Here is a 144,179-nt window from a genome sequence, read left to right on the forward strand (position 1 = left end):
CTATTGACGCTACATATAGACAGAAATGGCTACGCTGCCATCTCCAGGCCACAGTAGGACACAGTACTTCGGCAAAAGTTATAAAATGGGCAAAAGTTTAGAAATATCAGTGTAAATGTTCCAAGAATTATACCCTAAATTAGTATTGTTTAGAAGCAATTCAATAGTTTAACATGGCTCCTTTAAATGATTTATTTTCCTACTTACTTTGTCTAACTAATTGTTTTTCTCATGGCCAGGCATTTTGGGTAATGAGGCCCAGGGTATGTTGGGATACTGTGCTTAAAATGCTATTTGGGAACATGGAGTCAAAACCAAGAAGGCCAAGGGTCAAAAATAATTTTAAACCTTGTACAATATGTACATAAGATTATTTCACTTTAGTTATTCATACTTTTTTAAAATCCAATGTTTTTTCATTTATTTTAAGAAAATTGTAAGGGTTAATAATGCAATCACAGAAGTTCGGGCTTGGGATCGGTGTTCTTTAGATTGTATTATTTTCCCTTACATGGTTATAAGGGAAAGTAATAGCATTCTTAATACAGAATGCTTAGTACAATAGCGCTGAAGGGGTAAAAAAAAAAAATTCATTTTTTTTAACTCACCTTAATCCACTTGATTGCGCAGCCCGGCTTCTCTGTCTTCATCTTTGAGGAATAGGACCTTTGATGACGTCACTGCGCTCATCACATGGTCCATCACATGATCCATCACCCTGGTGATGGATCATGTGACGGACCATGTGATGAGCGCAGAGACGTCATCACAGGTCCTATTCCTGTGCACAGCAAAGATGAAGACAGAAGAGAAGCCGGGCTGCGCGAGCAAGTGGATTAAGGTGAGTTAAATATATTATTATTTCTTTTTAACCCCTCCAGCCCTATTGTACTATGCATTCTGTATTAAGAATGCTATTATTTTCCCTTATAACCATGTTATAAGGGAAAATAATAAAGATCGGGTCTCCATCCCGATCGTCTCCTAGCAACCGTGCGTGAAAATCGCACCGCATCTGCACTTGCTTGCGATTTTCACGCAGCCCCATTCACTTCTATGGGGCCTGCGTTGCTTGATAAACGCACAAAATAGAGCATGCTGCTATTTTCACGCAATGCACAAGTGATGCGTGAAAATCACCGCTCATGTGAACAGCCCCATAGAAATGAATGGGTCCGGATTCAGTGCGGGTGCAATGCGTGAGTTGAACGGAACACTCGGCTGTGTGAAAGGGGCCTAAGGGCCTGTTCAAACCGTGGCATTTTGGCGCGGACACCATGCCAAAATTCCACCTGAGGCCGTGTGGTGTCTGTCTCCCATTGTTTTCAATGAGAGGCAGCACTGCAGTTCACGAGCTGGCAGTTTAAAGCCACGACCATGTCAAGGAGGGACGGTGTGTGGACGGCTGCCGCTGGAAGTCGCAGGGACTGTCCACTTGCGGCTTAGCTCCATTCAAAGGTGCAAGTGGGTCAGTGGCATTCACAGTAAACTACTGCTGCAGAAACTCTGCTGATTTCTGCTACGGAGCACATGGCGGATTTTGACAGTTTCAAAATCCATCGTGTCACCGGGCCCTAATAATTAAAATTTAAAGAAGAAAATTAAAGTTAAATTTCTACATTGTGTTCTACAAAATGAAAATTGGTTTTAGTACACCCTCACTTGACTGGCATCCCACATTCAAAATATCCACAAATTACTCAGAATTAGGGCTCATGCACACCGTTGCCAAAGCTGTTCCGTGCATTGAGGACCGCAATTTGCCTCGGCCTTGGCACCATCCGCGCAGCTGCTGCAACGGAGCCAGACCCATCCAACTTGAATGGATCAGTGATCCACCCGCACCGCAAAAAAACTGAAAATGTTCTATTTTTTTTCTCTACGGAGGCACGGAGAGAAACCTATGCGGAAGCGCTCCGTAACGCTTCCGTGCCTCTGTACCGCACCTTCCAGATTATGGACCTATTCAAGTGAATGGGTCCACATCCATTATGCGGTGAGCACACGGCCAGTGCTCGCATATTGCAGACCCACTGTTTGGGTGCTGCAATATGGGCACGGCGGGCCTTGAAGTCAGCCACAAAGAGAAGAGATGCTCTTGGCTCTGGAGGACCCAGCGTATCCATGTGTTATATGGACAGCCCATTCTTTTAAATGAAATCTGTGTAATTCATCATTTCTCCTGAGGTGGCGCTGCATTCTTGTATCCCCATAAATTACAGCTGAGTGATGGGGGTCCCAGCATCAGGGGAACTTCTGATGAGCGTAGTGTCAGCTAATCTGTCTAACACAAAGGGATTGCCACAATAACAGCAAGAACAGTACCTTACAGTATGCCTGTGCCGATTAAAAGCTGCAACAATTTACTGCGCAGCGCCTCATCAGGAGCTGGGTGTGCACCATCCCTCGCACTTTCAGGATATCTGCCTTTAAAATAACATTGGCTTCATTGTCTTGTTTTACAGATCAGCTACAGAGAGAAGTATAAAAAATTAAAAGGCAAGAATGAGTTTGTTCCTGATACGGCGAAACTGAAGGCTGTCACAGATTCCATATCAGAGGTAAGCATCCTTTGGCAACCCTCTGTGCTGCTGTGAAGCTCTGTGTATATGCCATGTGTGTAGACCTTTGGGTGTGGTCCACCTCGGCAAACATTTTTTCTTACTTCAATGGATCTAAAATTAAAGAAATAAACAACTCTTAATGTAGTCCTGATGTTTACAGCTCCTAGGCAGATATTTATGTCTCCATGGTTACAGACTACAAACAAACCTTGTGTAGTCGGATCCAGAATTCATACTCCCATCTATCCTAATACTTGCCAAGTTACCAAATGCATCTTAGTACATAGAAGGGAACAAGGAGGGTGACTGTAGGATCTGACCACACCGAGCTAGTTTGTAGCCTGCAACCATGAAAGTCTAAAGATCGGCCTAGTGGCTGTGGATGCAAAACAATAGAGGAATTTTAATTAGGTACAAGTTTTCCCCTATCACAGGGAATAACTATCAGATTGGTGGGGGTGCTGCCACAGGCACCCCCACCGATCACAAGAATGGGGGCCTCGTACCACCAGCAGTCCCCTTGCTGCTCCGCTAAAATGACCGGTGCGGCTGGTTGCACATGGACGCGGTCCTCCATTAATTTCTAGAGTACCGGAGATAGCCAAGTAGAGCGTAGATAGCCGTTCTCATGATCCATGGGGTCCCTGTGGTAGTATCCCTTGTGGTAGGACCCCCACTAATAGTGAAGTCATCCCTATCCTGTGAATAGGGGATAACTTACACCTACTGGAATACCCCTTTAATTATGTAGAGGCATGGAGCTGAAAAAATGTTTAAAACATCTATCTAGTATCGATAGAGCGCCGAGCGAGCGAGCGATAGCTAGCGCTATCGAGCGAGCGAGCGAGCGAGCGCAGAAGCGAGCGGGCGAGCGCGAGAGCTAGCGAGCGCAGAGAGCGAGCGAGCGCGAGCGAGCAGCTAGCGATCGAGCGATCGATTCTCTTAGTTATCTATCGATCAGATCTATCTATCATATCTCATCATCAATCTATCCCTATGCTCTATCTATCATTTTACTCTCATCTATCTATCTATCCTATCTCAGATTATCTATCTATCTATGCTCATATCGCTATCTATCTATCTAGTCTCATATCTATCTATCTATTATCTATCTCATATCTATCTATCTATCTATCTATCAAATCAATCAAATCAGCTTTATTGGCAGGACTAAATACATTTTAGCATTGCCAAAGCAAGTGGGAAATAATTGGGTAGGGTTGGGGGTGGGGACACGTCCAGGGTGGGGGTATAGGAGTCCATTGTATATCGGGCTCCTCTCAGTCTATGGCAGGCAGTAATATATTGTGCTGCTATGGCCGCTTGTGTTCTCCTCTTCCCCCAGCAGTATGGAGAGTCTCTCTTCCTCCTCCATGGAGGTGAAGTCTGGGCAGAGATCAGACAGTCTCCTGAAGTGAGTCTCCCTCACGGCTGAGTATTTGGGGCACCGCAGCAGGAAATGAGCCTCATCCTCCACGGTCTCCTGGTCGCACTGTTGGCACAGTCTGCTCTCCCTGGGCATGTACCGCTGTCGATAACGCCCGGATTCAATCTATCTATCTATCTATCTATCTATCTATCTATCTATTACTATTATCTATCTATCTATCTATCTCATATCTATCTATCTATCTATCTACTATCTCTATCATCTATATCTATCTATATCTATCTATCTCATATCTATCTATCTATCTATATCTATCTATCTATCTATCTATCTCATATCAAATCAAATCAAATCAAATCAGCTTTATTGGCAGGACTAAATACATTTTAGCATTGCCAAAGCAAGTGGTAAATAATTGGGTAGGGTTGGGGGTGGGGACAGGTCCAGGGTGGGGGTATAGGAGTCCATAGTATATCAGGCTCCTCTCAGTCCATGGCAGGCAGTAATATATTGTGCTGCTATGGCCGCTGTGTTCTCCTCTTCCCCCAGCAGTATGGAGAGTCTCTCTTCCTCCTCCATGGAGGTGAAGTCTGGGCAGAGATCAGACAGTCTCCTGAAGTGAGTCTCTCTCACTGCTGAGTATTTGGGGCACCGCAGCAGGAAATGAGCCTCATCCTCCACGGTCCTCCTGGTCGCACTGCTGGCACAGTCTGCTCTCCCTGGGCATGTACCTCTGTCGATGACGCCCGGATTCAATGAGCAGGCTGTGGGCGCTCAGTCTGTACCGGCTCAGGATCTGTCTGTCTTTTGGATTGGGGAGTTTCTCCAGATATGGGGCCAGTTTGTACTCCCTCTGCAGGCTCTGGTATACTGTCAGCTTCTGGGATGTTCTTATGTCGTTCCTCCAGACGCTAATATACTCCTCTTTGTACTTGTGTATCGTCCTCTGGATTCCGCCCTTTGTCAGGCTATATTGGTTGGTGGCTTGGGCAGGCTGGGTTTGGGTGACTTGTTGCAGGGTGCTTTGTTTTTCTGGGGCTTCTTGGTGTAGCAAGGCTTTGTGATGGTAGGAGCTGGGACTGCTGCTATGTAGATGGGCTCTGAATGATAGCGCCCTCTTCTGTACAGCAAAGTAGAGTGGGAATCTGCCCAGTTCTGCTCGACAGGCGCTGTTTGAGGTGCCCCTGTGGACCTGGAGAAAGTGTTTGCAGAGTTCTAGGTGGAATAGTTCTGTTGGCCCAGAGTCCCACTTTGCCCGGTCTGGGTATGTGTCTGGGCCCCAGACTTCGCTGCCATACAGGAGGATTGGGGCGATGATGGTGTCAAGGATTTTAAGCCAGACGGTCACTGGTGCTTTAAGGTGATACAGACGCCTTCTGATGGCATAGAAGGTTTTGCTCGCCTTGTCTTTCAGTGTTTCCATGGCTTTCTTAAAATTCCCTGATTGGCTGATTTCTAGGCCCAGGTAGGTGTAGCTGTCTGTTTCTGAAATTGGACAGTTGTTTAGCAGGAAGAGAGGACGCCCGGCTGCTTTTCGATTTCTTTTCTGGAACACCATGATGTTGGTTTTCTTTGGATTGATGGGCAGTGCCCATGTGTTACTGAACTTCTCCAGGATTTTCAGGTTATCTTGGAGACCTTTCTCAGTTGGCGATAGTAGCAGAAGATCATCTGCATAAAGGAGAAATTTCACCTCAGTGTCATGGAGGGTGAGACCAGGTGCTGAGGAGGACTCCAGAGCCGCCGCCAGCTCATTGATGTAGATGTTAAACAGGGTTGGACTGAGGCTGCAGCCCTGTCTGACTCCTCGGCTCTGCTGGAAATAAGCCGTTCTCCTCCCATTTACCTTCACGCTGCATCTGTTCTCAGTGTAGGAGCTTCTGATGACATCATATGTTTTTCCTCCTATTCCGCTTTCAAGAAGTTTCAGGAATAGGCCCGGATGCCACACTGAGTCAAAGGCCTTCTTAAAGTCCACAAAGCAGGCATAGATCTTTCCCTGCTTTGTATTGTGGACATGGCTCTTGATGAGGCTCTGCAGGGTGTAGATGTGGTCCGTGGTGCGGTGGTTTGGTATGAAGCCTGCTTGGCTTCTGCTGAGGATGTTGTGCTGGGTGAGGAAGCTGAGGATCCTCTTATTCAGGATACTGCTGAGGAGTTTTCCCAGGTTGCTGCTGACACATATCCCTCTATAGTTGGCTGGGTCATACTTGTCTCCGCCCTTGTGTATGAGGGTGATGATGCCCTGGTTCCAGCTCTGGGGGAAGTAGCCGGCACTCAGCACAACATTGTAGAGTTTTACTAATGCGACCTGGATTCCTGGCGGGCTGTATTTGATCATTTCTGGAAGAATCCCATCTGGGCCGCTGGCTTTTTTACTCTTTATCATTGAGATCCTCTCTGTTATCTCCTGCAGCGTGATCGGTGTGTCTAGAGGGTTTTGGAAATCTTTGATTTTTTCCTCCATATCCTTCAGCTTTTTCGTGATTTCTTTTTGTTCTGGGCTTTGATCCTCCCTCGAAATGGCTTTGTACAGGTCCTTGAAGTACTGGAGCCAAATGTTGCCGTTTTGGATGTGGAGGTTGGTGTTCTTGCTGGTTTTGTCCATCTGCTTCCATAGTTCCCAGAAGCAGTTGTCCTGGAGAGCGTCTTGGAGTTGGAGGAGCTTGGTTGAGATGTTGCCTTGCTTTTTCTTTCTGAGGGTATTTTTGTATTGCCTTTGTATGTTGTTGTAGGCTTCCCTCAGACTGGGGTTGTTCGGATCTTGGTGTTTCCTATTTGAGGCCATTCTTAGCGCCTTCCTTATATCTTTACACTCCCGGTCAAACCAGCTGTTGGGTTGTTGCTTTTTTGGCCTTCTGTTGCATCTTTTGAGGTCAGACATTTCCGCCATGGTGCAAAGTATATTATTAAAGTCCCTTACCGCGAGATTTACTCCTTCTGGATTCAGCTCATACACTTTCCTATGGAAGTTATGGAGCATCTCCTGGATCTCTGTGCTGTTTATGGTCTCCATATACTTTGGGGCTGACATCTTGGACCATTTAAAGATGGGAGTAGGTAGGCTTAAGAGGCCAAGGTCTGCTGAGATGTTTGTGCTTGGTAGTTTACTTGTGGCTTTTATGTATAGGAGCAGTTGGTTTGTGGTCTGACAGGTTGTGTCTGTGGGGTGACTATGAAGATACTAGACATTTTTGGGGTCCATATCTGTGATGGCATTAGTCTTACTACACATGTTGCCTCCATAGGAGTTGACGGGTCTATCTACACAAGAGCGTCTCCTTGGTGCGGCCATTGAGAATATGAAGTCCCAGGCTTCGTGGACATAAGGAATGCAATGTTCTTGAACCTTTTGTTACTGTGCGTCATAGCTGTTATCTATCTATCTATCATCTATTACTATTCATATCTATTATCTATCTATCATATATCTCATATCCTATCTATCTATCTATCTATTTATCTATCTATCTCATATCTATATCTATTATCGATCGATCTTCTATCTCATATTATTATCTATCTATCTAATCTATCTATCTATCTCATATCTATCTATCTATCTATCTATCTCATATCTAACTATCTCATATCTATCTATCTACAGTATCTATCTATCTATCTATTTTACATATAATCAATCATATTATCTCTTAAAAAGAATTGCCTTATCCCCAGTAAATACTAGGACTCCGCTGACATACGTCTGTGGTCTGCTGCTCGGCACCCCAGCGCGGGGCATATACGAGCCCACACACAGCACTACGTGGCACACGTGACCACCGCAGTCCAGTCTTCTGATTTATGTGTAACATCTGCAGATCTCTCCAGCGATCATCATCTCTCTGTTCGGAGATTTTATAGTGTCTCGCACAGTAATTGATTTCCAGGCTTGATCACTATGGACAGGGGTCATTTTATTACTGTCCCCAAGAAAAACCCTGCTCCATGATGGTGACACACGGACTGCTGTATGTGAGCACGATTCACAGCGACGGCAGAAATTGGAAGCTTTCATCTGTTTTGATGTTGTCGCCTGCTTTCATGTGGATTTTTCTTACTGTTGTATATTCTGAGAATTGAGCAATATATGTTAGGGACATGACCGCATTTTCGGTCAGCGTCCGATCAGCTTTTTTAGAGGCTCACACTCGGACCCATTAATTTCTATGGAGCAGCAATCTGTGTCCGTTTGTCTGCATGTCTGTTCCGCAAAAAAAATAGAACATGTCCTATTCTTGTCCATTTGCAGGACAAGGACAGACAATGGATCCACAAAAATAAAACGGATGCAACACGGATGTCATCAGTTTTTTTTTGTGCGGATCTGTGTTTTGAGGACCGCACTGTGTTTTGTGCATGAGCCCTTATAAGAATAGCCGAGTAAGGCCCCTTTCACACGGGCGAGTATTCCGCGCTGATGCGATGCGTGAGTTGAACGCATTGCACCCGCACTGAATCCCGACCCATTCACTTCTATGGGGCTGTGCACATGAGCGGTGATTTTCATGCATCACTTGTGCGTTGCGTGAAAATCGCAGCATGCTCCTCTTTGTGCGTTTTTCACGTAACGCAGGCCCAATAGAAATGAATGGGGTTGCGTGAAAATCACAAGCAACCGCAAGCAAGTGCGGATGCGGTGCGATTTTCACGCATGGTTGCTAGGAGACAATCGGGATGGAGACCCGATCATTATTATTTTCCCTTATAACATGGTTATAAGGGAAAATAATAGCATTCTGAATACAGAATGCATAGTAAAATAGCGCTGGAGGGGTTAAAAATAAAATAAAAATTTAACTCACCTTAATCCACTTGATCGCGCAGCCCGTCATCTCTTCTGTCTTCTTTCTTTGCTGTGTGCAGGAAAAGGACCTGTTGTGACGTCACTCAGGTCATCACATGGTCCATCACATGATCTTTTACCATGGTGACGGACCATGTGATGACCAGAGTGAGGTCACCACAGGTCCTTTTCCTGCACACAGCAAAGAAAGAAGACCGAAAAGATGCCGGCTGCGCGATCAAGTGGATTAAGGCGAGTTAAATTTTTAATTTTATTTTTTAACCCCTCCAGCGCTATTTTACTTTGCATTCTGTATTCAGAATGCTATTATTTTCCCTTTATAACCATGTTATAAGGGAAAATAATACAATCTACCCAGCACCTAACCCAAACCCGAACTTCTGTGAAGAAGGTCGGGTTTGGGTACCAAACTTGCCGATTTTTCACACGCGAGTGCAAAACGCATTACAATGTTTTGCACTCGCGTGGAAAAATCGCGCATGTTCCCGCAACGCACCCGCACCTTTTCCCGCAATGCCCTGTGTGAAAGAGGCCTCAGTGTGCATGCTGGGAGTTGTAGTTTCACAGCACCTGGAGTGCAAAAGGTTGCCGATCCCTGGTATAATGAAAAGAACAATCACTGATGGAAATCACTGATCAAACACTGACCAAACACTGACTGTGTGAAAGCAGCCTGACCTCACTAACAAAAACTCATGTTTCTTTATGTTCTAGACAAAGTACAAGGAAGCCGGCAGGAAGGAGTTATCCCACTCCCTGTACCAGATGATGCCAGCAACATTAGACACAGCATTTGCAAAACAAGTCACGGAGCTTCAGAGTGAGGTACTGTCAAAAAAGTATTTTCTTCCCCAAATTAACCCAAAAATATATCAATTATATTAAAATATCAATTATCAAACATGATAAATAAATAATGTTTGATTAAGATCATTTTAACTGTTACCTAACCATTTAGCACGTCCTGGTAACTCTTGGCCAGCAGGTCGGTGGCAGTGTAGTCCCTGGCAGACACATTGCAATCTTCGTCAGTGTTGCAATGCTTCCCTTCAGGAACAGAAGGACCTTTGTTACAGAGGACGGCTGACTACATGTTGTGCCAGGTTTCTACGGCAACAGCCAAAAACCAGGCTTTACACTGTTTATAAATATTGTCCTTATGTCATCAGATACGGCTCCGGTCTGACCAGTCACCGAAACGATGCTTCTCTTGTGATACATTTTATACTGTTTAGTTAAAACAGTAAAGAAAATAGAAAAAACAAACAAAAAACCTAATTTATAGACTTGCAAAAAAATTGTATTTAAAGGGGTTTTCTATTTGAACAATTCCTACCTATGTAAAAGGTCCCCCCGTCAAGCTCACTTGTAATCACTCCTGGTTGGCACTACTTTGTCACTGATTAAGGGCCCATGCCCACTAACGTGTGGCAGTGGTGCCCGTATTGCAGACCGCAAACAGCGGGTCCGCTAAATATAGGGCACCGGCCGTGTGCAGGCCATACTGTGGATGACTTGAATGGGTCCGCGATCCGCCAGATACGGAGCTTATGCCCACAGAAACACTAAGAAGCGCTTCCGTGGGATTTTGGTCCCTGCCTCCACGTTGCAAAAAATATATATAAAAAAATAGAACATGATCAATTTTTTTTGCGGTGCTAACCATATCTTTCGGATTGCGGACGCATTTTAAGTCAATGGGTCCGCATCCGCAAACGGTGCCCGTGCATTGCGGACCACTATTTGCAGTCCGCAGCATGGGGCACACGCTTTATGATGAATAAAGGGGTTTTCTGAGAGTACAATATTGATGACCTATTCTCAGGATAGGTCATCAATATCAGATCGGTGGGGGTCTGACTCACGACACCCCCGCTGATCAGCTATTTGAAGAGGTTGTGGTGCTCCGTTGAGCGCCGCAACCTCATCGTAGGACAGTGACGTCACGTTCATCGGCTAGGTGATTTGAATTTTAATTTTTTTAAAAACTTTTTTTTAAGTCACGGTGTAGCAAGCAGCAATCATTAGATTGCCATTTGTATTCTGTAATGGTATTTTATCCATTACAGAATACAGCATCCAGTATATTCCAATGCCGTTCTGCCACCTGCAGGCCTGCATTGGAATATACCAGTGAACCTCAAGCACCGCCTTCCCGTTCTCAGCCAGGAGCGGCTGCTACCAGAGCAGAAGCGGGCGGCTCCCGCATTATCACCGCTCAGATGCTGTGGTCACATTTGATGGTATCTCAGACTAAAAGGTCCACAATCGGCGTTATCGCCGATCGCAGATGTTAGCCCTGGGTATCTGCAGTGTGAAACAGCAGGCTTCCAGTGGCTACGGCATTCGCTTCACTCTGGATCAGGCTCCATCTTTAAAGACCCGACATCTGCGGTATATTAACGGTGGATGTTGGGAAAGGGTTAAAAAGGGAAGTGACATGTCCATACTTGACACGGATTCGGAAGGATGAAAAACCACCTCAAAATAGCATCAAAAACCACGTTGGAATAAAAACTACATCCTAGAAAACCATGAGGAATCCTGAATCATATTCCAAAACTGTGACCATACCCTCGCGATAATGAGCTTAGAGAGCGGTTATTTTAGCGTCTTTTAGCCTGGTTGCTCTGTGTATGTGAATGTAGTGAACTTTTACTACGGCGGTCCCTCTTAGCCCATCGCCCAGTCATGCCTGGAATTGAAGCCTTAATGCCGGGTTGATACTTATCCTGCTCTTCATCCAAGACACTTTTGTAAATGACTCATTTTGAAGGTGCTGGGTGTTCACGGTATTTTATAGAAATCATCACAACCAGGACAAGTCACCGCAGTCTCCCACGTCGCTATGTGGGTCGTCTACCCAGAACCTGAATTGGCCTCTAACCTGCAGGAATATAATAGGTAAAGTGGGTCCTTGTGATGTATGACGGCAGGTGCGTCCTCCTCGGCCGTCCGCAATCTGACACTGTGCGCCTTCTCCACTAAATGCTGCATCAATTTACTGGGTCGGAGGAAAATGTAGCAGTCGCATTTCATGGGAATAGACATCTGCTGGAAAAAGAAACTAACCACAGACAACTACGTGGATAAAAGAAACGCTTTTTATTGTCATCGTAAAAATGAAATATATTTTGGCAACGTTCATGTTTTCTCTGCCATAAATAAAAGCCTGTTTTTTTGTTCTGCTCTGACATTCAATTACTCAAATATTGGTTACAGTATTTCTCATTTCACACCCAAATGACATCATTGAAATACATTTAAAGGACGTGTGTAAAGTGATGGCTCGGTGGGTAAATGCATTTTCCCACAGTCTAATATATTGTTTATTAAACTCTTGATGGATGCTAGTGTTACCTTTTTACTCTCTTTCTAATAGAATAGTAAGGTTAGCAAGGGGTGCATTACACTGTGGGGTACAGTAAATTAACATAGGGGTGCATTACACTGTGGGGTACAGTAAATTAACACAGGGGTGCATTACGATATGTGAAAGCACAGTGGCCTACCGTCAATGGAGGCAGACCGCACAACTGCTACAGGGCGCTGAGCTTTCCTCTTCCTGACATGAAAGCACTGCATTTTCATGCACCTGCCACTAGGGGGAGCGCAATGCAATGGGATTATTACAGTAACTCCCCCTAGTGGTGGCTGGTGGCATCCAGTTTACTAATGTATTAAGTCAAGCATGTCAAACTCAAAGGCTAACATGGGCCAAAAAAACAAAATGTAAGTTTATGTGGGCCGCATCAAAAAAATAAATATTTTTTTTTACAATATAATGCAGACGGATCCGTTCTGAACGGATCCACCGTCTGCATTATATGAGCGGATCCGTCTCAGACGGATCCGCTCTGAACGCAAGTGTGAAAGTAGCCTTAGGGGCGAGAACCTGGGATCTTTCATCCCTTGTCCTATTCAGCTCTATCATGGTGAATAGGACTTCACACTGTCCCTGCTGCTCTGTGCCTTGTGCACACAGCATCAGGGATGTTACCATGGCAACCAGGGCTTCTGTAGCGTCCTGGCTGCCATGGTAACTGATCGGAGCCCCAGGCTTACACAGCTGGGGCTCCGATCAGAAGCTGCCACTGCACCACCAATGAGGGGGAGGGGAGAGGTCCCTGTGGCCACTGCCACTAATGATTTTAATACTGGGGGGGTTGAGAGGGGCTGGCGCACTGTGCCACCAATGATTTTAATGGGATGGGGGGTTGAGGGGGGGGCACTCTGCACCACCAATGATAAATTACCCCTTTATACAGGAGGCTGGTACTGGCAGATCAGCAGTTAACCCCTTAGGTGCCGCACCTGAGGGGTTAACTGCCTCTGATCGCAGCTCCCTGTCAGCGGCAGGGTGCCGGCAATGCGATTCTGCTGCCGGCACCCGCCTCCTGTATTGTGTTAAAGACTGACTTTCACTATCAGGCCACACAGAGCGGCGCCCAGCGATGTCTCAGCACTCACCATTAGTCCTGGGCGCCGCTCCGTTCGCCTGCAGTGCTCCATTACTGTCTCCTCTCCTGCTCCACATGCTGCTGATTACTATCGGAGCGATGGGAGGAGACATCAGCTTCACTAGTGGGCGTTCCTTCTTCCTGGCTGTAGCGCTGTCCAATCGCAGCGCAGGGAGAAGGAACGCCCACTAGTAAAGCTGATGTCTCCTCCCATCACTCCGATAGTAATCAGCAGCATGTGGAGCAGGAGAGGAGACAGTAATGGGGCACTGCAGGCGAACGGAGCGGCACCCAGGACTAATGGTGAGTGCTGGGACATCGCTGGGCGCCGCTCTGTGTGGGAAATGGGAATAGTCCTATCATTGGTGGCTCAGTGCGCCCGCCCCTCCTCCGCCCCTCTCTCCTCATTGGTGGCGCAGTGCGCCCGCCCCTCCCCCCTCCCTCTCTTCTCATTGGTGGCAGCGGCAGCAGCACAGGGGGAGGGAGGAGGAGGACAGCTTCCTTCTCCCTGTGCTGCTGAGAGAACATGAGCGCGCCGATAGCAGCGCGCTCATGTTCAGAGATACTAGACTGCCGGGCCGCAAAGATATTCATTGCGGGCCGCATGTTTGACACCCATGTATTAAGTGAATTGGAGCAGTGATTTAGAGCTGTATGAGGGAGATTTAAAGAGTTATGAGAAAAGTTGCACCAAAATTATTATTTGTGGGGAAAGCTATTATTTAGGCCGAATGCACACGGCCGTGTTCCACATTGGGTGATATGACGTTGTGTGCTTCATGCCGCCGCTGCACTACAGTAATACACTGGTATGATCTATACTGTAGTGCAGCGGCAGCATGAAGCGCACGGTGTCAGAGCAACCAATGACGCCGTGCACTCCCCTCCTGTCAGCAGGAATCCAGGCCGGGATACCACAGACCGCTCACGGCCGTGTACATTCGCCTTACTAAAAGGCACGTCAGGAGAGGCTGCAGGTCCTCATTAAAGAGGAAACTATCACCTCTACTGATATGTCTGTTTTGGTTCTGCAGCATCTATTCTTATGACTCTATGTTGTGTCATTCCTCTATTATTCCTACTGGAAGCTTATAAATACTGTGCCAGCAGATTGACATAAGTGTACTGCTCATGGTGACATTTCATATAATATATTTCAACGGTGTCACAAAGAAAAATCCGACTTGGACGGACTTTTTCTGGCCGTTGCATCGCAGTCGCAGCATGTCGCATTGTGACACCATTGAAATACTTTACATGAAATGTCGCACGAGACATGTCGCCATGTTGCCATACTCTAAGGCCCCTTGCAGACAAGCGTTCCTCACGCAGCGAGTCCGCAACGCAGCTCCCGGCCTGACCTCCCAGCGCTGCCGGGGGTCACATAGCATTATATTGCTTTATAATGCTATGTAACCCTTACAGTTCTGGAATGTATTGGATAACACTGGCAGCATTATGTCAGTGTTATCTATAACATTCCAGAACTCTTAGGCCTCTTTCACACGGGCGAGATTTCCACGCGGGTGTGATACGTGAGGTGAACGCATTGCACCAGCACTGAATCCGGACCCATTCATTTCTATAGGGCTGTGCACATGAGCGGTGATTTTCACGCATCACTTGTGCGTTGCGTGAAAATCGCAGCATGCTCTATTTTGTTTGTTTTTTAACGCAACGCAGGCCCCATTGAAGTGAATGGGGCTGCGTGAAAATCGCAAGCAAGTGCGGATGCTGTGTGATTTTCACGCACGGTTGCTAGGTGACGATCGGGATGGAGACCCGATCTTTATTATTTTCCCTTATAACATGGTAATAAGGGAAAATAATAGCATTCCTAATACAGAATGCATAGTACAATAGGGCTGGAGGGGTTAATAAAAAAATAATTTAACTCGCCTTAATCCACCTGTTCGCGCAGCCGGCATCTCTTCTTTCTTCTTCTTTGAGGAAAAGGACCTGTGATGACGTCACCGCACTCATCACATGGTCCGCCACATGATCCATCACCATGGTGATGGATCATGTGATGGACCATGTGATTAGCGCAGTGATGTCATCAAAGTGGATTAAGGTGAGTTAAATATTTTTTTATTTATTTTTTAACCCCTCCAGCCCTATTGTACTATGCATTCTGTAGTCAGAATGCTATTATTTTCCCTTATAACCATGTTATAAGGGGAAATAGTACAATCTACACTACAACTAACCCAAACCTGAACTTCTGTGAAGAAGTTCGGGTCTGGGTACCACATTCAGTTTTGTATCACTCGGGTGCAAAACACATTGCACCCGTGCGATAAAAACGGAACAACAGAACGCAATCGCAGTCAAAACTTACTGAAATTGCGTACCTACTTGCGCGGGTTTGCCGCAATGCACCCGGGACGCATCCTGAGCCAAAACATGACACCCGTGTGAAAGAGACCTAAGGGTTACATAGCATCATAAATCAATATAATGCTATGGGACCCCCGGCGGCGCTGGGAGGTCAGGCCGGGAGCTGCGTTGCGGACTCGCTGCGTGAGGAACGCTCGTCTGCAAGGGGCCTAAAGCCTCTTTCACACGAGCGTGACGGATTAGGTCCAGATGCGTTCAGTGAAACTTGTACCATTTTGCAAGCAAGTTCAATCAGTTTTGTCTGCGATTGCGTTCATTTGTTCAGTTTTTTCTGCGCGGGTGCAATGCGTTTTGATGCGTTTTTCACGCGCGTGATAAAAAACTGAAGGCTTACAAACAACATCTCTTAGCACCCATTAGTGAAAAACACATCGCATCCGCACTTGCTTGCGGATACAATGCGTTTTTCACTGAAGCCCCATTCACTTCTATGGGGCCAGGGCTGCGTGAAAAACGTAGAATATAGAACATGCTGCGATTCTCACGCAACGCAGAACTGATGCGTGGAAAAAAAACGCTCATGTACACAGACCCATTGAAATGAATGGGTCAGGATTTAGTGCGGGTGCTATGCATTCACGTCACGCATTGCAACCGCGCGGAAAACTCGCTCGTGTGAAAGAGACCTAAAGGTCCAGGTGGCTATTATCAGTCTAACACTGGCAGGACTTTGCAGGGACACAGCCCTAACTGTTGACACCCATCTGGACCTTCAATGCAAACTGCTGGCAATTCAACTTCTAGCAGGAATAATAGAGGAATGGCACAACATAGACTCCTAAGAATAGATGTTCCAGAATTATCACAAGAAGGATGCAAGCGGTTACTTAAACAGACATGTCAGGAGAGGGGGCAGCCTGGTCCACTTTAACATTTTTGGGCAAGTGTTAGATTAAAGCATTGCCTTGGTTTTGCCATTACTATACGGAGAGCTGAGTTGTTGTATAACGCGGATATTTCTTGCAGGTTCTTTACAAGCAAAAACACGATGCAGATAAGGGAAAATCTACTTACGCTCAAATGCTAGAGCCCCCAGACATCAAGCACGCGATGGAAGTCAACAGACACCAGAGCAATGTGAGTAAATGTACAGCTTTCTAGTCTGGGGTTTTCCCATTGATTAGATATGTCTGTCTGGTGGGGGCTAACGTGTGGGACCCCCACCTACACTGTCTTCAGAGACCATGCTGTGTGTGATCTAGTCCTATGGAACAGTGCCGTGCATGATTGGTCCATCACTCTGGGGATCGGTGGGAGCGATGGTCAGACCTCCACCAATCAGTAATTAATGGTCTATCTAAAATATATATATGTAGCCAATAATAAAGGGACTGTCCATGATTAGAAAAACACAGCAGCTGTTTTGTTCCAGTAACAGCGCCACACCAGTCCGGGGTTGTTGCCGGTAATGCAGCCTAGCTCCATTGAAACAAACAGGACTGGGCTGCAATACCAGAAATCACCTGTGGACGCGGGTGGCGCTGTTGTTAGGAGAAAGCAGTTGTGTTTTTCTAATCCTGTCCAAGCCTGGTAAAATGTTTAATCAAGCCAGCGCTGTTTTAATGGAAATGATATATTCACCATAAGATGTACATACAATCTAGAGATTTCCTCTTGTAACTTAATTAAACCACAGAAGTGAATGAATTTACATATTAGCGAGGGAAGACGGAGACAAGTTCGGCGACTAATCAAGCGTAGTCTGTATATTAATGAGGTGAAAGATTAGCAAAAAAACCCGGAATGACTTAATCAGCCGAACATGCAGTAACTGACGGCGAATGATCATTTTCAATTTTTTTACATATAAAATCAGTGTCTGTCCCGATTATACAGAGCGGAGAGCCGCAGCATATATGTTACAGAGCGCTGAAGCGGAATGATGACGCTTATACAATAGCTGCCAGCATTAGTCACATATATACAAGTACGAGTCCTATAACTGGAGATATCCGAGATACAGTGGCAGCAAACTTTAACTTGACTTTTTCAAGGACTTTTGTTTGGTTAAAGTGACCCTCCGGTTCAAGGAATAAAAAAAATCACTAAGGTTTTTCTTAGGCTGTGAGGTAACAGGTGCCTGCGCTATGTAATAATAGTGTGCGTTATCCCTGTACTGTTTGTATAATTCCTGTGCTGCAACTGTGTAGATTGTGACATCTGCCTATTGCTGCCTATATTATGCCCGTACTATGACATCACTGTGTTTATTATCCCCGTACTGTGACATCATTGTTTATTATTGCTGTACTGTGACATCACTGTGTTTATTATTGCTGTACTGTGACATCACTGTGTATATTATCCCCGTACTGTGACATCACTGCCTATATAATCTCTGTACTGTGACATCACTGTGTTTATTTTCCCTGTACTAAGACTTACTGTTTTATTATATCTGTACTGTGACATCAGTGTTTATTATCCTTGAACTTTGACATTACGATGTCACTGTATTGTAACATCACTGCCTATATCATCCCTGTACTGTGACATCACTGTGTTTATTATCCCCGTACTGTGACATCACTGCCTATATCATTCCTGTACTGTGACATCACTGCCTATATCATCCCTGTACTGTGACATCACTGCCTATATCATCCCTTTACTGTGACATCACTGTATGCATTATCCCACTATTGAGACATAAGACTAAACATTGTTCCTTTTCTGCCACATCAGTCTGTGTATTATCACTGTAGTATGAGATCACTGTGTACATTATTTCCATATTATGACATTACTGTGACATCACATTCTGCATTATTCCTGCAGTCTGCAAACTCCTTGATACCCTTGAGTTGGGTTCATCTTGCACACTGTCATCCTAGTTGCCAACTGTCATGAATTTGCCGGGTTTATCCCAAATTTTCAGGAACTTAAGTTTGTCCCAGTTAGAAAATGGGTGCGGTTTATATAGACAATTCGGGAGTCCCAATTTTACCAACACAAAAGTTGGTAACCAGGTGTGTCCTAGTCTTTTTTCATGCCAAGGATTCACTTTTTGCTCGCCTGACCCTCTATAACAGGGATGGCCAACCTGAGGCTCTCCAGCTGTTTCAAAACTACAACTCCCAGCATACCCATACTGCCTACAGCGAACAGCTTTCATCAGGGTATGATGGGAGTTGTACAGCTGGAGAGCCGCAGGTTAGCCATCCCTGATCTATAATCGCTGAGCTCTCGTGATCCTACCTGGTCCCATCACTCTGGTTCCTCATGGCTCTTCTGTCCGGTAGCTTAGTTGGGTGGCAAAGGCCAGATCTCTCTTCTGTTGGGTTGCGTCACCAACATTTGCTGAAACACATCTCTACTCAGTCACAGGTATCAAAGCTCTGAATGAGATGCTAAAGAAGCACCTATGCTTGTGATGCATGGGGTTCCACATATCTTCATGATGTATACAGGGGTAACTTGGAGTTCCTGGGCCCCAATGCGAAATCTATGTCATTTATAGTACTGGCCTACTCGTAAGGGTGAGAGAGACCTTTTGGGTCCTCCATGCTTCAGGGCCTGTGTTGGTCTCATTGTACAGTACAGGTCTTGCTCTACTTACATGTGAATCCGTTTTAGCAGGGGATTCATTATAGGATTCCGCGCATCCGCTGACGTGAAGAGGTGTTAGCGCTGATCAGCATAAACTGAATGGAATGCATTACGCTATTTTTACTGCTATTTCTCTCCGTCTGGCAGAAAGAGAAAATTACCTCTGTCTATGATATTTATACTTCTAATTAGAGGTTAAAACAAGGTGAGATGTACAGAGCAAACGAGAGAGCGGTTAATGAAGGAACTAGAATTAAAAGCTATTTTAGGACAGGGGCTTATTTGGCGACTGGAGGAATTTTTTCACCTTATCTTTCCATCCACACAGTCATACTGGGGCTTGTTTTTTATCCAGGTTGAGTTTCAATGGTATTGATTAAGTTTCTTTGGAGGGAGAATGGAAAAAACCTGCAATTCCCATTTTTACAGTTTAAATGTTGGACTATTCTCTGGGCAACATAAATAATAATATTTGCTTTTTTGTTTACTACTGGAATATCCAGTTCAGTTCTGGGTACCAGTCCAGAGAAAGGATGCTCTGGAGCAGCAGAGAGTACAAAGGAGAGTGACTAAACTAATAAGGGGCATGGAGGGTCTTAGTTATGAAGAAAGATTATGTCACTAGCTTACCTGCCCGGGCTCCAGTAATGCCCTTTTGTGTTGCAGCGTGGCCATGTGAGACACTATGCCGGGTCGCGCCCCCTGTGACGCACTGTCTAAGCCACGTCCCCATTTGGTTCTGATCCAGGGGCTCGGCGCTCTATTTAAATCCCCTGCTGGCAATGCAACCTTTCCAGTTATAGGTTTTACTACCTTGCTGTGCCCCCGGTACCATTCTGTGTGTATTGACTTGCTATTTGTTTTGACCTCAGCTTGCCTCTTGACCACTCTGTCTTGTGATTTGGTACTGTGACTCCCGCCTGGTTCTGACTTTGGCTTGGCTTTTCTGACTACCCTCTGTCTTCTGAATTGGTACTGTATTGTCCGACCGGTTCCGACCCATTCCCGTGCGACAGCGTGTTTGTGTTTTGTCGCCTGTGTGTGTGTTTGTGTTTGTCTTATAACTATAGAAAGTCAAATGGCAGCGCTCACCTGAGTATCGTATCAGAGGCACGGATGTGGCCAGGACAAAGTCAATATAAACTGTGTAAAAAGTGGAAGGCTCCAGCATCTGATAAAACAATATCCTTTTTTCGATGCGGAAAAATCTATACAAAACAAGACAGATGCAAAATTGCAGCATTTCAGATCTCAAGTTAACAATCCTTAGTCATGGTATGAGTAAGGATCATTAACTTGAGATCCGAAACGCGGCGATTTTGCATCTGTCTTGTTTTGTATGGATTTTACCGCATCGAATAAAGGATATTATTTTATCAGAAGCTGGACCCTTCCACTTTTTACACGTGTGTTTGTCTTGCACTTAGCAGAACAGGGAACGTCAACCAGTTGCGGACTTGCCACTTAGGGCTTGCACTGCAAATAGGCAGAGTAAGCAGATTGGGTTCTAGTCAGGGCTCACTGTCTGTGTGTTTTCTGCCTACTGAGCTGACAGATTAAAATAATTTAAATGTATTAAGTCTTGAGAAGAGGAGACACTATACAAATTTATAAATGGGCTGTACAAAAAATATGGCGAAAAGATGTTTAATGTAAAATCCCCTCAAAAAACAAGGGCGAACTGCCTCCGTCTGGAGAAGAAAAAGTTCAGTCTCCCGAGGCGTCAAGGCTATTTTTACTGTAAGAACTGTAAATCTGTGGAATAGTCACATCCGGAGGTGGTCACAACAGGAACAGTGGACTGTTTTAAAAAGAGCTTAGATGAATTCTAAAAAGTAAAAGACATTAATGCTTATAAAAATGTTTAGAAATCTTGGTCTAACTCCCCATTTTCTAAAATTCGCATCCCCTCCTATCCCTTGGTTGAACTTGATGGACTTGAGTCTTTTTTCAACCATATTAACTATGTAACTTTTGCACAATAGCACATTTATTTAAAACAGATACAAAAAGACATAATAATTATACTTTTTTTTTTAGCAATGTTCCAAATGTTAGTGTGGCGGGATGTACTGTAATAATAAATCTATTGGGGGTCACTTACTAACACTAAATTGGTGTAAAAAAAGTCCCCTTTTTGTGGCACTACATTTTTATGCCATCCTCATCAGTGATGGCCAGTTCAAAGTGTTCACCAGCGAACACATGCGGGCTACCATCTTGATTCACAAGTCCGGCGATGCACAGGTAAGCCCTTTCCTGTGCCTGTGCCGGGAGCCGGTCTGAAATCACATGCGGTCACCGGGAGCAGGCAGTTCCGAGAACAGACGCCGGGGGCCTTCATTGGGCTCTTCTCGGAACTGCCTGCTCCCGGTGACCGCATTTGATTTCAGACCGGCTCTCGGCACAGGCACAGGTAAGGACTTACCTGTGCATCGCCGGACTTGTGAGTTAAGATGGCAGCTCACATGTTTTCGCTGGCGAACACTGCGAACTGGCCATCACTGATCCTCATCACTGAGGAGTATTAGGGGCCAAATTCACTAGCATTTATACATGGAAACAGGCGTAAATAATGTCAGAAATCTATTCCAGTCAGGGATTGGAGTATATTTCACCCCAGGCGCATGGAGGATGCCCCTAATTTTTTGGGATGCCTGTGCCTCTTCATTAATTAGGCCAATCCTCCAGCAGCGCAGGATCAATCAAGTGCTGGCATAGAACACTTTGATAAATGACCCCCATTCTATTTCCTTACTTTCAAAGAGTAACAAGATAAGACGAGAACATAAACATTACATAAAACAAATTCCTATACTTTACCAATCCTTAAAGGCTATGTACACCTTTGGGGGCAATCTTTTATTATTGCATTGCACTCATTTTGAGCTGAAATCCTTTTTTTTATTGGTCTTTATTACAAATATTAAACCCTTTTCTCTGTACAGAGCTGAGATGCTCTAATAGAGCATGTGGTTTAGGGTACTTTCACACTAGCGGCACAGACCTCTGGCAGGCTGTTTCGGTAGGTGAACAGCCTGTCGGATCCGTTCTGCCGCTAGTGAACGCGTGCCCCCGGACTGCCGGAGCAGACTGATTGACTATAATGGGGGCAGGGGCGGAGTTCCGGCTGCAGCACGGTAGCGCATGCAGAGAGGCCGCCAAAATAAAAGTTACTACATGTAGTCCGGGGGCACGCGTTCACTAGCAGCAGGACGGATTCGACAGGCTGTTCATCCGCCGGAGGTCCCTGCCGGAGGTCCCTGCCGTTGAATGTGTGAATCTAGCCTCAAATTAGTAATTTAGAGATAAGGGTTATTAGAGCACAAAGTGAAAGTAAAAAGTACGATTCACGCAGCTAGACAAACAGTTAACCCTTTGTGACAGAATGGTTCAATATTTTTTATAAATTGAAACCAATAGAAAAAATTATTTTTATTCCAAAATGAGTAAAATGCAATCATAAAAAATTAATTGCCTCCAAAGGTGTCCATGACCTTTAAAAATATCTAGCTGGCCTACTACTTTCTCTCATATTTTGAGCTGTGATCAATAAAAGGGCTAAGGAATTTTGGATGGAGCTGTAGATATAGAGTTAAAGGTATCAAAATACTGGAATTTAGCATTTTGGCAGAAAAATCTTTTAAAGGGGTTTTAGCATAACAACAACTTATGTGTCTGATCGGCGGGGGTCGGACTGCTGGGGCCCTACTGCTTCATTTAACTCTATTGGGCTGCGGGTGATAGCTGAGCACTTCCAGCAGTTCCATAGAGCTGAATGGACCGGTGGACATGCAGGCATGTGCGCCACTCCATTCAAATAGGCGAACAAGTTGCCCCATTCTCGTGACTGTCGGGACCCCAGTGGTTGGAGCCCCACTGATCAGACACTTATCTTCTATCCTAGGATAGGGGATAAGTTGTTATAATACGAAAACCCCCAAAGGAAAACCGATAGCGTGGGAGGATTTGCTCGTCTTTAAATATCTGCTGATTATGAGGAAATGTGTCATCAGAAAAGTAGCTGTTTAAAATATATAATATAATAATATAATAAATGTTATGTTAAGCATATTTTTAAGATTTTTTTATTTATTTTTTAACTTTCCATGCCACTATATATTAAAAACACTCTGATCCCCATCCAGTATAATAATAGGCTTACGATGACCGCTAGCACCTATATATAGATAGCACACGATCCGCCATTGACAGCGGGTGATAGTCACAGCTCACCTCCTCCCCCTCCCTGCACAGTGACTTCTGCACATGTCACAGAGCATGCCCACAAAGATGTATGAGTCCCCTCCGGATTATATATTCCTGTGGTCCATGTGGCCACTATAGGGGACATTCACATGGCAGTTTATGCTGCTGGAATTTTGGTGCAGACTTCATGCCAAAATTCCTGCCGTAGCCACATGCATAAAGGGACACGTTCCTTCTTTGCATGGTGTCCGAATAGACAGTGCTGGAAGCCACAGTGGGTGTTTGCTCGCGGTTTAGCTCCATTCAATGGAGCTAAGCCGCGAGCAGATCTGTGGCAATCAAAATGAACAACAGCATCAAAATCCGGCATGTGGACGTACCCATAAAGTAAATCTCTGTGTGGTGTAGCTGCACAGACAAGATGGATTCCCACGAAAGCAGGTACAGAAAATAGAATACAAAATACAATAAAAATATGATAAAAACAGCTTAGAAAAAAGGAATATGTATCAATATCTGGTTGTAATTAGTAAAAAAAAATGGATATTGCTGATTCCTTTTAATCAAAACTTAAGAATTTCCAGTAAGTTAGAGAAATAAATAAAAAAAATTTGTGTAAGAGCCTGGCCTGATGTTTTTTTGTTTCTTGCAGGTAAGTTATAAGAAGAAAAATGCACAGGAGATCCACAAATACACTGAAGTGATGAACAGACCAGACATACGGAAGGCTACAGAGATCTCCAAGATCATAAGCAATGTAATCTATCTATCTATCTATTTATATCATATCTATCTATTATCTATCTATCCCTTATCTATCTATCTATCTATCTATCTATCTCATATCTATCTATCTATCTCTCTATCTACTATCTATCTATCTATCTATCTATCTATCTATCTATCTATCTATCTCATATCTATCTCATATCTATCTCCTATCTATCTATCTATCTATCTATCTATCTATCTATCTACTTTAGGGATTGGAGTAGTTTTGTTCACATCTGTATTGACTTTTCCATTATTCTGTTCAGTCAGAGAAATGGAAAAATCTAAAAATTCACTTTGTTTAAATGGGTGATTTTGAGCATCAGTTATGCAGTTGGTGTCCGCTCCTTTAGGTTTCTGCAATTTTTTGCATAGGAAAAAGTCTTCTCTGAGGACTTTTTGTTCTGCCAAAAATAACGGGTACCTGACAGAATAAGGGCTCATGCACACGACCGTTGTTGTTTTGCGTTTTTTTTTTCTTCTCTGATTTAAATCTTCTGTTCCGTTATTGCACAAAACATATCCGTATGGTTTCCGTATTTGATCCATTTTTTGCAAATTGTATATGGAAACAGTGACTTATTAATCACCAAACACCTGAGCAATATGGGCTGGACATAGCATTTCTACAGTATGGATCCGCAAAATACGGATGTGTTCCGTGTGCGTTCCGTATTTTCTGCGGACCCATTGACTTGAATGGAGCCTCGGACCGTGATTTGTGGATAATAATAGTACATGCACTACTTTTTGGAGGAACGGAAAAACGGAATGCACACAGAGTACCTTCCATTGCTTTTGTGGACCTATTGAAGTGAATGGTTCCACATACTGTCCGCAAAAAGAACGGAAGCAGAAAGAAATACATTCGTGTGCATGAGCCCTAAAGCTTTCATTTTTTTTTTACATTATAGTCATATGTTATGGATGACGGATAGAAACAGAAGGTGTTCCTTTTCTATCCATCGTTGAATCTGCTTAATGCATTGCTTTTATAGCTTTCTTTGCTCTTTTTATTTTTCTGTTCCTCTAATGCAGATGTGAACAAGCCCCTTGCAGGATTCCCTTAAGGCAGGCATGTCCAAACTGCGGCCCTCCAGCTGTTGCAAAACTACAACTCCCAGCATGCTCTAATAGCTGTAAGCTATCCAGGCATGCTGGGAGTTGTAGTTTTGGAACAGCTGGAGGGCCGCAGTTTGGACATGCCTGCCTTAGGGCTCATGCACACGAACATAATATTTTTTCCCTCATCCGCATTTTGTGTGGGTTGGATGTGGACCCATTCACTTCAGTGGGGCCAAAAAAAGTTGCGGACAGCACACTGTGGGCTGTCCACCTCCGTATGTCCGTTCCGTTTTACGGACGAGGATAGGGTTGTTCTGTAGAGGCCAGGACTTTCCGTTCCACAAAATGCGGATCTGCAGTTTGCAGACCGCTAAACAGACTATGGTTGTGTGCATGAGCCCTTAGAGGGAGAGGGAATCGCTGTTTATGATTTGAAATTTGACTGGATTTATGGTTGATACAATTGTATCACAAGAGGCTTGTTGCCCAGCAACAATAATGTGTAACAATTGACAGTGCTGGCTAATAATACAACATATGTTCAGATATTAATAATGGTCATATGAGATTGGCAAATCATTTCAATCTTCATCTATCTTCATTTTTCTGATACAGAGCTAAAAATTTCCTACTTCCCTTCACATAGCCAAATAGTTACCGTGAAGGGGTTATTTTTTTTTATTCCCAGGGAAGTAGACAGACTTATAAAAGAAATGATAACGTTTAGCATCTGATGAAGGTCCCTCCATTTTTGTAGTCTTTATTTTGTAATTCTGTCTGCTCTGCTGAGATTTTTTAAAATTCAAAGACAAGCCCTTTAAATGAAAAAAAAAAAAAAAAAAAAAAAAAGCCTGCTCATCATATTTTGGGGGTTGTCTCATGAGGGTAATCCCTTTTTAAAATGAAGGCTGCTGTAACCCTTGCCAGTCAACTGTTATCCCTGGGGGAGCTGTGACCAGACACACAGTTGCCCCTATGGCACTACATGCCAGGCATTTTAAAGAATGACCGTTCTGGGAACCCTCTTTATGATGTCCATGGGCTGTAATAGGACATTTAATGAGGAGTTGTCATGGTCAGACAGGCCTTATTATAACGTCATTCAGCATGAAAAACGGACTTTCTGTTACAATAATTCTCCTGCCGTGAGATATTATCTTTACTTCATTATAATGGTGCCCCCTGGTGTTTATATCTGTATGGTCATGTGCAAATCCACCTACTTAGGTGGTTGCACATGCTCAGTTCAATCCTTCCAGTTATTGTTAGAATCTGTGACAGCTGCAGCAGAAAGGACATGAAACCTGAGCTGTTATATGGAGAGAGCTGCATGATAAAGGACATGCCCCTTGAGCTGTGATAGAAAGGACACACCCCCTTAGAAAGGACATGTCTACTGAGCTGCTGCAGAAAAGGCACACCCCAGAGACAGGACACGCCCCCTGAGCTGTCAGCTTGAAATAAATGTAGCAGTTAGCAATTAGAGCAATACATGGGGAGATCTCTGGTTTCATGTGAGGTAAAGGGCTGGTTCTAGTTTTGTTAGGAAAGATTGTCATTTACTATATGATTTTTTTTTATTTTTTTTATTTTTTATTAATGAGAGCTATATAAGTCTGTTGTAAGCTCTCTACTAGCGGAAGCTGTAGGCAGCAAGAATATTATCACGTATCTCGAGTAGTAACATTGTGGGAGTTGGAGCTCTGTAGGCAAGTCTGGTATACATTCGTAGATGAAATGTTTTTGTGCCCCTTTTCTGACATATTTTCTGAAACATTTGGGGTCATTTATTTAGATTTTTTTTTTAAACGCTGGTCTTAATTCCCCTCTGCTAGGGCTTAATGCTCCCCGGATGGACCCCAACAGCCTTAAATCTACCCCAGCTCTCTTTCCATCGTAGATTTAGATAATTTTCTATGCAAAAAACTTACATAGAAAATGCTAAATGAGACCGGTCTGCCTCTTCCCCGCCCGCCCCATGTCTTTTTTTTTTTTTTTTTCTTTTAGAACTGGCGTACATGGTGTGGAAGGGGAAGAAGTCGCAGATTTTTCAGCAAATCACCTTTGCGATAAAATGTGCACCAAATATACACCAAAGCGTGGCGTCACTTTGGTCATAAATGACCCCCATTGTGTCTTTACATCTGTAGGACACCTTTATTAACCATGTGCACTATGAAATTAGAGCCATTTGCAAATTACAACTTTTTGAAAATGTCACAAAATTTTTAGGCAGTATCGCTCCAGTGGGTGGTTGGTGTAAGAATGGACATAGTTAAAGATTTAAAACATAATGCGACATATGTCACAAAAAACTGCCCCCCTGTCAAAGCTGACATCAAAAATACCAGACATGAAAAATTCATCCCTTTGTCTTTGCTACCAGTTTTTAGAAATTGTTCGAGCCACGTTGGCCCACACTTACTACCGTGAATGCACCTAGAAATTGTCGTAAATTGTTGAAAAGGGGTGTGGTCTAAGATGCAACATTTTGGGTCAAAATTCTACACAGCGTTTGTGATAAGTTACCCCATAAGTTTACTGTGTCTTCAAAATTAGTAAATCTGACCCATTGTCTATGAAAATTTGGACAAATGGTGCTCAGTTGTTGGTTCTAAGTGAATCTTTACGAGAAGAAATTAGAACATGTTTTCTGTCGCTTATAAAACTGTATGTCCGGTATAGTGTTGGTTTCCTTCTGAAGATTTGCTACAACCTATTGAAATGCTCCACATCTGTCCCGTATTTGATATAGGTGGATTATAAAAAAGCCAAAGGTGACCTGAGTAAAGAATCCATGGTCTTGGGAAGACCAGATTTCGAACATGCAAAAGAAATGTCAAAGATCACCAGTCAGGTAAATCCTCCACATTATGTAACTAGGTCGTGGGGTTCAGAGTTGCAAATAGTTTATTAAAAAGTTGGTGGCAGGTCAGCAGGTTGGCCGCCTTAAGGCTCTGTCCACATGTCTGCTTTCTGTTGCTTTTTGATGGCAAGACTAGCGTAGGCTGCTGACCGGATGGTGATCTTATGGATCCTATTAGGTCAATGAGATCCATCTGGATTTGTTAGAATTTCCATAGAGGTAGATTGTAAGGCTACTTTCACACTTGCGGCAGAGTGATCCGGCAAGCAGTTCCGTCGCCGGAACTGCCTGCTGGATCCGGCAATCTGCATGCAAACGGACAGCATTTGTGGAGGGATCTGGATGCAGATCCGTCTCACAAATGTATTGCAAGAACGGATCCATTTCTATATTTTTTCACATTTTTACTGGTCTGCAGAATTCTGGTATTTTTAATGCCAAATCCGGCACTAATACATTTCAATGTAAATTAATGGTGGATCCAGCATTCCGGCAACTGATCCAGAATTTTGGACGGAGATAAAACCGCAGCACGCTGCGTTATTATCTCCGTCCTGAAAAGGCAAAAAGACTGAGCTGAAGACATCCTGATGCATCCTGAATGGATTGCTCTCCATTCAGAATGCATTAGGATAAAATGGATCAGTTCTTTTCTGGTATTGAGCCCCTAGGACGGAACTCGGCGCCAGAAGAGAAAAACGCTAGTGTGAAAGTACCTTAAACATAATGCCATTTAAAGGGGTATTCCCATCTCAGACAATGACCATTGTCTGATAGGTGCAGATTCCACCGCTGGGACCCGCACCTACAACGAGAACGAAGCGGGAAGCGCTGTGGCTGGAGGACCCCAGATTTTCCGGGGTCCGTCCACCACCAAGTGCTACTCCCATAGAAGTGAATGGGAGCGCACTGCGCATGTGCAGCCCATGATCCAATTCATTTCTATGGGGCAATATTTTCGTCAGCCCCATAGAAATGAATGGAGGGCTGCTGCGCATGCGCAGTGCACCCTCCGTTTATTTCCCCGCTCTGTTCTCGTTGTAGGTGCAGGTCCCAGCGGTGGGACCCGCACCTATCAGACAATGGGGGCATATCCTAGCGATATGCCCCCATTGTCTGAGATGGGAAAACCCCTGGGGTAAGGTCATTTACAGAATCCACACAAATGTTTTTCTTTCAGGTGAAATACAAGGAACATTTCAAGGAAATGAAGGGTAAGAACCATTGCTACAACCCCCTGGACAGCGCTGTCTTCAGGAGTGCCCAAGCTGCAACAGACTTGGCGAGTGATGTACGTATGCTGATTTATGTATAATATATATGTATGCAGGTGGTATATGTATGTATTTTTTTTAGATGAGTGAATCGAAGTTGATGAAGTGGAATTTGATCTGAATTTCAGGAAAAATTTGATTCGCACCAAATCCGAATTTCCTCACGCTTCATGGTAACGAATCAATTTTTTTTCATAAAATGGCTGCTGCACATGTAAGGACATGGAGCAAAGAACTCTGGGAACGAGGGATCACCCATAATGCCATGCATGCAGCCAATCAGCAGCCAGCCAGCCCTGTGATGTCACAGCCCTATAAATAGCCTCAGCCATCTTGGATTCAGCCATCTTCCAGTGTACTTAGTGCAGGGAGAGACGTCAGCAGGCACTAGGGACAGTGGTAGAATTTTTTTTTAAACTTTTATTTTGCTGTATGTATAGAAGTTCAGGGAAAGGAAAGGGAGGAATCATTTCACAGTATTGAAGCAGAACAGGGTTCAGTAGGGGAGTTTACAGCCTGGGTTATAGGAACAATCCTATTACACCTTGCTGCACTGACTGGGGATCCAAATTGCCATTATACAGCTCTGTAATTCCAGCAAACCGTTCTTGTTATTGGGGTGCAAGTGCTGTTTGATACAGCCATTAACAGTGTTTATTACAAGAGAATATTTATATGTCTTATTTGTCCTTGTGCGGTGCAGTTATTTGTTTTGAAGCATTTTTAAAGCATTGGGCCACTCTGTGGTCTCCTCATGCTGCTTCCACCTCACCACTATGTCATAGGGCCACTCTGTGGACTTCTCATGCTGTTCCCACCCTCCCCACTTCATGACTGGGCCACTATTTTGCCTTTCGGCCTGGCTGACATCATCATTTATTTGACCCTTATTCTGATATGTCAGAAGGAAGGAAAAATGAGACGCACAACGGATCCTGTCTATGTCACAGCTGTGAGGCCTGCATGACATGGTCCCTATTTTGCATCAGAATTGGCTTATGATTTGGTAGCCAAAAGCAGGAGTGGGTACAAAACACAGAAGACATGCAAATATTCTATTCATGTGTCATCTCTGTTTTGGATCCACTCCTGTTTTTTTGGCTTTAGCAATACTGATGGATTGCTGACCAAATGCTGACTGAGTGAAGGCGGATGCTCCACAGACAGAATCCGTTTTTTGGGGGTTATTGTCCTGACGGATCAGAGGAACGGCAAAATAATCAGTGACGTCAACACAAACTTACTGCTGACACCCTCTCCACTCTGTCGGGGGGCTCTACTTGTATATGCGTTTAATAGAACAGGTTCTGTAGACATCTATGTGGAATCGGCTGACGACGGTGTAAAAGGAGTGCGCTCTTTCATGCTATAGTAGGATGTTGGGCCTCTGCACGGTTCCTTATACCTGGAGCTTACATCGATCTGTAAGGCTGAGTTCACACTTGTTATTTGGTCAGTTTTGGCCCCGTGACCATCCAAAGGAGTGAAGTGTGCAATGATTCTAAGAGTGACTCCTGTCATCTGCATGTCATACTGACTCACATTATTATTTCACTACCACAGCAGACTCCCTATGTGTGTAACTGCAAGGCACAGTGTTCTACACCATTATACAGGCTCTCTGCAGCCAGGAAATAGCTGTTTTTAACGCAATTTGTCACAAATAAATTCGGATCAAACCAAATTTTTTCGGAAAATTCAGCAAACCGGACGAATTGAATTTTTTAAAAATTCGCTCATCTCTAGTATTTATGTATGTGTTGTATGTATGTATTATATGTATGCATGTATGTATTTCTGTATGATATATATAAAATGGGGATTCGCTCTGGTAGACAGAGTATGCGGACGCAGTACAGAGGCAAATTACCAGTTCTTAAATCAAACGTCTGTGTTTATTCACATATAAGACAAAAACAAAACGTCACTTTGCAGTCTTGGTGTTAGTTCACACACAATGGAAAGTCCACATAGCAAAAATCACTTTGTTGGCAGTTCTACCTCCAGCAGTCCATAGCAGGCTTTTAGGGGGCCTGCTTCCCCTACACACGGGTCTCAGCCCTCCAGCACGGCACAAGCCTCAGATCCCAGCACAGAGACCTTGCTGCTCAGCCCAGCTGCCTCTTTTAAGGACAGCCAGGTGCTGCCAAAACCCGGACTGGCAATTAAAATCCAGTCCGGTATTTGACCCCTCCTGGCTGCAAATAAGCTCAGCAGCACACGCTGGGAGGAAAATACCTGTTTTCCCAAACCATACCCCTCACTGTGTCACTATATTTATATGTACACAGTGGATATAAAAAGTCTACACACCCCTGTTAAAATGTCAGGTTTCTGTGATGTAAAAAAATGAGACAAAGATAAATCATTTCAGAACTTTTTCTACCTTTTAATGTCACCTATAAACTGTATAATTCAATTGAAAAACAAACGGAAATCTTTTAGGTGGAGGGAAGAAAACAAAAAAAACAAAAAAATTATGTGGTTGCATAGAGCCAGAAGCAATGCAGTGTATGGAGCTGGCGGCAGACAGCTCTATACATGGTGTAGTGGCCGTGTCGGTGTACTGCAGCTCAGCTACTATGCATGTGAATGGGAGCTGAGTTTCAGTATGCTGAAAACTACAGAGTGTATGGAGCCTTCAAATTCAGCTCCGTTAGTTTCTAATGCTGTGGACTCTTGAAACAGCTGATTGGTGGGGGGACCATGGAATAGAGTCAATATCAGTAATCATAGGTCGTAGAACCTTGTCAGACGCTCTAAGATAAATATCTCCTCCTCACACAACCACGTTGAAATCCCCGGCAAGCAGTGGTGGTGTCTGAGGACAAGGTAGTAGTAGAGAGGTGAAGATATCACTATTCTCTCCATTTGGGCCGTATATATTATATAAAACTGACATGTCTTGCCAGAGTGCCCACCAGAGCGTGCAGACCTTCCCCTTGGTATCTTCTGTGTGGGCTTTCAAGTTGTATTCTAAGTGGTTAGAATGTTTGGTCTGCACCAGTGATGGCCAGTTCGCAGTGTTCGCCAACGAACACATGCGAGCTGCCATCTTAACTCACAAGTCCGGCGATGCACAGGTAAGTCCTTACTTGTGCCTGTGCCGGGAGCCGGTCTGAAACACATGCAGTCACCGGGAGCAGGCAGTTCTGAGAACAGCCGCCGGGGGCCTTCATCGGGCTGTTCTCGGAACTGCCTGCTCCCGGTGACCGCATTTGTTTCAGACCGGCTCCCGGCACAGGGTAAGGACTTACCTGTGCATCACCGGACTTGTACTGCGAACTGGCCATCACTGGTCTGTACCCGATCAACATTTTTTGAGGATTGTATGCGGACCCATTCATTTCAATGCGACCGCAAAAGATGCGGACAGCACACTGTCCTTTCTGTGGCCAGGCCAAAAAGATATAACATGCCCTATTCTTGTACGTTTTGCGGAGAAGTACAGTAGAGGACTTTTCTATTGAAGTGTAAAAGAAGATAGGAGCATGCACATGGCTGGCATCTGTGTTTTTCGGATCCGCAGATTGTGAACCGAAAAATGGATACAGTCGTGTGAGTGTGCCCTAAATGGAATCAGAACCCCAGCCTTCCTGTTAGCAGCAGCAGAGCCTATCACCTCTCACACCCAAAAGGTTCTCATCCTGTGGAAATCGGTGCTCTCAAGATAGATCTCCTGTAGAATAGCTACGTCTGTTGGCAATGGCGGAGTACTAGGGCTCCTTTCTGGGGAGAGAGCGTACTTTCATGATAAGAGGGTTGTTGGCAGGGTGGGCTGTTGCTGGGTATGGAGCGGGCAGAGATTAGGTAAATTCAGGTGTGGGCGACTGGTGGGAAACCAGGTGTCAGAAGGTGGTTTGTTGATCCATAAAAAAGAGTGGAAGGCAACACAAAAAATAGGGAATAAGAACATCGTCGAGATAGCATCCATTTGTCAGCAGCATCGCTGTGAGGTTCAGCACTTTTACGGGACTTTACTTTTATCTGACATGTGGAGCTACGTCCCAGTGCCATCTACATATCGAAACACTATAAGAAGCTGAATACAGTTATTGCGAAGATAGCAAATATTTTCTCCACTATGTCACCTAGAACTAAGGCAAAGGAAGATGGAGAAAGAGAATAAAGAAGGAAGGGTAGCCAGTTACTCATGTCATTCCAGTTAGATCAAGTTCTCTAAGTAGTAAAGACCTGCTATTGTCCGGTGATTTGTAGAAAGGCAATGCCCGATGTAGGCTCAGTTATTTCTGATGGTGTTTCCCTGGAGACTTGGTTGGCCTTTGGTCTTTCAGGGCCTGTCCCCCAGTAGATCTCGTCGTCTGGGAGTCAAGGCTTTGCGTGGAGTTCTGCTGGTCCACGCCAGGGTCATGTGGCAGTTGAAAATCAGCGATGGCTGCTTCAGCCGATAGGGTAGGTAACCTGGAGGGTCGTTGGGTATTGCCGCTAGGTAGTAATACCATCACTGCTACCTAGGTGGTTCTGTGCACACATGACTAAAGACTTTTTTCTGCGTTTTGTGAGTTTCGCCAAATAATCGGTAAATACAAGAGCCTTGGAATCGTTCAAAGTTACTGGTGTATGTTTTCTCTTGTACACACGTGAAGTGGCTTCCTTGTCAAGTCAAGGTACTTGGCTATAACCTTTCTTGGCTGCATAGACTTGATACCAGTTAGAGATCTCCTGGAGCTTCTTTGGTCTGGCCCAGTGCAGTGTGCATACCCGACAGGGGGCCTTAAGGCCCAAAGCCTGCTTTAGGTCCACATAGCATAACTTGTGTAGGGCTGCAAGTCCGGCACCCCAACAAGACGTAGATTACTACAAAATGACCGATTCTTCAGGTTGTCAATCTTTTCTGCCACGTGGGATTGCGAATGAAGTGTGAGTGTGCCCCTGCCAAGTCATCTTCTGTGGCAGCTAAATGTTGCTTGGCTTCCCGACAGTAGTAGCGTGGACAGTTAACTCATTTTGCAGAGTTTGCAAGTTTGTGGAATGATGGTGGTCAGGGTGGACTAGATGTTGGGGGTAATTCTCTTGGCTACCCAGATGGCCAGCTTTTTGTAGTCAATCCACAGGTGTTGCATGCTTGATTTGTTATCTCCCTTGTCGTTAGAGTGAAGGGACAGCGATGCTTGTTCCTCCCTGTTTAGAGAAGGGCACCAAGGCACCATCTTGTCCTGTCGCGTGGTATGGGATATAGCTGGGAAAAGTAGCCTGAGAGTCCTCCTCTGAAGAAGTGTGATCATTCGCAACACTGAAGTCAGTGTCTCCACAAAGAGAGAAAGAGTGTTGCGTAGCTGTGGGAAAAGTTTAGTAAGATGCAGAGCATAGCGCAGGAGAAGCTCCTATCTCCCAGTGTCTACATGGCAGTGCCAAAATTGGAAGTCCCCCTAGTGATCTCTGTAAGCTGCCAGAATCGTATGATATATAGAAATATGACTAAGCAGGGGATTTGTAGTTCTGTGCCAGAGAAAAAAGTATTGCCTAATGCAGTAAGAACAAGACATTAAAGGGCTTATCCAACAGTTTAAAACTGATTCGTCCTCAGCATCTGATTGGTGAAGGTCCGACACTCAGGACCCCCATAGATCAGCTGTTTGAGAAGGCTCTAGTACTCATGTAAACGCAGAGGCCTTCTCGCTGCTTACTCTAGGCCAGTGACGTCAAGACCATCATCACGTGGCCCAGAAACAGCTCACCTGAATGGAGCTGAGGTGCTTCTAGACCACATGACCGATGGTTGTGACGTAAGCAGTGAGATGGCTGCGGCACCTATAGGAGCACCATGGCCTTCTCAAACAGCTGATCGACAGGGGTCAAACCCTCACCGATCAGATGCTGATGACCTATCCAGAGGATAGGCCATCAGTTTCAAAGAGTCAGATAGCCTATTTGAGTGCAGATGCAGGACAAGAACACGAGCAGTGTCAGCTGCACCTCTAAATAGGACCTCACAGACCAAATCCTGCACCGTCTCAATTAAATGTAAGTGACCCATTTCGAGGGTCCATTTGCGGCACTGAAGTGCACTCTCTGTAGCCTGCAAGGACAATGTCCTGTACTGTATCCAGTGCACTTTATAGTTTCCTACAAGACTGATGACTCATTTTCCATCTAGCACAAAGTGCATCTGTACTAATACGTACCTGTCCTCATGCAAACTTCTTCCTACATAATGGTAACAAATAAACCCAATCATTGCTCTTGAGATCTTGTTCTTTTTTTTATTCTATTTAGTTTATTGGAAAACTGCGGCGCCCCATAAAGAAGTCATTAAAACTCAGGCCCCAGCTACACAATCATATTATAAGTGCATGGAGAATCCATCAGAATACACATACGTTAATTACCACCGCACAGCGTGCAGCATCGGGCCTGCGGTTTCCATGACTCAGTAGACACTATTGTACTTACAGTTTGACAGGGTTTATCATTGTTTTTAATTTTTTGCGGGCAAAAACGATATTCATCATTGAAAGGAGAAACTCAATGCCTAAAAATTAGGCGTAGGCATGGTTACATTAATTTATAATATCTATTCATCTCTCAGACATTATACACTCTGGGGCACTAGTTGATGCTTTTAATGGACTTATTATTACCACTGCATGCATTTTATATCTCATGTCTCTTGATGGCTGTTGCCTCTATGTCGCGTCCCAGGTATAGGAAATGCCGAGTGGTGTAGTGTGGCCTAAATGTCTCTTTGTGTCACGTTGCTCCCACCTGGATACCACTGGACCCCAGGCTTTGGCTCCTCAGCAATAAATAGGGGGAATAATTGAGGGATTTGAAGAACTAACTTGAGTCCAGACCTTGAGATGAAGTTCAGTGGCAGCTTTACTTTGAATAAACGTTTCTCCATACAGTTTCAGGCTTTGTCTTGGTTTAGCATTAAACTGGCAGGCAAACTCAACTCTGCTGTATCTTTCTCTCGCTCTGCTGTACTGACAGGCTGGCTGTATAACTCAGCTTCTTCTGTATGCTGCACTTTTTCTCTGTAGTCTGACTCTAGGTTATGCCAGGGGACTTTCCTCCTGGCTCATGAGGCTTCAAGCTTTGGCCTCCATGGCCAACAGAGCTTAAGGTGCTCTGGCTGGTGTGGGCACATCCAGCAGAGACATGCCCCTGCACACCCTTCCCCTGTCTAGGGAAGATCTAAACTGGAACAAACTGGTCCCGACGCTTTCTTTAGGTGCAATGAGCTGGACCGTGGTACGGTTACACGGACGCCAAATTATGCAGTGGGTCAGGATATGGGTATAATAGTCTATGGTTTTGTTCATGACGCCAATTCCAGCGTGCGCAGGGTACTAACACGGGGCCCTTTAAGGTGTTGTAACTCACGTACCAGGCTAGGAATGCCAGAGTGGTGTAATGTCTCTGTATGGTAATGGCAATAGTATCAACGGTGTCTCCTACCTTGGTACGGCTGGACTCCTGGATCCTAGCTCACTTGCAATAAAATGAGTATTGTGCTAGTAGGAGTAATTGAGGGATTTTGTAGCAGTAATTGAGATCCAGACCTTTGGTAAAGTACAAACTTGTCTTTACTAGTTGCAGCTTTCATCCAAAAAAGGTACAGCAATAGTCTTTGGTCCCAGCAGGTATTAGCAATGTGTGGCAGGAATATATCTTCTGCTCCATCATGTGCCTGGAGCTTTTGCAGGAAAAGGACGTCTGCTTAGTAGCTCTGTAATGTGGCAGGAATTTGGCTTCTGCACTGACTATCTTCTGCTATCTGGGGGCTGACTTGCTGAGGAGGATTATGGCCTCTCCTGGGGTCTCTTGTCTCTACTCACAGTTATCTTCACAGGGTATAGTTCTTCCTGGAACTGGAGTGATCTGCAGCTTTCTACTTGGTTTCGTCCAGCTGAGCTGCAAAGGGGTCCATTCTGAACGGCCGTAACATTAAAACTATTCCTACCAATGATGCTGCCACCTGCTGGTAGACCTGAAACATTACAAGGAAAAAATTACATTTAAAATGGTTTTATCTGCAGAGTTGTGAATGACACAATCAAGATCACATTACATGACAATGTTAATGCTCTTAGCAGATTGTAGTGGGGTAAAAGCGTTTAGTAACCCAACTCTGGGGTGTTACATTCCCCCTTACTTTGAATCAAGCAGTCCTCGGCTTGTGCTTGGAATAAGCTCTGGGGGTACCCAAATTAATACAAAGGGCTGCCTGAACTACACATAAGACAAACATATAACGGCTACACGAGGTTCCTGCCCGCATGAGTAGGGTGTCCTATTTAACAGTTTTCCTCTCGGTATAACCAGTCAACCAAGGTCTGCACTAAGCAATCACTGCTGACTGACTTTGAAGTGTTCTGGATCCTTTAAACACCAAAGAAGACATGGAGGTGTCCTTACTCCGTAATCCCACCATGGTGTAATAAAATATTGGCAAATGGAAGGGTGGCTTTATCCTGTATTTCCTTTCCTGCACCAAAGTCTTAAAAATATGGTTTATAGCACGATCACTATGGTGACTATGGGTAGCTAAATGTGGCTCTAAGGATTGAGGCGCCATACCTTAGGCAAAGGCTCAGAAGGGGAGGTATTTAGCATCTCCATGCACTTCTAGCAATGTGACAGGAGGAGGGTATAATAATCCCTTGGAACTCCTGGAAGAAACACCTCAGGATGGGAGCAATCCTGAACAAATAACAAGCTGGAAGAAGGGGCCAAAAACTCCTGTAACCATTCCCGAAGCAGCGGGGTTACCCGTGGAGTTACTGGACCTGCCAGGACTTACCACTTGGTCCTACTTGTGCACTATGAGTAGGCCATTAGTGTTAAGCGTCTGCAGAGGTAGTCCATGTAAAGAGAACAGAGCTATAAGGCAAGACACACAAAAGTAAGGTGCTCTGGCTAAAGGCAAAAGTTAGTGCAGTTTCACAAAAAGTGCATAAATTCACATTGCGGCATCTGTAAAAGAGTCCATACAATTGGCACAAGTGCTTGAACGTTACACAACCTGTAAACTGGAAAAATATGTGCAATAATATAGCAATGGAAATCACAAAGAGCTCAGGTATACGTTTGAGTCTTTTTTTTGGGTGCAAGCTTTTTACGTTTGCAATAAACATTTTTGAAAATAGTGCAAATTTTATTAATGCGAGAGTATGCTCAAATATAGCTCGAGTCCTTTGACTTACAGTGCTTGACGTTGAATCCTCTGGAAACTTTAAAAAGTCAATTGTAATCCGCAGGAATAAGAAAAGTTAATTGTAATCCAAGGGAAATATAAAATGTCATAAAAGCAGCATATTTGTAGAACCGTAGTTCCATAAGGTTATCATGTAACCTGAGAAAGGGGGTAAAACGATGAGAACTTGGATGCAAGGGGTTAAATGATGATGGGGGGAGTACTTACAGTACATGACAATAAGGGTGAGGACAAAATAGGGCAACCTGGAAAAGAAAACATTAAAAACACTGCCAACGAGTCCGCACCCGTCAGGAACAGTCCATGACGTGGCTCCCAATAGTCCTTATTTTTTTTATGGAAGCATTGAGAGAAGGACGTCCATGTCCTCCTCACTGCTCAAGCTACTGAAGCGCATTAGGGGGGTGCTCTTGCCTCTGGTAGCTCAGAGTTGCAGCAGCAGTAGTAATAAAATGAGTGTTGTGCTAGTAGGAGTAATTGAGGGATTTGGTAGCTGTAATTGAGATCCAGACCTTTGGTAAAGTTCAAACTTGTCTTTACTAGTTGCAGCTTTCATCCAAACAAGGTACAGCAATAGTCTTTGGTCCCAGCAGGTATTGGCAATGTGTGGCAGGAATATATCTTCTGCTCTGTCATGTGCCTGGAGCTTTTGCAGGAAAAGGACGTCTGCTTAGTAGCTCTGTAATGTGGCAGGAATTTGGCTTCTGCACTGACTATCTTCTGCTATCTGGGGACTGACTTGCTGAGGAGGATTATGGCCTCTCCTGGGGTCTCTACTCACAGTTATCTTCAAAGGGTATGGTTCTTCCTGGAACTTCCTGGAACTGGAGTGAACTGCAGCTTTCTACTTGGTCTCGTCCAGCTGAGCTGCAAAGCTCAATACTGGTACTGCTTTATAGATGGGGTTTCCAATGTGCCTATGACAGGTACAGCACAATTCTCCAAAGAGGTCTGGGCACTTTTGGATGATCCAAATCCCCTGCAGCATCACAGGATCCCATTATATGATAAAAATCTCTCACTGCCTATGGATTTACACAGCCGCTATAAAACTCAATAAGACATTAGTATGCTGCCAACTCCCCCTAGTGGCCACAGCATTTATACATTTAACTCCTTAAGGGGAATGTATAAAGAATTGTAAAAAATGTGTTGGTGTAAGAGGCGCCAAAGGGGTGCATCCTGAGAGGTCTATGTGCTAGAAACTGAAATCTGTGACATCTGGAAGCTGGTGGAATTTACATCAGTTTTTTGCTGCAAGTCAGGCCGAATGCACACGGCCGTTTTTCACGGCCGTAAGCGGTCCGTGGAACCGCGGCCTGGATTCCTGCTGAGAGCAGGAGCGCACGGCGTCATTGGTTGCTATGACGCCGTGCGCTCCCTGCTGCCGCCGCAATACAGTAATACACTGGTATGATCTATACCAGTGTATTACTGTACTGTGGCGGCAGCAGGGAGCGCACGGCGTCATAGCAACCAATGACGCCGTGCGCTCCTGCTCTCAGCAGGAATCCAGGCCGCGGTTCCACGGACAGCTCACGGCCGTGAAAAACGGCCGTGTGCATTCTGCCTCATATTTAATTTGCCCGAATGTACAAGTGCCATCCCCTCTCTCCTACTTTAAGAAAATAAGAAAAAAAGTCATCCTTTTTTTCAGCAAAAGGGGACTTGCACAAAAGTTGTTAAATTTTTGGTCCCGGTTTTCTGCTATATGGGGATTGATAATTGGTTCTAATGTTCTTTCATGATTTTTGGGTACTGGGAAACCCTACTACGTTTTCCCTTCTAAAAGAAAGTAGAAAATAACTGTCGTGTCTATAATCCTTTAAAGGGGATTCCAAAAATGCACTTTTATGGCACATCCATAATGTCTACCTGATATGTGGTGCCCCACCTCGCCTATATATTCAGAGAATGACTCAAGTCTGCCAGGTGAGACTGCATTGAAGTACGCTGTGTCTGCAACATCCATAGATTTGAATAGAGAGAGCTGTGCACATGCTTGGCCACATGTCCAGGACCCTAGCTATAGGGGAAGCGACTGCTTTGGAGCCCAAACTCAGAAGGGGCCCACCCAGGAGGAAGACTGAAAGATATTTTCTCAAGACCCCCTTAATGGTATAATAAAATGACATTATATACAGAGATACTATAGGAAATGGATGGAACGGCTGCCTGGCCTCGTCTGAGAGAGTGATCTTGACTAGCCACAGAAGTGGGGATTGCACGGAAGGAGCCGGTTGCGAAGAAGATGTTGGGGGGGGGGGGGTCCCCTTTCAATAATTTGCTGTGGGCCCAGTCATTTCTAGTTTTTCCACTGCACATGTCCATTCAGTCTCCATCTGGATCCAAGAGTCTTCTCCTCTCTGGGTGGAAAGGAGGCAAGAGAATCACCTTCTCCAAGTAGGTGGGGATTCCAGACACCTATGCAAATCGTCCCCCAGTCCCCAAAACCACAGCATAAAATGACAATTAAAGAGGAGCCGTCACCTCTCCTGACATGTCTGTTTTAGTAAGTGCCTGTATAGTGCCACCATATTCCGCAGCACTTTACAATTCAGAAGGTTCATGTACAAAACAAAAGACATCACAAAATTCCAGGAGTTGCGTTTTTGATAGGACCACGCTGCTTCAGGAGATCACGGAAGGAAATTCCTTGCACCAGAACCATTCAGAAAAATTGGACATGGGAAAGCATTTAAACCACGGGAAGCCTCCCTCTCTCTTTCCTCCGAGCTTCTGTGAAAAACCAAAGGTTGTGACAATAGTAAAGCACACGAGTTGAGTTAAAAGGGTTTATTATACTCACAAACTTAGTTCCATAACAAGCAGTATACAGAAAGATAAAACACCCGACCCGGGTTTCGCTTCAAAAAGCTTTACACGGAACACCCGTTCTGATGCTACACAACTGACCGGGCAGAACAGCTTTTCCAGGGCAAACTCTGCTAGTCGTGGCCACAAATCCAGTTTGGCTGCCCAGTAGTCCAGCGGATCTTCAATGTGGGGTGGCAGAGTGCTGTCCAAGTATGCCACCACCTGCTGGTTCAGGTCCTGCTCCAGGTCTAGCTGCTGCTGGTAAGTAGTTTCTTCACTAGGCGGGTGTAGAAAGCTGCTCATCAGCGACTGTAGAGTCGAGCTGCTGCTGATGGAGCTGGAACTGCTCCTACCCTCCAACCCCACCACATCAGCCATGGCAGTGGAACGTGAGCGCAGAGAGCCCCCCCCACCCGGTCAGACCTGCGAGAGGATGGACAATGGCGCAGATAGGCAGCAGCCAACTGACTAAATAGGATGTCTCTATAATAGTTCAGTTTGTCCCTCATCTCAGCAGATGTAAAAAAGGCCCCCATTTTGGACCAGTAGCGAGGGTCCAATAAGGTGGAGAGCCGGAAGTCATTCCTCTGCCGAATGGTGACAATTCGGCTGTTACTATCCAAGCAAGTGAGCATGCAGTGGGCCATTTGCGCAAGTGACTCGGAGGGACTCCCTGCCTCCATCTCCACTGCATACTGCCACGGTGTGTCTGGGTCCTCTGCCTTGTCTTCCTCATCTGCCTCTTGCTCCTCCGGCTGCTCCTGCTCCTCCTTTCCTGTCACCTGTGTAGAAAAACCACCCATTTCGCTACACATTGCTTGTGCTCCAATGTCCTCCTCCTCCAGTTCAGCCCCCACAGGGCTCATGTGGCCGTGAGAGCTAGGCGCCACATCTCCAGTCCCCTGACCATCCAGATTTACCAGCATCTGTTCCAGGATATGAAGCAGTGGAATGACTTTGGGAAGAGTTCAGAGAAGAGCTACTAAACTAGTACATGGATTGCAGGATAAAACTTACCAGGAAAGATTAAAGGGCCTTAACATGTATAGCTTGGAAGAAAGACGAGACAGAGGGGATATGATAGAAACTTTTAAATACATAAAGGGAATCAACAAGGTAAAAGAGGAGAGAATATTTAAAAGAAGAAAAACTGCTACAAGAGGACATCGTTTTAAATTAGAGGGGCAAAGGTTTAAAAGTAATATCAGGAAGTATTACTTTACTGAGAGAGTAGTGGATGCATGGAATAGCCTTCCAGCAGAAGTGGTAGCTGCAAATACAGTGAAGGAGTTTAAGCAAGCATGGGATAGGCATAAGGCCATCCTTCATATAAGATAGGGCCAGGGGCTATCCATAGTTTTCAGTATATTGGGCAGACTAGATGGGCCAAATGGTTCTTATCTGCCGACACATTCTATGTTTCTATCCCGTAGTCCTGGTGACTGACAAATAACGTGGCCTCCTCAAAGGGCCTGAGCAATGGCATGTTTCACGCATGAGCTGCCACTGGCTGACCTTGAAGTTACACAGAGGAGTACTCCTGTCCGCTTGGATCATCAAGAAACCATGTATGGCCTTTCTCTGTTCGTATAGTCAGTCCAACATATGGAGGGTGAAATTCCAACGGGTGGAAACGTTGCATATCAGCCTATTTTGGGGGACACTGTTCTGTCGCTGCAGCTCAAGGAGGGTGTGTTTGGTGGTGGCTGAAGTACATGCAAACTTTCGCAGCAATCACAGGTGACATCGCTGTGCACATGTGGTATGCAGGAGGAACACTATGAATTGTCCCTGCAGTGGAGGCTGAGGACACGGTAACATCATCAATGGTCTCTAACTCAAGAGGTACACTCTTCAAATATATGAAATCACACAAACAAAGGAGTGCAACCACATCAATTTTTTAGAATTAAAAAATAACATTTTATTCATATCATGGTAAAACAACATATATTATAGTACATAATTATGTGTACACGGGGACAAATCACAGATGTAAATCACCTTTTCAACAGACCCATAGCACTAAATTATGCCGAGATCTACCCCCTTGCATAGTACTCTCCGGAAACTCCCAGAAAAAAAATGGATCACACTGGGGGGATCTGGATCAAGGCAAATAATTGAACTGCACGCATGCTATCTATGTGGACTTGTGCCTCACTTATACAGCTCTAATCTACAGATTTAACAAAGCCGAAAAGGTGCACTACATAACTATATTACATACCACAATGCAGGGGCTGCTGGCAAGGTGAAGTTACTGGTGGATGAGGAGGAAGAGGTGGACCTTGTCGCTGGATCAACAGTGTGAGAAGGTGGAGGCGGACGCGGCGTCATCTGGCCAAGTTGCTGGTGTGGCTGTGCAGGAACCACGTTCACCCAGTGGGCCGTAAAGGACATGTATTGTCCCTGACCGTAGTTACAGCTCCAATACGTCGGCACTGCCGTGCACTTTGGCAGACACGGAAAGGCTCAAGGACTGGCCCACCTTCTGTTCTACATATTTGTGCAGGGCTGGTACTGCCATTTTGGCAAAGAAACGACGGCTTGGGACTCTCCACCTGGGCTCGGCACAAGCCATCATTTCTCTGAAAGGTGCAGAGTCCACCACTTGGAAAGGGAGGGACTGCAGTACCAGCAACTTGGCCCAGAGCACGTTTAGCTCCTTCGCCTTAGGGTGACCACACGTGTATTGCTGTCTCTTGGCAATCGCTTCAGTGATCGATTGCTGACGAAATGAGTGACGAGGAGTAGGAGGACGAGGAGCAGGAACCTTCTGCCCACAGATTCGGCAAAGAGCCTTGTTCACCTCCTCCGGCGGCTTAACAAAAAACTGCCCGAACACTCCGCACTGACTGACTACTATGGCCGCGCTGCCTCTGTGAACCCCTGTACCACTACCTTCCTGGGCAGGTAGGCTCCTGCAAAGCGGGTGGTCTACCCTGGGCATGTTTGGCTCCCGGCCTCCCACTGCTGCCACCCTGCTGACTCCCGGCCACGCTACCGACTTGCTGGCTCCGCCGCTGCCTCATGCACAAGCTGCCACCCTCTTCTCCCGATGATGATGAAGCCCCTTTGTCACCCGGCTCCCAATTGCAATCGGCTACATTATCATCGAGTACTGTCTGCACGTCACTGATGTCCTCCTCAATGGTCTCTGAGCCAGGAGCCTGACCGCTGGAAACACCAGCTTCTGCTCCACTAATACACCACAAAAAAGGCTGTAATTTTGTCACTTCACCACACAACGGCAAATAAGCCCTTTTTTAACCACTAATACACCACAAAAAAGGCTTTAGAACCTATAACTGCACAGCTGAATGGCTAATAAGCCCTTTTTTCCCACTAATACTCCCCAAGAAATGCTTCAGAACATATAACTGCACCGCACAACGGCTAATAAGACGTACAATTATTTTCTAGTAATACACCCTGTTAATGGCTGTATCACACAGCACTTGCACCCCAATAACAAGCAAGGTTTGCTGGAATTACATAGGTATCATCTATTGCAAACCTAAAAGCAGCAGTATAAAGGGAATTTGGATCCCCAGTCAGTGCAGCAAGGTGTAATAGAATTGCTCCTATTACCCATTACAACCTCCCCTATTGGACCTGGTTCTTCTTTTATAGTGTTGAATAATTCCTCCCTATCCTTTCCCTGCACTTCTAATGATCTTTCCCTGAACTTCTATTCAGCCAAAAAAAAAAAAGTTTACAAGTCTTTCCTAGCACTGTCCCTAGCGCCTGCTGACATCTCTCCCTGCACTAAGTACACTGGAAAATGGCTGAATCCAAAATGGCTGAGGCTATTTATAGGGCTGCTGATTGGCTGCATGCATGGCATTGTGGGTGATCCCTCGTTCCCAGGGTTCTTTGCTCCATGTCCTAACATGTGCAGCAGCTATTTTAGGAAAAAATGCGATTCATTTCCAGAAATTCTGATCGAATTCCACTTCGTCAATGTCGATTCGCTCATCGTCAACGTTGATTCGCTCCTCTCTAATAATATTATTAGTTGTTATTATTATCTATATTGTAATAAAGTAACAACAAATATATGTTTCTATTTTGTTCTATGTGATGATTAATCTTGTCTTCAGCATCTTAATTCTGCTTTTCAGGTGAAGTATAAGAAAGACAGGCATATCATACATGACACCTCTGTGGACCTTCCAAACTTACTGAACCTGGAACATGCCCTGAGGGCCACCAAACTACAAAGCAATGTAAGCACATGTGGAAAATGTGATTTCTAATCCCATTATTTGCTATTATTCCTCTCTGTCTCAAAAAAGAAAATTACTAAAAGTTAGCCAACCCATTACATGGACCCTAGAGATGAGTGAATCGCTCTATTTTCAATTGAGGTTCCATTCTTTCGAATTGGTTGATCGATTCGATTCTGGTTCGAATTGATTCTACCCAAGTTGTAAGTGCTCCAATTGGCCTGAAAATTTGTGTACAACATTCTGAGGTCTCCTAGAATTTTTTTCTCTTTTGTCTCTCGCTTTTTTAAATTCTTTGATTTCTCTCTCACCAAAATTTGCATCAACCAGATCACCAAAAATTGGGATTTGTATACACCTTCAATTTTTAAACAATTTCAGTTGAATCCGATTAGTTTAGAATTAATTTGCTCACCTCGAATGGACCCCGAAATGGTGCTACTGAAAAAAAGCCCTCTAAGCCGACGGGAACGTATAAAAGTTATGGTTATGGGAATGTGTCAGGAAAAAAGAAAAAAATTTCTGCCATAATTTTTGGCAGTATAATACCACCTTACTAGAGAATTGTTATGTGAAGATTACGAAAAATTTACCCATTTACATTTTCTAGAGGTGAACTTATACTTTAAAGGGGTTTTCAGGCCCACAACGGAAATGGTCCTAATCTGTGCCCCACTGAAAAAAAAGGAAAGACTAGGAATTGGTTTGGTTCCATGATTGCTGCAGTTAATTGCTGGCCTCAGCAGTCACATATAATCACAGAACCAAGCCATCTTCTGGTTCTACAGGGACTGGATGTGGCTGGGAACAGGACGGCAGCACAGGTATAACATGTTAGTGGTTTTGTTTTATAATGGGGCACAAGTTAGGACCATTGGGATTGTTGGCTCCTAGGCCAGGCAACCCCATTCAGATATATCAGTTGAGCTATGGTTCTTGCCAAGCGTCTGGAAACATTGTCCTCTTGCCCTCATTTTTATGGTGAACTGCCACGGCAATGTGATTTTAATGACCTTCACCTGTGATTGCTGCGAAGCGGTGGCAATTAGTATTATAACCTCATGTGGTTTTTGCCACGTGGTAAGAACCTAAAGTCTAATATACATGTGCCTTGTCTTTTAGACCGTCTATAAGAAACAATTTGAGGAAAGTAAAGGAAATTACAATTTTTCTTTGGATACAGCAGAACAGAACCACCATAAGGAGAACGCTGTACTGCAAAGTCAGGTAACCACAATCCTCTCTTAAAGGGCACATTCGGACGACCGTGCCGTCTTTTGTGGTCTGCACATTGCACATCCGTAAAACACCGATGCCACCCATGTGCCTTCTGCAAAAGCTGAGGTCTTCAGATTGTAAGCTCGTATTTTTATAAAAATGCCTTTATTTTTACTTGGATATATGTTGTATTTCCTACCTGTGTGTCAGCGCCCCGAAGCAAAATTTTGATGAACCCCACCACCTGACAGGAAGATGGAACAGCCGTAACTTTAATGAAAGTGGGAATATTAGTGCCACATATTACAGAACCCACATAGTACTGCTAGATACTGTAGCAGTAGTAGTGTTAGTCCCTATAGAAAAGGTGCAATGTTCTTGCCCCTGAGCGTGCCTCAACCTCGTGGCAGCTGCTATGGCTACTACGACTATAGTTACACCCATGTTCTATGTTGATGCTATGCTATTTTGGAACAGAGTTGTCCCAAAAATTTCTAGGACTAAAACTAGGGCTGAACTTGTATATAGCTCAGATTACTGAACTAAGGGCATTTTTGTCCAGAGTTAGGCCTCTTTCACACGGGCGTCCCGTATTTGCTCCGGATGCGTTGCGTGTGTGCAATGAGCTGGACCGGGGTATGCACTCTGACACCTTATTATGCGATGGCTGGATCAGGTGTAGGTGATAGTTTATAGTTTTGTTTGTGACGCCAATTGCAGCGTGCACAGGGTACAAAATCACAGGGCCCTCCAAGGTGTTATAACTCACGCCCCAGGTTAGGAATGCCAAAGTGGTGTAATGTCTCTGTATGGTGGTGATAATGGTGTCAACGGTGTCTCCTACCTGGGTACGGCTGGACTTCTGGGTCCTGGCTCACTTGCAATAAATTGAGTGTAGTGCTAGTAGGAGTAGTAGAGGAATTTGCAGCAGAAATTGAGATCCAGACTTTGGGTAAAGTTCAAACTTGTCTTTACTGAGAGTAGCTTTCATCCAAGCATGATACAGCTTTAGTCTTAGGTCCGAGCAGGTATTGGCAATGGTTGGCAGGAATTTATCTTCTTCTCTTTCATGTACCTGGAGCTTTGCAGGAAAGGACGTCTGTTTGTAGCTTTAAACTGTGGCAGGAATTTGGCTTCTGTGCTTTGTCTTCTGCTGTATGGGGACTGACTAGCTGAGGAGGAATATGGCTTCTCCTGGGTCTCTGGACTTTACTCACAGCTATTGTCTCAGGGTATGCTTCTTCCTGGAACTGGAGTTGTCTGCTTGCTTCTTCCAGCTGAGGCTGCAGGGCTCAGGCTAGGGATGATGATCAATTGTCTCAGCTGAGACAAGATCCTGGCTTGGATCCCTATAACTCAGGGAGCTCCTAACCTGCACACCCTACCTCTAGCAGGGGGTGGGCTACACGAACTCTAACTTTCTTCCCTCCCCATGAGGCAGGATATGGGAATAATCCACTCTGCTCACAGAGGGGGGAGCTAAACTGGAATGTACTATTCCAGCCTAAAAACACTAAACTAAAACTAAGTCCTTGCTAACAGATTGCTGCCACCTTCTGGTGAACATAGAAATTACAGCAATATACATTTAACAAGGCTTTCAATGCACATTTGTGAGAATATTACGTGAAATTACACAAGATGACAAGGTAAATGCTCTTAACAGGTTGTAGCTGGGTAGAAGAGTTTAGTAGCACAACTCTGGGGTGTTACATGTGCATTGCGGAAAAACTGCGTGAGTGGGCATTCAATTGCAGTCAGTTTTGACTGCGATTGCTTTCCGATGTTCAGTTTTTTCCACGCGAGTGCAATGCCTTTTGCACGCGCGTAAGAAAAAACTGAATGTGGTACCCAGACCCGAACCCAGACTTCTTCACTGAAGTTCGGGTTTGGGTTAGGTGTTTTATTCATTTTATTATTTTCCCTTATAACATGGTTTTAAAGGAAAATAATAGCATTCTTAATACAGAATGCTTAGTAAAATGTGCCTTGAGGGTTTAAAAAATATATATATTAACTCACCTCATCCACTTGTTCGCGTAGCCGGCATTGTCTTCTTTCTTCTTCTTTCACGACCTGCAAATGAACCTTTGATGACGTAATAACGCTCACCACGTGGTGAGCGCGGTGACGTCAGCGCACGTCCTGCTGAATGAAGATAGAAGATCCTTCTATCTTCATTTAGCAGGACCTGCGCTGAAATCATCAAAGGTCCTTTTGCATTTCCTGCTTGCAGATGCTTGCGATTTTCATGCAGACCCATTCATTTCTATGGGACTTGTGTTGCGTGAAAAACGCAGAATATAGAACAAGCTGCGATTTTCACGCAACGCACAAGTGATGTGTGAAAATCACCGCTCATGTGCACAGCCCCATTGAAGCGAATGGGTCCGGATTTAGTGCGGGTGCAATGTGTTCACCTCACGCATTGCACCTGCGCGGAATCCTCGCCCGTGTGAAAGGGGACTTAAAGAGGACCTCTCCCCTCTCCTAACATGTCTGTTTTAGTAACTACTTGCATTCCCCATGTAATAACATCTATTAGCATCTATTCTTATGACTCTATGATGTGCCATTCCGTTATTTTTCTGCTAGAATTTAGGTCCAGATAAGTGTTACCAGTTGGGGGCGCATCCCTGCACAGATTGACAGCAATGATTGGTTAGTCTCAGACTGTGCAGGAACACCCCCAAATGGTAACACCCTTCTGTACCTTCATTGCAAACTGCTAGTAATTCATTCATAACTTCTAGCGGGAATAATAAAGGAATGGCCCAACACAGAGTCATGAGAATAGCTGCTCCAGAATGGTCATCATATGGGGAATGCAAGTATTTATTAAACCAGACATCAGGAGAGGTGAAAGGTCCTCTTTAAGGGCAGTTGGAAAGAGCATCATTCACTCTGGAGGACCTGTCCTGTCCGGTCTTACACAGACAACCAATTGATCCGATGGACAGTGTGTAATGCTTATTGTCCCCTGTGGTGGCGCTGCAGCAAAATTGAACACTTTTCCCATCAAATCCAAGTGTAGGAAAATTTGTGATCCTCTTATTCAAGGATCGAGAAACCCATCTAAGAAGTAGAGATTGTCCACAGCAAAGAACCCCTTTAACTGGATGCATTCCGATATTTTTTGCATTTTTTGCATTAATTTAGCCATCTATACAGTATATTGTATTATTTTATGTAACTCTACAGGTGAAATACAGAGAGGAGTATGAAAAATCAAAGGGGAGGTCCATGCTTGAGTTTGTGGATACTCCGTCGTACAACGTTTCAAAGGAGGCTCAAACATTTCAGAGTGAGGTAGGTAGAATGGTCACAGTGGAAATGGGAATTGTGCATACTAAGAAATCTCTGGCGACTGTGAAGATTTCAATGTAACCTTCCCTGATAACTGGATAGCTAGCATCGCTAAGTATCTCATGCTCGATACTATAGTCTATCATCTTAAAGGGGTTGTGTAAGATTAGAAAAACATGGTTGCTTGTTTCCAGAAACGGCCTCACACCTGCCCATGCGCAGTGTCTGGAACTGCAGCTCAGCTTCATTGAAGTGATTTGGATCTCAGCTGCAATACTAGACTCAACCTCTGGACAGGTGTGGCACTATTTTTAGAAGAAAGCAGGCATGTCTTTCTAATCTCATACTAACCTTTAAAAGAAGACTTTCAGCAGGTTTGAACATGCTATGCTGGCTGCAGACATATGCAGGGGCTGGGGAGAACAGGACAAGCATACTATTCTCATCAGAAGTAGTATGAATGTGAAGTTTTATTCTGCCAAATTCTGCTACTGCCCTGAGTGACAGCTGCAACCTCCAACCAGGAGACCACGACGTAGAGGAGATGTCACTCAGAGTAGAGGAGAGGGGCTGTGAAGCAGCACAATGCAGATAGCCCTTCACGGTGAAGCTCCGCTCTCCTGGACACTGGCTGGAGCAGAAGGTAGCAGAATAAACGTTTTGGTTGACTCCGATTAGTTTAGAATTGATTTGCTCACCTCAAATGGACCCCGAAATGGTGCTATTGAAAAAAAAAACTCTAAGTCGACGGGAACGTATAAAACTTAAGGTTGTGGGAATGTGGCAGAAAAAAAACAAGAAAAAAAATTTCTGGGCCCAAGAATGGGCACCACAATTTTTGGCAGTCGAATACCACCTTACTAGAGATTTGTTATGTGAAGATTAGGAAAAAATGGATCCGTTTACATTGTCTAGAGGTGAACTTATACTTTAAAGTGGTTTTCAGGCCCACAACGGAAATGGTCCTAATCTGTGCCCCACTGAAAGAAAGGAAAAGGAAAGACTAGGAAGTAGTTTGGTTCCATGATTGCTGCAGCCAATTGCTGGCCTCAGCAGTCACATATAATTACAGGACCAAGCCATGTTCTGGTCCTACAGGGACTGGATGTGGCTGGGAACAGGACGGCAGCACAGGTATAACATGTTAGTGGTTTTGTTTTTTAATGGGGCACAAGTTAGGACCATTGGGATTGTTGGCTGCTAGGCCAGACAACCCCATTCAGATATATCAGTTGAGCTATGGTTCTTGTCAAGCGTCTGGAAACATTGTCCTCTTGCCCTCATTTTTATGGTGAACTCCCACGGCAATGTGATTTTAATGACCTTCACCTGTGATTGCTGCGAAGCGGTGGCGATTAGTATTATAACCTCATGTGGTTTTTGCCACGTGGTAAGAACCTAAAGTCTAATATACATGTGCCTTGTCTTTTAGACCGTCTATAAGAAACAATTTGAGGAAAGTAAAGGAAACCACCATTTTTCTTTGGATACAGCAGAACAGAATCACCATAAGGAGAACGCTGTACTGCAAAGTCAGGTAACCACAATCCTCTCTTAAAGGGCACATTCGGACGACAGTGTCTTCTTTTGTGGTCTGCACATTGCACATCCGTAAAACACAGATGCCACCCATGTGCCTTTCGCAATTTGCGGAACGTAATAGGCGGCCCATTGCAGAAATGCCTATTCTTGTCCGCGGACAAGAATAGGACATCCTCTATATTGAAATGAATGGGTCCGCATCCATTCTGCAAAAGCTGAGGTCTTCAGATTGGAAGCTCGTATTTTTATAAATGCCTTTTTTTAACTTGGATATATGTTTTATTTCTTACCTGTGTGTCAGCGCCCCGAAGCAAAATTTAGATGGACCCCACCGCCTGACAGGAAGATGAAACAGCCGTAACTTTAATGAAAGTGGGAATATTAGTGCCACATATTACAGAACCCACATAGTAGTGCTAGATACTGTAGCAGTAGTAGTGTTAGTCCCTATAGAAAAGGTGCAATGTTCTTGCCCCTGAGCGTGCCTCAACCTCGTGGCAGCTGCTATGGCTACTACGACTATAGTTACACCCATGTTCTATGTTGATGCTGAGCTACGTTGGAACAGAGTTGTCCCAAAATTTTCAAGGACTAAAACTAGGGCTGAACTTGTATATAGCTCAGATTACTGAACTAAGGGCATTATTGTCCAGAGTTAAAGAGGACCTCTCCCCTCTCCTATCATGTCTGTTTTAGTAACTACTTGCATCCCCCATGTAATAACATCTATTAGCATCTATTCTTATGACTCTATGATGTGCCATTCCATTATTCTTCCTGCTAGCAGTTAGGTCCAGATGGGTGTTACCAGTTGGGGGGTGCATTCCTGAACAGACTGACAGCAATGATTGGTTAGTGTCAGACTGTGCAGGAACACCCCCAAATGGTAACACCCTTCTGTACCTTCATTGCAAACTGCTAGTAATTCATTCATAACTTCTAGCTGGAATAATAAAGGAATGGCACAACACAGAGTCCTAAGAATAGCTGCTCCAGAATTGTTATTATATGGGGAATGCAAGTATTTATTAAACCAGACATCAGGAGAGGTGAGAGGTCCTCTTTAAGAGCAGTTGGAAAGAGCATCTCTCACTCTGGAGGACCTGTCCGGTCTTACACAGACAACTCATTGATCCGATGGACACTGTGTAATGCTTAATGTCCCCTGTGGTGGCGCTGCAGCAAAATTGAACACTCTTCGCCAGGTTTCCCCCTCAAATCCAAGTGTAGGAAAATGTGATCTTCTTATTCAAGGGTCAAGAAACCCACCTACAGTTGTGTTCAAAATAATAGCAGTCAGACATCACTAACCTGATCAATCACTGTTTTGAGTAGAAATGATATTTCTACATGGCAAATAATTTACTAGCAGGTGTAGTAGAGTTATAGAAACCCAACAGACCAATAGTCATGACATGCATACTGCTGATTCTGTGTAATTTAATCACTTATTGAAAGGGGCATGTTCAAAATAATAGCAGTGTGGAGTTCAATGAGCGAGGTCATTCATTCTTTGAAAAACAGGTGGCAATAATTGCCCTTATTTAAGGAAGGAAGGCAGCAAATGTTGTACATGCTGGTTACAGTGCATTTCTCTCTGAAATTCTGAGGAAATTGGGTCGTTCCAGACATTGTTCAGAAGAACAGCGTACCTTGATTAAAAAGTTGATTGGAGAGGGGAAAACATATAAAGAAGTGCAGAAAATGATAGGCTGCTCAGCTAAAATGATCGCAAATGCTTTAAAATGGCAACCAAAACCTGAAAGACGTGGAAGAAAGCGAAAAACTACCATTCGAATGGATAGAAGTATATCCAAAATGGCAAGGACTCAGCCAACAATCAGCTCCAGGAAGATCAAAATAGGTCTAACGTTACCTGTGAGTACTGTTACAATTAGAAGACACCTATGTGAAGCCAAGCTATCTGCAAGAAGCCCCCGCAAAGTCCCACTGTTGAAAAAAAAGTCATGTGCTGAAGAGGTTACAATTTGCCAAAGAGCACATTGACGGCCTAAAGAGACATTTTGGGGACTGATGAAAGTAAGATTGTTCTTTTTGGGTCTAGTGGACGAAGACAGTTTGTCAGATGACCCCCAAACACTGAATTCCAGCCACAGTACACTGTGAAGACAGTGAAGCATGGTGGACAAGCATCATGATATGGGGAGGTCTCTCATACTACGGTGTTGGGCCTATTTATCGCAGACCAGGGATCATGGATCAGTTTGAATACATCAGAATACTTGAAGAGGTCATGAAATGGGTGTTCCAACAAGACAACGAGTCCAAACACACCAGTAAACGCGCAACATCTTGGTTCTAGAGCAACAAGATTGACGTTATGGAGTGGTCAGCCGAATCCCCGGATCTTAATCCAATAGAAAGCTTGTGGGGTGACATAAAAAATGCAGTTTCTGAGGCAAAACCAAGAAATAGAGAAGAACTGTGGAATGTAGTCCAATCATCCTGGGCTGGAAAACCTGTTCACAGGGGCCAGAAGTTGGTTGACTCCGAGCAACACAGATGTCCAGCAGTTCTCAGAAACAGCGGTTACACAACTAAATATTAGTGAAGTGATTCAAAGGAAAGCAACATTTTCAAACATTTCTGTTTGAGTTTGTAAAGAAGAATACAAACACTGCTATTTTTTTGAACAGTCTAATATTTACTTTTCTTAAATTTTTTTAGAGGAACAACACAAATTTGATATATTTTTCTTCATGTTTTGATTTAGAATAGAATGTGTAGTGTTCCCAATGCATTTGTGTGTATGGAAATAAAAGCTATTAGAAGGATTTTGAGCTTTATTCACTTTTTTAAACACACTGCTATTATTTTGAACACAACTGTAAGTAGAGATTGTCCAAAGCAAAGAACCCCTTTAACTGGATACATTCTGATATTTTTTGCATGACTGGTTTAATTTAGCCATTTATTCAACTCTACAGGTGAAATACAGAGAGGAGTATGAAAAATCGAAGGGGAGGTCCATGCTTGAGTTTGTGGATACTCCGTCATATAACGTTTCAAAGGAGGCTCAAAAATTTCAGAGTGAGGTAGGTAGAATGGTCACAGTGGAAATGGGAATTGTGCATACTAAGAAATCTCGGCTACTGTGAAGATTTCAATGTAACCTTCCCTGATAACTGGATTGCTAGCATCGCTAAGTATCTCATGCGCGATACTATAGTCTATCATCTTAAAGTGTCTGGAACTGCAGCTCAGCTTCATTGAAGTGATTTGGATCTCAGCTGCAATACTAGACTCAACCTCCGGACAGGTGTGGCACTGTTTTTAGAAGAAAGCAGGCATGTCTTTCTAATCCCGTACTAACCTTTAAAAGGAGACATTTAGCAGGTTTGAACATGCTAAGCTGGCTGCAGACATAGGCAGGGGCAGGGGAAGAACAGGACAAGCATACTATTCTCATAAAAAGTAGTATGAATGTGAATTTTTATTCTGCCAAATTCTGCTACTGCCCTGAGTGACAGCTGCAACCTCCAACTAGGAGACCACGACAGCTGTCACTCAGAGTAGAGGAGAGGGGCTGTGAAGAAGCACAATGCAGCTAGCCCTTCACGGTGAAGCTCCGCCCTCCTGGTCACTGGCTGGAGCAGAATGGAGCAGAATAAACGTTCATATTCACACCACTCCTGATGAGAAAAGCCCCACAAAAGATATGTTTGTACTATTCTTCTCAGCCCCTACCTAGTGCTCAAAACAAACTGCTGACAGATTCCCTTTAAGTCATCAGTGTTATGTCTTAATTTCCTTTATCTCTTTTCTTGTGATTTACCATAGTAAATGGGCCATGGGTAAAACTGTAATCTCCTAGTTATGATTTCTTTATTCTCAGAAATTATACCGGAAAGAGTTTGAAGAGACAATCAAAGGAAAAGCATCAGTGGACCTGGAGCTGACCCCAGCATTACTGCATGCCAAACATGCCATGAACCTGGTCAGCGAGGTAGGCTTTTTTAATTGCATCTGTATATTACTAGTACAATAAAATTCCTATAATTAGGCAAGCATCAGTGAGGAGAGATATATTAGGTATTCTGGATTATTGGACACAGAAAAATACATAAAGTCATAAAGGACGAAAGCTCCAAATTTTATGTAATTAATCAGAGGAATTGCCTAATTGGTACTCTTCATCTTCTGCCTCCTGGTCTTGTGGTTCAACATGATATTCTAATTTTCTGGCTATAGACAAGTTCTGGATTATAAAGCTTTGATTGGTTGCCATCTTAAAGGGGTTTTCTGATTCCCTCCCCGCCTAAAAATAAAATAAAAATTGACCATCAGGAATCTGTTAAAAAAAAATATCTTTTGAAAGCCCCTCTGTTCCAGGGTTGAGGAAACATTCAGGGATATGTCAGCACCACAGTGAATGGCTGCAGAGGTCAACCTGACAATGTCATCACTTCCACCATGCTGAGGACCAGAAGAAATGATGGAGGCCTTTGCACTTGAATGGTGGGGCTTTCAAAAGTTTTTTTTTTTTTTTTTTTCTGCCAGTCCGAATTTTTTGTGGGGGGTGGTGGAGGTTGGACTATCCCTTTATAGGAATTTAATACATTCCAGGCAACTTACGTAACATTCGGTGCATGTACAAGTTAAGGGATGAAACCTTCTTCCCCTGTCCCCTTTAAGAACAGTAAGATATAGTTAAAGAAACTACCTCCATTGCCCCTCTCTGATCATTTGGCGATCCTCTGACTGTCATTCCAAATGTTTCCATTCACTGACAGCAGCAGAGGTTTTTAAAGCTAGAACACCCAGAAACACAGACTATTGTAATACTTTACATCATGCAATGAAGGAGATTCGTTCACATAAGCCTGGTAATGGACAGGGGCGTAGCTAAAGACTCTTGGGCCCTGGTACAAGAGTTCACCTTGGACCCCCCTTTCCCTCAGTGCTTTGTGGCCTTTCTATAAGTCCATTTACACGTCCGCAAGTGTTTTGCGGTCTGCAAATTGCGGATCCGCAAAACACGGACACCGCCCATGTTCATTTTGCGGACCGCACATGGCCGAGCCTGTGATGGAAATACCTATTCTTGTCTGCGGACAAGAATAGGACATGCTCTATATTTTTTGTGGGGCCACGGACCGCAAACACGTATGCGGATTGCAACGAATGGGTCCGCACCCGTAAAATTGCGGATCGGATGTGGACCCATTCATAAGGACGTGTGAATGGACCCTAATACTGGTGTTTTCTTATGCGGCACACTTTGGGCCCCCTCAGGCTCCTGGGCCCGGTAGCGACTGCTATCCCCACACCCCCTATAGCCACACGCCTGGTAATGGTTAATAACGTTGTCTAATGGCTCCATGTCTTTATTTCCTTCTTAGAAGGAGTACAGGAAGGACTTGAAAGAAGGAATCAGAGGAAAGGGTTTGACGGTTCTGGAAGATACACCGGAAATAATCAGGGTGAAAAACGCTTCACAGATATTAAATGAGGTGGGTGTAAGAAGAAAGTGTGATTATAACAGATCGTATGTTACATATTTGTGAGCGATTAATTTTTTTTATTGTTAAGAAAGCGTATCGGAAGGACCTGGAAAATGATATCAAAGGAAAAGGCATGGAGTTCAGCGCGGACATCCCCGATATGATCCGAGCCAAGCGGGCAACTGAAATAGTCAGTGAGGTAAAGGTGTTCATACTCCGGGCTCATGCATTATACACATCCATAGAATTCTATAGAGGCCCTACTGTGCCTCTGTAGGGTCCCCCTCCCCACTCAGTAATAAAAAATAAATTAAAAAAAGGGCACTTGTCATAATTTAAAATTTAAAAAAAAATGTTTGTACCACGAAGCTTACTTTTCTAGAAGTCCTACCTTGTTCTCCATGATTGTTTTGATACTGTAATTGTAAACACGACAGAATCCACAAATATTACTTTTTGGGTTTCACCGTACATATTATGGTAAAATGATGTCATTACAAGACTCTACAGACTCTAATATGCAAAGAGACAAAGCACTACAACCCCCAGTATGCAAAGGCACAACGCACTACAACCACAAGTATGGAAAGGGACAAAGCACTACAACTATTGTTCCTTTGCATACTTGTTTTGTTCCTGGACTTTAAATTAAATACAATATATCACCCGGGCGGGCACTGAGAGCAGACAGGCACTAAAGGAACTTAGGCAGCAGACGGAGTCACACATGCCGGCGCCTGCTCCCCTGCAATAATCCCGCTGGGAAGGGTCACGTGACGTGGTAGACGTGCGTCACGCACGTCCGCTACCCAGGCAGCTCCTGCGATAGCCTTAAAGGACCCTGTCACCCTGACCCTGCACTGGTGAGTGGGCGGACTGATGAATAAATTGCGCTGCCGCTGGCGGGATGGAGTGGGGGGGGGGGCGCGCATGCGGACTCGCGGCGCGCTTGTAGTGGGTCAGCTTGGGCAGGGCCGTCTTTAATATCGATTGGACCCTGGGCGAGAATTTACTTAGGCCCCCTGGATTCCGCCTTCCCACACCCTAGCATGCAATCACGCCCTCCACCACAACACACACACACAAAAAAAAATCCCCACACCTCGAGGAGTACAGTGAATTACTGTAAATACTTACAGTTCTGAAGACTCCAGCAGACTCAGGATCAGTGCTCTGGGCAGTGGGCACTGCTCTGCAGTTCAGGAAGGAGACCAGGGCTCGGCTCACCCTAGCGTTACAGTGCACCCCAGCACCCCACAGTATGCAGTATATCACCCTATAGTATATAGCACTCACAGTATGTAGTATAGCACCCTATAGTATACAGCACCCCACAGTATGCAATACATAGTATAACACCCCACAGTATGCAGTATAGCATCCTATAGCATACAGTATAGCACGCCACAGTATACAGTAGAGCACTCGCAGTATAGCACTCCACAATATACAGTAGAGCAGTATATCACTCCACAATATACAGTAGAGCAGTATAGCACCCAGTATACAGCACCCCACAGTATACAGTAGAGCAGTATAGCACCCAGTATACAGCAGTCCACAGTATACAGCAGTCCACAATATACAGCACCCCACAGTATACAGTAGAGCAGTATAGCACCCAGTGTGTGTGTATATATATATATATATATATATATATATATTTATATATATATATATGGGCATAATATACGTAGTATACCTATTCTCTACTGATTCTCACTGTTTGGTAATGGTGCAGGTTGACGTACCATTCATAGTGATGACACATCACTTCCCGCTATGATTATCTCACTTTACCTATTTATTTATTTTATGTACTTATATAGCACCACTATATTCCGCAGCACTTTACAGACATTAGCATCCAACTGTCCCCAATGGGGCTCACAATCTAAGGTACCTATTAAAACTCAATCTGCAATATACCTTTAAATAATTTTTATTTTCCAAGCTACAGTAACCAGAAGGAATTTGCCTTTACAATAGTTTCATAATCATAAACCATCATGATAAAATTAGCAGATATAGAATCTCATTACCTGCACCCTGAGGTTTCATGACCTGATGAAGGCTATCTATTAGGTTATGTTACATATTGTTCTTCTTGGGAATGGAGTAGATTATGGAGTCTGGTATTATTTTAGATGGATCACAGTTATTATAATTACTTCCCAGTCATAATACTCACATGAAGGCCACGTGTAATTACTATAATTATCGTAATGGGTACAAATGAGGTCTTTCAGAAGAGGCAATGGTTCTATTCTAGGCTTGGGTCTATTTTAGAAAATAGCAAATTTTTCCAGCTTGAAAGTATGTGGAGCATATTTGCTGTGAAAATGGATCAGATTAGACACAACTGAATCAATGCAATAGGTTGGAAATGTGTCTTGTATTCAGCGATATACGAACGATATGGAACCTCTTAAAGCTGGCCATACACATTACATTAATGTAGACCAGATCTGCCAATTTCTCCAAGACAGGCTGTCCATCTAAGGCTACTTTTACACTGGCGTTTTGGCTTTCCGTTTGTGAGATCCGTTCAGGGCTCTCACAAGCGGTCCAAAACGGATCAGTTTGCATTTTAATGCATTCTGAATGGAAAAGGATCCGCTCAGAAAGCATCAGTTTGCCTCCGTTCAGTCTCCATTCCGCTCTGGAGGCGGACACCAAAACGCTGCTTGCAGCATTTTGGTGTCCGTCTGATGAAACTGAGCCAAACGGATCCGTCCTGACACACAATGTAAGTCAATGGGGACAGATCCGTTTTCTATGACACAATCTGGCACAATAGAAAACGGATCAGTCTTGGCTATGGTACAGATAATACAATGACGGATCCGCACCAAACGCTAGTGTGAAAGTAGCCTAATGTGTACAGGGACCCCCTGACTTTTTTCTTTTACCGTTGGCAGATGTCAGTAAAGTAGGGTCGGTATGTTTGAATTCAAACGCAAAAACACAAATGCAATGGCACTCTGCAACCAGCACTCTGCCCTGCCTCTATGCTGGATGTTGAATGAGGCATTAGTGTACATTTTGGCCAAAGCGTAATAAGCAACTCACCACGTCAAGGTCGCATCTATGAGTGGTCCCTAACACTAGTTCCTACCTGTTGTGGGCCATGACAGCCACACAAAGTCCAGGGAGCGCAGGTACAGCATGCACGCCAGGCACACTCTGCTTTTAACCCCGTCCGGTGCCATAACAGCTTCCATCGGATCCAGGGATGCAAGTACCAACAGGCATGCTGAGCCCACTATATACTTCTCCTGGAGCCAAATGGCTACTGGTAGGCGCTATAAAAGCAGATTCAGTTTTATACTGACTCCATGCAGTCATGCACACCTGACCAGTTAGTCTGCCCTGGAGGCTGGTTTTAAAGTCAGTATAAAACTGAGTCTGCTTATATAGCACCTACCAGTAGCCATTTGGCTCCAGGAGAAGTATATAGTGGGCTCAGCATGCATGTTGGTACTTGCATCCCTGGATCCGATGGAAGCTGTTATGGCACCGGATGGGGTTAAAAGCAGAGTGTGCTTGGCGTGCATGCTGTACCTGCGCTCCCCGGACTTTGTGTGGCTGTCATGGCCCATAACAGGTAGGAAGTAGTGTTAGGGACCACTCATAGATGCGACCTTGACGTGGTGAGTGGCTTATTACGCTTTGGCCAAAATGTACACTAATGCCTCATTCAACATCCAGCATAGAGGCAGGGCAGAGCACTGGTTGCAGAGTGCCATTGCATTTGTGTCTTTGCGTTTGTATGTGTATTTCGCCATAGCAATGTGCACCTGCATACAGGGTTGTGCTGGCTGAACCCCCCATATTTTTTTATGTTTGAATTCAACATACCAGATCCTTTAGTTCTCAGGGGAGATAAGCTGCCACCTGAGAAGTCTGGCACCAGCTTATAGACCCTTTACACATTATTATGCACCAGGCTTGTATCTACAGTACAATGGGGGTGGTTGAGAGACAAACCTGTTGGCTAAATGTATGGCCACCCTAAAAGAGTTATGCCACCATATATGTTACTTTAATATAATTCAGCATGAAAAACAAGTTACTTTAGTAATTTACTTTCTCTTACAAAAAACATGCTAGTTGTGAGATATTCTTTTCACTTCACTATAAAGGTGCCCCTGGTGTTTAATGTGTATAGTAATGTGCCCCATGAGTTGTAGTAAGAAGAGGAATGCAGCAGAAAGGACATACCCCCTGAGCTGCCATCTTGAAATAAATCTGGCAGAGTTGGTTCTGGCTTTGTTACAGACTGTCGTGCCCAATACTATAATGGCTGATGTTCAATGTTTACATCAGTCATGGTATAACCCCTTTATGGCATAAGCCCACATTTATGCAAACAGCATTTCTGTACTATAGAAGGATAACTTATCTTATGCAGTGGGGTTGCCATTGCCACCTACTTGATTTCTACTGATCAAGAGATCCATGCTCATCTTCGTCCAGGTCAATAATGCAGCCTTTGTGCTTTTGTCCCGGGTAGTGGTTGTCTTTTGCCCAGGAACCTGTTTAAGAAATAACTCAATTAACACTGTGTGGGCATGAAGTTCAGTATTTTCTCATTTTATTTTGCTGCCCAGAAAGAATACAAGAAAGAATTCGAAACCGAAATCAAGGGAAAGGGAATGCAAGTGGGTGCTGATTTTCCTGAGTTACAGCATTTTAAGAGGGTCTCTGAATTGGTGAGCCAGGTTGGTACAAGAAGATATTGCTTTCCCGGGACAACTATAGTAGATGAATAAAGACAGTAGATTTTGGGTTGTTTTAATCCTGTGCACTATTGGGGGGGTTTATAGCACAACACCCTTCCTGGGCAGACCTGCGAAGAGAAGCATACTTACCTGCTTCCTGGTGATGGCTCTCAGCTCCTTCTCTTCCCAACCTTGGCTTCTCTGCTCGGGTCCCAGGATCTAAGCTTCCGTTTTTGACGTCGCTGTAGCTAATTACTGGCCGCAGCAGTAACCGCCTCCCCTTACGTCATGTCAAATGGACACGTGACACAAGGAGAGCAGGTCACCTCTGTGACCAGCGATTGGCTGTAGGGGCATCAAAACGGAAGTTTACATCCTGAGAGCGGAGAAGCTGAGGCCAGTAAAAGAAGCATGCTTCCCATTGCAAGTGTGCCAAAGAGGGCGGGGGCTTGACAAAAATATTCGCAAAGGTGCAGTACTGGCTGGTTTTTATGCCTGGCAAAACCCGGCAGTTATGTGCCGGATCTAAAGCTTCTGCTATTTTCGTGGTTCTGCTCCTCTAGTGGACCAGACTAGCATTGATGTGATCATGCCGTAATAAAAAGGACTGCATAGTATTTCAATACAATCCATTTATTGCACTGATGAGCCCTGTAAGAAGGTACAAGGAATCATTGTGGATGATCGGTATGTGTCACCGAGGTTCCTGGCCTCGGTGGAGTAAGAGCCGGTTTGTATGTGTCAGCAGCAGTTGCTGTTTGACACCTTGGTACTTAGCATTGCTGTAATAGCTGATCCGGGACAGCTCTTACTGGGAGTAGTCAAAGTGCTGGGTGGCTGACTACTCCCCACGTTCCAGGCCGGGTTTTGCCAGGCATAAAAACCAGCCAGCACTTCCAGGTGGGGAGGATTACCTCCATCTGACAGTGGAGCTCAGGAGGTCTGTGAGCTTTGATCTGAGGCCTGTGCTGGGCTAGAGAGCGGAGACCCATGTGTCAGGGGAACAGGCTAAAGTCTGTATTTGAACTTTCTGAGGCAGAACTGCCACCAAGGTGACTCTTGTTTTATTAACTTGCCATTGGGTGTGAAGTAACACCAACACTGCAAAAGTGACGTTTTGTTTTTGGCACCATGTGTGAATAAACACTGAAGTTTGAATTCCGAACTTGTGTTTTTCCTCTGTACTGCGCCCGTTTATCCTAACTACCAGAGTAAATCCCCACAGCCCCTACTAGACTGAAACTTTTCCTAATCCAGTGCAGATTAGTACAGCAGGAAAACCTTTCTGCAAATTGAAATACTATTAGGATTTTCATTTTGTTGGTTGTTTTTCATTCCGATTTTTTTGTATTTTTTTTTCTATTACAGAAAAAGTACAAAGATGAAGCTGAAAGACTGAGATCTACGTATTCTATTGTCGCAGATACCCCCGAAATAGAAAGGGTGAAGAATGCACAAAAATCCATAAGTTCTGTGAGTACAGCGGTGGTCGAATGCCTAAGAGTAGTATTTGTTTTATTCCACTGTGTAGAAGGGTGACCATAAATCGTTAACCCCTCTATGGCTACATATAGGGAGGCCCTCAATGACCAACATTTAGTAAGACTGGTGAATCTTACCCCAGTCTTGGTAAAGGAGATAGTTGGAGTGATTTGTACCAAATGTATTAAAGGGTCACTGATTAAACTTTTATGCCATAGTGACCTATGAAAGGTGTTGATCGGTGAGGGTCCAAGGGCTGAAACCCCTACTGATCACTAGAACAAGGAGAGTGAAGTGCTCGAAGAGTGCGATCTCAGTCCTCGCTGAAGGAGATGGACTCAGTAGAAGTCCTTATCTCCTGCAGTAAGGGGAGACATGGCACTAAGCGAGCGCTTCTCACTCCTTTTTCTAGTGATTGCTGGGAGTCTCAGCACTCAGACCCCTACCAATCAAAACATTTCAAATGTCGCTTTAAAAGGTGCATGTCTCTTAATAAAAATGGTGCATTTCGAACTGTATTGAACAGGTGTGAATCTTTACCAAAATGTGTGCCATTGTCAGGCTTTATATTCCATTGGAGACCACATGCACTTTTCTCATTACTTTTTAAATTTGGCGAACATGGGGAAAAGTTGCAAATTTTACAGCAAATTTCTATCTATCAATCTCTATCTGTCTAATTGATCATCTATCTACTGTATCTGTTTCTCTAATATCTAGCTATCTATCTATTCGAAGTTCAGGGCAGCACACCTTGTGAAAAAACTTGTAACAATGGGTGCCAGCGGTATTGCACTTACCAAAGTGATAATCAATAAAAATAAATACACCGCAGCACTTCCAATAGGTGAAAATAGTGGGATCCTTTTATTCACCCATGCAACGTTTCGATCCACTTTCTGGGACCATTTTCAAGCAATACATCTCAGTGAAAAGTGCATATTTATGAGGTCACATAATATTAGCATACATAAGTATCAATCAACTTTACATCAAAAAATATACTCGAAGAAGCTCATGTGTATATATAAAAACATCGTGCTAGGAAGGAGATATCATTTTACACATAGATCAATACCTAAAATTTGTCCATATGCAGTAGTATCGAAAAAACACCAATATTTTACATAAGTGATAATTCATAGTGATTAATAATCACCTGTGTGTGCTACAAAAAGTGGGAGGGCCAGGCATGGAGTTAGGCGCGCTCAGTGGTCAATGGATTCCATATCGTAGGGCTGAATACTCGAGGATACAGTGTTCCGGAACTTGAAATGCGCATGTCCGTGATGTCACTCAGGGAAATCACATGACCCTGAGTAACACGTCACGTGACCGGTCACATGATCAGTCACATGAACATAGGATCAAGCAAAGGTAAACAAGTCGCGATAATATGTAATAAGCCAACCTGAATCAGGACAATTCACCCTGGGTATTGTAGCGGAGGATGTGCTGTCCTTCGACGCACTATCCTCCGGCGTATGCAAGTGAAAATAGCAAGGGCCAGCGTCCCTGATTGACATCACTTTTTTCGTGTTTTGGTGTCTCACAACCTGGAATTAACATAGATTGTTTGAGGATTTGCATCATTTAATTTACAGAACATGCCCACAACTTTGAAGATGTTTTTTAAATTTTTTATTGTGAAGCAAACAAAAAATAGGACAAAATAACAGAAAAAGTCAATGTGCATAACTATTCAGCCCCCTAAAGTCAATACTTTGCAAGACTGCTCCAGGTCCTTCAGGTTGGATGGTTTGCGCTTGTGAACAGCAATATTTAAATCTGACCACAGATTTTCTATTGGATTGAGATCTGGGCTGTGACTCGGCCATTCCAACACATTTACATGTTTCCCCTTAAACCACTCAAGTGTTACTTTAGCAGTGTGTTTGGGGTCATTGTCCTGCTGGAAGGTGAACCTCCGTCCTAGCCTCAGATCACGCACAGAGTGGTACAGGTTTTGCTCAAGAATATCCCTGTATTTAGCACCATCCATCTTTCCCTCAACTCCATGTAGATTGTAAGCCCTCATGGGCAGGGCCCTCTCTCCTTCTGTACTAGTTTGTAACTCATCTTGTTTATGATTAGTGCAATTGTCTGTATTATGTATGTGCGCCCCTTATCATATGTACAGCGCTATGGAATGAATGGCGCTTTAATAATAAATAATAATAATAATAATAACTCTGACCAGTTTCCCAGTCCCATCCCCCCAGCATGATGCTGCCACCACCATATTTCACTGTGGGGATGGTGTTCTTTGGGTAATGTGATGTGTTGGGTTTGCGCCAGACATAGCGTTTTCTTTGATGGCCGAAAAGTTCAATTTTAGTCTCATCAGACCAGAGCACCTTCCGCCATACATTTTGGGAGTCTCCAAAACTCACAACGTTCCTTAATGTTTTTAGCTGAAAGTTATGGCTTTCTTCTGGCCACTTTGCCATGAAGCCCAACTCTATGGAGCGTACGGCTTATTGTCGTCCTATGTACAGACACTCCAGTCTCTGCTGTGGAACTCTGCAGCTCCTCCAGGGTTACCTTAGGTCTCTGTGCTGCCTCTCTGATTAATGCCCTTTTTGCCCGGTCCGTGAGTTTTGGTGAGCGGCCGTCTCTTGGTAGGTTTGCTGTTGTGCCATGTTCGTTCCATTTAGTTATGATAGATTTGATGGTGCTCCTGGGGATCATCAAGGATTTGGATATTTTTTTTATAACCTAACCCTGACTTGTACTTCTCAACAACATTGTCCCTTACTTGTTTGAAGAGTTCCTTGGTCTTCATGGCAGTGTTTGGTTAGTGATGCCTCTTGCTTAGGTGTTGCAGCCTCTGGGGCCTTTCAAAAAAGATGTGTATATGTAATGACAGATCATGTGACACTTAGATTGCACACAGGTGAACATCATTTCACTAATTATGTGACTTCTAAAGGTAACTGGTTGCACCAGAGCTTTTTATGGTCTTCCTAACAAAGGGGGTGAATACATACGCACATGCCAATTTTCTGTTTTCTACTTCTAAACAATAGTTTTATTTATATATTTTTCTCATTTCACTTCACCAACTTAGACTATTGTATTCTGATCCATCACATAAAATTCAGATTAACAAAACATTGTACTTAGGGCTGTAATGTAACAAAACACGAAAAAAGTCAAGGGGGTGAATACTTTTGCAAGGCACTGTATGTTTTATATAGATGGAAGTTTTGTTGAATGATGTAATTGCATAGTAATATCGAATATATATAAGGAGATTTTATCCAATAACCTGTTTATGTCTGGTCATATTGCCTATGTGTGATCAAAAACAAATCTTTCTCTTTTACCTTTAGGTGTTTTATAAGAAGGGGCTAGGTGCCGGCATATCTATCAGGGAGACCCCAGAGATGGAGAGAGTGAAGATCACACAGCAGAATATCAGTGCAGTAAGAACCTCTGGTTTACCTGATCCTCATTTCATCTAGAGATCTGTGGTCACATAGGTATAGGGGCTCCAGAGAACTCTGCAGTCAGATTAGTATTACATAGTAGCACCCTTAGAAATAAATCGGTGAACAATTGTACCCTGTTATACCGACAGGGGCGGACTAGGAACTTAAAGTGGCCCTGGAAAAAATACTAAAAGTGGTCCCGTTTTGTAGCGGGGCCAACACAAGTAGGCAGGGCCGGCAATACTGTATTGTGGCACATTATACCACCCCAACAGAGCCAAATACCACAATCCATCACAAAATACATCCCCAAAAACTTCCACTGGCCATCTGTGAGGAGGACTCAAGCGGCCCCCTGGGCATCGACCCACCGGGAAATTTCCCTGTAAGGTCTATGGCTAATCCGCCTCTGTATTCCGAGTCTTCCAGATGGTTGAGCTACTTTTTGTAGCCATTTTTTGCTCTGGCTAAACAGAGAGGGCCATCCCAATGTGATGTAAATATGCCAACACAGGGCATACTGTTTATACAAGGGTTGCAGGAGAATGATACCATTCTGTGAAATAAAGGGGTTTCTTGTCACAAACATTGATACTAGGATATGCCACCGACGTGTGATCAGAGAGGATCCGAGAGCTGTGACCTCTACCAATAACTCTGGTAGCTCCGCTGCCATTATTTTAATGATTCGGGGGATAGTTGTCTCTTCCATTCCAATCTGAAATCAGTGGCCTATCCTGGCCACGTCTTTGACAAGAGCACCCCCTTAAATTAATCGATTTGCTGTGCATCAATATGTATTTGTATATTCTGTCTATCTGGGGCAGCACGGTGGCTCAGTGGTTAGCACTAGTGCCTTCCACTCCAGCACTGGGTTCCGAATCCGACCAAGGACAACATCTGCATGGAGTTTGTATGTTCTCTCCATGTTTGTGTGGGTTTTTCTCCGGGTACTTCGGTTTCCTCCTACGCTCCAAAGACATACTAATAGGGAGTGCCAATCCTTTCTGTGGATTATTACCACACTTTCACCACCATGGAATTTGCATCAAAATCTAAGACAGATTTCTTTCATCTTGTGTGGATGTACGGGTAAGGTTCCCTCACTGGTAAAGCTAGAGCAGTGATGGCGAACCTTTTACAGACTGAGTGCCCAAACTGTAACCCAAAACCCACTTATTTATCACCAACACGGCAATTTACCCTGAATACTACAGTCCAATATACAGTAGTAATTCTTCCATGTAGTTTTATCACTTAGCTATAATAGCCTGCCTACATACAATGCGCTGCCTGTGCTGTTCATAGTGCACCCAGTGCTGATGAATGGCAGGGAAAGTCTAAGGCATATTGGTACACCATAGACTTTTCCCAGGGTGTGGGTGCCCACAGAAAGGGCTCTGAGTGCCGCCTCTGGCACCTGTGCCATAGGTTCGCCACCACTGAGCTAGAGGCTAAAAAATGATAGCCGCACTCGGGCACATTTACAAAGGCCGGCGCCCCGGCACAGCCCTTCACACAGCCCCGCTCCACCCTCGTTCTGCCCAACTGTTGAAAACTTTTTGACACCAGCTGGCAAATGGCCAGTCAAAAAGGGGACTTACGACTATGTTTACTACTAAAATAGTCACAAATCCCTTGATAATTGACACCGATTACATTTTTATACCACCAAGTTGGGTATCCTCCCCCTTCCTACATAAGTACACAGGTGCAGGAGATCCTGGCACCCGATCTGTGACCAGTGGAAATACTCTTTGCCCAAATGATTTTTTTCATTTTACAGGTAAAGTACAAGGAAGATATTGGACCTGCCACAGCAATATCTGACCTGCCCGAAATCAAGAGGGTTAAGGAGAACCAGAAAAACATCAGCAATGTAAAGGAATCCATGAGCTGCCTTTTCAGGTTTTCTGTTATCGGACTATTGATGATTAGTAAATTGATCTAATTGCTGAACTTCCTATTAACAGGTTCATTATAAGGAGCCACTGAGCAGAGCGACCCCCATCAGCATGACTCCAGAGATGGAACTAGCTAAGAAGAACCAGGAACATTTCAGCACGGCAAGAGTCTTCTCACCAATTTTATTTTATTGTATTTCCTTCTATAGATAAAATTTTATTTTTCTTGGCAGTCATGAGAAAAAAATGTAAAGAGAAAAAAAAACCGGAGAAAGTGGTTGTATCAGAGTACAAAAACACAGTTCTGTGCTTCCAGGGACTGCGACACTCATACATGGGTTGTGTATTATTGGTGATCAATATCATTCACTTTAATGTGGCTGAGCTGCAATACCAGACACAACCCATCGACAAGAATGGCGCTGTTTTTAGAATCGCACAACCTTTTTTTCTAATTTCATGCATCTCCTTTAATTTATTTCCTATGGAGCTATTAATTTGATTCACACTAACGTTTTAGTTTTCCGGTATTGAGATCCGTCATAGGGGCTCAATACCGGAAAAAAAACGCTTCAGTTTTGTGCCCCTTCATTGTCAATGGGAACAAAACCAAACTGAACAGAACGGAATGCACAAAAATGCATTCCATTCCGTTTAGTTGCGTTCCCATACCGGAGAGCAAACCGCAGCATGTTGTAGTTTGATTTCCGTCCTGGGATGCGGAGCAAGACGGATCTGTCATAACCCACAATGCAAGTCAATGATCCGTTTTCTCGGACACAACAGAAAATTCCCCCATTGACTTTCAGTGGAGTTAATGACGGATCCGTCTTGGCTATGTTAAAGATAATACAACCGGATCCATTTATAACGGATGCAGACGGTTGTATTATCAGTAACGGAAGCGTTTTGCTGAATCCTGCCAGATCCAGCAAAAAACGCTAGTGTGAAAGTAGCCTAAGGCTGTATTCACATTACTGTTGTGGCTTCTGTTAACGTCTCAAGCCACAACACCCTACTGGATCCGGCATACAACAGATACCAATGGAGCCCGATAGACCCACTGACTTATAGCGGGATCCTACAGGTTACATTGCGCTTTCCATCATTTTGACTGGAAGATTAGAGCTGTATGTAGTGCTATTCTTTCCATCAACTCTGCCAATACTTCTGTCGAGGATCTGAACAACAGTGTGAACAGAGCCTAAAGTACTGTCATTGAGTCCTCATGTACAGTTCACTGCTGACTCCGACCACTTGGAAAGAGCAATTAGGTCATGTGAATTATCTTTACAAAGCAGGATCAAGACAGGCATCATCTTAATTGGAACGATCCACCCTATCACAAAGCATGACAGGTTTATTAGAGTTGATCCTGCTGACATTTGCTCTTTAAATGGCTCCTAGCAAAAATTCTTACAAAGTTCAGTAGGGCCCTTTCAATCCATTATGGTCCTGTTAACCATGGATATTCCACAAATCTTTTATTATGATTCTTTTTTATATTTTCAGGTCCATTACAAAGAAAAAGTTGGCAAAGTCACACCTGTCGGTCTTACTCCAGAGATGGAGAGGGTCAAAAAGAACCAAGAAAATATTAGTTCGGCAAGTGTCATTGACTGAGGTCTAAATGGAGAAGGAGGGAGGTGATAGCATGCAATCTCTGAAGAGCTCAGAATAGTTGTGATCCTCAATAGAGGGCTGGGAGTTCAGTTATGTAATTCTGTGGTACCAAGCTTACAAACCCAGAGGTTCTTACCTACTTTGGACATATGAGAAGAAGATGGCTATGGCTGGATCTCACTTTTAAATGGCAGAGGGTTGTACTGCATGCCAAAAATGTAGGTTTTCTGTAAGTTCTCATGCCTTTTTTTTTAGCAATCTGAAGGCATCTCTTCCATTGAATCCCAGGTAGGCCATTTGCAGTGAGGCCTTCATTGTTACCACATATGACTTTATTAGAGGTAAATGAATGTCCAGGGTCTTCCTGGACATTGTCTTTAGGCAGCTGATCTGCCATTCCCTGCTAGAGCAGTATCATGTAGAATATTCGATAATCTGGTCCCACATGTTACCCTTAACGGGATTCATGCCATGTCAACACAGGATAGGTGCTAATTGCCTAATAGCGTGAAGTCCAAATGCTGAAACGCCCACCGATCACAAGAATATCCCTTGTTTAAATGGATGGGTGGTCATACATGTGCACTGCCACTCCATTCAATTTCTATTACAATGATGGATATAGTTGAGTTTGAATGGAGCAGTAGTTCTCATGCGTGACCACCGCTCCATTCCAATGGAGGACAAGGGACCGCCATTCTCTTGATCATTGGGGTCACAATGGTTGGATCCCCCAGAGGTCATATACTTAATCATGTGGTATTATGATAAACCTTAATTTTTACCTTTCAGGCAATACTATAAAAAAGGATTGAAGGGCATACAGGCGTTACCATCATCTTTAAAGAGGTTATCCCATGATTGATGTAAAAATGAAAATCAGACATCATATAGTACATGATAAGCTCTAACAAAGCTAGATCCAGCTGTGTACCTCATATGGAACCGGAGATCTCCCCATTTATTGCTCCAATTGTTCTGCTACATTTCTTTCAGGCTGGCAGCTCAGAGGAGTGTCCTTTCTCAGGGGCATGTCCTTTCTGCTGCACTCTCCCTATCACAGCTCAGGGGCATGTCATCTCTGCTGTATCTCTTTCCGTGTAACTGCCCCAGCTTCTAACAGAAGATATGGCTGGTGACCACCTCAGTGAGGTGGACAGAGAAAAAAAGAAAAGAACAAAGAGCAAGTGGTGCTATACAGATACATTTTATTGAATAAGGGTGGGTTCACACTAGCGTTATGGAGTCCGTTACGGGTTTCCGTTATAACGGAACATAACAGAATCCATAGGATGGAATGCAAAACGGAAGCCTTAAAGAGGCATTCTATTTTGCTCCGTCCTAATAGAAGTCTATGGGAAAACATAACGGATCCGTCTGGGTCCTGTTATGCAAAATGGAAAACAAAGTCCTGTCCACTTGCATAATGGGAACCAGACGGATCCGTTTTGATTCACATAGACTTCTATTAGGACGGAGAGCAAACGGAATGCTTTTTAAAGGCGTCCATTTTGCATTCCGTCATAATGCAAGTCTATGAGCAGCAAAACGTCTTATGGATTCCATTATGTTCCGTTATAACCCTGGAAAGCCATAACGGACTCCATAACACTAGTGTGAACCCACCCTAACTCAGTTGCTAGACTAAATTTTTAATTACATGCAATTACAAAAGTATTCAGATCCAGGTGCTGGTTTGAAAAATGTAGAATATTATTCATGGCATGACCCCTTTAAAGTACCACCTGCATAAAAAAGCTAAAAAATGCATAAAAATAAATAAATGCTGCTATATTTAATTTAAAACCTTATCTAGAGCTATAAGCCATAAGTCTGTAGCTTCTGTTTCCTAGAAATTGCGTTTATGGCTTGTATTTGTATTGCTGTTCTCCTCTTCTTCCTTATATCTTCTTGTTTCCTCCAGGTAAAATACAGCAATGACTTACAGCAGATGAAAGGCAGACCTAGCGTAATTCTAGACACACCAGAGCTGAGGCATGTCAGAGAAACACAAAATAATATATCAATGGTAGGATAAGCCCAGGTTCACAGAACACAACTGCACGTTGCTTTGCTGTGCGACCACCACTACCACCAGTAGATCCTGTGGAGGCAACATCCAATATTTCCCATAGACAATGGATGCCTTACGTATAATATCAGAACATAATAAAATAATTCTATTAACTCTGTTTTTGTGGCTTTTTTATTTTTTTTAATTAACTTGCATGAAACGGAACCTGACACGATCTGAGAGTGATGTGCGTACCCTGTGTGATCGTGTGCACTGATGAATGGTTTGGATGTATTGTCACTGTTAGGATGAGATTATTATCTCCACGCTGCATGCAATGTGTGCTCATAAATGGATCACTGTATACTGCTGTTTTTTGGAATTGCACTGACCCTATATAATATAATTACTTATTTTACAGAGCATCGCCAACTAAGGGCTTCTATATCTCCACCAAATATCAGATATTGATTTGTCTTCTTGTGTCACTCCAAAAAAATCCTATTCAGTCGTTCTTAGTTCTTCTCGATTTTTTTTCTCGACAGTATTTTAGCTCCTATAGGAGAGAAGGGGAAATATGTATGAGCTTTATTGCAACTTTTTTACCCCTGAATACTGCCATAAGATGTCAAATAATGCTTCCGTACAGTGCCCACAATATACAGCCTTTCAGTACCAAAAAAGTACTGTCATATATTGACCATGGCCAACTTTATACAGTATCCAAATGATACTACCATATAATGCCTGCATAAGATTGCATTGTATTTCCTACATTGTACTGCCATTCGGTGTCCAAATAAAACCTGATGGGTTATTGGTTATGTCTCCAGGCCTGTCACCTCTCCTGACATGTCTGCTTTAGTAAAAAAAAAAGTGCTTCACATTTAATGACCATTCTGGAGCATTTATTCTTAAAGGGTGGTCCAGTGGGTAAACATTTAAAGCTCACAGTGGGTTAAAAAAAAATAGAAGTGATTCTCACCTCATTGATTCCCCATGCCTCCTGTTCCAATGCTTACCTTGTCCCTGCTGTTCTCATCATCCTGGTCTCACCTTGACATACAGGAAATACCATGAGTTGTCTGCTCATCCAATCACGGACTGAGGTAGGTCACCATCCTGGCTAGTGATTGGCTAAGCAGTATTTTATGTCACTTCCTGTGTGTGGAAACGGGATCAGGAAGTAGACATCAGCAGTGATAAGGTAAGTACAGAGCAGCGCAGGATTGGCAAGGTGGTTATTTTTCTTTTTTTAACCCACTCTGGGTCATTTACATATAGTTTTTCCCTGCAGGACAACCCCTTTAAAACCCACCGTGAGGGGTTGTCACTCAGTGTTTGCAAACAAAGAAATGCAAAATATGCTCCCTTATGCAGCAATATTGGGTAAGTGAGGTATCGATTTGTTAGCTGGGTAGATTTGCCACCCCGGGGACAGGGAATGTTAGGTGTCAACAGCTGTAGGACCTTATTGGTGGTCACCAAACTTTCCTAAAACAGCTATATCTAAGAAACGACTTAATAGATTTTTTTTTTAACAAGTTGTCAGAACAAGACAAATTGTAGAATGACTAAAGATATTTTGCAAACTTTTCAACAAGACCTACGAGGTTCTTTTCAAACTGCACATTGTACTTTTGGTATTACATCTGCATCACACACCATTTGTGACCTCCATGCCATGCACGGCCATTACTAATCATTTTCACAACTGTCATTTTAGATAAAATATCATGAAGACTTTGAGAAGACGAAAGGCAGAGGCTTCACCCCAGTACCAGATGATCCAGTGACGGAGAGAGTAAGAAAAAACACACAGATCGTCAGCGACGCTGCTTACAAGGGTGTCCACCCCCATGTGGTGGAGATGGACCGACGACCGGGAATCGTTGTAGGTGGGTTTTTATAAAAGCCTTAGTGGTTGGTCTACTTACCCCTTGTAAACACTCACCGGACTTAGGTGCAAATCAACGTTGATAATACATTGTAATGGCATTATCACTAGAATACGTCTTCTAAGGAGGACCCTGGGCAACAGGATTGGCAAGGCAAGGGGGGAGGGTTACTTCTCTAATTTTTCTTGTTTTTGGAAGGACAGAAGAAATGCAGGAATAGTGGCCAAATAATGGTGCTATCTATGAGATCTATAAAGGTATTCCAATATTGCAGGATATGCCATCACTTTATGATTGGAGGAGATTTGACCGCTGGGAAGTACACCAATCCTGAGAATGAAAGGACCGCAGCGTTGATACAGCATCACGGCCCCGTCACATTTTTTCTCTACTCAGTGATGCTCCCAGCCACCTGGCTGTGCAGGACATTACAGCCCGCCCTATTCACTTGCATTGAGCTGTGCTATAATTCTGTCACACAGCGGCTGACCCAGCCCAACTGTGTAGAGCAAGACGGGGAAGCGATAAACCAGCTCGGTTTCACTTTCATTCTCTGATGACATCAGTGAACACCCATAAGATGGAAGAGTTTAGCAGGGCTGCTGGAAGTATCTGCTCCATCCAGATCTGCTGCCTACACTTCCAGGTGTATGCTGACATCATCGGCGCACGCACAGTCGGTATCTGCACTGCTTAGGAAGCAGCAGCATATCCTCTGGGTGTGTGCCAATACCTGGAACAACAGGGGAGGTGTAAGAATACATGGCCAGGTGATTTGTCTGGCCCTGTCAATCAAGGTGAAGGTGGCAGCAGCTGGAGCTGAGTGGTGATGATATGGTACTCCGAGGGCTCAGGCCAGCACCTCGTTGCTCCAATTACCTTATTTGCTATCAATAGAAATGTTCTCAGGAACAGCCCAAATAGAACCATAAATAAGTTATTGTTTGAATCCGCTGGATCAACCTTATGGCATGGTATGGCTGGTTTAATAGTGTTGATCCTGCCGGCAGATGCTCTTTGACTCTCGGACAACCCCACGATGCAGTGGCAAATATCAAATCTATGTAGCGCTTTACTTACAAACTGCAGGGAACAGATAACAGTAGCCTATAGTGTCATTTAATACTGCCATGCGGTGCTTACACAACGGTGATTACACACAGTGCCCAAATATTACTGCTATACAGTACCTAAATAATACTTCTGTGTACAGGGTAACGTGTCTATCTTCATAGTTAGAAATGCAGTGTAACAGTGCAAGGCAGGTAGGCTCAACATTACCAAGGTCACCATTTTGCTACCCTCCTCCATTTTGTTTTTTCCCCACCTTTCCTGCCATTGTTTTATACTTTGTTGTCACATGTACCTCACCTTTTTCTTTTTCTGTATCTACTTTTCTCATCTCCTGCTTTTTCTTTTCTCAACCAAGACCTTAAGGTTTGGCGTACTGACCCAGGCTCTATTTTCGACATTGACCCAGTGGAGGACAATATTCAGTCCCGGAGCCTTCGTATGTTAACTGGTACAGCAGCTTGAGTTATTTATCTGCATAAAACACAGGGAATTTCACTCTACGTATTCAGCTACTACTGTAAATACACTACCGGAAAATATAAAAAGGGCACCTGTAAAATGTAATGCGATTATGCTGAGATTGATCAAGTATAAACTGCTAGTGGTGGCAATGATCACACGACCAAGGTGGTGTTCCCTTTATTTGGGTTCTGCAGCAGGGTATATGATGAAGCCTCTGCACATTAATACTGGGTGGCATCTCCCTTGCTGCAATACAGGCTGCCACTCTGGCATGGTAATGGTCATACAAGTGCTGGATATCTCGCCGTGGTATGTCATTCAAAGGAGAGAAGGAAGGAAATAAGGAGGCAAGGAAGGAGAGATGGAAGGAAGCAAGTAAGGCAAGGAAGAAAGGAGGCGAGTCAAAGAAGGAGGACAGAAAGAAAGGAAATAAGGCAAGAAAGGAGAAAAGAAAGGCAATAAGGCAAGGAAGGAAGGGAAGAAAGGAAGGAAGAAATAAGTCGAGAGAAGAATAAAGGGATGGCACTAGCAGAGCTGTAGATGGTTAAGTAAGTTAACATAGTAACAAAGTTTATAAGGACGAAAAAAGACATTTGTCCATCCAGTTCGGCCTGTTATCCTGCAAGTTGATCCAGAGGAAGGCAAAAAAAAAAACCTGTGAGGTACAAGCCAATTTCCCCACTTTAGGTGCAGAAAAATCCTTCCTGACTCCAATCAGACAATCAGAATAACTCCCTGGATCAGAGACCCCTCTCTAGTAGCTATAGCCTGTAATATTATTATGCTCCAGAAATACATCCAGGCCCCTCTTGAATTCTTTTAGTGAACTCACCATCACCACCTCCTCAGGCAGAGAGCTCCATAGTCTCACTGCTCTTACCGTAAAGAATCCTCTTCTATGTTTGTGTACAAACCTTCTTTCCTCCAGACGCAGAGGATGTCCCCTCGTCACAGTCACAGTCCTGGGGATAAATAGATGATGGGAGAGATCTCTGTACTTACCCCTGATAGTTATTAGATCTCCCCTCAGTCGCCTTTTGATAATCTTTCAGGGTACTGTAGTCCCCTTCATTCCAGTTATTACTTTCCTCTGAACCCTCTTTAGCTCTGCTATGTCTGCCTTGTTCACAGGAGCATAACTATGTGCATTTTTTGCACATAACAATTTTGTCTGCAGATTTTACTGTAGTGTTTTTAGGACACTCTCCACTGGAGTAAGATTGTGCTTTTTTTTGCAACTCTTTAAAAAGTTGCAGCTGACAAGTCTGGTGACCACCTAATTTACATAGACAACTGTGGTCAATTTTCAGTTGTGGTGAGTGCAGTGTAAAACAGCAAAAATGATATAGGCTAGGTAGTAAATAATAGAAGAATGGACAGAATAAAGGCAGAAAATAAGGGAAGGAAGAAATGTATGGAAGGAAGGATGGAGAAATGAAGAGAAGGAAGGGAAAACAAGGGAAGGCAGAAATGAAGAAAGGGAGAGAAGAAAATAAGGGAAGGAAGAAAAGGAGAGAGAGAAAGTAAATAAGGGAAGGCAGGAGGGAAGAAAAGAAGGAAACATGGGATCCAGGAAGTGAGAACTGAAGAAAGGGAAGACGGCAGGAAGGAAGGAAAGAAGTAATGAAGGAAGGACCAGGTTCTATGCATCTCTCTATGTGGAGTCTATAGAAAACCTTTATCCTGTATTTTTATTTTTTCACCTGCATCTTTCTCTGTTTTATGCCATATCTATTTGCACTCCTTTGTCACTATAGTATTCCTTTATTTCTAGAGCGAGCTAGTCTTGGCCATAGGCAGTCTTGCCACTCTGCGGGGGCAGCCAGGGTGAGCCAGGCAGATGACAGGTCAGAGGCGTCTGAGATTAAATCTAGCTTCTCTTACTACAGTGAAGGGGCAAAGGCATCCGATGAAGGAGGTAACAAGCACAAACCCCATGTTACTTAAAGCATCCGTCCCACCTCTACTAGATGTTTAATTACACCCTTTCTAAACTTCCTTGCCATCTTCTACCCATTGGCTCAAGTGCTGGTTAGAGTGCTATAAACAGTGGCCCAGATGTACTATTCATAAAGATGGCACAAGCTTAGACCGGCTGTCTAGTCCTGCACCAGGCTTATGTCAGAGGCTCAGGCTGGATGATAAATGACAACTCTTGGCTGGCTTACTTTGAGACCGATTTTGAAGCCAGAATTGCGCCAAAATTTTGATGCAAAATAGCACATATTAGGTCCACCCCTCCCGTGCAAAGGTCCATCCACTTTCCAATAAACGCACCCCCATTATGTGCATGCCAGGAAAAGGTGTAAAAACACTGCTTCTCTATATTTTGATATATTGTATCAATCCACTGCATTTAAGCAAGTTTCTTCTCAATGACGGGAAGCATATTAAAGCCGGTAAGGGACTGAAACACAAAGGGGCCATATACTAACCAGAAATACGTCTATATTAGGCGTATTTCTGGCGCAGATTGCAGCACAAAGGTTATTTACACCACAATCTGCAACTTTTCCCCACTCACGCCAGGTCTCAAAAAGGGGGCGCGGGCGGGGAAGGGGACGGGCTGGCAGGCCAGTCTCATTTAACATTTTCTACATCTGGTTTTAGGTATATAAAATGGTCTCAATCTACGCCAGCAAGCGAGCTGGTGTCGATTCAGAATAAATGACCCCCAAAATATCTTAGAGAATTGAATACCAACATGCGGTCACCTCTTCTGACTCGTCTGTTTTAGTAAATATTTGTATTCCCCTTTGTATTCCTCACAAAATAACAATTTTGGAAGGTTTTCCATAGATATGTGCTATTCTTCTAAAATATATACTCAAGGAGGTTTAGAGAACTAAGTGGTTACACATCAGTATTGTACATGGGACGACTGCCTTAAATAGCATTGACACCTCACTGTTATGCAAAGCTTCACTCATAACACATTTTAACATTCTAGCTTATAGGCTTGTGTGCCATCTTCTAATATATAATACCCACCCACCCCATGTATATTTTTCTTCATACCATCGCTGAGGATATATTGTTCCTTTTAATATATAGCATAGCCACTGTACAGGATAAGGAAATTCATGCAAAAGCAATCTATGACAGAATGATTCTACAGAAAGAGAGAAGTGGCGTCTGTGTGTCTCTGCTCATCTTTGTATAATATTCATCACAATGTGGTATTGGTACAAATTAAAAATGAACACATTTCTTGAAATTCATTTTGGGGGTGATTCACCAAATTAAAAACAAAACAAAGAAAACACACCACTGGAAAAGAGATGTGTAGGTCAGTTCTGCAATCAAAAGGATAAGGATACTGAATGTCTCCATATTACACTTCTCTGAATAAGACATACAAGTCAGTTCTCCTTCCAAAAGGACAAGAAAACTGAGTGGCTCAAGAGAAAATTTCTCTGGTTAGCTGAGTGGCCTTTGTCAGGGTGTTGGGTGGTGCTCTTTCTCATTAGGGAGACCACCTAGTTTGCATGAGGATTGCTCTGCATTTCTGGGAAAGATATATGCAAATTATATATAAACATATCTTATTTCTACTGGCATCAGATGAAAAAAAACAACCACCCCCCAAGAACCCGACAAAGACCACTCAGCTAAGGTTAAGTTCACATCAGCGCTATCCGTTCCCGTTCTTCTGCTTCATTATAGGAGCAGAAGAAAAGAAGTAGTGGAAGTGCTGGATTTGGCACATAATTGAGACGAACGGTAACTAACAGAGCCCATTGACTATAATAGGATCTGTTTGGTTTCCATTTGAAGAAAACATGCATTCAGTGCTTTTCTCTCCTCTATTTTTGAAAAAATCTGTGATGGAGGCTTCTAACTGAGCCTATTGAGAGAAGAACTAACTTGCATGTCTCTCTTCCAGTCTCTCTTTAGAAATCCATTTTTATTTTATTAGCATATTCTATAATATTACATAAAAAGTTACTTCTATGGAGATCTAGAGTGATGGTGATGACTGTGCAGAGGGTTTTCTGCTTGTGCTTACGTTTAGGACACTACAGTATATGGATGTGGTAAGTATAAGTACTCAGAAATCACCAGCTCAGAAAAAAAGTAATTTTTTTTCACTACTGCCGAGAACGCTAGGAGCCTATGGGAGCCACAGCTCGGTCACCCACAGCCCAACACATTTACCAATATGTGTGCAAGAAAACTGGTGCATATTACATCTACAATCTACACCAGCTCCCTGCTGACGTAGATGTTAATTTCTGCCACAAGGAACTGCTGGAGATATGCCTAAATTATCCCTATACACAGAGCTCCCTCTACTAGTGGAAATGTATCCTTTAGGGTATGTCGATGCTGTGGATTTGTGTGCTCCTACAAGTGCACCTAAGGCAGAGCTTCATTGTGAAGTGCACTCTGCTCTAAGCTGCTCCACAGCCCGTCATGGATGCTACAGATGTCACTCAAGCAAGGCAAGAGTTACGAAGCAGCTCAGTGAGGAGAGCTCCGCCTCCTGGACATTCGCAAGAGCAGAATCGGGCAGAATAAAAATTCATATTCACACTTATAATAAAATATATTTTTCTGCTCTCCTTGGGCCTCTGTTAATAGGCGTATAGTCAAAACTGCTGACAGACTCCCTTTAAAGTGGTTATCCTCTGTGCTTCAGTGATAAGTGATTGGGGCCCATCAGCCATGACGAGAACAGGGCCCTGTGCTTCCATTTTAATCGGAGCATCTGTTGCACATGTGCTCTGCCACTCCATTTGAAGTCTGAGTCAGAGGCTTTGGTGTTATCAGTCCCACATGCGCGACCGTCACTCCATTCAACGGTAGGACACCCACAAACACTTACCTCCTAAGAGAACTCAACCTAAACTTTTCATTGCTTGCTGGCTCTTTTTTTTTTTAAATCAAAGCAAACTTTTAGTCCAATAATGTCCAAGGAACTAGACAGACCCTTTCTGGAGCAAAATAGGAAATGTATTCATACAAACCTATGGATCAGTGCCATAGAAGTATTTCTCAGGCATTGTGGGTCAAAGTAGACTGTCCCTAGGGAAGCTTGGAAGGTATATATTTATTAATGCATGAACTTTAATATTTGCAAACATAACAATTACTAATCTGATTTCTGAATGCAGCCCCTGTAGGTGCCTACCATCCATCTCAGCCTCAAGGCTTTGGCTACATGCACCCGCCAAGTATGTCCTCTACCAGGTCAATGCATTCTCCACATGCACATTCAACCTCACCAAGTATGGTAAGTACCGAGAGTCATATCAGCTAAAATATATAGGTCAGGTGTTTAAAGAACGACACCCAAAATGTATGCAAATATGGAGGAAGAGTAAGGCGTCTAAAATGTTTTAGGGTTACTATAAGGTTTAGGGATAAAATAGGCTGATTGTGGTGAATTGTAAACTTCCTTTAGTTCAGCAATGATAGGATTTAACATGTGTAAGGTTATAAAGGTTATAGGGTTGTTATATTCAAATATGTTGAATATATTAGATCTGCATAATATGCCATACATGCCTCGTAAATGGTGTCCCACCTTTGGAACCCCATCCAGAAGGAGAATGAAGTCCCCCTAAACTCGGTACTGCATGCCAAGGTAACCAGAAGCGTAGTTGTTTCTCTAATTGCCATTAAGGAAACCAGTCAGACTGTACGTGCAATCCTATCTGCAGGCAACATGGGTTTGGAGCAAGAGAAGCTGAGCAGATGGATATTTTGAGAAAAGATTCAGTATCTGTCATTCAGTCTTATACTAGGCTTATTCTAGACCAGTTTGGAGTCCAATAGGTGGTCTGACTCTTAATTTTTTAACAGTCACATTAAAATTGGAACCCCCCCAAAAAATGTCACTTTTTTGTTGTAGACTTTGAATTTATGTCTGAAGTAAGTATAGTTGGCGCAAAACTTGGGTTCAATTTTAACCCCTTAGTGTGGCTTCACATTACCGTTCTATTTCCCGTTTTAGCAATCTGTTTAAATGTGATTACAACGTAAAATAACAGAATGCAAAAAGGAAGGCATAAAGTTTTGATCCGTCATAATAGAAGTCTGTGGGAAAAAAATCCCGGAAATCTGCATTTCGTCACGGTTCCGCTATTTAGGACGGAAACAAAAGTCCTGTCGACATTTTTTTTTTTTTTTCCTTCCTAACTAACGGAACCGTGATGGAATATATCTTTCTGTTTTTTTCACCATAGACTCCTATTATAACGAATCAAAATGGAATGCCTTCTGTTTTGCATTCCGTTTGGCTAATTCTGTTATTTTACATTTAATCACATTAGGGATTGCTAAAATAGAAAATAACTAATTTTAGCCTTAAGGACCAGTACATTTTTTCCCACTCTGTGTTCCAAAGGTCATAACTTTTATTTTTTTCTTCAATTTAGCTGCATGAGACCTTAAAGGGGTATTCCGGTAGGTAAAAGTTATCCCCTATCTTGTGGACAGGGGATAACTATCAGATCAGTGGTTTTTTTTTTTAGGAATCCATTTTAGGGTTTATATACTGTATTTAATAACATTTTATTTTTCGGGGGGAAAATAAAAAACTGCAATTTTAACATTGTTTTGCGGAATTTCTTTATTCAACGTTCACTGTGTGGCATAAATAACATGGTAACTTTATTCTGTAGGATACTACAATTATGATGTCAATTTTTTTTATTTTTAGATATCTTTAGATAATTTTTTTCTCTTCTGCCTTCAGCCTGTTAACTCCCAAACTGTCCTTTCCCTCCTCCAGGCTGGCTGAAGGGGAGAGAGTTGCTTTAACGCTTCACATCTTGGGCTGGGTAGCAGAGATATGAGCTGAAAAATCTGACAATCTAAGCTTTAAAATGAGACCAGAATCATTGCATTATCTCTATTACTTTGGGAGATATAGCTGTTAGAAATTGGGTTGGGAGTGAAAGCAGCTGAAACCTGCTTTGACTTTCAACTGTTATCACTCCAGACCTGATTTCTAACATCTGTATCTCCTGAAGTAGAGGGGATAATGCTGTGAATATATGATACTGTTAAGTCCTTTTCTCAAAGACGAGCACAGCCAAGGCAAAACTATTAAGGGGTTAATTAATGATTGACAGCTATTTCTGTATGCACAGTTGTACAGGAGAGGCTATCAATAACTGAGTAGGACCACACACTGGACTCCTAAGCGCAGAAAGAGATTTAAATCAATAAAATACAAGTTATATTGAATCTTTTCCCATGAAACTATATATCAGTCTGTTTAGCTCTAAGTTCTCTAACAGGACACTTTTAAAACCGCATTTTCAAGATGGCAACTTCACTTTATTTGGAGAAAACCATAGACATCGGCAAATTTCATTGCCACTTTTCCTTCCATTTCTTCAACAGGGGTTTTCAGGGACTTAGATATTGATTGCTTATCCTCAGGATAGGTCATTAATATCATATTTGTGAGATGGCCCGACATCCGGCACCCCCAGCAGACAGCGACCAGCATCAGAAACTTAACAGTGTATAGAAGGCTCGATCCACTGTGCAGTTTCCGGTGCTGTTGGCTGCCTGAAACCGCTGACTGGTGGGGATTTGGGAACCTCCGCTCTCATGATTGCTGGAGGTTCTAGCGGTTGAACCACAAGTGATCAGACACTTATCCCCTATCCTGTGGAATAGTGGAATACTACTTTAATTCAAGTTAGAGTAGGATTAAATAAGAACCTGTCACTGAATTCACATTGCGGCATAAATTAGTGACAGGTCTATGAAGCAAAAGCAGTAAGGTTTTTGTAAAAAAATAAAATAAGAGATACCAAACCCTAAATGATGGCTTGTGACTATTGTCATGAGTAGGATTTGGGTTGATGTATCCACTCAGCAGCTTTCTTTTGCTTTTTGCTGCCCATATCTTCCTATGCATGAATATGGATGTATGGATGTAGTCATAGGTTCTCTGTAGGCACAATCTCTCTCCCCCCCAAATTATACTCCTAGACCCCCAGGAAACAAAGATCAGATGTGTTCCCCTGCTGCATGTCCACAATGTAGTGCTGTCCCTTTACCTGCTGAATGAAGAAGGGGGAACAATGATGACATGGTGACTTTGATATACAACACCCCAGAACTCAGCTTCCTGGGCCATTGTATTCATGATTAGTGATGAGCGAATCTATTTGTATGAATTAATTCATCTCATCAACAAGAGTTTTTCCCCTACGAGTGGCCCCTTCCCCCCCGCCACTGAATTCACAGGGCCGGACATCTCACCCAGCTCCGACGGGCAGCCACTGTGCATGCGCATGAGAACATGTGATCCTCATTTTTATTAGTGAACCCTTTTTATACGAAGGCATAGTCCAAAGTGGCGAATGTAGAGAGACGTAGATTATAATCAGGCGGCACTGCATACACTGATCCCGCCGTGTTTGAACCGGGCCACATGCAGTAGAAAACACTTCTCAATGTGGTGCTCAGCAGGACGTAAATTATAGTAGACAAATGGCAACTTAAAGGGAGGATAGGAATAAAGTTGCGGCACTCACCGAAATGTTTCAAAGGTTTCTTTTATTGTGGCTTCCTCAGCAGATAGCAAAAAGGATCCGGGGCAGACACATAGTTGCAAGCAGCGACGGCCGTTTCGCGCGCTCAGACGCGCTTCCTCAGGCCACTGGTTACGTCACTGCGCATACGTGCGCTTTATACAAAGTGGATAGGGGGACGGCCGACGCCGTCAGCAAGTATCTCACTCCCACAGATGTGACGTGATTAAAACACATGTAAATCAACAGGTAAGATTACAATCCAATGGTTAATTGAGCCAAAGCAAGACAGATATAGAAAACATACAAAGGAAGGACAAATATTAAAGCGTACATACAAGGCAAGTGGCAAAATTACATCTCTATACCGAGATTGACGGAGATGGAATAGCTAGCATAGGCTACGGCAGTAAGTTAAAATTCCTTACTATGGACCACGTATCCAATGTATATATATAAGGCCTCACAAAATAGGCAAAATGTTTTTAAGGAAAAAATCAAGTAAAGGGATCCGCATTCTACATGGGAAAGACAAGTTGCAGAAAAACCCCTACACAAAGAGTGCATAAAGTTTCACAAAAATACAGACATGTCATTTCTATCGTTCATTCCTACCGCCTGCATGGCCTCCGCACGCATAATCCACCTTGCCTCCCTCTGCAGGAGCAGGCGATGCCGGTCACCACCCCGAAGGATGGGGCGGACATGCTCTATGCCCGCAAAGGAGAGGCAACGCGGATATGCGCCGTGGGCCGCGCGGACATGTTCAATGAGGCGTGGACTGCCTCTGCCTGATCGAATAGAACCAATGTGTTCGCGAATGCGCTCAAATAGGGGGCGAATTGTCTTTCCGATGTAGAAGCGTTTACAAGGACAAAAAACCACATATACTACATAGGACGTACGGCAATTGATAAAGTCCCGTACTGTGTGTGATACACCACCTATTTGTAGATACCTAGAACAGACATTAAGTGTACAGAAGGAACAATGGCCACATCTAAAATTGCCCGTCGGTTTTTTCAACCAAATTTCATCTCTAGGTGAGGAAAAGACACTTCTAACTAACTTGTTTTTAATTGTGGGGCATCTTTTAAATGTGACCAATGGTCTGTTTTCAGTGAAGCTGTTAAGAGTGGGGTCTCCCTTAAGAAGGTCCCAATTTCGATTGATGGTCTGCCGGACCATTTCAGCGACCGGACTATATTGAAAGGCAAAAGCAAAACGTGACGGTTTAATACTGTTGCTCCGTTCATTGAGCAACGAATTACGATCAAGTAAAGACGCTTTTAATAGAGCCGCGGAGATTTCTCGCAGTGGATAACCCCTACTAATAAGTCTAGCTCTAAGTTCTCCAGCTTGGCGATGAAAACCTTCATCCGTATCATTTATCCTGCGCAGACGGACAAACTGCGCGTTTGACTGAAGATGGGTGGAAGCTGGTCTGGTGGAGGAGCGAGTTAGTCGCTGTCGGCTTACGGTGGCCACAAGTGTGCACCACTCCATCTTTTACCGTAACATGTACATCTAAAAAATCCAGAGCTTCACCACCAAAATTGATGGTGAACTTCATGTTCATACGATTGCATGTATTAAGATGATTGACAAATGCACGACACGACTCCTCGCTCCCCGACCAGACCAGAAAAACATCATCCACATATCTTAAAAATAGGCTAATGTGGCTCACATAGGGGTTATCCACTGCGAAAATATAGGTCTCCTCAAATACCGCCAGGTACAGGTTGGCAAATGTGCACGATACAGGCGTGCCCATAGCCGTACCTAGTACCTGGCGGTACCACTGTCCATCAAATTGGAAGACATTGTTCGACAGAACAAGGTCTAGTGCCTTGTGGACAAAATCAATGAAAACCGCACTCTTATTGCTTCTACTTAGGACTGTATCAACAGCCCTCAACCCAAGATCATGGGGGATTCTAGTGTATAGGCTCTCGACATCCAAGGATACGAGACTGAATTCCTCCCGCCACTCCAGGCCTCGGAGTGCCCGGAGGAAGTCTCCCGTATCCTTAAGGTATGTCGGAGTGCTCCCTAGTAATGGTCTAAGGAGCCAATCAATATAGCCAGATAGAGGTTCCAGCACTGAACCGATGCCTGCCACGATGGGACGTCCCGGGGGTTGGGTAAGGGATTTGTGGATTTTTGGTATAAAATACCAAGTAGGGATTTTTGGGAATGCTGGCACGAGTTTATCCCTAATATTTTTAGGTAAAAACCCGTTATATATATGCTGATCAATAAACCGACAGAGTTTGGAAGATATTTCAGGTATCGGGTTCCCCCTTAACTTCATATAAACTGTACTGTCTCCCAACTGTCTATTGGCCTCCTCCATATAATACTCCCTAGACATCAGGACCACGTTCCCTCCCTTGTCGGCCGGCTTAATCACCATATTTTTCTGCTTCCCTAACCACAATAAAGCATGAGATTCTTCCGCCGTGAGGTTGGAAGGTGCTGCTGGGTACACCAGCGCACGCATTTCTTTCAAAACTTGCTTGTGGAACAGGTCAATTGGTGAGCCGGCCGGCATGGGAGGAAGGAAGGTGGACCTGATGCCCCCTGTATATCTACTAAAGTGTTCTGCTCCATCTGTGGATTCATCAGGTTCAGTGCTGGAAAGGAAATGGATGCATGAAATTTCTTCATCACTGAATTTATCAGACAAATGAAAATCAGTGAGTGACATTGTGGCAGGGACCTCCCCCTGTAAGGGGTCGAGGACCTGAGAGGTAGTTTCAGAGAATAATCTCTTGAGGTATAACTTGCGGATAGACAGAAACAGGTCTATCTCAAAATCGACCAGGTTGAACTGTCCAGGTAGGCTGTATCCCAGCCCCCGATTGAGGAGTGGGATACAGCCCTGGGGCAGTTCAGAGCCTGTGAGATTGAGGACTACATTTTCGGGGGGTGCTTGAGTATAGAATTCGTCAGGGACTACTGTCGCCAGGAGACTTGACGTCTTCTTCTTGTCGATTTTCTGATTACTCTTGCTTGCTGTTCCACGTCTACCACGCCCCCTTCTCGTGCCTTTTCTAAAGGGGTTGTTGGGTCTTCAGCTGGATTGGCTCCATTTCCCTCGGAGGCACTTGATTCCGAATCAGTGGCCCAGAAATTATGGCGTCCTCTCCGTGGGGCTCGTTTGGGGCGATTTTGCTTTTTACCCCAGTCAAAGACACAATCAGCCTCATAATCATTCTTGTCTCTGATAAATTTGTCCCTCTTTCGATCTTTAATGTCCGCCTGTGTGGCAAGTAATTTTTTTTTTAAATTACTTGCCACACAGGCGGACATTAAAGATCGAAAGAGGGACAAATTTATCAGAGACAAGAATGATTATGAGGCTGATTGTGTCTTTGACTGGGGTAAAAAGCGAAATCGCCCCAAACGAGCCCCACGGAGAGGACGCCATAATTTCTGGGCCACTGATTCGGAATCAAGTGCCTCCGAGGGAAATGGAGCCAATCCAGCTGAAGACCCAACAACCCCTTTAGAAAAGGCACGAGAAGGGGGCGTGGTAGACGTGGAACAGCAAGCAAGAGTAATCAGAAAATCGACAAGAAGAAGACGTCAAGTCTCCTGGCGACAGTAGTCCCTGACGAATTCTATACTCAAGCACCCCCCGAAAATGTAGTCCTCAATCTCACAGGCTCTGAACTGCCCCAGGGCTGTATCCCACTCCTCAATCGGGGGCTGGGATACAGCCTACCTGGACAGTTCAACCTGGTCGATTTTGAGATAGACCTGTTTCTGTCTATCCGCAAGTTATACCTCAAGAGATTATTCTCTGAAACTACCTCTCAGGTCCTCGACCCCTTACAGGGGGAGGTCCCTGCCACAATGTCACTCACTGATTTTCATTTGTCTGATAAATTCAGTGATGAAGAAATTTCATGCACCCATTTCCTTTCCAGCACTGAACCTGATGAATCCACAGATGGAGCAGAACACTTTAGTAGATATACAGGGGGCATCAGGTCCACCTTCCTTCCTCCCATGCCGGCCGGCTCACCAATTGACCTGTTCCACAAGCAAGTTTTGAAAGAAATGCGTGCGCTGGTGTACCCAGCAGCACCTTCCAACCTCACGGCGGAAGAATCTCATGCTTTATTGTGGTTAGGGAAGCAGAAAAATATGGTGATTAAGCCGGCCGACAAGGGAGGGAACGTGGTCCTGATGTCTAGGGAGTATTATATGGAGGAGGCCAATAGACAGTTGGGAGACAGTACAGTTTATATGAAGTTAAGGGGGAACCCGATACCTGAAATATCTTCCAAACTCTGTCGGTTTATTGATCAGCATATATATAACGGGTTTTTACCTAAAAATATTAGGGATAAACTCGTGCCAGCATTCCCAAAAATCCCTACTTGGTATTTTATACCAATAATCCACAAATCCCTTACCCAACCCCCGGGACGTCCCATCGTGGCAGGCATCGGTTCAGTGCTGGAACCTCTATCTGGCTATATTGATTGGCTCCTTAGACCATTACTAGGGAGCACTCCGACATACCTTAAGGATACGGGAGACTTCCTCCGGGCACTCCGAGGCCTGGAGTGGCGGGAGGAATTCAGTCTCGTATCCTTGGATGTCGAGAGCCTATACACTAGAATCCCCCATGATCTTGGGTTGAGGGCTGTCGATACAGTCCTAAGTAGAAGCAATAAGAGTGCGGTTTTCATTGATTTTGTCCACAAGGCACTAGACCTTGTTCTGTCGAACAATGTCTTCCAATTTGATGGACAGTGGTACCGCCAGGTACTAGGTACAGCTATGGGCACGCCTGTATCGTGCACATTTGCCAACCTGTACCTGGCGGTATTTGAGGAGACCTATATTTTCGCAGTGGATAACCCCTATGTGAGCCACATTAGCCTATTTTTAAGATATGTGGATGATGTTTTTCTGGTCTGGTCGGGGAGCGAGGAGTCGTGTCGTGCATTTGTCAATCATCTTAATACATGCAATCGTATGAACATGAAGTTCACCATCAATTTTGGTGGTGAAGCTCTGGATTTTTTAGATGTACATGTTACGGTAAAAGATGGAGTGGTGCACACTTGTGGCCACCGTAAGCCGACAGCGACTAACTCGCTCCTCCACCAGACCAGCTTCCACCCATCTTCAGTCAAACGCGCAGTTCCATACGGGCAGTTTGTCCGTCTGCGCAGGATAAATGATACGGATGAAGGTTTTCATCGCCAAGCTGGAGAACTTAGAGCTAGACTTATTAGTAGGGGTTATCCACTGCGAGAAATCTCCGCGGCTCTATTAAAAGCGTCTTTACTTGATCGTAATTCGTTGCTCAATGAACGGAGCAACAGTATTAAACCGTCACGTTTTGCTTTTGCCTTTCAATATAGTCCGGTCGCTGAAATGGTCCGGCAGACCATCAATCGAAATTAGGACCTTCTTAAGGGAGACCCCACTCTTAACAGCTTCACTGAAAACAGACCATTGGTCACATTTAAAAGATGCCCCACAATTAAAAACAAGTTAGTTAGAAGTGTCTTTTCCTCACCTAGAGATGAAATTTGGTTGAAAAAACCGACGGGCAATTTTAGATGTGGCCATTGTTCCTTCTGTACACTTAATGTCTGTTCTAGGTATCTACAAATAGGTGGTGTATCACACACAGTACGGGACTTTATCAATTGCCGTACGTCCTATGTAGTATATGTGGTTTTTTGTCCTTGTAAACGCTTCTACATCGGAAAGACAATTCGCCCCCTATTTGAGCGCATTCGCGAACACATTGGTTCTATTCGATCAGGCAGAGGCAGTCCACGCCTCATTGAACATGTCCGCACGGCCCACGGCGCATATCCGCGTTGCCTCTCCTTTGCGGGCATAGAGCATGTCCGCCCCATCCTTCGGGGTGGTGACCGGCATCGCCTGCTCCTGCAGAGGGAGGCAAGGTGGATTATGCGTGCGGAGGCCATGCAGGCGGTAGGAATGAACGATAGAAATGACATGTCTGTATTTTTGTGAAACTTTATGCACTCTTTGTGTAGGGGTTTTTCTGCAACTTGTCTTTCCCATGTAGAATGCGGATCCCTTTACTTGATTTTTTCCTTAAAAACATTTTGCCTATTTTGTGAGGCCTTATATATATACATTGGATACGTGGTCCATAGTAAGGAATTTTAACTTACTGCCGTAGCCTATGCTAGCTATTCCATCTCCGTCAATCTCGGTATAGAGATGTAATTTTGCCACTTGCCTTGTATGTACGCTTTAATATTTGTCCTTCCTTTGTATGTTTTCTATATCTGTCTTGCTTTGGCTCAATTAACCATTGGATTGTAATCTTACCTGTTGATTTACATGTGTTTTAATCACGTCACATCTGTGGGAGTGAGATACTTGCTGACGGCGTCGGCCGTCCCCCTATCCACTTTGTATAAAGCGCACGTATGCGCAGTGACGTAACCAGTGGCCTGAGGAAGCGCGTCTGAGCGCGCGAAACGGCCGTCGCTGCTTGCAACTATGTGTCCGCCCCGGATCCTTTTTGCTATCTGCTGAGGAAGCCACAATAAAAGAAACCTTTGAAACATTTCGGTGAGTGCCGCAACTTTATTCCTATCCTCCCTTTAAGTTGCCATAGTCCAAAGTGGACAAGCCCTTTTGGGAAGGGAAGTATTAAATGCTGCAAAAACTGAATTTACAGGTTTTAAGTGGAACATATAGATTCGGTATAACCTCTCCTCTTTCTGGACTTAGGAGTCCAGTGGGCGGTCCTTCTTAGTGATTGACAGCTATCTCTGTATAACTGTACATAGACAGATAGCTGTCAATCTCTGACTCCGAAGCCCATCATGCATATGTCCATTACATTGACATGACCATTTTCACCTGGTTGCCCTAAGTCTCTAACTAATACAGACTGAATGATAAAGTATAACCTCTTCACTTCCCATTATTCTGTCTTGTGCAGAGAACATACAGAGCCATGTACGACTACAGCGCTCAAGATGATGATGAGGTTTCCTTCAGGGACGGTGACTATATTGTCAACGTGCAGCCAATCGATGACGGATGGATGTACGGCACAGTGCAGAGAACTGGGAAGACGGGGATGCTGCCAGCCAATTACATTGAGCCCGTTAACTGAGAGCCGCACGTTCCTTCACCTTTCAGCACTCAGTATATATTTTATTTTTATGTAAGGATCACGACGATCATGAAATCTTTATTGACAATTATTCTTTTAAAACGCGTAAAATTAAGTTTAAGCTTATTTTTTAAGCACTAGCATAGAACCTATGAAATAGAAGAAGCTCTTACCGTAAGGAAAAGGACTCTGCCAACAAACCCTCATAGACTTAGTTGAATGTTGTATATTACCATATAATGGAATATTTTTTTCTCTTACATGACATATCCTTTCATAGTTAACCTCAGAGGGCTGGTAATTGCTGACAATCGCGGATATAGCAGTGGCATAACGTAGATTATATATAAGATTATGAAACATATTTAGCTGCTTCTGCTATATTCTATACTCTGTGCATTGTTTAGTATTGCACCTTTAGTCAAATGGAATCAAATCTTTCCAAATATAATTCTAATTTAATACTAAATATTATATAAAAAAGTTGTATTTATGATCATAATATAGTCAATAGTTTCCAAAGATCTTTGTGATTGCATTCAGAATGATGGGAGAGTTCCGCTGCACAAGAAAACATCTCACTTTTTAAAAGGTAAATCAAAAGAAAATGGTATATAAACAGTGCCGTGCAAAAGTCTTAGGTGTGGTAAAAGTGCTGCAAAGTAAAAATGCTTTCAGTTTTAATAGTTTATTTTTATCAATTAACAAAATGCAAAGTGAATGAACAAAAGAGAAATCTAAATCAGATCAATATTTGGTGTGACCGCACTTTGCCTGCAATACAGTATCAGTTCTTCTAGGTACACTCGCACACAGTTTTTGAAGGAACTCGGCAGGAAGGTTATTCCAAACATCTTGCAGAACTAACTACAGATCTGTAGATGTAGGCCTGCTCAAATCCTTCTGTCTCTTTATGTAATGTAAGATAGGCTTGATGATGTTGAGATCAGGACTCTGTGGAGGGCCATATAATCACTTCCAGGACTCCTTGTTCTTTACGTTGGAGATGGTTATTAATGACGTTGGCTGTATGTTTGGGTCCATTGTCCTGCTGCAGAATAAATTTGGAGCAAATCAGATGCCGCCCTGATGGTATTGCATGATGGTTAGGTTTCCTTTCTCAGCATTAAGGCCCCATTAATCCTGACCAAATTCCCAACTCCATTTGCTGAAATACAGTCCCAAACGTGAAAGGTATCTCCATCATGCTTCACTATTGCCTGCAGACACATGTAGTACTGCTTTTTAGCCGTTTGGTAACAAACTGCCTTCTGTTACGGCCAACTATTTCTGATTTTGACTCCTTAATACAATGCACTTGCTGCCATTTATCTGCATCCCTTTTGAGTCGCTTTGCCTTGTCAAATGTTTGGCTTTTTGGCCGCAATCCTTTCATGAAGACCACTTCTGGCCAGACTTCTCTGAACAGTAGATAGGTGTACCTTATTTCCACAGGTTTCTGCCAGTTTTGAGCTGATGGCACTGTTAAACATCTTCAAATTTTGCACGGTAGTAAACATGAGGCGTCTTTCATCTGTTGCACTACGTTTTCAGCACCTATCGGACATTGGTGGCATATCCTAGCAATATGTCCACAAAGTGCGAGATGGGCCAACCCCTTTAATGGTGTTCTTAGTGCTGAAAAATCCAGGAAGATACTTATCCATCATGCAATACCATCAGGAAGACGTCTGGTCGGTCCAAAATTTATTCAGAAGCAGGACAACAACCCTAAACATGTAATTAAGAACTATATTCAGAGTAAAGAAGAACAAGAAGTCCTGGAAGTGATGATATCTCCCAAACAGAACCCTGATCTCAACATCACTTAGTCTGTCTGGAATTACATGAAGAGACAGAAGGATTTGAGCATGTCAACATCCACATAAGATCTGTGGCTAGTTCTCCAAGATGTTTGGAAGAACCTCTCTGCCGTGTTCCTTCAAAAACTGTGTGCATTTTCCACACCTTCCTAAAACGTTTTGCACAGTACTGTACATATACATACAGTTGTCAAGTTGACTTAATAGATAGAGGCCCATCATGTTCAGGCCCTCTTCTATTTTCCAGAACAGAGAACGGCTACTAAGCACACCTCCTACTCTGGAGGACCTTGCATAGAGAGCTTATTGATTAATTGCTTCATTTCCCCAGTGGGGGCACTGCAGGAGTTTGAAGATCACTGAGAGTTCTAGCCACAAAGTACCCTATCTGTGAATTATATTTGCCACTTGTATAGCCTGAAGAACTTTAGGTTTACTTACTTTATATGCTTTATTTGGTATTAAATCACCTGGCTTTAAAACTTCTATGGTAATGAAAGCAGACTATTCATGTATATCTCACGCATTATCCCGCATTATTTCAATTCTTAGATAAACACTTTGGTGGCAATGGTGAAAGGTATGCAGGCGTAAAACTCTCTGGGACAGACTCTTCTATAGATGGCATAAGCTTAGATTGGCTGTCTAGACCGGCACCAGATTTATCACAGGGGCTCAGGCGGGATGATAAATGTGGTGCAGGGAGAGACATTTTTGTCTAGCTGTATACTAACTTGGGTTAGCTTAGTTTGTATGCCAGAATTGTGTTGTAATTATGGCACTAAATGTTGCATATTAGACCACAACCCTTTTCTGAAAATCTATGCCCTATCAAGAACTAGATGTTCCAAATAGTGCCAAAAATACACCAGACTGCACCAGTTTGCACCACATTAAACCATATTTTGTTACAGATTATTACGGCATGTCAGAGGGAGATTTATCATCTCTTTGTGCCTCTATTTTGGTGAAAGAAAATTTGAAAACCTTGTGTTTGCTACTTTTGGAACGTCACTTGTGACAAATTTTGTTGCAAGTGGCATTTCTGCTCCGGCCATCTCCACTTTGTGAAAAGGGGGTGGGGTGAGGACAGGGAGTGGGCCTGACACATTTATCTTCATTTGCGCCTGTTTTCAGGTACAAATGAAAACAGAGGGGGGGGGGGGGGGGACATTGAGCAGCTCATTGCATGATAAACAGTATGTGATAAGCTCCTAAGCTCCTCCTAGTGGTGGCTGTCGGAAGCCATAATTTATATCTATGTTTAAACACTGAATTCAGGACTGCATTATAAACAGAGCTCAGACTGCTATAAAGATATGGGAAGACATTAAAGCGGTTTTGTAACTGATTACCTATTCTCTGGATAGATCATAACTGATGATTTATCCTCTGGATAGGTCATTAACATCTGATCGTGGGGGACCAACCTACGGAGCCCCCGCTGCTTAGCTGTTTGAAAAAGCCCATGCACTCCGGTGAGGACTACAGCCTTCTTGCAGCTTACCCTAGCCCAGTGACATCACGACCATAGGCCACGTGACCGATGGCCTAGGGTAAGCTGTGAGAAGGCTGAGGCACTCATACCATTGTGAAATGATAGGTGGAGGTCCAGGTGCTAAACCCCCCACAGATTACTAAAACATGGGGGCCAAAGGGCTCTGCTGAGTGCTGTCCCCCCTTGTGTGGCTCTCCCAAGCTTCCCTCAGAGAGTGGAATAAATGGCATACATATTCATATAAAGTCTACGGATTCCACTCTCCGAGGTTAGTAGGATTCATAGAAGGTCTATGGACTCATGCTCAGTTTCAGCTCCCTTGTTTCAGCATTGTGTGAGGGCCTCAACACCCAGAAACCCCACTGGTCAAAGTCACTGACATGACAAAAGTTTGTAAAAATCACTGGTACCCTTTAAGCTGCCTATAGACACCCGAGTTCATCTGATGACTGATGGTTATGCAGCTATACCATGAAGCACCCTTCTGGTAATGTTTGGTAGATTAGTTATAACCTTCAGGTTATGAATTTCTGTGGGTGGAAAAATCCAATGCGTTGAACTTTTGGTATTTTCTGCATCTAAGGTGGTTTTGTAGCCTGATGCATAAACATAATAAATCCATTTTCAGATTCTCAAAAGTTGCTAATGAAATAGAAATTGCACAAAGATTTTAATAGTGTTGTTCATTGCCGCTCATTCCATTAGTATCACACAGTCATTACTTCCATGACATGGATCCTTCACAGTCTGCTCAATAGACATAAACTAGTGCTACAGGGTATATTGTCCTGGATGTAGAACCATAGGAAGTATCGTTCCAGCAACATCGATAGCTGAAGCAACAGAAGCACCTGGCATGTTACAGGCAGCAAGCTGTGGCCCCATCTGTATGCCTCTGTGGCATTGCAGGCCAAGATCATTGAAATAAGTAAATGAGAGAGGTTCGATTCAGTTAAAGGGATCAGGGAGATGGATGTCATATTTTGCTAAATCAAAGCTTACATCTTCTTTAAAAAAAACTTGGAAACTTGCATCTTCGGTAAGCCCCTGAGGATTTGGTGTGGGAGTGGTAGTGGCCCTAATGAGATGCTGTTTCACAGTGTGCACTCAGTCCGTTGCGCCCTGGGGTTCGGTGCATTGAAAATGTGGATTAAAGGAATCAGGCAGACATAATACACATCAAATAGCTTTCTTAAGTGCAAAGGTTAACTTGTAGTACAAACAGCAATAATGAATACAAGGTGTAGTCTCTGTTACCAGATGAGGTGTGGTGGCTGGTTAGATGGAATACAGAAATATATGCTAGCTCACAAAGTAGTTGTCTCCTGATTCTTCTTTACTATGGCTGGCACCTGTGACTGTAGGTAATGCAGGCTTTCAGATTTGCCTATACTTCCTTGGGGTGATTGGTGTCTTAACTTCTTCTCCACCACCTCATAGAGACTTGGTGATGAGTGTCTTAACTCATTATCCCCCACCTTGCAGCAGTGTCTGAAAAGCTGATTGTTGCTCGTCACTCTGATGTCTGGAAAGCTGTAGCTTGATGGGTTTCTGCAGCCCTTGGATCTTCCTGTTCCTCTGCAGCAGTGGTCCTCACAGTGGAGATGGATTCCTGGTCCTAAGGCCTTAAAGTGGTTGTGCAAGAATTGGTGGGTTTTTGGCAAGACCCTCCATTCTGTGGGACCTGCAAAGGGAAGCTTACTTACCTGCTTTCCGGCGCTAGCTCCCTGCTCCTTCTTTCCCTGGCCTACTACGCTCTGGGAGGCTCCAGTGATGTCAACATCCGGTTTGACATTGCCGCAGCTAATCACGGGCTGCAGCAGTGTCAGGCTTCCCCTGAGAACATGTGACCATTTGTCATGATGCAAGGTACCTGGTACCAACACGACCTGTGATTGGCTGTGGCGAATTCAAACTGGATTTTGACATTGCTAGAGCCCCGAGGAGTGTCACAGGCCAGGAGAAGAAGGAGCAGTGAGCCTGAGCCAGGAAGCAAGGATGTAAGCTTCCCTTTGCAGGTCCCGCAAAAAGGGGATGTTTGCCAAAAACTCTCCAATACTTGCACAACTCCTTTAAGGAGCAGGAGCTGATGGAATATACACCCTGTCTCCTCACTAGTCTGGCCAGCTCTATTTCCTAACAGAAAGTCGGACCAGACTACTGCCATCGGTGGGGGGGGGGGGGCACTCATTCACCATCTGCTGGTATATGTATATGACATGGGTAAAACATCACAACAGCATTACAAACCAAACTATTTGCTAATACCCTGTCTGGGGTATTGCACATGACCTGGTCATTATCAGGTCTGGGGCAAGGTGCCATATGGCACACGAATCATGCATTTGCAGTCCAGGTCAATAAGCAATGGACATTACATGGGACAATTCTTCAATATACTCCAGACACACCCTGTGGACAAGAGTGGCGATATTTCTGGAAAAAAAACAGGTATTCCGTATAATCAGTCTGGATGTAATGATCTTATTGAGTGTAATATAAGCCATACAGAATTACGATTATAGGAGTCAAGGAGAGCAAAGGTGTTCTTTGTTAAGACCCTCACTGTTACTGCTAAATATATAGCATGGAACCCAGGAGGTTTGACTTTAAGAGATACGAAAAGGAAAATAATAAAATGGGGTATCAGAGTAGCAATATGGGTGTCATTTTCAGACAGAAAAAAGCACCACTCAGATGCCACCCATGAACAGGAGTGGAGCTGTTTCTGGACCTAAAGTTTATTGAGCTACTAATGTGTACATAGGTAAATTAGATTGTGAGCCCCTCTGAGGACAAGGTCAGATGTGGATGGTAGCAGCACCGTGAAATATGATGTGTCAAGTTAATAATGGAGGTTTTATGGGTTTTCCCCCTGTAAACCTAACTCTATAAAAGTCAAAAACTGGCCGTGCACTTCAGATAAACAAATATTTAGCCCTTTCCTCCCGGCTCCTCCATGTGCATGCATGCTCCAGTGAAGAATGCATGTGCTTTCAATAGAAGTGGGGAACAGGCCACCGCCAGTTCTACCGCAAGAACAAGGAGTCCTTCTTGACCTTTCTTTCTATCTGCCATCGGGGAGAATAGGCCGATCCCACCAAAACCCAGCTGACTTTTATCTAATGTGTATAATGAATCCATGGGGCTGTGCATGTGTGGTTACTGGCCTTGGAAGAGAATAAGAATTATAGAAAAGACTTTCCACATTTTCCGTCGACTTTAATGGACAGAGGTCTCTACCAGGAAGGCAGGCATGGCACCCACATTCCAGGTGTTGGTAAGAGTCCCAGCAGTTGCCTCCTTCTGATTTTAGCCCAGATTTTGATAGAATATCTGTTATAAACCAAAATAGTCTGTAGTGGAAAAACTCCTTGAAGGCAATGCGAATTTTGACCTGATATCAGATCGAGTTAAGAAATGCTGGAATTGACCCTGATCATGGAAAATACAAACACCACCGCCTGAACCCAGCCTTGAACTCAGAGAAGCACAAAATGTAATGATCCTACCCACCAAAGTTGAGTAAAAAGACACGATTTCTATTGCTGTGCTGCTTCCGATTTAATAAAGCTTTACTTGAGGAATTGACTACTGACGGTCTGCATAGTAATACAGCACCTAAGTGAATAAAAAGAAAATAAATGCATAAGAATAATTATTTCAATGGTCTAAATAAAGTAACTGAATTTATTTGCTTTTTCTAATATTTAAAAGTGCCTTCCAGGATTGTGATATTGTTGGCCTATCCTAGAATAGGTTATGAATCAGGAGTGCTGTTCCCATTCATTTAAATTTAACCAGACCTGTCCACTACACAATGGACGGAGTTGTCTTGTTCCGGCATCAAAGCTACAAATAAATAGCTCATCGATGGGGGTGAGGGGTGTAGGACCACTGCTGGTCTGATAGATGGCCTATCCTGATATAAGGCAATACATATCCGTGTCCTGGAAAACCCCTTTAATCAGATCTGTACAGTGGTGTACATAAAGAAGATGAGGTCCACTACAAAATGACCACACTGGGCACTCCATTGTGGAGCCAGGTTTCGCCACCCTGGACTGAAGGGCCTGATGTATGTGTTCTCTCCACACCCTAGGACCAATTTTTCTTTAAAAAAATAAATAAAATTACTGTGAAGATGAATATTCTTCACAGGTTCTTGAAAATGCCCCATTTCTCTACAGTCCTATTGCAGTAGCATGTCTGCCATTATGGTGTATGCTTCTTTAAATCTGGGCAACTCGTGGTTGCATTAAAGTTGTTGCTGTGATTTACAGCTTACTAAAAACCACATCTTGCGCACTAGTCGTTCAAGCCATGGAATTCATGGAGGGTTTTCCATGGTGCATTTCCTGTAGATGGGAATCATATACCATATTTCCTGCACCATAAGCCGCACCTGACCATAAGACATACCTAGGTTTTAGAGGAGGAAAAACTTTTTTTTTTTTTTTTTTTATCAGACCTGAGATTAGACCCCTAAATCGGATCTCAGATCAGACCCTCAAATCAGACCCCTATTCCTCATCAGACCTCAGATCAGATCCCATTAGACCTCAGATCAGACCCAAATCAGACCCCCATTCGTCATCAGACCTCAGATTAGTCATAAATTAAAGAACTTAACTTGCCTGCTCTTGCCTCTCACAAGTCCAGCGCACTCTTCCTGCACCCACTGCTCCTTAGTCTTCTGCTGGCGCCACGCTGCACTGTGATGTGACACTGCATAGTGTTAATTCATAGTACAACACTCAGCACCGGCAGAAACTTGGTGGATACAGCCATCACCAGGAGCGCTGTATTCACTGCCCCCTGGTCCTAATGTGTCCTAGTGATCGCTTCTATAATCATTGATCTTTAGTATTTAATTCATAAGACGCACTGCCATTTTTCTTTTTTTGGGGGGGGAATTAATCTTATGGTGCGGGAAGTACAGTATTTATAAAGGGGTTTTCTGGTCATCAATATCAGATCAGCAGGGGTCCAAAATCAAGCACTCCGGCCGATCAGAGGCTGCGTTGCTCCGGTGAGCAACTCGGCCTCCTTGCAGCTTACCAAGCACAGCACCGTCCATTGGATAGTGGCTGTGCTTGGACCATTGACTTCAATGGAACTGAGCTGCGCCTAGGCTTTGTGACATGAATGTGACATTACTGGCCTAGGAAGAGGCCACATCACTCCGGTGAGTGTTGCGGCCCCTTCAAACAGCTGATCGGCAGGTACCAGTAGTCAGACTCCCACCAATCTGATACCGATCACCTATCCTGAGGATAGGCCATCAATATTTAAATGTCTGACAACACCTTTATCCAAGTCAATATATTTATGTTTTCAAAGATGAAATCCAGATTTAGTGAGAGTGCATCAAACAGATATTTAGGCAGTCAAATAAGTTTCATTGACACAGATTTATTTTTTCTTATTTTGGATTTTCTACTGTAGGTCAAGCATGCTAATGTGCTCCTAAGATATAACACTGAATGTACTTATTATCTGTGGATGTGGCATAATTTTTTATTAGGGTTTGCTACATCCTCACACAAGTACAACCAGCGAGTTACCTTTGTGCCCCATCTTCATTGACGCCAGCTGTTTTTCTTCTACTTCCCCTGTTCTTCTGCGGTCAATGCCCAATACTAGTAAATTGTAGGGTAGGCAATCTCCACTACCCATTGTCAGTCATTGGGTTGAGGTGATGTTTCATATACAATGGACGGCAGACATCGCTCCCTGACAATTCACTGGTCTCATAAAATAAATAAGAAGGGAGGAAAATGCTGAGCTGTCGTCCTACCAACCGGATGATATTGTACGTCAGATCGGATGAAGGGAGGAAAATGCTGAACTGTCGTCCTACCAACCGGATGATACTGTACGTCAGTTCGGGTACCAAATAAAAAAGTGGAATTGAAGGGCTTCTGTCACCCCCCAACCCCCAATTTTCAGTTTTTGACTTATTATATTTGTTAATGCAAGCAGATTCTATATATGCCCCTCTTACCTCGGGCAGTGCAGTAATTACAGTAAAAAACGTACTTTTATTATATGTAAATTTCTTCACTACCAGCAAGTTCGGCAGACTTGCTGGTAGCCGCCGCATCCTCTGTTTGAAAAAACGCCCCCTCCTCCACTTGATTGAAACGGCCAGAGAGCACTCTCCTCCTCTCGCTGGCCCTGCCTGCAGCCTCAAATCCCATGCCTGCGCCGTACCGGTCGTCATTCAGCGCAGGCGCTCTAAGAGAAGGATGGCCGCCCCTTCCTCAGTGCGCCTGCGCCGATTACATCAGCCCTACACCCGGAAGAGAGGTCTTCTCTTCCGGGTGTAGGGCTGACGTCATCGGCGCAGTCGCACTGAGGAAGGAGCGGCTGTCCTTCTCTCAGAGCGCCTGTACCGAATGACAACCGGTACGGCGCAGGCATGGGATTTGAGGCTGCAGGCAGGGCCAGCGAGAGGAGGAGAGTGCTCTCTGGCCGTTTCAATCAAGTGGAGGAGGGGGTGTTTTTTCAAACAGAGGATGCGGCGGCTACCAGCAAGTCTGCCGAACTTGCTGGTAGTGAAGAAATGTACATAGAATAAAAGTACGTTTTTTACTGTAATTACTGCACTGCCCGAGGTAAGAGGGGCATATATGGAATCTGCTTACATTAACAAATATAATAAGTCAAAAACTCAAAAAATTGGGGGTTGGGGGGTGACAGAAGCCCTTTAAGTCATAAAAGTCTGTTCCTGCTTTGATGAGGGGATTGCACCAATGATAGATACCACTGTTTCTTCTGGCACCTGCATCCTCAAGCACCAAAACTAATGGTACTTATTGTGGGCAAATGGGGTAGGCTGGAAGAAAAAGAAAAGAAGCCTGTCTGCGGCTCTCTGATCTGTCAGGAGTTCAGAGACGAGGTCTATACATCCAACAGTTAGGGCTGCAACCTGACGGGCTCAGTGTGACACTAAAAGCAAACTACTCTGCGGATATACTGAAACTTTACCCTGTAAAAAACTGTTGAAATTTTTTAATAAAACCATATGAAAAAATGATTTTTAGCCTGAAATGAGTAAAATACAAAAACCTACCCTCTAAGGTGTTCATAGTCTTTAAGTCTGAGAAGCACATTAAATAAAGGTGAACTCTTATTGTTAGAGATATCATTCCCAAAATTAATAACAGACGAGGGCACAATGTGGTAAAGCAGAAAAGTTAATAGCTGATATATATAATATAATATATATATACATTTTTATTTTATTTTTTATTCTAAAAGGTTATTAGAATGTAATAGAATGAAGAGTTTGTGTTCCAGGGTGCCAAAATGATTTTTATCCTGATTAACGCTACCATGTAATGTAATTCAAAATCCAGATACAATAAAAAGTCTAATTGCTTATATTTTCTACTCAGTTGTCATTTATGATGTTCTATGAAGAAATGTCTATCAGCATGGAGATATGAGGGTAATGTTAAAACATGCCTGCATAGGGTGCATGGGTACAATTCTACTGTATGAGGTGGTAATGGCAGAGCTAAGAATATCGCAAAGATATGCCATTAAAGTCAGATAGGTGTGAGGCTTCCAAAGTGAAAGACAGCACACCGCTCACTGCTATGGGATTTCCGAAAATAACCGAACGACTGCGCTTGGCTATTTTCAGAATTCCCATAGTGGTAAATGGAGAGAGCACTGCGCATGCGCTTCCGCCTCTCCATTCACTTCTATGAGACTTCCGGAAATAGCTGAACCAGTACGCAGCCATTTTTTGAACTCCCATAGCAGTAAATGGAAAGGTGCTGTGCTTGCTCTTTGCGCTCTCCTTTACTTCATGGGGGGCTGTTCTGGAGATAGATGGGCGTTTTAGTAGTGGGACCTGGACATATTTGAAATTGATGGCATATCTTAGGAATATGCCATCAATGTCTGAGATGAGACGACCCTTTTAAGGTTGCTGCCCAATACTGGACTGTAACCATTAAGATAGTTGCCTCTTCCCAGTGTTTTGTAACCATCAAGCTTTTTGCCTGAAGCGTGAACAGTAAAAGCCGTTGTTCTAGGATACATCTCTGCCCACCTGTTTCCTACTGCCATCTACTCATAAGCTAAAAAAGTCTGACCCCCTTACACACATTCGACCAAGACAAGTGAGCATGTATAGGGGGAGGGGGGGGGGGGTGGGATGGTCTGGAGAGATAGCGGTCATCTATTCAAATGACAGCTATCTAATATGCCGGTCTCACCAAGTTAAAGGGGCTTGTTCTAGTGACAGATCTGCTATAAACTCGTCAAGGCAAGAGGTTAAATCCCAAACTGAACCTTCAAACTGTCCATCTACAAAAATCAAAGGCAATATATATATATATATTTTTCTTTATAGGATGATATAACCAAGGTCATATCTTTTGTTCTAAAGTCTTCTGGCGCCATCTAGAGTGCAGCGTCTTGTAAGCCTCAATTGCCTGCCATGCAAAAACCTGTCTTTCTAAGCAAGTCACTTTTGTTCATTTGCTTAAATACAACTTTATTTTTTATTTTTTCACAAGTGAGCTATCAGTGTTCATTGGTTTATCAGAGAGTGGCAATTTTATTAGGTGTTCCAGACTGCTCACTACTTAAGTTACCAAATCATTAAAACACCAATAAAGTGATTTGGCATCACAAAATCTGACTCAGATCTGCCAATAAATCTATGTCTATTCCATTAATGGCCGTCTTGTGACATTCCACTGGTTGCTTGTGTGTTTGACTAACAGTCTGTGATTGTTTTTACAGTTTCACAAGGCCTAATTTCAGCCTTGCCCCCTTTATGACTTAAACTGTCATAAAACAACCTTTCTCGACAAGTAATATAGTCTTACCGCGCAGAGGCTCTTGTTACAACGAGCCATGTTTGTTTATTGTAAATTTCCAAATAAAAAGGGTTTTAAGGATCATGCACACTTGGATTATTGGGCTGTTAAGTCCCAAAATGCAGGACAAAAACTTGGTCAAAAAAAGATTGGAGGCAATAAATGCTTAATGAACAATGGTAGGTTTTCTAATATTGAGGTACCTGGACAGGTATGAAATGAGCTCTATACCCTCACCAACGATAGGTTTGCAATTTTTCCACCCAAAGATACTGACCACTGCGAGGGTATATTTACAACTGACAGAATTAGTAATTTTTGCAGCAGGTTTGCACAATCATGGCTAAAAATAAAATTACAAAACTGGCGTATTTACAACCCAACTTGTGTAAAAAGTTGGTGTTGTTTTGAGGGTATGCGATAAATTAAAAAAGTCTTTACAGTTCAGACCCTTTAAATTTTTTTCACATTTTATTATATTTCGGCCATTCTTTCTGCAGTCAATACCCCATAATCAGAAAGTGAAAACAGAATCTTAAAAATCTTCGCTAATTTATTGAAAAGGAAAAAATTAAATCTTGCATTGACATAAGTATTCAAACCCTTTACTCAGGACTTTGATGATGCACCTTTGGCAACAATTACAGCCTCCAGTGTTCTTGTGTATGATGCCTCAAGGTTTGCACACCTGAAATGGTTAGTTTGGATAGTGACAGTCTGTGGGCAGCCATTTTCTGGCCTCTCCAGAGAAGTTTGATTAAGTTCAAGTCAGGGCTTGTACCTAAAGTCACTCTGGATCAGGTTTTCATTAAGAATATCTCTGTACTTTCCTCCATTCAGTTTTCACTCAACCCTGACCAGTTTCTCTGTCCCAGCTGCCACCACCACTATGATTCACTGTGAGGATGTTACTGGGCAGGTGATGAGCAGTGCCTGGTTTTCTCCAGCCATTGCACTTAGAATTGAGGTTAAAAAGTTCAACCTTGATTTCATCAGACCACAGAATCTTGTTTCTCACAGTCTGAGAGAGTCCTTTAGGTGCTTTTTTTATTTTTTTTTCAAACTTCAGGTGGACTTTCATGTGTCTTTTACTGAAGACAGGCTTCTTTCTGGCCACTCTGCCATAAAGCCCAGATTGGTGGAGTGTTACAGTTATGGTTGAACTTATGGAAGTTGGGTTCTTGGTCATCTCTCTTACCAATTCCCTTCTCCCCTGATTACTTAGTTTGTTGGGGAGGTCAGCTTTAGGAAGATTCCTGGTTGTTCCAAATATCTTCTAGTTACGTTATGAATTCTGGAGGCAACTGTGGTCTTGGGAACTTTCAGTGTAGTTTTTGTACTCTTCTCCAGATCTGTGCCTCCACACAATCCGGTCTCTGAGCTCTACAGGCAGTTCTTTTCTCCTTATGGTTTGGTTTTCACTCTGATTTGCATTATAAGCTGAGACCTGTGTATTTCCAAAGCATGTCCAATCAACTAAATTTACCACAGGTAGACTCCAATCTAGTTGTGGAAACATCTCAAAGATGACAAAGAGAAATAGGAATCCCCCATAACTAAATTTTAAGCGTCACGGCAAAGGGTCTGAATACTTATATCCATGTCAACTTTTTGTTCTTTTTACTATATATGCAAACATTTCTAACATTCTAAACATTACTTTGCCATTATGGGGTATTGTGTGCAAATTAATGGGGGGCGGGGGGGGGGGGGGGGGGTGAAAGTCTCTGAAGACTTACTAAATGCATTGTAACGTCACACTGAGTGTAATTTGGCACTTAGGTCTGAAAGTTGCTCTATACTCTCAGGTCTAGGCAGGCAGAGTGCACATGTCTGGTCTCTTAATGTTCTCTGACTCAATCCAAATATGAATAATAGAATAATATATAAAATTCTTCTCAATTACTATTGATGGTAACATATTTTTATGATACTGGCCTCCCAGTGTAAATACGAGTTGGTGACAACCATAACTAAAGAGAATGTAAGATGCTCCCTTTAGGAATGACCCCATAGCAAAACAATTGAACAGATGACTTTGCTCACAGTAGTGAGACAAATGCTTGTGGCTCAGTATGCTTTGTGATTACAATTTAATTGAAGTTGCGAAATATAACTTTAAGACCATTCCTGGCTGCCCTGTCTAGCTGTATCTCATGGGGTCACACCTGCCATCAAAGAATAGGCACAATAACTAACACAAACACAGTAGTGCAACTGGAACAGGCGTTTACTCAATAATCAAGCAACTAGCGTGGTGGCTACCGCACTCAATATAGAGGCAACAAGAGTGGTGGTTACAGTATCTCTTAGAGGGCAAAGGCTTAAAGAGGTTGGCACATCTCATACATCGGTGGCATGTCGCTAGGATATGCTATCAATGTCAGATAGGTGCCCCCCCACAGTGCCTCGTCCCTTAAAATTGGACCTCCACAGCAGCCCACCCCCTTAACTTTGACCTTTATAGCAGCCTTTCCCTTTAACAGTGACTTTCAGAGCATACCACCCCCTTGACAGTGACCGCCACAGGGGCCCGTCCCCTTAACAGTGGCCTTTACTTGATCGGGGGCGTGTCTTTTTGAACAGCTCACTCTAAGACAGCAGCACTGTAGTGTCTGAGTGTGAGCTGCAGGGAGAAAGTCACCGTCCCTCCCACCCCTGCAGCTGGCAGAAGTTGAATTTTACCTTCATATTTTTCAATCCCTGTCGGCTCAGGCGTGGGAGGGGGTGTGGCCTAACCGGATCAGGGTCGTGGATTAGTGGGACCTGGGGGCGGGGTTTTAAGTCTTTTGAGGGTGGACACATTGTGGCAGGGGGCATGTCTAGGCTCCTTCCTGCAAAAGTGCCGCCCCTCTGGGCACCTTACTGGCTCATTTGCATTTCAAGTAAACTGGATTTTCATCTATTGCTGGAACAAAGGCACATCTTGAAATAAGGTACTAAGTGCTATTAGGCCATGGCTTTACTTCAATAGCGATTGCAGTATCCTGGTGACAGATTTCCTTTAAAGCTCATCTATAGCAGTGAAGATAAATGGCTGGGTTGTTATGGAAACCTGAAGTAAAACTGTATGTGGCGGCTGAAGGACCTGAGAGCTTCTATTGGCTGCTAAGCGTCATGTGACCAAGCTTCTATTGGCTAATGCATTTTTTTGGGACTATCTCAGGAACAGTACATCCTAGAGAGCTGAGACCTGTTCTAAAACCTTCCCGGACACCTGATGTACTGGTGTGCCAAATTTCGTGATTGTAAATGCAACGGTGCAGATTCCTTTAGCGGACATACACACACACACACATACACTCAGCTTTATATATTACATACAGTTGCAAGAAAAAGTATGTGAACCCTTTGGAATTATATGGATTTCTGCACAAATTGGTCATAAAATGTGATCTGATCTTCATCTAAGTCACAACAATAGACAATCACAGTCTGCTTAAACTAATAACACACAAAGAATTAAATGTTACCATGTTTTTATTGAACACACCATGTAAACATTCACAGTGCAGGTAGAAAAAGTATGTGAACCCCTAGACTAATGAAATCTCCAAGAGCTAATTTGAGTGAGGTGTCAGCCAACTGGAGTCCAATCAATGAGATGAGATTGGAGGTGTTGGTTACAGCTGTCCTGCCCTATAAAAAACACGCACCAGTTCTGGGTTTGCTTTTCACAAGAAGCATTGCCTGATGTGAATGATGCCTCGCACAAAAGAGCTCTCAGAAGACCTACGATTAAGAATTGTTGACTTGCATAAAGCTGGAAAGGGTTAGAAAAGTATCTCCAAAAGCCTTGCTGTTCATCAGTCCACGGAAAGACAAATTGTCTATAAATGGAGAAAGTTCAGCACTGCTGCTACTCTCCCTAGGATTGGGCGTCCTGTAAAGATGACTGCAAGAGCACAGCTCAGACTGCTCAATGAGGGGAAGAAGAATTCTAGAGTGTCAGCTAAAGACTTACAAAAGTCTCTGGCATATGCTACCATCCCTGTTAGTGAATGTACGATACGTAAAACACTAAACAAGAAAGGATTTCATGGGAGGATACCACAGAGGAAGCCACTGCTGTCCAAAAAAAACAGTGCTGCACGTTTAGAGTTTGCACAAGAGCACCTGGATGTTCCACAGCAGTACTGGCAAAATATTCTGTGGACAGATGAAACCAAAGTTGAGTTGTTTGGAAGAAACACACAACACTATGTGTGGAGAAAAAGAGGCACCGCACACCAACATCAAAACCTCATCCCAGCTGTGAAGTATGGTGGTGGGGGCATCATGGTTTGGGGCTACTTTGCTGCGTCAGGGCCTGGACGGATTGCTATCATCGAAGGAAAAATTAATTTCCAAGTTTATCAAGACATTTTGCAGGAAAACTTAAGGCCATCTGTCCACCAGCTGAAGCTCAATAGAAGATGGGTGTTGCAACAGGACAACGATCCAAAGCATAGAAGTAAATCAACAACAGAATGGCTTAAACAGAAGAAAATACGCCTTCTGGAGTGGCCCAGTCAGAGTCCTGACCTTAACCCGATTGAGATGCTGTGGAATGACCTCAAGAAAGCGATTCACACCAGACATCCCAAGAATATTGCTGAACTGAAACAGTTCTGTAAAGAGGAATGGTCAAGAATTACTCCTGACCGTTGTGCACGTCTGATCTGCAACTACAGGAAACGTTTGGTGGAAGTTATTGCTGCCAAAGGAGGTTCAACCAGTTATTAAATCCAAGGGTTCACATACTTTTTCCACCTGCACTGTGAATGTTTACATGGTGTGTTCAATAAAAACATGGTAACATTTAATTCTTTGTGTGTTATTAGTTTAAGCAGACTGTGATTGTCTATTGTTGTGACTTAGATGAAGATCAGATCACATTTTATGACCAATTTGTGCAGAAATCCATATCATTCCAAAGGGTTCACATACTTTTTCTTGCAACTGTAATATATATATATTTATTTTTATATATATATATATATATATATATATATATGTATAAAATGTATAAAGCTCCCCCTAATTGAATGCCAAGATATAATGCTCTCCCATCAGTGCCATACATAATTCCCCCCTAGTGCCAATATATAATGCTCACCCCTAGTGTCAGTATATAATGCTCCCTCCCCCTAGTGCCAGTTATTAATGCTCCCACCTAGTGCCAGAATAATGCTCCCCCCAGTGGCAGTATATAATGTTCCCTACACCCTGGTGGTGTTATATAATGCTCCCTCCACCCCAGTGCCAGTATATAATGCTTCCTCCAAATGCCAGGATATAATGCTGTCCCCATGTGCCAATATATAATGCTCCCTCATTAGTGCCAGTATATAATGGTGCCCTCCAGTGCCAATATATAATACTCCACCTAGTGCCAGTTATTAATGTTTCCACCTAGTGCCTGTATATAATTCTCGCTAGCTACCACATCTGTAATTTCCTCGCGGAAGTTCCCTGCTTAACTAATCCAAATCCTTATTTTGTATTTCTTCTAATTTGCTTCACACTATGGAATCCGTTATATTTCTTGACCTTCTAAATGAAACAATTGGTAGTTCTTTTGCTTTTTCTCCTTGGACGCTGTGGTCTGCTGCTGTTGGGGATGGGAGCGTGTCCATGGAGGAGGTGGATATGTGCCCGGTGTGGGAGCCAGCCGATACAATCGTGGGGGGGACAAAAGGAAATGAGCTTGTTGCTGGGGCGCTACATTGCTTCTGCCACAAAAAAACAAACCCAGTGGGTCGTGAAATCCATGTACTATCCCTGCCCGTAAGAGCTGGTCCAGGTGTCTACAGTGGGGTGCACCTTGCTGAACAGCGAGAATCCTAAACAGTGACTCACATTCTCCGCAATGTGAGAGTACAAGGCAGGAATGGCTTTTTGGGATAAATAATGCCGGCTACAGATGTAGCAGGGTTAACACACAAACTCTTAACTCAAATTTTTTAACTCAAACAAAACCTATTGAAAAGCAATTGAAGGTGTTTGCTTACCGCATTTAGTTTAGATAACACGTCTCATAAAGCATGTGTGTTAGCTCTACTACATCTTGTAGGTATTTCCCAGCAAGGCTGTACGCACACACCATCAGCTCTACTAAATGGTACGAAGGGACTGCACCTCCAGCAACTTGGTCAGGTGTGAATTAATCTTGCGCACAAGTGGATTGCTGGCCGTGTAAAGAAGTTCCCTGGCCACGCAATCCGTTATCGATAGCTGATGAGGAAGCAGAGGAGGTGGAGTCTGAGCGGGAGAGGCAGAAAATGAGGATGACCATGTCAAAGACTCTGTACTGCCCATGGATGCGACCTGGGTGCTGCAAGAAAGACTGTGAGAAGGATGAAACTCTTGTTGCAGTAGCTGGCTGCCACCTCTGTTTGCCCATGGGATGCCAATAGTGCCTATAGGAGGCTGTGGTGCCTATGTTTGTGTTTGACTGCCCACAGCTTATCTGGCTGCCACTGTCGCTGCCCCCACCACCAATACTGTGTCTATGGGTAGCACTATTACCACCACCAACACAGCTATGCTTGGGGTCTCCCACCTCCTCCTCAGGGCATTCCAAACTCCGACTGCTCTCACACAGGTTGTCAACAGGGAGACTCTCTAGAGCAGTGATGGCTAACCTTGGCACTCCAGCTGTGGTAAAACTACAACTCCCAAGATGCCCACCTTGCTTGGCTGCTCCCAGAACTCTATAGAAATAAATGGAGCATGCTGGGAGTCGTAGTTTCACCACTGCTGGAGTGCCAAGGTTAGCCATCACTGCTCTAGAGTATCTGCCATAGGGCGTGGTGGGGTTTTCTTGCCATTTCTTAGGAAAAAGGAAGGCGCCCCACTAGGAAGGGCAATGAAGACAGGGAGGACTCCACTGAAAGCCTTCTCTGGGGCTGCAAGAAGGGAGAGCTGCTACTGCTGTTACTACTAATTAGGCTCTGGGAGGATAAGGCCTGCCCCATGCTTTTTTGTTTGAAACCCTTCTGTGTTCATGACATTTTTGGCCTAATGTACATAGTCACACAAAGCATGGAACGGTTTGCAAGTCTGTTTTCCCAGAGCTTAAAGACAGAGAGGTGCAATTATATATCTTTCCCTTTTTACAAACACACTGAAGACACTGCTACAGAATTTTTTTCTTTGGAAATAATGCAGTATGTTTTCACTCAGAGATTTAAAACGTTAGCCTCTGTATTGTAAAACATACGTTGCACACTTGTATTGCTATTTTCTGCAAAACAAAAAAGCCCTTGAACTGTCTGGATATGCCCTGTAACAGATTTGAGGCTAGTATTCCCAGTGTTTTCACTCAGATTTAAAACGCTACCCTCTGTATTGTAAATCATGGGTTGCACACTTGTATTTCTATTTTTTACAAAAAAAAAATAAAAATTAACTAACTGGAGATGCTCTGTCCCAGATTTGGTACTATTATTTCATGTGTTTCTACTGCGAGTTAAAACTCTATCCTCTGTATTGTGTTGTGCAGTTGTATTAAACTTATTCCCCCTACACCAACTACAAAAAAAAAGTATTTCTGTTCAAATTAGAAAATATATTGTTGCAGTTATTGTATGGAACGGGCTCCTGCAGTCAGACTGCTCCATAAGCGGCGGGTGTCAGCTGTATAATACAGCAGACATCTGGCTGAAATGACAGGGAATTGTGATCACACCAAACACCGTAATTTAACCCCTCGGATTTCACGATCAACAATTGTGGCATCTGGGAGGTAAGGCAGAGGGTTGCGTCTCCCTTAGCCTTCTGATCGTAGCCCGTTGCAATAAAATCGCTGGTCTCTGATGGGGTTACCTGTCACGGAAGGTGTACAGGAAACTAGAAGACACAAAATGAATATCCGACTCACTGGATCCAAAACTAAGGAACAAAAGGGAGAGCCCTGCATCAGACCTGGCTCTCTCCCTGACTGCTCAGCCTATGCGAAAATACCAATGGTAGATGATTGCATATCCTCGTACCTCGACTGTATAACACCTGAACCTGACGATTGCATGCCCACGTACCTAAGACTGTGTGACACCTGAAGACCCTTTAATAGTGAGGGGACATGACCACCGGCTCCCTACACTAGACACGGAGGGAGTCAGGGTCACCTGGGATCCAGCAAACAGAAAATCACAAATGAATGAACAAAACTTATCTGTAGAAGACTCAGAAGTAGGATCAGCATGCACACACTCCAGGAAGGAATATAAACCGCAAAGTGAAGCAGTCTGGGAAGGGATTTAAAGGGATGCAATCAGTGCAACTACATGACAGCTTAGAGAGGCTAACGAGATTAGAAAATGAAAGCAAAACAAAAGGAAGCTCAAGGAGGAGGTTCTGAAAGGCATCTGTCAGAGCTTCTCAGATGTCTGGTGGTGACATTACCATGGCAGCCTGGACGCTTCAGAAGCCTCCCAGGCCTGTCATGGTAAGCTTCCTGCTTAACTGTGCACAAGACACGGCTCAGTGGGGAACGTGTCAGAATCCCATTCACCCTAGAAGAATCTCTATTAGGCTAGGGCTACACAACGACATATCGCGCGACACATAGAGCACAACTATACTGCAACATGTGTCGCGCAACATTGATGTCGCACGACAATTTTTATAATGCTAGTCTATAGTGTCTCACTGCGACATGCGGCACAGCGACACATGAGTCAGCGATTTAAGTCACCTTTTTCCCCAAAATTTTTTTAAGAACAGTGATCACAAAGTTGTACATATCACAAAAATGGTACCGATAAAAACTACAGTTTGTCCTGCAAAAAAATAAGTCCTCATACAACTTTGTGGACGGAAATATACAAAATTCTTGGCTGTCAGAAAGTGGTGATGCAAAGAAAATTTTGATTTAGATTGGTATCACCGTATTTGTACTGAGCTGCTGAATAAAGACATCATATCATTTTTAACTCGCAGTGAACGCCATAATGTCAAAACCCCCAAAACCTTGGCAGGATTTATTTTTTATTTTTTTCAATTTAACCCCTCAAAGAATTTTTTGCCCATTTTCCAATAACAGACATGGTAATTTAAATGGTACCTATAAAAAAAACAACTTATCCCACAAAAAATAAGCCCTCATATGGCTATAATGAACAGATAATGTAAAAGTTGTAATGTAAAAGTCATGGCTATTGGAAAGTGGGGAGGAAAAAAAAGAAAATGCAAATCAAAAAATGGGCCAGGTACTTAAGGGGTTAATATTGCAATAATGCCCAATCAATTAAAATATAAAAGTATGTATTCAATATGGTGAATGGCGTAATGGAAAACAAAATATCTAAATGTCCGAATTGCCATTTTTGGTGGCTTCAGCAGTAAAAAAATAAAAAAAAGTTGTAAAAAAATTATCGAAAAATCAATCAAACTAATGCATACTAATTCATTCATCATTCATACAAAATCATTCAAACTAATCACCTGGAAAAAGTACCCACACACAGCTCCAACGATGGAAATGTAAGATCTTATGCATGTTAGAATACAGCAATGCTAAAACATTTTTTTCAGAATTTTATACATTTTTAAAGGTAGTATAACCTAGTAAGCTATAAAAATGTTATCGTACTGACCTGCAGAATAAAGATAACATGTCATTTTTATAACATCATGAACGCCATAAAAAAAAAAATTCAAAACAATTACATTTTTTCCAATTCCATCCCATTAATACTTAGGTCAATGCTATTAGTAACAATGATCCAAGTGATCCATTGGGAACTTATTTAACGTACTTCACATTTTTTATATAAAAACTCTACTTCTGTTATGTTTATATATATTTTTTAGAAACAATTCCATTTCATTTAATTAACTACTAAAATGTGACGCTAGTGTGAACAAACCTACTTTATGTTCAGTACAGTACATTTCCACCAGATGGCAGCAGCGCCCCAGTTTTCAGTAAAAGTCGTAAATGCTTGAGTTTGAATCGATAGTAAGTCTGATGCGCTGTCCTGACAATATGCGGGAAGCTCGGTTAATACATCACAGGACAGAACGCTGTCTCTGTAAACCTCAACTTCTACAACCAAAAGTTCTTACATTCTAGTAGGAAATTTACAGTGTGAAATGACCAGAAAGGATATATGATTACTGCTGTACAATGCCATAACAAGGAATGGAAAAAACAATAGGAGGACAAGTAATGTACAGTTGATGTATCCACACAGGCTCGGATTGGCCCACAGGGGTACAGGGGAATCCCCTGGTGGGCCCCTGAGCAGGGTGGGCCCCTAGTCTCCCACCCCCTGCACCAGTGGCACATAACACATTACACTTTCTGCACTACATACATATATTCCATATTTATTATATTGGAATGTATCCGTACTGTGGGCCCCCAAAATACATTTTACTGGTGGGCCCTAGGTACCCCAGTCCGACACTGTATCCGCAGTAAAAATCTATCTATTTACAGATGTAGCTGAGCTAAAATTGACTGATGTCACAGTGTTATCTCCTGACAAAAGCCATTGAAAAAGTAAATTAACATATTCTTGGCATAGTTTACTTAAAGGGGTAATCCCATCTTAGACAATGGGGGCATATTGCTACCTCTGGGACCCACACCTACAAGGAGAACGGAGCGGAGAAAGTGGAGGAGGGCACACTGCTCATGCGCAGCCGCCCTCCATTCATTTCTATAGAGCCACCTAAAATAGCCGAGTGCCCCATAGAAATGAATGGGAGCGGTGGCCGGGGTCCTCCAGCCACAACTCTCCCCGGCTCCGTTCTCCTTGTAGGTGCGGGTCCCAAAGGTGGGACCCGCACCTATCAGACAATATTGGCATATCCTACCAATATACCCCCATTGTCTAAGATAGGATAACCCCTTTAACTAAGATGGGATAACCCCTTAAACTATCAAGTTTAGCTCGGCTACATCTGTATCTATCTATCTAGCTATCTATCCAGGGGCGGACATATCGCCTGTGCAGCCAGTTCAGCTGCACAGGGGCCCGGCGTGTGACGGGGCCCATTCATACTAGTGAGCGCTTCTGGAAGTGCTCACTAGTATCATTCTAGTGAGCACATCCAGAAGCGCTCACTAGTATGAATGGGCCAACTCTAGTATGCAAGAGAGAGGCGCTTACTTACCCCCCCCCCGGTTCCGCTTCCTCCCTGGTCTCCTCCAGCCTGACTGCGTACTGCGCGCACTATGACCTGATGCTGTACGCAGTCAGGTCACGTGACTATGCAGCGCGGGCTGTTGGAGACCAGCAGGGCAGGCACTCACATCAGGACACCCCGGCGGACATGGAGAGCAGCGAGCAGGAGGTAAGTTTTAATTATTTATTTTTAGTCTGATCTGAGGTCTGATGGGGGTCTGTCACATTGATATGGGGGGCCTGAATGAGCATATGGGGTGCCTGAATAAATAATTAACAACTGATATTAGGGGGGGTGGTCCTCCTGACTCTGGGGTTTCTGAGCAAGTGACATATGGGGAGGGGGGTCTATTTTATATACTGGCAGATATGGGGGGCACTATGGAGGGGGAGGAGCACTATGGGGGCCCTATCTCATATGCTGGCACACATGGGGGGTACTATAGAGAGAGAGGAGCACTATGGGGACCCTATCTTATATACTGCCACACATGGGGGGCACTATGGAGAAGTGGGGAAAGGAGCACTATGGGGAATCTTCTGGGGCCCTATCTTATATACTGGCAGACATGGGGGCATTATGGAGGGGAGGAGCACTTTGGGGGCCCTATCTTATATACTAGCACACATGGGGGGCATCTACTGGGGACCCTATCTTATATACTGGCACACATGGGGGGCACTATGGATAAGGGTGGTAATGAGCACTATTGGGGTCATTATATAGGGCAATTATACTGGCACACATTATGGGGCATTTTACACTGGCACATTGTCGGGCACCATGGGGGTAAGGGGATGCGCACTATTGGGGCACGATATAGGAGTATTTTATACTGGCGCAAATTTTAGGGCACTATGGGGACCTTGTCTTAACTGGGGGCACTAAGAGGGATTTTTGGGCACACAGTAGGAGGCATTGGCACACATTATGAGGGCACTATGGGGACATTGGCTCTACAGGGGGCACTAAGAGGAGGTATTTTTATATTGCCACAAACAGGGCATTTTTATTTTTACTGTAACACATTATAAATAGAATTATTACTACCGTGGGCATTATGGTGGGCTTTATTACAGTTGAGGGACTATGAGGAACATGAATACTAGTATGAGCACTATGGGAGCATTATTACTTCTGGAACACAGTGGGGACATTATTACTGTAGGGTCACTATTGCTACTACGTGTTGTCTGGTAGATAATTATTTCTATTGGTGGGATTTTTGGGATCACTACTACTTTGGTGGGCACCCTGGCACGGTATCAGCTTAGCTCAATTATTTTTGGGGAACATTATGTTTACACTATTAGTGTCAGGGACACTGTTTCCTTGGCACAGTTATTTTTTAGGATACTGTGTGCCAATAATTATTGAAGTGGAACTATCTGTGTGTAACCTGTATAGGGAGCACAGAGGGCACAGTATTGGGGGAGGGGGGCAGGATGGGGTGTTTAGAAGGTGGGAGGATAATGGAAAAGTAGGAAACAAAGATGTCCGCCAAACTCTGCAGAGAGAAGAGATGGCTGAAAGAAATCATCATGGCGGTCTGGTCTGAAAGGAGAAGATGAGGACAGAGAACATCTACATCAAAGAAGACGTCACTGGATGGAAGAGGTATGTGGACCTGTATTAGGCTACTTTCACATCTGCGTTAGGGTACTTTCACACTAGCGTTTTTCTTTTCCGGCATAGAGTTCCGTCCTAGGGGCTCTATAGCATAAAAGAACTGATCAGTTTTATCCTAATACATTATGAATGGAGAGTAAGGCTATTTTCACACTTGCGGCAGAGTGATCCGGCAAGCAGTTCCGCCGCCAGAACTGCCTGCCGGATCCAGCAAAACGTATGCCAACTGATGGCATTTGTAAGACTGATCAGAATCCTGATCAGTCTTAAAGATGCCTGATCAGTCAGAAAAATGCAATGAAATGCCAGATCTGTATTTCCGGTGTCATCCGGTGGCATTTTTTTTTTTACTTTTTTTCCTCCGCTAGATGGGCAAGTAGTGATGAGGAGAGTGGCATGGGAGCTGGTGTTGCGAGCGGTCAGGCTCCTGACCCAGAGACGGTTGAGGAAGATATCAGTGACATGCAGACAGTACTCGATGATGATGATGTAGCTGATCGCACTTGGGAGCCGGGTGACGTAATCGTCCACTTATCCAACTGTGCAGAAGCTGAATGTGCTCCTGTCCAAGTTGCTGGTGCTGCAGTCCCTCCTTTTCCAAGTGGTGGACTCTGCACCTTTCAGAGAACTGATGGCTTGGGCCGAGCTGAGTTGGAGAGTCCCAAGCCGTAATTTATTTGCCAAAAAGGAAGTACCAACCCTGCACACACATGTAGAACAGAAGGTGGGCCAGTCCTTGAGCCTGTCGGTGTCTGCCAAAGTGCATGGCAGCGCCGACGTGTGAAGCTATAACTATGGCCCACTGGGTGAATGTGGTTCCTGCACAGCCACACCAGCAACTTGGCCAGGTGACGCCGCTTCCGCCTCCACGTTCTCATGCAGTTGGTCCTGCGACAATGTCCGCTTCTGCCTCCTCATCCTCCACTGTGTCCTCAGCCTCCACTGCAGGGACAATCCAGCATACCACATGTGCAGGGCACGGCAGTGTCATGCTGTTCTGCACCTCGTTTGCCTGGGCGAACTGAGTCACACAGGGGAGGAACTGCTCCATGTTCTTCAGCAAGAAATCAAATCCTGGCTTTTCTCTGCGACAACTCAAAATCGGAACCATGGTGACCGACAATGGGAAGAACATGGTGTCGGCGCTGCATCAAGGAGGGCTGAGCCATGCGCCCTGCATGGTACACATGTTCGATTTGGTTGTCAAGCGGTTCCTGAAGTCTTCCACCCATCTGCAAGACATCCTAAAAATGCCCAGGAAACGTTGCATGCACTTCAGCCACTCGTACACCGCAAAGCACTACCCGTCATATGTTGGACCGACTGTATGAACAGAGAAAGACCATAAACAATTTCCTGATGATCCAAACGGACAAAAGTACACCCCTGTGTAACTTAGATGTCAATCAGTGGCAGCTCATGCGTGACACCTGCCGTTTGCTAAGGCCCCTTGAGGAGACCACATTATTTGTCAGTCGCCCAGACTACGGGATGAACAATGTCATTCCACTGTTTCATGTCCTGGAACAGATGGTGGTAAATCTGGCTGGTAAGGGGACTGGAGACGTGGCGCCTTGATCTCATGGCCACATGAGCCTTATGGGGGGTGAACTGGTGGAGGAGGAGAAGGAGGACATTGGAGCACAAGCAATGTGTAGCGAAATGGGTGGTTTTTCTGCACAGGTGACAGGAGAGGAGGAGCAAGAGCAGCCAGAGGAGCTACAGGGCGATGAGGATGATGAGCCAGAGGACCCAGACACACCGTGGTAGTATGCAGTGGAGATGGAGGCAGGAAGTCCCTCCGAGTCACTTGCACAAATGGCCCAATGCATGCTCGCTTGCGTAGTGACAGCCGAATTGTCACCATTCGGCAGAGGGATGACTTCTGGCTCTTCACCTTGTTGGACCCTCGCTACCGGTCCAAAATGGGGGCCTTTTTTTACACACGATGAGAGACAAACTGAACTACTATAGAGAAATCCTATGTAGTCAGTTGGCCACTGGCTATAGTTCATCCTTTCACAGGTCTGACCGGGGGGGGGGGGGGGGACATGAACCAGCAGGTGGTGGAGCAGAACATGAACCAGTAGGTGGTGGCAAACTTGGAGTACACCCTGCCAGCCGTCATTGAAGATCCGCTGGACTATTGGGCAGACAAACTGGATTTGTGGCCGCAACTGGCCAGTAGTGTGGCATCAGAGTGGGTGTTTAGTGCAGCGGGGGCCATAGTTACCCCAAGAAGAACTTGCCTGTCCACCCAAAGTGTGGAGAGACTGATCTTTCTCAAGATGAATCAGACGTGGATCAGCCAGGATTTCCACCCACCAATGGCTGATGCATCAAACTAGATCATCCATGGTGCGGCACGAACACTTTGACAAAAGAGACAGGCTTCTTCTGGCTACCTGCCTCAGTTACTATTCTGATGCTGTCACCCGCCTGATGCCACACATCTGATGCCAAGTGCTCCTAATTTCACCCACCATCTTCAGCAGGTACTGGTATTGCCACTCACCTCCACACTATGACACCTTGCCACTCTGTGGCCTCCTGATCCTGCTGCCACCTCCATTCTATGTCACCTTGCCACTTTGTGGTCTCCTGATGCTGCTGCCACCTCCACATTGTCATTTGCCACTCTGTTGCCTCCTGATGCTGCTGCCACCTCCACACTGTCACCTTGCCACTCTGTGGCCTCCTGATGGTGCTCCTACCTCCACACTATGTCACCTTGCCACTGTGTGGCCTCCTGATGCTGACGCCACCTCCACACTATGTCACCTTGCCACTCTGTGGTCTCCTCATGCTGCTGCCATCTCCATTCTATGTCACCTTGCCACTCTGTGTTCTCCTGAAGCTGATGCCAACTCCACACTATGTCTTCTTGCCACTCTGTGGCCTCCTGATGCTGCTGCCACCTCCACACTATGTTACCTTGCCACTCTATGGCCTCCTCATGCTGCTGCCACCTCCACACTATGTCACCTTGCCACTCTGTGGCCTCCTGATTTTGCCACCACCTCCACACTGTCATTGTGCCACTGTGTGGCTTCCTCCTGATGCTGCTGCTGCCGCCACCTCTACACCATGTCATAGGGCCTCTCTGTGGAATTCTCATGCTGTTCCCACCCTCCCCACTTCATGGCTGGGCCACTATTTTGCCTTTCTGCCTGGCTGACATCTTTTATTTGACTCTTCTTCTGATCTATCAGAAGGAAGTAAAAATGAGACGCACAGCGGATTCTGTCTGTATAGCATCTGTAAGACCTGTATGGTCCCATCAGTATTGGCTTGTGATTTGGTAGCCAAAAGCAGGAGTGGGTACACAGAAGACATGCAAATATTCCCTTCACGTATCATCTCTGCTTTGGATCCACTCCTGTATTGTTTTTTACATTAGCAATACTGATGGATTACTGACCAAATGCTGACTGAGTGAAGGCGGATGCTCCACAGACAGGATCCTTTTTTTTGTAGGTTATTGTTCTGACGGATCAGAGGAAGGGCAAAATAATCAGTGACGTCAACACAAACTTACTGCTGACACCCTCTCCACTCTGTCAGAGGGCGTTTAATAGAACAGGTTCTTCAGACATCTATGTGGAATCAGCTGACGATGGTGTAAAATTAAAAGAGTGCGCTTCTTCTTGGCGCTAACATTGACCTGTAAGGCGGAGTTCATACTGGAGTTATTTGGTCAGTTTTGGCCCCTTGAGTGCCCAAATAAGTGAAGTGTGCAGTGATTCTAAGTGCGATGCCTGTCGTCTTCATGTCATACGGACTCACAGTATTTTTTCACTACCCCAGCAGACTCCCTATGCGTGTTACTGCAAGGTACAGTGTTCTACACCACTATAAAAGCTATCTGCAGCCAGGAAATAGCAGTTTTTAACGTAATTTACCTCAAATAAATTTGGATTGAACCGAATTATTCCCCCAAAAATTAGCGAACCGGCAAATGGAATAGTGATAAAAAATTATAAAACTATTCGTGATCGATTGAGGCCAAACAAATAAATAAATATATGTAGAAATAATGTAAAATTGCTAATTGATAACTCATTAGTTGATAAAGTGCATCTGTGCCAATAATTGAAAACAATAAAATAAAATAAGTCACTCACCGCTCACTAGAAGTCCCATGTGGCAATAACTCAGCATACTCAGACAACTATTGCACATGCATTAGTGCAGCGCCATCACCGAAAGAAAACAGCTACTTAACGTGAGATCAAAATCCTCTAGTGCACTAAAGGAGATCCACTTTTTTCACAATTTACCAGATTGCTGCATTTTTATATTCATTATCTATCTATCTATCTATCTATCTATCTATCTATCTATCTATCTATCTATCTATCTATCTATCTATGTACCTCTCATATATATCTGTCTGTCTATCTAAGTAATTAGTTATCTAATTATCTATCTATCTATCTAGCTAGCTATCTCATATCTATCTATCTATCTATCTATCTATCTATCTCATATCTATAAGCAAAAAGAAAAATAAATACAGCACCCACCACAAGATTTAGTTGCAAAGTCCAGATGTGGATCCGACTGCTCCCTTGAAAATCCACAAAAAAGAATGGAGGCAGCAAAGAAATAGTGTTTTTAATATATAAATTGCAATCCGTTAACAGACATCCCAGATACATGCAATGTTTCAGCTATACCTTAGCCTTCTTCAAGCATTGTCTTTAAGGTTGTCTGTTACTGGATTGCAATTTATGTATTAAAACACTATTTCTTCCACTATCTGGCATGCTGCCTCCTTCCTTTTTTTGTCTATCATTCTATCCATCTATTTATCTATGTAATATCTGCAGTATATATATATATATATATATATATATATAATGCACTCACCAGTGTTTTTCTGTGTCACAGATACTAAAGTCACCCCCCCCCCCTCTTGTTCTTCTTCTTCTTCTTCTTCCTCAGAGACCACATTTAATCATGTACTGTGACTAATATAAGGTAACGGTTGCAGGACATATCTTCAGCTGTCTTATCTGACACACTGCACCTGACCCTTTACATTACATTATGAGGCTGGTACAGCAGCAATAATGAATATGAGTAGATCATTGCTGCATCTTCTACAATCATGGCTGCTGTACTCACTTCTGTTATTATGTTATAGTATAAGATCTATCATCATCATGGATGCAGCTAAAACATAATAAAGTCATGCAGAGGTGGAAGTCACATATGGCCTGAAGCCAAATCAGTGGAAACCTGTGCCACAATTGTCATCTGATGTTTGGGGGATTCCTTGTATGAAGCTCGTACAGAGGATCAGGAGGTTCAAGAGACTTCTCTGATCTTCTCTGGATAAAGGTGTTCTGCACAATAGATGGTGTCTTTGATATAGAATTGAATATCATTCAGTTTCCCTTACTCAGCTTCTGCTCAAAAGAACAGAAGAAAATGGCTTCCACAGACAAAATGGCTCCCATATCTGGCTACAGCTTCTGTTCACCTCAAGCAAGCAGCTTCAAGCAAACAAAGAATAACGGCTTCACCAATCTGGCAAGGGAGGAGGGGGGAAACTTCCTCTCTGCACACAGATGTGGCAGAAAATAGATATATGTATCTGCGCAGTGCTTTTGGCCAATAGTGAAGATATTCGCCTCCCTACATTCCCCCCACTTCTTCCTGTTATATATTTGCTACTCTAAATAATGTCAGCTGTTCCGCAAAAAAGTTGAGAAGTTACTTTGACCATACCTGAGTCAGTGTGATTTCTTCTGTGCATGCACATATACCAGAGATACCATTTTAATTTGGAACAGCAGAGCAAATCCTAATTGCCCTGTTTAGGGGTGACTGTAACATTTTGGCGCCCAACGTGGGGCCAGAAAGAATGTAATATCAGCCTCCCATAACACCGGTAGCTGACCTAAAACAACCCCAGGAATTTGACGAACGCACTGGAGGGGAACCGCGGTCCCAAAAAGAAGGTAAGAAAACTTGTTTATCTTGCCTACCTCTAAGTTGCATTGTTTTCTTCACGTGGCTGAGGTTGAGTCTGCTGGACGATGTTACATCTTGGTTGACTCGGCTGATGTCGGCTGAAGTTTCTGGCTCCTAGAACCTCAGTATGGGAAGTGAGGAGAGGATAGATCTGTTGAGTAATTATATGTAACGTTGTGTAGTCTGTGTATTGTACTCCTCCTGACTTGAGAACACAATAACATAACTTCCTGGTGAGAACGGGGAGTGCTGACCTGGCAGACTAGATGTGGAGAGCCCGTCAGGCACTGAAGGATAGGATCACTAAGAAAGACCGGCTGATCTGATATCAGAGAGAGGTGCAGAGGAACCCCGTGTTACGGAGGTAGAAAATATCCGCCTGATTTGGTATTGGGAGGTGCGGAGTATAGTGGATGCGGGACTTGGCAGACCGGATGCAGAGAGCCACTCTTGAACACGGTCTCATCAGAGAAAGGTAGACTCGGTTCTCATTCAGAGGGAGATGGACGTCACGTGAGTCTGTGAGTTCGTTTTGTTTGCCTGTTTCGTTTGTTTTTTCTGAACAATAGTGACATGGGACAGTCTCAGTCTTTGCAAGGCAGTGAATATACCGCCCCCCAATTAGTAGCCCGTGATGAAGGAAACAAGTACTGTATGTGAAGAATTATAAGACGTTAATGAAAATTGCATGATGTGATGCAAATGGAGAACTAAATGTTGAACTGTGGAAACATGTTTTGAGACAGTGTAAAGGAAAGTTAATTGACAAAGGATTATTGAGTGCTGCAAAGGCTTGGCAGCGGACTGCAAATCAAATAAAGGCTACGAGGGGGGGGGGGGAAAGATGGGATTAAGATCAGAAAGTGTATCTGTACACGGTGGGGGGGGGGGGAGGCACGAGCCTCCACCCTACAATGTCACAAATAAATCTCTCCTGGCTGTCCAAAGCCCTCATAGGCCACCGCCCACCACAGAAATGGAGGGGGCCAGGGGATGGACCTGTAAGGTCTGTAGACAACAAAACCCAGACTCCCTTGATACTTGTCTTGCTTGTGGTGCCCCATGACCCCACCCCTCCCTGTGCCAATTATGATGGGGATGAATAGGAACAAGCAGGGGTAGCCAGAATCAAAACCTTCTACGCACTCAGACTCTGAAGACAACCTCCCTCCTGACTTACAGCATAAAGAAGCAGAAGGAAAGGGGGAGAATCTGAGAGAGCACAAAGTGCAGACTGGGGGAGAGAGAGGGAGAGATATAGAATGATGGACAGGTTAGCCGGACAAGTAGATCTCCTAGCTAGACAAGTCCAGACTCCCAAGCCTCCCCCTGAAATGAACCAGCAGGGGAGATATGTGACTTTTACCCTATGCAAGCCACTAATCTGGTGAACTCACTCCCCGACCCTGAGCAACATTCCATGCTCTTCTATAGGGCATTAGAACAAATCAGAAAAACACACTCTGCCACATGGAGAGACCTGTCCAGACTTACTCAAATCAAGGCAGGGGATTCCTTTTGGCCAACCATGGCTAAGGATCTACCAGCCCCAAACCATGGGGATGACGAATACCAGAAAACATACCAATCTGGAGGAAACTTCTGTGAATTATTAGAGAATTGGGCTAGAGCTAGACTGGCCAATCAGGCAATTCAAATCCAAGACATGAAGCAAGACAAAGGGGAGTCAGTAGAGAAATTTGCAAACAGAATAAATGTTCAGAGACCTGGGGTTCAGTAAACAAGACGCAGTACAGAAAATAAATGTTGTCAAGTGCTTTTGCTGACGGTCTGAAACCACTTATTCAGAAAGCAGATAACACCATGGCCCTGTTACCACTCAATGTGGACCTGCACCTACTGTGCAGCTCCAAGTAGAAGGCAACATCCATACGTTTCTTGTGGATGCTGGTGCAGCCAGAAGTGTGCTCCGACGTGATGAGATTACTGATCCTTCGCTCCTTGATCTCATAACGGTACAATGTGTCGGTATTGATGGCAAACTCCGGTCCTAACAAAGCCATTGGATGTTTCTTTCTGCTATGACGATCATGCAGGGGTTTTGTCCCAGTTTCTGGTGTCCAACACCTGCCCACTTAACTTACTTGGGGCGGATTTATTACACAAGATGCAAGAAAACCAATTCCAACCCAATGGCACAGTGGTATTAACCTCCCCCCGCCTTAAGAGACTATAATTGTCACGGATGATGTTGCAGATAGCTGGAACTTATAAATAAACATCTGACTGGCTTGATCCCAAACTAAGGAGCATATGGGTGAGCCCTATAAAACCCTAAGAGCTCTCCCTGACTGCTATGCCCATGCAAGGGTCTGAATGGTAGACGATTGCATGCCCACGTACCTAAGACTGTGTGACACCTGAAGACCCTTTAATAGTGAGGGGACACGACCACCGGCTCCCTGCACTAAATACGGACGGAGTCAGGGTCACCTAGAATCAAGCCAGCAAGGAAACACAAATAAAGAAAAAGACTTATCTTAGCAAACAGCAGCAGCAGCCTCCAGCAGTGAACACCTCACCAAGGAAGTAGTATAAACCGCAGAGTGAGGCAGTATGGGAGGGAATATAAAGGGAGACAATTAGTCTAAATAGGTGACACCTGGGAGAAGGAAAGGAGATGACAAAGTGAAACCAAAACAAAGAACGTCATGCAAGAGGTAGAGAAGAACGTCTGTCAGACCTTCTCACAGAACTGGCGGTGACAATAATGCTAGCAGCCCTGCAGATGGTACACAATACAGATACCACCAACACCATCAGTCATCCCATCCCTCCTGAAATACTGAAGGCAATCCCGGATACCCTTTGGTTCTCCGGTCCGCACGATATAGGGAGACTAAGGGTCCAGCCTGTTAAGGTAGTCCTTAAGCCTGGGTCAGTTCTCCCATGATAACCGCAATACCCTCTGTCCGTGGCTCAAATGGATACGGTAACTAAACATATCCAAGTCTTCCTAAAGGTGGAAGCCATAGTTCCTACCACCAGCCCATGCAATACACCCATTTTACCAGTGAAGAAGAAGGGCAAGAAAGGTCAGCCCTACACCTACAGGATGGTACATGATTTATGGGCTGTCAATGAGGCCACTGTCTTGGAAACACCAATCGTTCCAAACTCCCACACCCTTCTGTCAGCCATAGATCTTGCAAATGCCTTTTTTTCTGTCCCATTGCATCCTGACTGTCAGTATCTATTTGCCTTAACACATGCAGGATCCCAGTATACCTGGACTGTGATGCCCCCCCAGGGATCCCAAACTAGCCCCCCCCCCCCACAGTTTAGCAAAGCCATGTCTTCCATCCTGGATGAGTGGCAGCAAATCCATGGATCTGTAGTCCTCTTACAATATGTGGATGACCTCTTAGTATGCGCTGACACCCCTCACCTTTGCTCTGAAGCTTCCTTGTCTCTACTTCTCTTTCTAGCACAACCAGGGTGCAAAGGTAGCCTGTACAAAGTCCAGTGGTGCAGAAACAAAGTTGTTTTTCTCGGACATTGCCTCAGCCAGGGGGTAAAATACCTGACTGAAGAAAAGAAAAAGGCTATTTTAGACATTCCTCAGCCTACAACCCCTAAACAACTTCAGGCCTTTCAGGGTCTTATATCTTACTGTAGACTATGGATATTGGATGCCTCAATATTAATGCAATCTCTGTATGACTGCATCTTACACTCACCGTTCTACCTTTCAGAATAGGCACAGGGATGTTTCAAACAGCTTCAACTCGCAGCAGCCTCCTCTCCTGCATTGGGCCTACCCAATTATGTCATCCCCTTTCGATTATACGTCATGGAAAGACAGGGCCACGCTACAGGAGTACTCACACAACAACATGAAGGCCGAAATCACCCATTAGGGTACTACTCCGCCCGGCTGGATGCGGTAGCGAGAGGCACTACTTCCTGCATACGGGTCATCCATGCTTGTCATCTCCTGCTGGACAAAACCTCTGATGTGGTGCTGGGACACCCCCTACAAATCCTGGCCCCGCATGATATTTCAGCTATTCTACAACAAACACAGCCAAAACACCTCTCGGCTGCTCGACACCTTAGCATGCAGTATTCATTACTTCTACCTCATTCTCTCACATTTTCTAGATGTCATGTGTTGAACCCATCCTCCCTCCTTACTTTCACTCAAGAGGGGATAGACACACAGGGATTCACTGACGAAGTCTACTCTGACGATTAATTTTACTCTGGGGACACACACGACTGTTTGGAACTCATCAAGCCGGAAACTGAGCCCCTACCAAACATCGAAGAAGTGCCACTAGCCTCCCCAGATGTGACTCTCTTTGTGGATGGGTCCAGGTATGCTGATGAACAAGGCAGATACCATACTAGCTATGCTGTAACCTTTCCTAGTGCTGTGCTAGAGGCCCAACCACTCCCACCTGACAAATCAGCACAAGAAGTGAATTCATTGCACTAACTGAGGCATGTAAGATTGCAGAGGGGAAGATGGCCAAGATCTACACAGATTCCCGTATGCTTTTGAAGTTGCCCATGATTTTGGACCCATATGGAAAAGTAGAAACTTCATTACAGCAAATGGAACTCCAATAAAAAATGCCGAAGCCATACAAAGACTAATGGAAGCTCTTGCCCTTCCAACTAGGGCTGCAATACTTAAAGTTAAGGCGCATTCCAAAATGGATACTCCAGAAACCCAAGTAAATGCTAAAGCTGATAAGGCAGCCAAGGAAGCAGCGATGAGAGAAAGAAAAGAGATGGCAATCATGACATCAACACCCCCCAAAAAAGCCTTTTTCTCACAAAAGAAATCCTTGAAGACCGACATATAGCAGCATCTGACGAGTAAATTGAAACATGGGCCCAGAGAGGGGCTGGACCAGATGAAGATAGAATCTGGAGGAAATATCATCTGCTATGTCTGCCCAGAAGTCTGTACCCTTCTGTAGTTTGTTGGGCTCATGGACCCACTCACCTAGGAAAATCAGCCATGAATTATCTTATCTCTTCGATATGGTTGGCCATCTCCACGTTCACCACCCGGTATGTCAACAGCTCCATGTGCCAAGTGTAACCCAGGAAAACTAGAAAAGGTCCCCATGAAGTGCCTACCAAAACCCTTGTATCCTTTCCAAAGGATTCAGATTGACCACATACAAATGCCCCCTGCCCAGGGATTTCGATACGCATTAGTGGTCATAGACATGTTCTCTGGATGGCCTGAAGCCTACCCCGTGAAGAATCAGACTGCAAAAACAACAGTAAAAAGGTTATTAAACGAAGTGGTCTGCAGATTTGGGGTACCTGAGGTGATAGAAAGTGATCAAGGAGCTGCGTTCACAGCTGATATAGCACAAGAAATCTGGAAGGCACTAGGGACCCACTTGGCTTTTCACACCCTCTACAGACCACAAAACAACGGAAAAGTTGAAAGAATGAATGGCACTCTCAAGTTGAAGATGTTAAAGATGGCACAAGAAATTGGAAGACCCTGGCCTGAGACTCTTCCCATTGCCCTTTCTAGTGTCAGATATACCCCTAGGGGAAAAGAGAAACTGTATCCTTTTGAGATATTGTTTGGCAGTGCACCCAACTTAGGACAATATTTCCCCCAAGAACTTGCACTGCAACATGACTGCATGACTGATTATGTGATTGCTTTATGTAAACACTTGACTGATCTACATTTTCAAGTGTTTTCTTCCCTTCCAGATCCCAGTCAGATTACTGGAAGCCACTCACTCCAGCCAGGAGATTGGGTCTTCGTGAAAAAACACGTTTGAAAGACACTGTAAGCAAGATTTGAGAGGGCATTACCAAGTCCTGCTTACCACAGGCATGTCTGTCAAGTTAAAAGGGAAAAAGATATGGATCCACGCTTCACATTGCAAGAAAACACGAGATCCCGATTCCCTCCAAGAAAAATATCCTTTTTGATCCTCTTGCATCTTTTGGGTTTGGGGAAGTGCGCTTATGATCATTGTGTTATGGATGATGGTAAGTCCCATTTGATGTATCAGGGCAAGTGCTCTAAGTGGTACCCAAACCCAGGCTTTTATCTTCTGGGTAAGGGTACTTTCAAACTTGTGGCAGAGGATTCCGGCAATCCAGACGCAAACTGATGGCATTTATCAGATGAATCTGGATGCGTATCCGTCTGACAAATGCATTGAAATAGCGGACCCGTATCTGTGGTGTCATCCAGAAAAAAGGTTCCGGTAATAATTTTTTATGCATTTTCAAAGGTCTGCGCATGCGCAGACCAGAAAGCCGGATCGATTTTGCCAGAACACTTAATGCTGGATCCGGCACTAATACACTTCAATGTAAATTTATGCCGGATCCGGAATTTCGGCAAGTGTTCAGTATTTTTGGCCGGAGAGAAAACTGCAGCATGCTGCAGTATTTTCTCTGTCCAAAAAACGTAAGAGGGACTGAACTGATGCATCCTGATGCATCCTGATGCATCCTGATGCATCCTGATCGGAATGCTCTCTATTCAGAATGCATTAGGATAAAACTGATCAGTTTTTTTCCGGTATTGAGCTCCTGTGACGGAACTCAATACCGGAAAACAAAAACGCTAATGTGAAAGTACCCTAAACCTAACACAAGCCCTTCAGGTGTATGATTTTGATTTCTGTGATGTATCCGATGCTTTGATCTTTACATGTGTGATTTTAAATTACCTCAATATTATTTTTGTGTCGCTGACAATTGGGAGGATTACTGTTCTTCCTGGTCCAAAGTGTTAACCAATATTGGTAATGATTGGGGATACAGACCAGACAAGGGGCTTAACAGTAAGGTCAGTTAGGGAAAGACCCTGTTGAAAAGAATGTATCTGAGTAATAGAAATATTGACAAGATATTCCTTGCCAACACATGCATCGGATATCCAAGCGTCCACACGCGCAAGGGCACGAAGGGATGTTATCCTCTCACACTTATAATACAGAATCCCCAGAAAACTGATTTGGGAATCTATGTCCTAAGAAGATACCCAGCAAATTTTTATGCACCATGGGGGCAATTTAATTTAACCTCTTAAGGACTATTTCACCTTAAAGACCCGGCCATTTTTTGCAAATCTGACCAGTGTCACTTATTGTACTTCATGACACTGGTAAAATGAAGTAAAAAAATAAAAATAAATGATTTATTAAAAAATACCAAATTTACCAAAAATTTAAAAAAAATGGCAAATTTCCACGTTTCAATTTCTCTACTTCTATAATACATAGTAATACCTCCAAAAATAGTTATTACTTTACATTCCCCATATGTCTACTTCATGTTTGGATCATTTTGGGAATGATATTTTATTTTTTGGGGATGTTACAAGGCTTTGAAGTTTAGAAGCAAATCTTGAAATTTTTCAGAAATTATTTTTAAAAAAATTTAGGGACCAGTTCAGGTCTGAAGTCACTTTGCGAGGCTTACATAATAGAAACCACCCAAAAAATGACCCTATTCTATAAACTACACCCCTCAAGGTATTCAAAACTCAATATTTATGGCCCAGATTCTGTCGTTTACAGAAACACCCCATATGTGGTCGTAAACCGCTGTACGGGCACACGGCAGGGCGCAGAAGGAAAGGAATGCCATATGGTTTTTGGAAGGCAGGTTTTGCTGGACTGTTTTTTTTTTTACACCATGTCCCATTTGAAGCCCCCCTTATGCACACCTAGAGTAGAAACTCCAAAAAAGTGGCCCCATTTTAGAAACTACGGGATAGGGTGGCAGTATTGTTGGTACTAGTTTAGGGTACATATGATTTTTAGTTGCTCTATATTACACTTTTTGTGAGGCAAGATAACAAGAAATAGCTAGTTTTGGCACCGTTTTTCTTTTTTGTTATTTACAACATTCATCTGACAGGTTAGATCATGTGATATTTTTATAGACCAGGTTGACACGGATGCGGCGATACCTAATATGTATACTTTTTTTTATTTATGTACGTTTTACACAATGATTTCTTTTTTGAAGCAAAAAAAAAATCATGTTTTAATGTTTCCACAGTCTGAGAGACATAATTTTTTCAGTTTTTGGGCGATTACCTTGGGTAGGGTATTATTTTTAGCGGAATGAGATGACTGTTTATTGCCACTATTTTGGGGTCCGTGTGACTTTTTGATCGCTTGCTATTACCCTTTTTGTGATGTAAGGTGACAAAAAATGGTTTATTTTAGCACAGTTTTTATTTAAACATTTTTACGGTGTTCATCTGAGGGGTTAGGTCATGTGATATTTTTATAGAGCCAGTCGATACGGACGCGGTGATACCTAATATGTATACTTTTTTTTATTTATGTAAGTTTTACACAATGATTTCATTTTTGAAGCAAAAAAAAAATCATGTTTTAGTGTTTCCACAGTCTGAGAGCCATAATTTTTTTTTGTTTTTGGGCGATTACCTTTGGTAGGGTATGATTTTTAGCGGGATGAGATGACGGTTTTATTGCCACTATTTTGGGGTCCGTGTGACTTTTTGATCGCTTGCTATTACCCTTTTTGTGATGTTAGGTGACAAAAAATGGTTTATTTAGCACAGTTTTTATTTTAAATTTTTTAGGGTGTTTATCTGAGGGGTTAGGTCATGTGATATTTTTTAGATCCGGTCGATACAGACAAGGAGATACCAAATATGTATACTTTTTTTTATTTATGTAAGTTTTACACAATGATTTCATTTTTGAAGCAAAAAAAATCATGTTCTAGTGTTTCCATAGTCTGAGAGCCATAATTTTCTCAGTTTTTGGGCGATTACCTTGGGTAGGGTATGATTTTTGCGGGATGAGATGACGGTTTTATTGGCACTATTTTGGGGTGCGTGTGACTTTTTGATCACTTGCTATTACACTTTTTGTGATGTAAGGTGCCAAAAAACGGTTTATTTAGCACAGTTTTTATTTAATTTTTTTTACTGTGTTCATCTGAGGGGTTAGGTCATGTGATATTTTTATAGAGCCAGTCGATACGAACGCAGCAATACTAAATATGTATACTTTTTTTTATTTATGTAAGTTTTACAGAATAACAGCTTTTTCAAAACAAAAAAAATGATGTTTTAGTGTCTCCACATTCTGAGCCATATTTTTTTTTTATTTTTTAGGCGATTGTCTCAGGTAGGGGCTCATTTTTTGCAGGATGAGGTGACGGTTATATTGGTACTATTTTGGTGGGCAAATGCCTTTTTGATAGCTTGCTGTTGTACTTTTTGTGATGTAAGGTGACCAAAAAAATTGTTTATTTAGCACAGTTTTTATTTTTTATTTTTTACGGTGTTCATCTAAGGGGTTAGGTCATGTGATATGTTTATAGAGCCAGTTGATACGGACGCGGCGATACCTAATATGCATACATTTCCCCCCCCCTATTTACCAATTTTTTTTAACTTTATTTGGGGAAAATGATGTTTTTGTTTATTTTTACTTGAAACTTTTAATTTTTTGGGGGGAAAACTTTATTTTTTAAACTTTTTTTTCACTTAATTTTTTGTCCCACTTTGGGGGTCTAATCCTTTACAATGCATTCCAATTCTTCTGTATTGGAATACATTGGCTGCATGAGTAATACTGTGTGTATTACTCATACAGCTTCCGGCCTGTGAGATCCAGGGGGCTGGTTCTCACAGGCTCGTCACCAGAAGGCGCAATTCCTTCCTTAGGCTGCCTTCCATGCCATCGGGTCCCCCCTACAGCCGCATGGGGACCCGATGGCACCGCCCACCGCCGCCTCAACTGCAGGTAAAAGCCGCTAACTGAATTGACCTGTGGTTTCCGGCACGGGGGGGGGGGGGGCGGGGCGGGACCCCCCCCCCCGCATTTAGCCAAGGTGCCTGCTAAATGATTTGAGTAGGCACCGGGTTCCGATCGGAAATACACAGGACGTACCGGTACGTCATGGGTCCTTAAAGACTCGGAAAACATGGCGTACTGGTACGTCCTAAGTCCTTAAGGGGTTAAAGGACATAGCTGACAGACCAATCGAGTCAGCCATGACTCCTGCACCCAATCTACTTCTGACCGCTCCAAGAAACAGTGAAGCCCGAACCCCATACACTGCTGAGGAACTCTAGCCACAGAAACTGGGTTCACTGATCGTAATGTGTGGCTAGATTTGGTCAGATATACAACAGCCCAGGCAAATAGAAGCGGATGCATTACCTGTGCATCGGCTCGACCACACCTGGGGACAGTGCCCCTTAACCTTCCTGCCGATCACTATAACTGTTTTATCAGTCTTTATGCAAACTCCACTTCAGATGAGACGCAGTGTGAGATGTGGAAAAGGCAGTACTTTCTTTTGCCTGATAGCCCTGCCCTCGGAACTGGTGTGACCATATACAAGGGAAATTACACTTGCTTTGAGAGAGAGCATGAAGAAGGGATGAAGCAGATGGAGATTTTCCCTGAGGGTTATTGCTTAACCACTGTTAATACCACGGGTCGGAAATACCAGGGGTACTTAATTAACCAGACCCAAGCTCTGGGCAACATTGTCTGTTTATGTGCAGATATGAAACTGAGGCCAAAAATAGAGGTAGACTGGTTTGGCCAATGTGCCCTAGCCATGGTCCTCATGCCTTTCCACATTTTTGATATCCCTGACTGGGGAAAGGCCCTAGAGAACATTAGGAACCCTTCAACCGTTACAGTGCTCCCTGGGAGCATGAGAAGGGTCAAGAGAGAAGAGGCTCCACAAGGAAGTCTAGACGCCTATGTGTACATAGACGCCATAGGAATCCCCAGGGGGGTCCCTAATAAATATGAGGCCAGAGATTTAATTGCTGCTGGCTTTGAGAGCATAATTCCCATAGTATCTGTAAATAGGAACCGACTGGATAAATTACCTCTACTATAATCAACAACAGTTTGTTAACTATACAAAAGATGCACTTAAAGGGATAATATAATAATTAGGCCCCACCAGTACCATGGTGTTTCAAAATAGAATGGCTCTCGATATGTTCCTAGCTGAGAAAGGAGGGGTTTATAGAATGATAGGGGAATCCTGCTGTTCAGTCATTCCTGACAACTTAGGACTAATTGGTTAGGTGATGAATGCACTAAAATGTCTCACCTCACTATCTTAAGAACTCAAAAGGAACTCCGGGGTGGGAAACAATTGGACAGAATGGTTAGAGAGCTGGTTCAAATATTGGAAACAAATGCTGTTACAGATAGCCATTGTCATAATCATAATGTTTATATTGCTTGCTTTAATTGTCTGTTGTGTCATCCCCTGCATTAGGAAGCTCTTAAAGGGAACCTGTCACCGGGATTTTGTGTATAGAGCTGAGGACATGGGTTGCTAGATGGCATCTAGCACATCTGCAATACCCAGTCCCCATAGCTCTGTGTGCTTTTATTGTGTAAACAAACCGATTTGATACATATGCAAATTAACCTGAGATGAGTCCTGTACATGAGATGAGTCAGGGACAGGACTCATCTCAGGTTAATTTTCATATGTATTAAATCGTTTTTTTTTTACACAATAAAAGCACACAGAGCTATGGGGACTGGGTATTGCAGATGTGCTAGGGGCGATCTAGCAGCCCATGTCCTCAGCTCTATACCCCAAATCCAGGTGACAGGTTCCATTTAAGTAAAGCCTTGGACAAAACTGTTCCTGAAATGATAATGGGAAACTTGTACGATGATATTGATCAAGAAAAACAAGAGACTTTACTGTCTACGCCCCCCCTTCCCCCCTCATACCAATACACACAAGGCCAGGGATAGATCATCTAACTTCCCTATGCCAAATAAGGTGTCATGGGAGGCTATTCGCAAGAAATAGGTTGTCATGAAAGCTGGTGAATAGAACGCAGGGCATATGGGATAGATGGAAAGGATTTTAGGCAAAGAATTTGATTCAAGGGGGGTCTGATATGGAAGTGAATATCATTCAGCTTCCCTTACTCAGCTTCTGCTCAAAAGAACTGAAGAAAATGGCTTCCACAGAAAAAATGGCTCCCATATCCGGCTACAGCTTCTGTTCACCTCAAGCAAGCAGCTTCAAGCAAACAAAGAAACAAAGACTAATGACTTCACCCATCTGGCAAGGGAGGGAGACGACTTCCTCTCTGCACACGGATGTGGCAGAAAATAGATATATGCATCTATGCAGTGCTTTTGGCCAATAGTAAAGATATACGTCACCCTACATTTCCCCCACTTCTTCCTGTTCTATATTTGCTACCCTATATAATGTCAGCTGTTCTGCAATAAAGTTGGGAAGTTACTTTGACCATACCTGAGTCAGTGTGATTTCTTCTGTGCATGCACATATACTGGAAATACCATTTTAATTTGGAACAACAGAGCATCCTAATTGCCCTCTTTAGGGGTGACTTTAACACCTTTACTTCCCAAGAAAAACCAAGGGGGTCACAACTAATGGTTCTTCATCTATAAGATCTATGTACTATTCCTGGTCAGTATTGTACTGAACAGAGCAGACTATATAAGGCATTTGGGGCTCTGTAAATAATGGAAGCCATGATGCTGAAGGATCCTATTCAATTATAATAGGGTCCATTGAAATTGAGTATTTGAGTTCCCAGCTAGAATCCTGCTGCATGTTGTGCTCTTCTTGTTTTCAGAAGTGACTGAATTGCTAATGGTAAGATGTTGGAATAATGCTTACTGTTCTGTGTATTGCAACAACTACATTATGTGATTGCCTGTTTCCGGACAGTGTTATGTTGTTAATAAAGTACTGCTAAAAAGAAAAGGCAGGAAGGGGCGGAGACTTGCGGCACATGTACAGAGAGAGAGAGCTGAGAGAGACAAAAGCCAGAAGCAGATGTGCTGAGATTCTTATCTTACTGATATTTATACTCATATGTTGTGCTGTTATTTCTGAATAAAAACCAGTTGTTCCTTGTGCTATGCCTGATGGAGACCTGATTAATCCGTTGCCAACAAAAGCCCCAACATGTGTGAACATGACCTTATTGAACATATACCTAGGAGCCCAATTGATTCATATGAAGCATGGTTTCTAATCCTTTTTAAAATAACATGCCTTGTTCTATAGGAGCAATTGTGCAGCGACCGGGCTGCAGGGGCGCATGTGAGTGTGGGTAGCTGGATGGGTCCAGTAGTCGTACTCTTTCCTGAAGCTTCCTGGGCTGGTGTGCAGTGACGGGAAGGGTGTACTGGTTCTTCTCTTCGGGGCACGCTCTGGTTCTGGGGTTCTCCTGTCTAAAGTCTGTTGAGGTGGCCTTGATGTTTCTGTTTTATGGTGCGAGGCAGGGTCTCGGTTGTCGTGACGCCAGAACCTTGTGGTGCAAATGTAGTGTGGTATATTGATGAGACCGGTCTTGGTATAACAAATCCACAGTACTTTACTGAACATGGTCAGCAGGTGATCCACACAAGGACTATTCCAATGAAATGCAGGCTTTACAGTTGATTCAAGAAGTTCCCAAATGTTGTAAATGGAGGCTAGATTCTCTCTCTCACAATCAGACTGGTCAATCTCTCCTTTTCCTGGACTAAAAGGATGCAGTTTCTCTATCATCAGATATATAAGTATATGATATCCACAGTATCCTCATAGGAATACAGTCTATAAACAGGTGGCCCTTCTGTCCTTTGGTTATAGTGGGCAGCTTGTAGCTTATAGTGTTTCCACCGCATGCAGAGGAGGCTGTAGCCAGAATAGCAACGATTACCTTCTTTACCAAAATCTGCAAATCCTTTTGTCACCTAAACTTTCTATAGATCTTTTCCCTTCTGAGGGCTGGCACATAAGTTGCCTGTGGGCTGTAGGGGAATTGAATCCCCCTACAGGATCTGCTCCTTACTGCTCTGAGGTGTTGACTCCTTAGCAGTCAGCCATTAACTCAGGGTGGAGCCAGACCAAACTAGCGTCATGGGACCTCCTACTCCCTATAGAACATTATGGGATGGGATTTGTAGTACATACACATAATTCATGAAATACAATATTATTAACACTTTCAATGCTTTGCAGTGTATTTCAGGACACTGAATCTGAAATTCCTGGGCCTCTGTTGAAAGGCAGTCAGCGATCATCTCTTCTGGAGAAGCTCTGGCAATGGGAATAGGCCTGATATTATATTCTTCTCCATCCATTACATAGTGGACGGAGCTGGTTAGTGCAGCGCTGCTCTTATTAAAGTGACTATTGCAGTAACCAGCTCCGTCACTATACACCGGACAGAACTGTGTCATTTCGTGGCCTATTTCTGGCTCTGCAGCGAATTGTGTACTGCTGATTAGTGGGGGTGCGAGACGTAAGGCACCTGTCGATCAGATATTGATGGCCTATCCTGAGGATGGGCATGAATGTAAAAATCTTGGAAAAAAAAATTAATGCTTATGATACCAGCGCCGTACAGCGCAGCAGACCGCAACTTAAATGTGCAATGCTCTGATTGAGAGGGTATAGGAGCTGCACCCACTTGATCAGGGGTTCAGCTGTTAGTGACAGCTGCACCCCTGCTGTATCTGCCAGCATGAGTGAAAACACAGATGCTGGCGAATTTAACCCTTCATGCTACAGTGAACACTTATGACGGCATGATCAAGGTTTGCAGAGGGAGGGTGCTGCCTCCCTGACCCCATCGGCTCTCAGCTCTGCGGTGCCAGGGACCTAATGGCTGTTATGGTAGGGCAATGTCTTACACAGGCATTGGAGCCTGCAAGCTACGGAAGCCTATGAGATTAAACACCCAAGCTGGGTCTCATAAGCACTCTGTCAGTGTAATGCTGACAGTTCAAAACATTACAGTACACAGTGTATTGTAATGCATTGTAGAGGGGATCAGACCCCAAAAGGTTAAATAAAAATAAAAAAAATAAAAAGTGATTTTAAAAGTGTTTTATAAAAGAAAAAAAGAAAAGTTTCAAGTTAAAAAAGCACCCCCTCATAATCAAGTCACTTAACCACCTCCAGACCGCCTAACGCACGGATGCGTCCGGAAGGTGGTTGATTTACTCCTCCTGGACGCATCCGTGCGTCATCTTGCGATAGCCGAGATTTCCTGTGTACGCGCGCACACAGGCGAGCGCGCTCACAGGAACGGAAGGTAAGCGAGTGGATCTCCAGCCTGCCAGCGGCGATCGTTCGCTGGCAGGCTGGAGATGTGATTTTTTTAACCCCTAACAGGTATATTAGACGCTGTTTTGATAACAGCGTCTAATATACCTGCTACCTGGTCCTCTGGTGGTCCCTTTTGTTTGGATCGACCACCAGAGGACACAGGTAGCTCAGTAAAGTAGCACCAAACACCACTACACTACACTATACCCCCCCTGTCACTTATTAACCCTTTATGAACCACTGATCACCCCTGATCACCCCATATAGACTCCCTGATCACCCCCTGTCATTGATCACCCCCTGTCATTGATCACCCCCCTGTAAGGCTCCATTCAGAGGTCCGTATGATTTTTACGGATGCACGGATACATGGATCGGATCCGCAAAATGCATACGGACGTCTGAATGGAGCCTTACAGGGGGGTGATCAATGACAGAGGGGTGATCACCCATATAGACTCCCTGATCACCCCCGTCATTGATCACCCCCTGTAAGGCTCCATTCAGACGTCCGTATGATTTTTACGGATCCACGGATACATGGATCGGATCCGCAAAACGCATACGGACGTCTGAATAGAGCCTTACAGGGGGGTGATCAATGACAGAGGGGTGATCACCCATATAGACTCCCTGATCACCCCCGTCATTGATCACCCCCCTGTAAGGCTCCATTCAGACGTCCGTATGATTTTTACGGATCCACGGATACATGGATCGGATCCACAAAACGCATACGGACGTCTGAATGGAGCCTTACAGGGGGTTGATCACCCATATAGACGCCCTGATCACCCCCCTGTCATTGATCACCCTCCTGTCATTGATCACCCCCCTGTAAGGCTCCATTCAGACGTCCGTATGATTTTTACGGATCCACGGATACATGGATCGGATCCGCAAAACGCATACGGACGTCTGAATGGAGCCTTACAGGGGGGTGATCACCCATATAGACACCCTGATCACCCCCTGTCATTGATCACCCCCCTGTCATTGATCACCCCCCTGTAAGGCTCCATTCAGACGTCCGTATGTGTTTTGCAGATCCGATCCATGGATCCGTGGATCCACAAAACACATATACGGACCTCTGAATGGAGCCTTACAGGGGGGTGATCAATGACAGAGGGGTGATCACCCATATAGACTCCCTGATCCCCCCCGTCATTGATCACCCCCTGTAAGGCTCCATTCAGACGTCCGTATGATTTTTACGGATCCACGGATACATGGATCGGATCCGCAAAACGCATACGGACGTCTGAATAGAGCCTTACAGAGGGGTGATCAATGACAGAGGGGTGATCACCCATATAGAATCCCTGATTACCCCCGTCATTGATCACCCCCCAGTAAGGCTCCATTCAGACGTCCGTATGATTTTTACGGATCCACGGATACATGGATCGGATCCGCAAGAAGCATAAGGACGTCTGAATGGAGCCTTACAGGGGGGTGATCACCCATATAGACACCCTGATCACCCCCCTGTCATTGATCACCCCCTGTCATTGATCACCCCCTGTAAGGCTCCATTCAGACATCCGTATGTGTTTTGCCGATCCGATCCATGGATCCGTGGATCCACAAAACACATATACGGACCTCTGAATGGAGCCTTACAGGGGGGTGATCAATGACAGGGGGGTGATCACCTCATATACACTGCCTGATCACCCCCTGTCATTGATCACCCCCGTGTCATTGATCACCCCCCCTGTATGGCTCCATTCAAACGTCCGTATGTGTTTTGCGGATCCGATCCATGTATCCGTGGATCCGTAAAAATCATACGGACGTCTGAATGGAGCCTTACAGGGGGGTGATCAATGACAGGGGGGTGATCAGGGAGTCTATATGGGTGATCACCCCCCTGTCATTGATCACCCCCCCTGTAAGGCTCCATTCAGACATTTTTTTGGCCCAAGTTAGCGGAAATAGTTTTTTTTTTTCCTTACAAAGTCTCATATTCCACTAACTTGTGTCAAAAAATAAAATCTCACATGAACTCACCATACCCCTCACGGAATCCAAATGCGTAAATTTTTTTAGACATTTATATTCCAGACTTTTTCTCACGCTTTAGGGCCCCTAAAATGCCAGGGCAGTATAAATACCCCACATGTGACCCCATTTCAGAAAGAAGACACCCCAAGGTATTCCGTGAGGGGCATATTGAGTCCATGAAAGATTTAAATTGTTGTCCCAAGTTAGCGGAAAGGGAGACTTAAAAATAAAATCGATTTCCGCTAACTTGTGCCCCCCAAAAAAAATTCTATGAACTCGCCATGCCCCTCATTGAATACCTTGGGGTGTCTTCTTTCCAAAATGGGGTCATATGTGGGGTATTTATACTGCCCTGGCTTTTTAGGGGCCCTAAAGCATGAGAAGAAGTCTGGGATCCAAATGTCTAAAAATGCCTTCCTAAAAGGAATTTGGGCCCCTTTGCGCATCTAGGCTGCAAAAAGTGTCACACATGTGGTATCGCCGTACTCAGAAGAAGTTGGGGAATGTGTTTTGGGGTGTAATTTTACATATACCCATGCTGGGTGAGATAAATATCTTGGTCAAATGCCAACTTTGTATAAAAAAATTGGAAAAGTTGTCTTTTGCCAAGATATTTCTCTCACCCAGCATGGGTATATGTAAAATGACACCCCAAAACACATTCCTCAACTTCTCCTGAGTACGGCGATACCACATGTGTGACACTTTTTTGCCGCCTAGGTGGGCAAAGGGGCACACATTCCAAAGGGCACCTTTAGGATTTTACAGGTCATTTTTTACACATTTTGATTTCAAACTACTTACCACACATTAGGGCCCCTAGAATGCCAGGGCAGTATATCTACCCCACAAGTGACCCCATTTTGGAAAGAAGACTCCCCAAGGTATTCTGTGAGGGGCATGGCGAGTTCCTAGAATTTTATTTTTTTTGTCACAAGTTAGCGGAAAATGATGATTTTTTTTTGATTTTTTTTTCTAACAAAGTCTCATATTCCACTAACTTGTGACAAAAAATTAAAAATTCTAGGAACTCGCCATGCCCCTCACGGAATACCTTGGGGTGTCTTCTTTCCAAAATGGGGTCACTTGTGGCGTAGTTATACTGCCCTGGCAATTTAGGGGCCCATATGTGTGCGAAGTAGTTTGAAATCAAAATCTGTAAAAAATGGCCGGTGAAATCCTAAAGGTGCTCTTTGGAATGTGTGCCCCTTTGCCCACCTAGGCTGCAGAAAAGTGTCACACATCTGGTATCGCCGTACTCAGGAGAAGTTGGGAAATGTGTTTTGGGGTGTCATTTTACATATACCCATGCTGGGTGAGATAAATATCTTGGTCAAATGCCAACTTTGTATAAAAAAATTGGAAAAGTTGTCTTTTGCCAAGATATTTCTCTCACCCAGCATGGGTATATGTAAAATGACACCCCAAAACACATTCCCCAACTTCTCCTGAGTACGGCGATACCAGAAGTGTGACACTTTTTTGCAGCCTAGGTGGGCAAAGGGGCACACATTCCAAAGTGCACCTTTCGGATTTCACAGGTCATTTTTTACAGATTTTGATTGCAAACTTCTTCTCACGCATCTGGGCCCCTAGAATGCCAGGGCAGTATAACTACCCCACAAGTGACCCCATTTTGGAAAGAAGACACCCCAAGGTATTTTGTGATGGGCATAGTGAGTTCATGGAAGTTTTTATTTTTTGTCACAAGTTAGTGGAATATGAGACTTTGTAAGAAAAAATAAAAAAAATCATAATTTTCCGCTAACTTGTGACAAAAAATAAAAAGTTCTATAAACTCACTATGCCCATCAGTGAATACCTTCTTAGGGTGTCCTCTTTCCGAAATGGGGTCATTTGTGGGGTTTTACTACTGTCTGGCTATTGTAGAACCTCAGGAAACATGACAGGTGCTCAGAAAGTCAGAGCTGCTTCAAAAAGCGGAAATTCACATTTTTGTACCATAGTTTGTAAACGCTATAACTTTTACCCAAACCATTTTTTTTTGACCCAAACATTTTTTTTTAATCAAAGACATGTAGAACAATAAATTTAGCGAAAAATGTATATATGGATGTCATTTTTTTTGCAAAATTTTACAACTGAAAGTGAAAAATGACATTTTTTTGCCAAAAAATAGTAAAATTTCGATTAATAACAAAAAAAGTTAAAATGTCAGCAGCAATGAAATACCACCAAATGAAAGCTCTATTAGTGAGAAGAAAAGGAGGTAAAATTCATTTGGGTGGTAAGTTGCATGACCGAGCAATAAACGGTGAAAGTAGTGTAGTGCAGAAGTGTAAAAAGTGGCCTGGTCATTAAGGGGGTTTCAGCTAGCGGGGTTGAAGTGGTTAAAATGGTAAAAAATAGAAAAATAGACCTATTAGATATTGCCACATCCATAATGACTGGTTCTATAAAAATATCACATGATCTACCCGATCAGATGAACACCATAAAAAAAACTGCCAAAACAATTATTTTTTTTATCAACTTGCCTCACAAAAAGTGTTATGCCAAGCGATCAAATAGTACTATGTACCCTAAATTGGTACCAATGAAAAAGTCACCTCACCCCACAAAAAATTATCCCCCATACAAGACCATCGGCAGAAAAATCTAAATATATGGCTCTAATCAAAATAAAAAAATAGACATATTAGGTATTGCTGTGTCCATAACGACCTGCTCTGTAAAAATATCACATGATCTACCCCCACAAGTGAACGCCGTAAAAAAACTCCAAAACACTGTGCCAAAACAGACATTTTTTGGTCACCTTGTCTCACAAAAAGTTTAATATGAAGCAATCAAAAAGTACTATGGGGATCATTTATTAAGACTGGCGTTTTAGACACCAGTCTTAATAACCCCTATATCTGGGGTTGGATCCCCCAAAGTTATGCAGAGGCGTAGGCCTCTACATTACTTTAGCGCATCAGCGCCAGTCTAAATGTGACAGCTTCCGAGTAGTGTTGAGCGAACTTGTGTTTTAAGTTTGGTGTCTAAAGTTCGGGCTATCGAAGTATCCCGTTATGGATTCTAAGTTACGTTATGGTCCGTGGTAGCGGAATCCATAACGGGATACTTCGATAACCCGAACCTGAACTTTAGCCGTCGAACTTAAAACACAAGTTCGCTCAACACTACTTCCGAGCTGTCTTACATTTAGACAATTTTCTATGCATAAAACAGGCATAGAAAATGATGAATGAGACGGCCCATGCCAAGCCCACTTTTTTAAACCTGGCGTGAGCAGGGAAAAGTCACAGATTGCAGTGCAACTAACTGCTGCGCCGCATTTTGCACCACAAATACGCATAATATAGGCGTAATAAATATTGAGTTTTGTTTGGCTGTTAGCCCTTGCTGCCTTACAGGAAAAATTGATAAACATGGAAAATCTGCAAAAAAAAGTGAAATTTTGAAATTTCTCCTTTATTTTTCTTTAATTCTTGTGGAACACCTAAAGGGTTAACAAAGTTTTTAAACTCATATTTGAATAACTTGAGGGGTGTAGTTTCTACAATGGGGTGGTTTCTATTATGTAAGCCTCACAAAGTGACTTCATAACTGAATAGGTCCTTAAAAAAGTGGGTTTTAGAAATTTTCTTAAAAATTTTAAACATTGCATATAAAATTCTAATCCATCTAACATCCCAAAAAATAAAATGGCAATTACAAAATGATACCAACATAAAGTAGACATATGGGAAATGTAAAGTAATAACTATTTTATGAAGTATATTATCTGTCTTAAAAGCAGAGAAATTGAAATTTTGAATATTGCAAATTTTAAAAATTTTGGGTAAATTTGGGATTTTCTTTTATAACTAAAGGTGAACTATATCGACTCAAATTTACCACTGTCATGAAGTACAATGTGTCATGAGAAAACAGTCTCAGAATGGCTTGGACAAATTACATAAAGAGACACGTGACAGATTTGCAAAAAATGGCCTGGTCAGGAAGGTGAAAACTGGCCGGGGTAGAAGGGCTTAAAGTACAAAGCTATGCAAACATAAATTTGTGCATGAAATACTGGTTACTTTCAGCACAGCATATCAATATACAGTATATGAATACACATTCTGTAATGCTAAGTAATAACTAGAGATGAGTGAATTTATTGAAAATTCGATTCTGCTGCTTCGACGAATTTTACCCAAAAATTTGCTTTGTGACTAATTACTTTGTCAGAAAGTGCTTTTTTAGTAAGAAGCGGTTGCAATGACATGGAGCTGCGATAGTGCCCCACTCGTCATTGTACCCCTCAGATGCCACGTTCATACATGATTGTGGCATCTGAGTGTAAAATTAACATTAATTCAAACTTACAATATCAAAATTACCGCCTCTATTTACTCGAGACGGGCCGGCCGCAGCCATCTTGCTTGAAGATCTCGGCCGAAATCCTGTGCGGCATGAGATTACGTCCTCATGCCGGCTGGCGTGGTGGCGTATGACGTTCTCATGCCGCCGGCATGATGTAATTTCACGCCGCACTGGATTTCGGTCGAGATCTTCAAGCAAGATGAAGGTTGGCGGCCCATCGCGAGCAAATGGAGGCAGTAAGTTTGAATTTTTTTTGTTTTTTATACTATTTTACTGTTTCAGGTTTATCCTGAAATTCGGATCGAATTCTACTTTGTGGGATTCGATTCGCTCATCTCTAGTAATAACCTTAACATACCAGTGATGCCACTTAAAGTCTGGGTGTGGAGAATGATTACAGTTGCTGCATGTCCTTGAGTTGATCTTGGAAATAGATGACTGCTATAAGCTGACTTGTTTAAGTCACCAG

At 43.7% G+C, this 144,179-nt stretch overlaps 1 protein-coding gene across 1 annotated transcript; it reads left to right on the forward strand.

The window, feature by feature from the left end:
• Positions 1 to 2,465: 2,465 nt before the first annotated feature.
• LOC122923277 (nebulette-like) lies at positions 2,466 to 92,253 on the forward strand (the record flags this gene model as incomplete). Its single annotated transcript, XM_044274061.1, has 26 exons — positions 2,466 to 2,561; positions 9,479 to 9,589; positions 16,591 to 16,701; positions 24,035 to 24,139; positions 27,974 to 28,075; positions 29,265 to 29,375; positions 45,484 to 45,588; positions 46,711 to 46,815; positions 50,008 to 50,115; positions 51,545 to 51,649; positions 54,603 to 54,710; positions 55,511 to 55,621; positions 57,018 to 57,128; positions 57,208 to 57,318; positions 61,733 to 61,843; positions 63,212 to 63,316; positions 66,661 to 66,753; positions 68,546 to 68,638; positions 68,733 to 68,825; positions 70,176 to 70,268; positions 72,211 to 72,315; positions 74,027 to 74,198; positions 75,628 to 75,720; positions 77,509 to 77,652; positions 80,852 to 80,970; positions 91,200 to 92,253. Coding segments are annotated over 26 exons (2,898 nt in total), but the record flags the coding sequence as incomplete, so codon positions are not given.
• Between the last annotated feature and the right edge of the window lie 51,926 nt (positions 92,254 to 144,179).

This window comes from Bufo gargarizans, unplaced genomic scaffold (assembly GCF_014858855.1).
Source record: "Bufo gargarizans isolate SCDJY-AF-19 unplaced genomic scaffold, ASM1485885v1 original_scaffold_1430_pilon, whole genome shotgun sequence".
Classification (NCBI taxonomy): domain Eukaryota; kingdom Metazoa; phylum Chordata; class Amphibia; order Anura; family Bufonidae; genus Bufo; species Bufo gargarizans.